The sequence below is a fragment of the Choloepus didactylus genome, chromosome 7 (assembly GCF_015220235.1).
Source record: "Choloepus didactylus isolate mChoDid1 chromosome 7, mChoDid1.pri, whole genome shotgun sequence".
Taxonomy (NCBI): domain Eukaryota; kingdom Metazoa; phylum Chordata; class Mammalia; order Pilosa; family Megalonychidae; genus Choloepus; species Choloepus didactylus.
Window position 1 is genome coordinate 68279701 of NC_051313.1, and position 129841 is coordinate 68409541.

General features: G+C 36.3%; 1 protein-coding gene across 2 annotated transcripts; it reads left to right on the forward strand.

Annotated features, from left to right (window-relative positions):
• The first annotated feature begins 15709 nt into the window (after positions 1 to 15709).
• CEP162 (centrosomal protein 162) lies at positions 15710 to 104075 on the forward strand. Of its 2 annotated transcripts, XM_037844266.1 has the most exons (28): positions 15710 to 15957; positions 16930 to 17032; positions 21732 to 21846; positions 36382 to 36528; positions 36859 to 37042; positions 42059 to 42126; positions 43056 to 43171; positions 44756 to 44783; positions 45254 to 45370; positions 48997 to 49188; positions 49760 to 49841; positions 54047 to 54317; positions 55209 to 55467; positions 62305 to 62435; positions 62706 to 62933; positions 63494 to 63634; positions 65568 to 65680; positions 67588 to 67693; positions 70601 to 70727; positions 71954 to 72117; positions 72909 to 73013; positions 77192 to 77404; positions 79502 to 79952; positions 80037 to 80154; positions 83629 to 83770; positions 85586 to 85684; positions 96852 to 96986; positions 101984 to 104075. In XM_037844266.1, the coding sequence occupies exons 2-28, from the start codon at positions 16976 to 16978 to the stop codon at positions 102191 to 102193; spliced, it is 4119 nt and encodes a 1372-aa protein (XP_037700194.1). In that variant the 5' UTR covers positions 15710 to 15957; positions 16930 to 16975; the 3' UTR covers positions 102194 to 104075. The 2 variants fall into 2 exon arrangements, with proteins under 2 accessions (XP_037700194.1, XP_037700193.1); XM_037844265.1 differs by having other exon boundaries at positions 79502 to 80154.
• Positions 104076 to 129841: the final 25766 nt, after the last annotated feature.

Here is a 129841-nt window from a genome sequence, read left to right on the forward strand (position 1 = left end):
AGTAAAACAAGGTAAGGATGGAAGGGATGGTGTTTCAGTTTCCTAGCTGCCAAAGAAAATACCATACAATGGGTTGATTTAAACAATGGAAATTTACTGATTCACAGTTTTGAAGCTAGGAGAAGTCCAACATCAAAGTGTCATTAAGGCAATACTTTCTCCCAGAAGAACGTGGCATTCTGGGCTGGCTGCTGGTGATCCTTTGTCCTTGGCTTTTCTGTCACATGGCAATGCAGATGGCAGCTTCTCCTGGCTACCCTGGGTTCTGTTGACTTCTGGCTTTTCCCCATGGCTATTTTTTTCTGTATGACTTTCACTCTGCTTATAAAGGACACCAGTAATCTGGTTTAAAGCCCAACCAGATTCATTTGGGCCACACCTTAAATGAAGTAACATCTTGGAGAAATTTTATTTACAATGGGTCCATACCAACAGGAATGGATTAAGTTTCAGAACATATTTTTCTGGGGTACATAATTCAACCACCACAGATGGCAATGTATCCATTTTTCTCTTAACTAGTAGACTGGATTTAGTCAAAGAGGTGATGGCCAAAGGCAGAAGGAGATGTTCCAATGTGATTTGGGCTGTGGAGAAATGTATGCTACAGTGTGGGAGAGAAGACTCTTATGCCATCCACTGTTGGGCACACAGCATGGTTCTATCACCCAAGATAGGAGCTTTGAGAGTGCCCTTAGCACCCTTGGCATGGGCATTGGTGTTTTCATGATGAGAGTGTAGCCACTCTCCACGGCTCTGCAAGCAGCAATCGGAGACAAACGGGAGCCAGGGCAGCAAAGGAGAAACAAGGCAGAAGCTGTATAGTGACAGCTTGGGAGGGACACTGTAAATCTACTGTTATAGATCCATATATAAAACAAATAAGTTGTATATTATACCTGGAACTGTAGGATTCCAAGAAGACACCTCAAAGCCCATCTTTATAGTTGAGGGGGAGGCCCAGCAGGTGGAAATTCAGGCTCCCCTGCCTGTTTTCAAATGTTTGTTTGAATAACTTTGCACAAGTATGATAGTAAATTTCATGTGTGAACTTGGGTAGATTATAGGTACAGGCCTGATTGTTACTGTAAGGGTATTTTGTAGATGGATTAGCATCTATAGTCAATCGATTGCATCTACAGCTGGCTGCATCTACAATCAACAAAGGAGGTTGCCCTCAGCAATGAGCAGGGACTCCTCATCCAATCAGATGTCTTAAAGCCAGAACTGAGGATTTCAGAAGTAAGAAACAATCCCTGCCTCTAGTTCAGCTAGCCAGCTTTTTCTGGGGAAATTCAACCTTACCTTTATCAGAGTCCCCAACTTAAGGCCTCCCCTACAAAATTTGGACTTGTCAATCCCCACAGTTATGTTAGCTAATTCCTATAATAAACAGTCTCTTAATATTTACATATAGATATCTGGAGGACTCAGACTAACACAAGTTATACAACAAAATAACCAGTAATGGATGAAAGAAGCTTTCAAGTAGCTTTCATAGTGTTTGATGTTGATATCACTGAGGGTTTTATCTTCAGACAGCTATCTATCTATCTGTACTCAAAGGTATTTACGTCTCCTCTGATCACCTAAAAAGCCATCTCCCATATCTATGCTCAAATTCAGTTCTGCATATCCTCCTGCCTACTGGACATCACCAACTACACCTTGAATTCAATAATTCAGTGTATCCAAAACTTCTTTAGATTACTTATTCAGTGGCCCCATCATCCAGCCATCCAAGCTAAGAACCTCAAAGCCATCATCAACTTCTCCCTCCACCTCACTCCATAGTCACCAAAACCAATACAGTTTGCTTCTGAACAGTCTCTCAAATCCTCTTTCCCTCACTGCTATCTGCTAAGTTCCTCATTATCTCTCACCTGACTGTCACAGTAGTCTCCTACCTAAATTCTTCTTCATTTTCTCTCCTCCTTACCAATCTCAACACAGACTACAGAATCATATTTTTAAAACACATATATGATTATATCATTCCATTCTTCAAAAACAGAAAAATATTTAGCATGGCCTATGAGACCTTTCACACTATACCCTAACTTTTCCTATCCAAACATGAACACTTTTGAACTAGACAGGTCCTTAGCTTGCAAGCACTATGGCTGAAAAGAGCAGGAAAGCAATTTATGACAGTACATATTGAGTAGCTCACGGAAATACTGGAAAGGATAGAGAACCAGACTCAGAAAAGGCAGAAAGAAAGGGAGGATAGGCAGAAAAGCCATAGCCAAAAGCAGACGACAGAACCAATCCAGTTGCATTTATCACTGCTGTCACTAGGGAACCTTGATGCTGCAGTTTGTACCACCACTGCTGCTCTCAGGGACACTGTTTGTGGATGCTGGGAATGGAACTGGCCCCACAGCCACTACTGCACAGGAAGGATTCTTCACTCAATGTGCTTTCCCTCACTCCATCCAGCTGACCAAGTCTAAGTTAGATGTCCTTTCCTTGTCAAGAAAAGGGGAGGGTGGAGGGGTTACAAAAGCAAGACACAGGCTCTTTAGCTTCGTAGGCCAAAAAGAAGTGCAATCAGATACTGGACAGCAAAAGATAGACAGTGGTGCATTTTATGCTTTAGCTGTTGGGGCTATGCAATACTATCCAAAAAAGGCATTCTCCTTTTGCCTCTTTAAACATGTTGTTCTTAACATTTGAAAAGTTTGGTCCCCACTTCCTAAAAGGGGAGCATCTATCTATCCTTCCTGGCATGTAACCTCTGTGAAGCTGGCTGACACCTCCAAGCAGAGGTGGTGCTTCTTTTGTTTGTGGTCATAGAACTTTATTGTAGAACTTCTCCCAGCAAGCTGTAATAATTATGTAATTTTACAGTTCTCTTTCCCATCTCACAGCGAGTTCCTTTTGGCAGGGACTGTCTTTTATCTTCAGAGCCAGGCAAGGTGCCTGGGACAAAAGATGTCCTCAGTAAAGTTTGTTGAGTATTTTTGTGGCTCCCTGTGGGAGAATGTGTTAGAGTCTATGGGTGACCCCCAGAAGATTCTGGCTTCTATTGCCAGCTGCACAGGAATTGTCTTCATTTTGCCCAGTGACAGGAATGAGGTTCCCACAACTTCACAAAAAAATAACAAGCTGGAAGGCAGTTCCTGGCATGAACATGGGTCATCAGCCTTTTAATCGGCACATCTCCACTCTATTCTCTGTTCTAACACCAATTCTGAAGTGGTCTTTGGTACCCTGCTGAGGTTACATCTATACCAAAGTTTACATGCAGTTGTTTTATTGCCTAAATTACCTACAAGCTGAGTAGTGTAGCAATCTTGTGGAACACTTTCAATGGTTTCATAGATGAAGATTAAAGCAATTTCAAAAGTACTTGAATGCTGTTGGACAATATTTACTTACACACTAAAATTTATATTATACTTCTTGTGCTATAAAGACAGTAAAGAGGCCATTGTCTCTACCTAGAGTTCACAGGTTGTAAATGAGATCAAATTCTTTAAGCTCTTTAAAATAATATTGCACAGTGTCATTATAATAATACAAAAACGTCATTACTTTCAGCATATGTAATAGCTTTTAAGATTCTAAAGACAGCAAATTACATGCTAAGTATTGGGTTTTTATCAATAATATAAAAATTATTTCTGCTATGAATATTAGCTGAAAGGTAACAGAAAGCATATGTAAATAATGCTAATTTGTTTTAGTGGTGAGATGCTGACATAAAAGCTATATTATTCAACAAACACAATTATTGAATGTCAGCTACATACCTGGTAGAGGAACAGAATACCATTGTTCCTCAGCCATTTGAGAGATAATGGTCCAAAAAAACCATGGTAATTATTCTATTCATATGCACCAAACTTGCTAAAAGAAAATTAAATTGAAGTAGCTAACTTTGGAAAGAGAAATGATACCATCGTTGAAAGGGGAAAATTGTGCCAGGAATAAATATGTATAAATTCAGGGAAAAATTTAATTATTCTATTATTGTAAGAATCCAGTAATCTATTGTTTTAATACACACTTGAAGTTCTTTTTTGTGCACTAGTTAACAGCTTTCATCAGTGTGCCTAAGAAGCTTTAGCACTCTAGGAATCCTCAGAAATTAATTCTGATAGAACTGTTTAACCTGTTTTTGAGATCCCTACAATTCCATATAGTCTTGCCTGGGCCTTGCCGTAATACGTTTCACCAGTGTAGGTGTCAACTGTATTTTTTGAAACTATTAAAGTATCTTATTTTTATAAGCGCATTAATTAAAAATCTAACCCCCTTTCCTACTTTTAATCGCTAAATTGCATTCTCACTATCTTTACCCTGGGCCCTTACATGTGGTTCAGTACAACCAAGAAAGCAAATAAAACACTAGTTTCCAGACTTGGGAAGGAATATTTTGATTCACCATGACCTAGATAAAGAAAGAACAATGCAATGGGGAAATTTTGTTATAAGTCTCATAAACTGTATCTATACTATTCCTGTTTTAAAATTTACTTATTTTATAATTAGGGCATTCTTATTTTGGACCCCTTCACAAAATGAAATCTCTATTACAAACATACAATAACTTACTTTGTTTTCACTTAAACTATAAATATCCTCAAAAGTTTATGGTTATTCAGTGTTCTGTGTATTTTTTTAAAAGACAAAATTCTCACATTAGGAACTAACCATGGAGTAGGCATAAATATCTGAAATGCAACCATGTTGACCACTTCTCATAAAATTAAACACTTTCCTTCTCTTTTTCTGATTATCTGACTGTGGTTAAAGGGGCAAATGTTAAGTTGTATATATGGTAATACAATAAAAATTTTTTTAAATTCACAAAACTGTATAACACAAACAGTGATTCCTAAGTTAAGCCACGAAATATGCTATCATCAATTATAATAAATGTACCACATCAATGCCAGGTGTTAATAATAGGGTGATATAGGGAAATCTTCTATTTTATGCATGATTGTTCTATAAATGCACAGTTTCTTAATTAAAAAATTTAAGAAACAAAAAATTTTAGAAAAATATTTTAAAACAGAAATAAAGCATACATAACTTTACCTACAGTAATTTATTTCTTCAAAAAAATTCAAGCAAATATAACAACTTGTAAGCAAGGGTGGTGTGTACTTGGGTGTTCCATATTTTAAGTCTTTGTACTTTCCTTTTTTTCTCCCCAAATTTCATAACAGGCCAGATGTTCAATGCAGATAATCATTAAAATATAGTAAAGTATAAAGAAAATAACAGAAATCAAATATGGTCCCACCACCAATACATGCTGAAAATAATGAAGTGTGCCCCCATGGAGTTTTTTCTGAGATTATGCATATATACTTAACTAACTTCAAATTATAATTCTAAATTTGATATTTAAAATTCTATCATACCCTAAGATTGCAAAGTTTAAAGCCTGGGGAACTTTTCAAAATTAAGCACAAAACAAAACAAAACAAAACAAAAATCTTTAGCTCTTGAAGAGTTGCCAGAACTAAAAATATAAAACAAACTCACATTTGCAGTGTATCTGGTTGTGATATCCAGACATTAAAAGGCTGTCGGTCTGAGCCAAAAGTATACAATTCTCTTCTACTGTTCAGATGCTACTTTTCTCAGGAGGCTCTTCCTAATTGGATTTCCTCCCGTTTCCTGCTGGCCACCGCCAACATGGCCACCACACCCGTCTGATTCACCAGGCCCTGGCTCCTCTGCAGAGGAGGCTGGGACTTCTCAGAGAGTCCAGCCTAATCCTCCATGACAGGAGACACCTCTGGTCGCTTGTCGGCCATATTCCCTGTGTCAAAACAAGCCCACTGGATGATTTGGTTCAAACTAAACTTATTTGTTATGGTGAACATTTCTGAACTCTGGAAAGGGTCCACCTCCACTGTTAAACCATAGCTGGGAGTCCCATGAGAGGCCTTTCCCTCTGAACTTGCCCATGGTCTCTTAGATCTGCACAAAAAGATGTGTTTTAAAATCCCAGGGTTAAAGTTAGGAATATATGACTTCATTCTCTAGATCTTACAGTATCCTTGTTACATAACATATTTTTAAATTAAAATCCCAACTTCAACTCAAGTTAAATCAAATTTATCTTATTTAAAAGAGTACTAAAAACTCAGAAAAAACTCAAAATATGGAGGTCACAATCCCATGGATTTTAAGAAAAATAAAGCATTAACACCTCTTTTCCTAGGGGGTAAAAGAGAGGGGGAGCATAAATCCTGCATCTTTATCTATGTATTGCAAAACAGCTTTTCAGAGTAGGTCAATAAGCTACATGTGTTCATTATTATATGAGAAAGGAAATAAAACTGCTGGAGAAAGTTAAACTAAGTTAACAAAGAGATGTAGTAAAAATAGCGAGAATACACAAAAAGCTCACCCAACTCAATAATAAAAAGACAAAGGACCGGATTTAAAAAAAAAAAAAATGGGCCAAGGATCTGAATAGCTGTTTCTCCAAAGAAGATATGCAAATAGCCAATAAACATATGAAAGATGCTTGGCATCTTCAGCCATCAGGGAAATGCAAATCAAAATCCCAATGAGATGCCACTTCATACCCAATAGGATGGCTAGAATCAAAAAGTCACAAGTGTGGGGAAGACGTGGAGAATTCAGAGCCCTCATACACTGTTGGTGGGAATGTAAAATGGTGCAGCTACTTTGGAAAACAGTGTGCAGGTTCTTCAAAAGATTAAACATAGAATTACCCTATGACCTGGCATACTGCTAGGTATATACACAAGAGAAATGAAAACATGTTCACGCAAAAGCTTGTACATGAACATTCATAGCAGCATTATTCATGATGGCCAACAGGTGCAGACAACCCAAATGTCTATCTACTGATAAATGGATAAATAAAATAAGATATATCCATATGATGGAATATCATTAAGCCATAAAAAGGAATGAGGTGCTGATATATGTTATAATATGGATGGACCTGAAAACATGCTACATGAAAGAAGCCAGTCACAAAGACTACATATTATGATTCCATTTCTATGAACTGTCCAGAATAGGCACATCTACAGAGACAGAAAGTAGATTAGTGTTTGCGTAGGTCAGGGGCTTGGGGGAGGATGGGAGAATGGGACAGGACGGGGTGGGTAATAGCAAAAAGGTACAGGGTTTCTTTTTGAGGTAATGAAAAAGTTTTAAAATTCACTGTGGTGATGTTTGCACACACCTATGAATATACTAAAAACCATTGAATGGTATACTTCAAGTGGGTGAATTGTATGGTATGTAAACCAAATTTCAATAAAGCTGTTAAAAAAAATAAAGCGAGTTTTATTCAGACTTCTCAAAAACACTAGGACATATACCTCCCCCTCCCCCCACAACAGGAAGGTCATCAATCACAAATTATCATTCTCACTCTAATAACTCCAAGGAAACTTATTCTAGAGTCATAGGCAATTTAGTTAACATCTTTACTTTTTCCATTATCTTCAGAATTGAGACACAAAATGAAAAACTTTTCTCACTGATGTAATACTTATTCCAGTTTAAAAGGGCAATTTACTCGTCCACTTACTAGATCCTGGGAAGTAGAGAGCATGTGGCTTAACTCGGAGCAACTGCAGAGCCAATAGAGGAGACTACCACTCCCACATCTCTCATTGTCCTTCACCTACAAAGGTGCTCATCATTGTCATCCACTGAAATTTACTTAGAGTAGTAAAGGATCATCTCGTTTTTATTGTCATTGGATCCTTCCTAGACTACTCCTGCCTTGAAATAATGTGCTCACCCACGCTCAGACCAAAGGACAATTCCTAATACACAGGGGTGGGATAGAAGGTGGAAGGAGGCTTTCCCCCTATGCACAACATCCATTCAGGACTTCTTAATACCTACAAAGGTTTTAAGCTATAACATAAACCAAGAGACAATAAAATGGGACCAACAGATAATAAAGCCAATAGTTTCATTGGCCACCTATTGAGCACTATTGAACATATCCCTTGTGAAAAACACTGTGATACAAGAATTAATAACACAATGCTCACCCTCAAAGCACTTATGATCTGGTAGGAGAAAGAGCAGAACTTCAAAAAAAAATAAAAGGTAGAGTAAGATAACTTTTTACTAGAGATATAAGAACTTGAAGTATCAGATCAGTGAAAGCTTTGATGTGAGTAGAAAACAAACCTGAATTGGGTTTTTCTTTGGCTTCTTATGCAGTTTTCCCAAACTAAATGGATTCCTTTAGTAAGGAAGTGGTGTTATAGAACTAATGCTACTCTCAATATTCTTGATTGTTGGGTATAGAATAATGCAAGTGGTGGATTGTTCAGGATTTCCCTCCTTTGGCTTTCACCCTTAATACTAGTTCATTGCTCATTAAAACCTTCTGCAGAAGGCAAACAAGGGAGAGGATGGAGATGAAATTCATTTTGGAACTTGTTAGAAGCATTGGTGAAAGGTTTGGTAGAATTGTAGAAACAGTCTCTTTATATTTTCTTTTTCTTTAATAGAAACCTTGGTATTCATCAATGAGATTTATATGGTGAGTAGAAAATGATGCATGTGTTTTGACTCTCTGGATAAAGGAGTTCTAAAAAGGACTTCAGGTGAAAATCAGCTCTTTCTCCCATTTCATATCAAATATTAATTTATATTTTTACTTTTGAAATTGATTATATAACCAAAAACAAACAAAAAGCTAAGTAAAGTATTTTCTCAAGCTATATAACACATCAGTATTTGTGTAGGCAGCATAATCAATTTTCATGTCTAAATGACATGTTTCATGTCAAAATTGGCCCTAAATTCACTAATGAATCAAGCCAGTCTGAGCAAGAGAAAGTCTCAAACTAATTTTTTTAAAAAATTCCAAGCATGCTTTCATAGCAGTTATTATTATCACGAAAGGAGTATGAATTAAAATAATGAAATCTCTGGCAAAGATTTCTCGAGCTCCAGATTCTGGTAGATGCCGGTCAGCTCCCATCACCACAATATCCCACGGTCACTGCACAGAAAGAGTGATTTTGGATGGAAGCAGGCTGCACATGCGAGCAGTATGGAGGCTTCTAAAACTCGAGAGCCACTAGAAGATTAGAGAGTAAACCAGAACATAGAACAGACTCAAAAAAAAGGACAGAATTGAGAGAGGGACTCTGTGAACATTAGTAAAGACTAAGATTTGGCTGTTTAAACAAATAGTCCATAAAAATGGATTCTTCTAATAAGTTAGAGTTGTGTTTTTAATTTCTTTGAAGGTTGTGACAACTGTGATATCATCTGAGGCTCCAAGAGACAAACAAAAAATGTCTTTTAATACCCTATTTTGGAAGAAATGTACAAATAATAGTGGTAGTAAATAGACATCAAATCATTGTTGACCACATTTGCTTCATAAATGTATGATGTGCTTCATAAATAATAACACCATAGTTCATGTGTATTGAGCATTATTATGTACCAGGTACCATCCTAAATTTTTACCTGTTTCAACTCATTTATTCCTCTCAACACCATTGTGTAGGTACTATTGCTGTACCTATTTAAACAAAAAGGAATTTGGGATGGATGGATCACATTTTAATCTAAACTTTTTGTGTAAGTCAAATATAATTTCCTCCAACCAGCCTCCAGCCCTGTAGGGGCTCCTTTTGCCCACTGGTAGCTCCTTGAGCTGGGCAGAGCTTAGCTGGCCAAAGCCAGAGCTGTTGAGAGGCAGTGCAGATAGACCACAACCGCTGGCAATTTGGACTCCAACTTCAGTGGAGAGTGTTTTGATTTCCCAATGTCAACCCATGTGCCACAGAATTTTTAAAATATAAGGAACTATGCTAATGCAAAAAATGTACCAATCATTTTGTAAGGAGTTTTTTTCTGTTATGATTACAGAAAAACAGCAAAGACAATTGATGACGTCCATGTTTTTATAACCCAAATGCAAATTATTTTAACTTATTGTTTTTTGCATTTCTAATAATTTATATAGAGCACAAGAAGTTTTAAACCAATACACGCCACTTAAAACTTAACCAAAATACATATAAATAGTAGGTATATAAAACATAACTTTATTATTATCAGTGAGATATTGGATACATTTTGCACCTTCAGTTTCTCAGGTAAAACGTTTATGTGAGATGCAATTTATTATGTTTGATATGCTATGTTCACTAAGAAATGTATTCCAAGACACTTCTAAGTGTTAATTTCACTTATTTTCTTTATTTTATTAATGGAGTACTTAAAAAAACTGAAATTAAGTAGCATATTTATATATCCAAGCTAAGTACTAGTCAGTACTTCGCATTTTAGAATCTCATTCTTAAAATAAAAATTGAAAGCACCAATGTCAAAGATTATTCTGATATTCTTGCAACCAACCTGATAAATGTATTCTTAAAAATTCTTTATCATTTACAAATGACAATAAATAGAATGCAATTTTTTGTTTTTAAAAAAACCTTCTAATAATAAGCTACAGTTGAAATTTCAAAGTTAGATATATTTCCAACAAAACTTGAATGTTCTGTTCTACACTGTCCTTTCATGACCTCTGATGGTGAAAATGGAAACTGACATTACAAATGCCAACAGAAATAATGCCACAAATTTCATTTATTTGTTATTGAAGAAGCTTTCCCTAATTTTCCTAGTTATTTACCTTGAGAATTTTCAATAATATAGGAAGAATGTTGGACAATTTCATACTACTTTAAAGCCTGAAAAAGCACTTCCCATTTAGTCTGTAAATCTGCAAATATGTGTACACTTTATATAGCAGAGTGAACATTTTAATGCTATAGCAACTTAGTGCAATGACAACCAGGTCTCAAATGTAAATTGAATGAAGAATAAAGCTTAGATAAGTTGAAACAATTCCTTAAATTTACAAAATCATTTTATTTAATTTATTATTTAATTTAATTTACAAAATCCTTTTCTAAATCTGTTCACATGAATAATGAAGCATAATTGCATACAAGACCTGAATTATTCAGATTTACATATTAGTTCAAATTTAATTAATAAGATTACATCTTGACCTGAGTTACTCCCAAAATGGCTTCCCTGCAGGTAATTTATCTGGGAATATGATCCAAGAGAGCAGGAATAACGAACAGAAGGAGTGAAAAGAGGGAAGAAGGGAAAGTTGAAACAACAATGCATTATCAAAATGACTATGGCTTTGGCCACCTGTGCTAGATTCCATGAGACCTTCTGAGAAGACTTAATTAAATGTATGACATAAAAAGAGAAGCATTTGTCCCTGTGTTCCCCTCCCCCGTGGGTAGGGGTGGCCCCTGGGATTTTACCCCCAAACCACTTCTAGGTGTACACACGTAACAGTTGCATGGCCATTCCACACTTGTCAGAAAATTTCCAGGTAGGGAAGTGAAAGATTCACACCTTAGCCAGAGGTGAAGCACTCTCTGGTTGCACCTGCAGGAAGCTGGTCAAAGTCGATGAGAGCTGGTCATGGAAACAGTGATCTGCCCTTTCTCGCCCTTAAGTCCAATCTGTCAAAGAATGCCCTTCAAGGTGGTAGCAAGCCACAATCTCTGCAAGAGGGTCTATAGCACTAGCTATAGCCCTTGCTGCTTCAGCTAGTCCCAAGACCTTATGGATACCATCTCTGCCATTACTCATTCTGGATTTCTCTCCCACTTAGTGAGCCTTTCAGCTGATATAAAGTTGCTTGCTTGGTAGAGTAACCAAGGTCTTCTTCCCCTAAGCTTGTTTTGCCCCTGTCAGGCCAAAGTTGCTGTGATTATCCATTCACTATTATCACCTGGAGCTAAAGCACCAGGAGATGCACCACTGAAGTTCCTTGATTACAGACATATTCCTCCTGCCTCTATTATATAGCAGTGACCCTGACTCTTTACAGTAACAAGGGTTGATTAACTGCAAATGTATTAATTCCTTTTTTGCCTGCTTGTCCACTGACATGAGGAGCTGAAAGTGATCAGATGATACTCATAGCTCCAAGTTTTGTGGAACCTTTACCATGTCCTCTGGTGGAGTTCGCCTGCCTGGAAGCCAGGCCTCTAAATCCTAATGTCTATGGTTTCAGGAAAAGGAAGCTCAAACTCTGGGAGTAATAGCATGAGGGATCAATTGTACTTCCACTCCTTGGTTGTTTAGTCCATGTATTCTAGCTAGAAGGGACAGAGAACCATATTTCAGCCATTTATACAGAACATATACCCCATTCTTTCCCTAACCTGGAACCTTAGCTGAGCCTTCAACAGGCAATTCCTTGATTTTACTAGGTTATTTTTTCCTGGATGATGACATATGTGGTAAGCCCAGTGGATCCCGTGGTCATGCACACAATGTTGCATCCACTTTGCCATAAAGTAAGTCCTTTGGTCAGAGGCAGTTGTGTGTGTGTGTGTGTGTGTGTGTGTGTGTGTGTGATGCCATGCCAATACATAAGGCATTCTATAAGTTCTCAAATGGTTGTGCTAGTGGAGGCTTTGTTGGCAGAGAATGCAAACCCATTACCAAAGCAGGTTTTAATTCCAGCAAGGATGAATTATTGCTGTCTCCAGGATAGAAGAGATCCAGTAACATTAACCTGATATTAAATGGCTGGCTGGTCTCTTTGAGGGATGATATCATATTAAGAACCAAGTCCAATTTGTTTAATCATTAACCCAATGAAGGACATTTGGGTTGTTTCCACTTTTGGACTATATGAGTAAAATTGTTATGAACATTCATATATAAGTCTTTGTATAAATATGTTTTCACTTCTCTGGGTTAAATATTCAAGAGTGCAATGTGGTAAGTGCAAGTTCAGTTTTGTAAGAAACTGCCATACTCTTTCCCAGATTAGTTGTACTATTTTACATTCCTACCAGCAATGTATGATTGATCCAGTTTCTTAACATCCTTAACAGCATTTGATATTGTCATTTTTTTTTATTTCAGCCATTCCAATAGTCAATATGGACTGAATTACTATATTCTACTCTTTGCTATGAGAAAAGGCAATATAACAATGAGGTAAAATTCCTGTTCCCTAGAACCTCACTAGAGTGCTGAACAAACACAAGTATATATAAAAGTTCACATTATTCAAAACAAAAAACACATGAGAATTCTATCACTATTATGAAGAGCTAGGAGAATAGGAATCTTTCATCCTAGCCAAAGTAAGTTAATTACTAAAGTAACTCATTTATTTTGCCATTTCATTGACATTTTAACAACATACATATTTATCATGAGAGTTAGATTTGCAGTGTTTAAAATTATGTGCCAGGAGGTTAATTTGTCAGGGTTAGAATCTTGGTTCCATCATTTATTAGTTATGTGAACATCAAAAAGTTCAGAAACTTCAGAAAGTTACCTAACCTCCCTTAGTGTAATTTCTCTAAAAAGGGGATAACACTATTTCAAAAGGTACTTCGGAAACTTAAATAATATTACAAAATGCATAGGACAGTGTCTAGCACAGAGTAAGCTCTCAATAAATATTAACCATTCTTTTGATGATGATTATTCTGAAAAAAATAACACTTTAATTGAGTACCAAAAAGTTTGTGACTCCCCAACTACAATTCAGAACTCATAATTTACCTAAATGTAAATTCTATAGATTTATGCAAGGGGACAAAATTACCAATACTCACTATTTAGACATAATAACCTTCATCCTCCATCCCCAATACTAAAGCTCTAATTACCACAACATGACCAGAGGATTAAACTCCGCAGGGGTCTGGGCAATGGTGACCTGGCCGGGGAGCAAGCGTCCATGCCTTACCTACCTTTGCCTCTGCAAATAACTCTGTGTGCATTGATGAGTGGGGATGAGATGGGGCTGTAGAGGTAAGTAGTACCAACCACATCATACAAGTTCTTATATGTGTTTGAATTTCAGTCTTAAGCACAATGGGATATCATTGAAAGATTTAAAGCAGTAATCTGATTTACATTCTCAAACAATCACTTTTGGTATTATGTGGAGAATGGTTTAGAGGAGGATAAGAGTGGAAACAGAGAGACTTGTTAGGAGGCTGGTGGAGAATTTTAGGCAAGCGTTAACAGGTCTTGGAGTATGCGTTGGCAATTAAGACATAAGCAAGTGAATAGAATAGAGACATGTTTTGGAGATAGTACTGACAAATTTTAATTATGAACAGAATGTTGGAGAGGGATAGAATATGGGTGAGATTTCTATCTTGAGTGTAGAGAAGAGAGACTCACAGATTTCTGTCTTGAGTGACTTGTGAGAGAAGGTACCATATAGTGAGATGGAAAGTGCTAGAAGAGAACAGATTAGTGTGAGGGCAGGGGGGAAAAAGCAAAACTTCCACTGAGTTAGAGATGCTTGTGAGACATCAAAGTGGCGATGTCATTTAGGTAGCTTGGATATAGGAGACTAGATCTCAAAAGAGAGGTTAGAATGGAGACATATATTTGAAAGTCATAATATAGATGATATTTAAAACCATGAGAGGGGATCAAATCCCCTAGGAAAGAATGTAAAGTGAAAAGATAAAAGGGTCCAGAAATAAACTCTGAGAAATATTAATGTTTGGAGGTCAGGTAGAATAGATGGAGAAGCAATAAAAGACACTGAGGAGAAGCCATAAAAGTGTAAGAAAAACTAAGGGAGAGTGGACAGCTGGATCAAATAATGTTGGTAGATCAAGTAAGATGATATCTTACGTATTTGGAGGGGGGGGGGATTTAGCAATGTGGGGAAAATTGGTGGCATTATCAAGAATGGTTTTAGTAGCATGCTGGAGGTAGAAGCTGGATTAGAGGGTCTGACGAAAAGGAAGGTGAAGTGGAGACAATTCTTCAGAAAAGTTTCACAGTCAAGGAGAGGATAGAGGTAAGTTCAATTATGTGAGATACAGAGTGAAGACTGTGTTTTAGTAATGGCATTTTGGGTGGGGAGTGGGGTTCCAGAGTGTGTTCTAATGCTGTTGAGAAGAATCCAACAGACAGAAGTTGAAGAGACAGAAGGTAGAGGAAATGACTGGTGGAACAAAAACTATGAGAAGACTTGGTAAAGGCTCCAGATCACATGTAGGAAGATTGGTCTTTGATTGAAGCTGAGATATTTCCTCCATTGCAACAAGTGATGGGTTAGGATGAATACAGCCCAGAAATAATGAGGTCCTGAGGGATGTCTGCCAGCGACAATCTCTTCAACAGTTGTCGACTTCACTTTCATTGGGGTTCTTTCACCATCCTAAATGCTTTCTTCTGAAACGCCAAGTTGCGTTGCTTTTTTTTTTTTAAGAAAAAATGGCAAGAAAAAAATCCAAGAAAATGAGGGAAAAGTAAGAGTAGGGAAAACTATGATTTGATCAGAGACAAGTAGCATTATAGTAAGAGCAACTGTTGAATGGGTACGCGTTTTCAATTTCTTCTCCACTAGATGGCGGGACTGACGTCCCTATCCTGACAGCCGAGTCGTTTCTGAAAGGTCCGAGTTTCTCGTACGACCGTCCGCATAGGGTTATACATTTAGAGGAATGCCAGTAAATTAAATTCCTTTAAAACTTCCACTTGGAAAGCAGAAAGCACAAATGACAAACGTAGGGATGCTTGGAAAGAGGAGAAGCGAAATACAAGGACTAGGGAAACTAGACTACATTTCCCAGGAAGCCACCGGATGTGCCTACAACGCCCATCATGCCTCTCTCCTGTCTCTCCAGAAAGCCGTTTGCTGCCCTCCTCTTTTCCAAGAAGCGCAGAAAAAGCCAGGGAAGAATGTGTTGGTGCAGCAGCGACGGCTCTTACCTACCACGTTACCCTGCTAAGCCGTGGTTGTCACAACTTTCGCTCTAAGAAGGAATAACCTACTAGGAAACTAACGGCTGCCTTTCTGGGCCCACAGGTCACGTGACCAAGCCGCGTCATGTGATCCGGAGCCAGGCGGCTGAGGTTATGTTCCCTTGGCAACTGCTGGTATCTCTCGGAAGTGCGGGGAAAGCGCCGAATTCAGAGTCAAAGGTAGGTAAGGCATGGACGCTTGCTCCCCGGCCAGGTCACCATGGCCCAGACCCCTGCTTCACACCCAGTCTTGAAGGTTCTAGTTTCCCGGATCTGTCCCCTCCCTCTCCCGGACTGCAGGCTTTGTCTTCCCGCCAACCCATGCTTCCTGGAGCCGGGACTCCACTGAGATGAAGATTCTTTCAATGGGTCTGTCTCAGACCAAACTTTTGGAACCAGGACCTTACTGTACCCACCCTGAACTGATCGGAAATGCTAATGAGGGATGCTAATGAGGGAATGGAAAGTGTTTCTCTGCAGCCTGGTCCCTACAACCCCGGCTCTGCAAAAGTTGTGGGGTTGGGGCTGCCTCAAGGAGTTAGAATCAAGAAGCTGGAGCAGATCTCTAGTTGGGTTCATGGATTTCGCTTAAGGTGTTCCCTCCCTCCAAAAGAAACATAATTCATACTCTTTCTTATACTCCATTAACTTTAAATAGATTCTGGGTCTTCTTGATGAATTCTGTATGTCTGTATCTGGAAACATCTTCATATCTGGAAAAAACTATCAATATGGATTATGAAATAAGTAACTGAATGATAAGGTTGCTCTAAATCTCTGCTTTGCAAAAAAGAAATGATCCTGTGGATTTGCTAGTTAATAAATTTTTAGAGATTGCCTGTGAAGACCTGGTTTGAGGGAAAGTTAAATAATGCCCCTCTCCCCCATATAGTAATATGTATAGATTTAGCAAATATTGTAGAGATGACCTTTTAACAATTAGTTGTTAACATGAAAATGTAATTCTGGACCCAGAGTGCAAGACACACTGTGAAAGCTGCTTTTCTGCATCATTTTGCTTAATGAATGAGAAATTTTTTGTCCAGCTTATTGGTCATATATACCAAATCATAAGAGAAATGTCTTAAGTCTGGTTGTTTTCATGACATGATATGGTTTTCTAAAAAAGTGTTTCTATTTCTTACCATTTAGTGCTTCCTATTTTGTAAATACTTTTGGGAAGTGAAAATTATTGATTATGGCTCACTATTCCAAAGAAGAGCTAGATGAAGAATTTGAACAGTTTATGAAAGAGGTAAGTTATATTTTTGACAGCTGTATTGTAAATTTGTCTTAAAAGAGACTCATCCTTCAGTTCTCTCACTTCTAAGATACAGTTGGTCCATCTCCATGCACTGCCAACTCCACCTCCAAAATATATCTGTCATTCTCCAGTTCTTTCCGTGTGCACTACCAGAATCCTAGTCCAGGGCACCATCATCTCACGTGGGTTACTGCATAAGTCCTCAACTAATGTCGCAGCATTCCTTTCACCATACTGCCGCCATAATGATCTGTTACCTAAATCATATTCTTGTCCCTCCCTAGTTTGAAACACTATTTGTTTCCATCACGTGTAGAATAAAGTCCAAACTCCTTACCATGGCTTACAAAGCCCTACTTGTTTTTATTTATGTCTACGACACTGACTTTATACCACTCTTCTCCCTCATCCACTTTGCTTATGCTATGGTGGCCTTTTTTCTCCCCCATGCATGCCAAACTCATTCCACCTTAGGAGCTGCACTAGCAGCATTGCAACAGTGCTGTTCCCTTATTCTTCACCTGACTAGTGAAGATCTCATCTTAAACATCACCACACCCAGGAAGGTTTGTCCTGATTATTCAAAAAAAAAGTAACCACCAAGTCATTTCTTCTTAGTATACCACGTATTCAGTTATCTGGATAAGCACATCACACCATTATTTTTTGTGAGTCTATTTTCTGCTTCCATTAGAAGAATGCATGGTTTGTGTGGCAATGGCTGTGTGTTCATTGCTGTATCTGCAGTACCTTAATACATATTTGCCGAATGAATAAATGAAAGGATTTACACCACATCCTATGAATTTACATAAATGGAGGGGCCTTGCAGAGCATTAAAGAGAGTCACTTTTTAAACTATTATTTTAAATTCCTGTTCATCATGGGACTGTGGTGTAGTAGAAAGAATATTACTTTCATTATCTGTTTAATAGAAAAAATAATGCCTATTTTGTAGGATTGTTGTAAAGATTAAAGCATCTACCAATTCAGGATGTAGTAGGCAATCAGGATATGAGTCTAACATTCCCTTTGAAAAACTGACCTTTTATATTTCCAATAAGGGCACATTTTGAAAGTTATATTTATAGAAAATATTTTCATTGTAAAAGTTAAATAGCATACATGCCTTTGGGAAAATGTTTTTTTCTTCTCCCTGTCATTTACCACCCCCTCCAACACATACACACATTCGTACTCAACTCAAAAGAAGCTCTTTTCTCATAAGTCAGTGTTTCATTTTTAACAAAGAAAACCATGATTTTAGAGTTATGCTGACTTCTTTGATCATTTTGATAAAAGGCTGGTTAAACAGTTTGCATAATTTGCACTTATAAATTAATATAAATAGGTCACTGTGTAGGAATATTCATTATGGAATTAATATAAATAAGTCACTGTGTAGGAATATTCATTATGGGCTTGTCTTCAATTTTGTTCATGGATGAAGAAAATTGACAGCTGTACTGTCATATAAAATTTTGTATTGGCTAACTTGTCTGTGTGGTTGAGTACAGGTGCAACATGGGATCTTCAGGGCTAGTGGTAGGAGTTGGCTTTGGAAAGTTAAATTGAGTCCAGGTTGTAATGTCATAGGCAAGCCAAAACATGTTTTTAAGAAGAGTGTTGGGACCAGCCTGTCATATATATATATATATATATATATATATATATATATATATATATATATATATATATATATATATATAGTTTTATTGAGATAAAATTCTCGTACCATACAATTTAGCCATTTAAAGTATGCAAATCAATGGTTTTTAGTGTATTCATGGAGTTTTGCAACCATCACTACAATTAATTTTAGAATATTTTAATCACCCCAAAAGAAACCTTGTACCCATTAGCATTCTCCTCCCATTTCCTTCCCTAGCCCTAGGCAGCCACTAATCTACTTTCTGTCTGTATAGATTTCCCTATGCTGGACATTTTATATAAATGGAATTGTATAATATGTGGTCTTTTGTATCTGGCTTTTTTCACTTACCATAATGTTTTCAAGGTTCATCCATGCTGTAGCATGTATCAGTTCTTCATTCCTTCTATGGCTGAATAATATTCTGTTTTATGGATAGACCACATCTTGTTCATCCTTTCATCAGTTGATGGACATTTAGGTTTTTTCTACTGTTGGCTATCATGAATAATGCCTCTATGAACATTCGTGTACAAGGTTTTGTGTGGACATATGTGTTCATTTCTCTTGTGAATAGATCTAGGAGTGGATTATATGGTAACCCTATGGTTAACCTTTAGAGGAACTGCCAAACTGGTTTCCAAAGCTGCTGTACCATTTCACATTCCAACCAGCAATATTTTATTGTACTAGGGTGCCAATTTCTCTACATCTTTGCTAACACTGTTATTTGGGAACCAGCTTTTTTGCTTTGTTTTGTTTTCTTTTAAATAACACTAATCTGGAAAGCAATGTGGAAGACTGAAGTGAGAACACCTACTGTGTGTTAGATAGTAGGATGGGCACTCTCCATTCCTTTTTCTAATATTTTCCACAACCTTACAAAGTCAATGGTATGGTGTCTGTTTTACAGATGAATAAACTGGAGCCTAGAGGGGTAACTTGCCTTAAGCAACAGAACTAGCATATTTTGAAGTTGAAATTTGAACCCACATCTGGCTCCAGAAATTGTATACTCTTTCTTCCGTACTCTTGTGGTCATGGGGTTTAGGAGGAATAGACTGAGTCTGAGGCAGATTATCAGAATTTGGTAAACCATGGGATGTAGGAAGGAAAGAGAAATTGAACATTTCAAGGTGATAATGAAGTTTAGAAACTGAGTGGAAGGTGATACAGTTAGCTAATTTCAGAAGTTCAGTTGGAAGAAAAGAATATTTTTTTCTTACTTCCTCCTTCTTCCTGCCTGGTTATCAGGGAAGACAGTGAGTTCTTTTTTAACATTTTAAAATTGACATTTTTACAGATGATTCAGGTAAAGTTATCTGGTTGGCAGGTGGAAATGTGTGTGTGTGTGTGTATATTGTCATCTTGGAAGTTATAAATGTCACCCAAGTTACAATATCCTAGTTGGGGGACTATAGAGTGTAGTTGCAAATGGACAGGTTTTAGAGTCAGTGAGACCTGAGTTTGAATCCCATCTCTAACACTAAGAGTGAGATCTTGGGCAAGTCTCTTAACCTCTCTGAGCTTCAGTTTCCTCATCAGTAAATCCCTGCAAAAATTGTTTAAAGTTTAAGTGAGATAGTCTGAGTTTATAGCCTGATATAGAGCAGGCACATGGTAAATGTTGGTTTCTTCCCCAGAAAAAGTATGTAAAATGAGAATGCAAACAAACCAAGACAATAGTCCTGGGGAAACCTCATGTTCAAGAAATGGGAAAAAGAGCCAAGAAGGTTAAAATGGAGGGGTGGGAAGAAGTGAAACTACTAAAATCAAAGGTAGAGAGTTTTAAGAAGTAAGAGTTGGTCACCAGTAGCAAATTCTGTGGTGTAGTCCTTGTGGCATTCACGAGGGCTATGGTACATGGAGAGACCTGTTTTGGATGGGAACCAGATTTTAAAAGGTTGAGCAATGAACTCAAGCAATTAGTATACAAAGAAAAAGTGATGGATAGAGTAAAAAGGAGATAAAATAAGAAACTTTTTTTTTTTTAAGTAGAGTAAACTTAAGTGTTCATTCCTTCATTCTCTTATTGTTCTAGGCGCTGTGCTAGGAACTGGAGATGAAATGATGGGCAAGGTTATAATCTGAGGGAAGTTGGGACGTAGAGAGGAGGGAATGAAGTTATAGAAGTGAAGTGGTATAACCAAGGAAGTAAGAACCTGGAGAGGTGGGAAGTGACCCCTCTGTAGGTTCTACTTGGAGTGGAGGAAGGAATCATCTCTTCTGAGAGAAGAGTGAAAGAAGTACCTCAACGGGTGAGGTTAGTTGACAAATGAGGGAAAAGAGGATGGCATTTGATTGGTTTGTATTTTCTCAGTGAAGAGGGAGGCCAAGTTATTGACTGAAAGTTGGGGAGGAGGGTGGAGTAGATTGGGGTCAGTGTAGAGGATTTAAGGATTGTAATAAAATTTGGACCTGAAAAGTAGAAAAGAGACCTGACTAATACAAAGTTTCATTTAAGTAGGGCTTAAACTGAATATAACTACACCTCAAATCTGCTCTGCACAAATGAGCTATTTTGAGTTTCCTAAACTTTGTTGATCATTGTGACAAAATACTGATTTCTCTAGTAAATATCATCATTCTCTCTACCCTCTGAAACTCAACTCCTTCTCATCTTGGAATTCTGTGTTCTTCTAGAGTGGTCCTAGGTAATTTTACACAACCATCATTTATTCTCAGATCCTAAATTATGTCTAGAAGAATAGGATTATTTCCTTCTTTTTTCCCTTTTCTGATTTTTTTCTGACTTAATCAAATCTTTATTTCTTCTTTTGTTTTTGTAGTTGTTTTTCTCCCTGGTCTGCTTACTTACTTAATTCTGGATATGAAATAGATATCCAGAGATATATATTTGATTTTTAAGTTATTTTGTCCACATATATTTAAAGATATGAATTTATACATTGTCACTGAGAATATTATGTATTTAATAGTTGAACCATGAGAGAACTAATAGAAACGTTTTTAATGATGAATCTAGGATTCTCAAATTTAAAATGTATTTAAAAATTCACCACCTTGCGTCTGATCTAGCTTTCAGATGATTCTTTTGAAAATCCAAGCAAAACTCCTAGACAACCTGAAAAAAAAGTGAAGAAGAAAGATACAGTGCCATGGTGGATAACTGAGGATGATTTCGAAGATACTGGTAAATATTGCTGATCTTTAGTTTCAAATTGTTTGACCACAAGGGGTCAGTCAAGACCTTAATTCTGGAATTTGTTGTTGCACCATACATGTATAAAAAGAATAATTCTAATAAAGTAGATATATCGTTACTGACTTTTTTAGGTTTGAATTGGTTTTCTTATTACTTCACTTTTTCATGTTTATTATATAATTGAGAATCTGTGTTTCTGCCTTATTAGGTTATTTTACATTGAGATTATTTATATTCAAACTAAGGTGATGAATAATACAGGTGTAGATATATATTTTCAACTTGTTTAATGGTAAGTTGATTTAAGGTGACTTAATAAAATATTCTGGTAGTGTGTTAATGTCATTGTATAGGGCAGATTTTAACAATTCTCTAGAATTTTGTATCACATTCTATTAATTAATAAATTAGTAATTTATTGCTTTAATGGTCAAGAACTCATTCTTGCAATTATCTGGCACATGTTTATATCTTTCCCAGAACTATTCCCAGTCACATTTTTACAAATGGGAAATTACTCTCTGACGTTTTCCTCAGTATACTTACTATGTATGATAGTGCATACACAGTAAGTATACTGAGACTACTTCTGCAGTCTACATGTACTTACAGTAGTATACTTTTGTAGTATACTTAGACTACTTCTGGTGAGTACCTATCTTCATACTCCTTGTGGATCAGTGTTAAACACCATTTTATAAACTGATACGATTCCTGTATCTCTTCCCAAGGCAGGTGTGGGGGGGATTACCTGTGGCTTCCCACCTTCTGCCCACCTCATTCCTCACCCCTTAAAATTGAGTCTGAATTCCTTAATGTCATAGTAATTAAGGCTCTGCATAATCTGGGGAACTCTCTTTTCTAGGCTCATATGCTCCAGCCACACTTAATTACACCTTTTTTTTTCTAGCAAACACTGTTGATTCCTGTGCCTCTGTGTATTAGCTCATGCTTCCTTTCCATTAGAATGCGTTTCCTCTCATCTTCCTCTTCCATTAAGACTCAGCTCGAACATCACCCCTTCTTACAATCCTTCCTAACTTTTCTCGCTTCCTTGCTCAACAAAATTAATTACATTCTCCTTTGTATTTTGATACTGAAACACCCGAATATCCCCTACATGCTGTGTATTAGTAGATGTAATCTGTGGGGCTACTGAGGTTGGGACAACTGCATGAGGGCAGGAAATACTTCTTTTTCTTTGTTTCCCCTGACCCTCGACAGTAAATAATAATTGTGTTTAATAAATGAGTGTTGAGTAGATTTGACAGTCACTTCTCTGTTCTTCTCTATACTATACACTAGGGGAATGCCTCACTGAAAACTTCAGTACATTTCTTCATTACTCCTCAAACCATGCAACAAGCTAAAGTTTGCATGTGTAGAATTTTTCTTCAGTGGAACTTATATAAATATTCTTTTAGAGTCTTTCCCCCTGTTGGTGTTTGAAAAGGATATTGTCTGATAAATATTATATTGTAATTTTTGACAAAGATTTAGGACTTAATTACATTGAAGTCTTTTTCCTAGAAAATAGTAAATCAACAGAAATGTGTAAACTCACTGTTATGGGTTGAATCATTTCCCCCTCAGAGACCTGTTCAAGTTTTCAACCCTGGTCTGGTGGATGTGAACCCATTTGTAAATAAGATCTTTAAAGATGTTATTAGTTAAGGAGAGGCAAATCCAGGTGGGCCTTTAATTCAATCAGGTTGGGCCTTAATCCATTATTACTGGAGACATTATAAGCAGAGGAACTTTGGACAGACCAGGAGACAGTAGCAGTAGAAGACAGAAGAAAATGGGCAGCCATGTGTTGGAGGTAGGGACTGAGTTATGGATTGGCAGCATGCTGCCACCAGAATGCTACAGGCTTCAGAGAAAGCATGATCCTGCTGGCACCATGATTTTGGGCTTCTAGCCTTCAAAACTATGAGACAATAAATTCCTATTATTGAAGACAACTTGTCTGTGTTACAGCAGCCCTGGCAAACTGAGATACTCTCTCTAAAGGGACAGAGACGTTTTACTATAATCTGACAAGGGTAGTAATAATATTCTTAAAACTAATGTATCGGGAGGCGGGGCAAGATGGCAGACTGGTGAGCTGTATGTTTTAGTTACTCCTCCAGGAAAGTAGGTAAAAAGCCAGGAACTGCGTGGACTGGACACCACAGAGCAATCTGTCTTTGGGCATACTTCATACAACACTCATGAAAGCGTGGAACTGCTGAGATCAGCGAAATCTGTAAGTTTTTGCGGCCAGGGGACCCGCGCCCCTCCCTGCCAGGCTCAGTCCCGGGGGAGGAGGGGCTGTCAGCTCCAGGAAGGAGAAGGGAGAATTGCAGTGGCTGCTCTCATCGGAAACTCATTCTACTGATTCAAACTCCAACCATAGATAGACTGAGGCCAGACACCAGAGACTCTGAGAGCAGCCAGCCCAGCAGAGAGGAGACGGGCATAGAAGGAAAACAACACGAGAAGCTCCAAAGTAAAAGCAGAGGATTTTTGGAGTTCTGGTGAACACAGAAAGGGGAAGGGCGGAGATCAGGCCTTGAGGCGCATATGCAAATCCCGAAGCAAGGCTGATCTCTCTGCCCAGGGCACCTTTCCTTAATGGCCCTGGTTGCTTTGTCTATTAGCATTTCAATAACCCATTAGATCTCTGAGGTGGGCCGTTTTTTTTTTTTTTTTTTTTTTTTTTTTTTAAATCCTTTTTGCTTTTTCTAAAACAATTACTCTAAGAAGCTCAATACAGAAAGCTTCAAAGAATTGAAATTTGGGCACGTCAAGTCAAGAGCAGAACTAAGAGAGCTCTGAGACAAAAGGCAATAATCCAGTGGCTGAGAAAATTCACTAAACAACACAACTTCCCAAGAAAAGGGGGGTGTCCGCTCACAGCCACCATCCTGGTGGACAGGAAACACTCCTGCCCATCGCCAGCCCCATAGCCCAGAGCTGCCCCAGACAACCCAGTGTGACGGAAGTGCTTCAAATAACAGGCACACACCACAAAACTGGGCGTGGACATTAGCCTTCCCTGCAACCTCAGCTGAATGTCCCAGAGCTGGGAAGGGGGAGCAGTGTGAATTAACAGAGCCCCATTCAGCCATCATTTGAGCAGACTGGGAGCCTCCCAACACAGCCCAGCAGCCCAGAACTGCCCTGGGGGGACGGCACTCACCTGTGACATAGCACAGTCATCCCTCAACAGAGGACCCGGGGTGCACAGCCTGGAAGAGGGGCCCACTTGCAAGTCTCAGGAGCCATACGCCAATACCAAAGACTTGTGGGTCAGTGGCAGAGACAAACTGTGGCAGGACTGAACTGAAGGATTAGACTATTGCAGTAGCTTTAAAACTCTAGGATCATCAGGGAGATTTGATTGTTAGGGCCACCCCCCCTCCCCGACTGCCCAGAAACACGCCCCACATACAGGGCAGGCAACACCAACTACACACGCAAGCTTGGGACAACCAATTGGGCCCCACAAGACTCACTCCCCCACTCACCAAAAACGCTAAGCAGGGGAGATCTGGCTTGTGGAGAACAGGTGGCTCGTGGACGCCACCTGCTGGTTAGTTAGAGAAAGTGTACTCCACGAAGCTGTAGATCTGATAAATTAGAGATAAGGACTTCAACTGGTCTACAAACCCTAAAAGACCCCTATCAAGGACAGCAAATGCCACGAGGCCAAAAACAACAGAAAATTATAAAGCATATGAAAAAACCAGACGATATGGATAACCCAAGCCCAAGCACCCAAATCAAAAGACCAGAAGAGACACACCTAGAGCAGCTACTCAAAGAACTAAAGATGAACAATGAGACCCTAGTACGGGATATGAAGGAAATCAAGAAGACCCTAGAAGAGCATAAAGAAGACATTGCAAGACTAAATAAAAAAATGGATGATCTTATGGAAATTAAAGAAACTGTTGACCAAATTAAAAAGATTCTGGACACTCATAGTACAAGACTAGAGGAAGTTGAACAACGAATCAGTGACCTGGAAGATGACAGAATGGAAAATGAAAGCATAAAAGAAAGAATGGGGAAAAAAATTGAAAAACTCGAAATGGACCTCAGGGATATGATAGATAATATGAAACGTCCGAATATAAGACTCATTGGTGTCCCAGAAGGGGAAGAAAAGGGTAAAGGTCTAGGAAGAGTATTCAAAGAAATTGTTGGGGAAAACTTCCCAAATCTTCTAAACAACATAAATACACAAATCATAAATGCTCAGCGAACTCCAAATAGAATAAATCCAAAAAAACCCACTCCGAGACATATACTGATCACACTGTCAAACATAGAAGAGAAGGAGCAAGTTCTGAAAGCAGCAAGAGAAAAGCAATTCACCACATACAAAGGAAACAGCATAAGACTAAGTAGTGACTACTCAGCAGCCACCATGGAGGCGAGAAGGCAATGGCACGATATATTTAAAATTCTGAGAGAGAGGAATTTCCAGCCAAGAATACTTTATCCAGCAAAGCTCTCCTTCAAATTTGAGGGAGAGCTTAAATTTTTCACAGACAAAGAAATGCTGAGAGAATTTGCTAATAAGAGACCTGCCCTACTGGAGATACTAAAGGGAGCCCTACAGACAGAGAAACAAAGACAGGACAGAGAGACTTGGAGAAAGGTTCAGTACTAAAGAGATTCGGTATGGGTACAATAAAGGATATTAATAGAGAGAGGGAAAAATATGGCAAACATAATCCAAAGGATAAGATGGCCGATTCAAGAAATGCCTTCACGGTTTTAACGTTGAATGTAAATGGATTAAACTCCCCAATTAAAAGATATAGATTCGCAGAATGGATCAAAAAAAATGAACCATCAATATGTTGCATACAAGAGACTCATCTTAGACACAGGGACACAAAGAAATTGAAAGTGAAAGGATGGAAAAAAATATTTCATGCAAGCTACAGCCAAAAGAAAGCAGGGGTAGCAATATTAATCTCAGATAAAATAGACTTCAAATGCAGGGATGTTTTGAGAGACAAAGAAGGCCACTACATACTAATAAAAGGGGCAATTCAGCAAGAAGAAATAACAATCGTAAATGTCTATGCACCCAATCAAGGTGCCACAAAATACATGAGAGAAACATTGGCAAAACTAAAGGAAGCAATTGATGTTTCCACAATAATTGTGGGAGACTTCAACACATCACTCTCTCCTATAGATAGATCAACCAGACAGAAGACCAATAAGGAAATTGAAAACCTAAACAATCTGATAAATGAATTAGATTTAACAGACATCTACAGGACATTACATCCCAAATCACCAGGATACACATACTTTTCTAGTGCTCACGGAACTTTCTCCAGAATAGATCATATGCTGGGACATAAAACAAGCCTCAATAAATTTAAAAAGATTGAAATTATTCAAAGCACATTCTCTGACCACAATGGAATACAATTAGAAGTCAATAACCATCAGAGACTTAGAAAATTCACAAATACCTGGAGGTTAAACAACACACTCCTAAACAATCAGTGGGTTAAAGAAGAAATAGCAAGAGAAATTGCTAAATATATAGAGACGAATGAAAATGAGAACACAACATACCAAAACCTATGGGATGCAGCAAAAGCAGTGCTAAGGGGGAAATTTATAGCACTAAACGCATATATTAAAAAGGAAGAAAGAGCCAAAATCAAAGAACTAATGGATCAACTGAAGAAGCTAGAAAATGAACAGCAAACCAATCCTAAACCAAGTAGAAGAAAAGAAATAACAAGGATTAAAGCAGAAATAAATGACATAGAGAACAAAAAAAACAATAGAAAGGATAAATATCACCAAAAGTTGGTTCTTTGAGAAGATCAACAAGATTGACAAGCCCCTAGCTAGACTGACAAAATCAAAAAGAGAGAAGACCCATATAAACAAAATAATGAATGAAAAAGGTGACATAACTGCAGATCCTGAAGAAATTAAAAAAATTATAAGAGGATATTATGAACAACTGTATGGCAACAAACTGGATAATGTAGAAGAAATGGACAATTTCCTGGAAACATATGAACAACCTAGACTGACCAGAGAAGAAATAGAAGACCTCAACCAACCCATCACAAGCAAAGAGATCCAATCAGTCATCAAAAATCTTCCCACAAATAAATGCCCAGGGCCAGATGGCTTCACAGGGGAATTCTACCAAACTTTCCAGAAAGAACTGACACCAATCTTACTCAAACTCTTTCAAAACATTGAAGAAAATGGAACACTACCTAACTCATTTTATGAAGCTAACATCAATCTAATACCAAAACCAGGCAAAGATGCTACAAAAAAGGAAAACTACCGGCCAATCTCCCTAATGAATATAGATGCAAAAATCCTCAACAAAATACTTGCAAATCGAATCCAAAGACACATTAAAAAAAATCATACACCATGACCAAGTGGGGTTCATTCCAGGCATGCAAGGATGGTTCAACATCAGAAAAACAATCAATGTATTACAACACATTAAAAACTCGAAAGGGAAAAATCAATTGATCATCTCAATAGATGCTGAAAAAGCATTTGACAAAATCCAACATCCCTTTTTGATAAAAACACTTCAAAAGGTAGGAATTGAAGGAAACTTCCTCAACATGATAAAGAGCATATATGAAAAACCCACAGCCAGCATAGTACTCAATGGTGAGAGACTGAAAGCCTTCCCTCTAAGATCAGGAACAAGACAAGGATGCCCGCTGTCACCACTGTTATTCAACATTGTGCTGGAAGTGCTAGCCAGGGCAATCCGGCAAGACAAAGAAATAAAAGGCATCCAAATTGGAAAAGAAGAAGTAAAACTGTCATTGTTTGCAGATGATATGATCTTATATCTAGAAAACCCTGAGAAATCAACGATACACCTACTAGAGCTAATAAACAAATTTAGCAAAGTAGCGGGATACAAGATTAATGCACATAAGTCAGTAATGTTTCTATATGCTAGAAATGAACAAACTGAAGAGACACTCAAGAAAAAGATACCATTTTCAATAGCAACTAAAAAAATCAAGTACCTAGGAATCAACTTAACCAAAGATGTAAAAGACCTATACAAAGAAAACTACATAACTCTACTAAAAGAAATAGAAGGGGACCTTAAAAGATGGAAAAATATTCCATGTTCATGGATAGGAAGGCTAAATGTCATTAAGATGTCAATTCTACCCAAACTCATCTACAGATTCAATGCAATCCCAATCAAAATTCCAACAACCTACTTTGCAGACTTGGAAAAGCTAGTTATCAAATTTATTTGGAAAGGGAAGATGCCTCGAATTGCTAAAGACACTCTAAAAAAGAAAAACGAAGTGGGAGGACTTACACTCCCAGACTTTGAAGCTTATTATAAAGCCACAGTTGCCAAGACAGCATGGTACTGGCACAAAGATAGACATATAGATCAATGGAATCGAATTGAGAATTCAGAGATAGACCCTCAGATCTATGGCCGACTGATCTTTGATAAGGCCCCCAAAGTCACCGAACTGAGCCATAATGGTCTTTTCAACAAATGGGGCTGGGAGAGTTGGATATCCATATCCAAAAGAATGAAAGAGGACCCCTACCTCACCCCCTACACAAAAATTAACTCAAAATGGACCAAAGATCTCAATATAAAAGAAAGTACCATAAAACTCCTAGAAGATAATGTAGGAAAACATCTTCAAGACCTTGTATTAGGAGGCCACTTCCTAGACTTTACACCCAAAGCACAAGCAACAAAAGAGAAAATAGATAAATGGGAACTCCTCAAGCTTAGAAGTTTCTGCACCTCAAAGGAATTTCTCAAAAAGGTAAAGAGGCAGCCAACTCAATGGGAAAAAATTTTTGGAAACCATGTATCTGACAAAAGACTGATATCTTGCATATACAAAGAAATCCTACAACTCAATGACAATAGTACAGACAGCCCAATTATAAAATGGGCAAAAGATATGAAAAGACAGTTCTCTGAAGAGGAAATACAAATGACCAAGAAACACATGAAAAAATGTTCAGCTTCACTAGCTATTAGAGAGATGCAAATTAAGACCACAATGAGATACCATCTAACACCGGTTAGAATGGCTGCCATTAAACAAACAGGAAACTACAAATGCTGGAGGGGATGTGGAGAAATTGGAACTCTTATTCATTGTTGGTGGGACTGTATAATGGTTCAGCCACTCTGGAAGTCAGTCTGGCAGTTCCTTAGAAAACTAGATATAGAGCTACCATTCGATCCAGCGATTGCACTCCTCGGTATATACCCGGAAGATCAGAAAGCAGTGACACGAACAGATATCTGCACGCCAATGTTCATAGCAGCATTATTCACAATTGCCAAGAGATGGAAACAACCCAAATGTCCTTCAACAGATGAGTGGATAAATAAAATGTGGTATATACACACGATGGAATACTACGCGGCAGTAAGAAGGAACGATCTGGTGAAACATGACAACATGGATGAACCTTGAAGACATAATGCTGAGCGAAATAAGCCAGGCACAAAAAGAGAAATATTATATGCTACCACTAATGTGAACTTTGAAAAATGTAAAACAAATGGTTTATAATGTAGAATGTAGGGGAACTAGCAGTAGAGAGCAATTAAGGAAGGGGGAACAATAATCCAGGAAGAACAGATAGGCTATTTAACGTTCTGGGGATGCCCAGAAATGACTATGGTCTGTTAATTTCTGATGGTTGTAGTAGGAACAAGTTCACTGAAATGTTGCTATATTATGTAACTTTCTTGGGGTAAAGTAGGAACATGTTGGAAGTTAAGCAGTTATCCTAGGTTAGTTGTCTTTTTCTTACTCCCTTGCTATGGTCTCTTTGAAAGGCTCTTTTATTGTATGTTTGTTTTCTTTTTAACTTTTTTTTTCATACAGGTGATTTGAAAAAAGAAGGGAAAGTTAAAATAAAAAAAAAAAAAAAAAAAAAAAAAGATGTAGTGCCCCCTTGAGGAGCCTGTGGAGAATGCAGGGGTATTCGCCTACCCCACCTCCATGGTTGCTAACATGACCACAGACATAGGGGACTGGTGGTTTGATGGGTTGAGCCCTCTACCATAAGTTTTACCCTTGGGAAGACGGTTGCTGCAAAGGAGAGGCTAGGCCTCCCTATATTTGTGCCTAAGAGTCTCCTCCTGAATGCCTCTTTGTTGCTCAGATGTGGCCCTCTCTCTCTGGCTAAGCCAACTTGAAAGGTGAAATCACTGCCCTCCCCCCTACGTGGGATCAGACACCCAGGGAAGTGAATCTCCCTGGCAACGTGGAATATGACTCCCAGGGAGGAATGTAGACCTGGCACCGTGGGACGGAGAACATCTTCTTGACCAAAAGGGGGATGTGAAAGGAAATGAAATAAGCTTCAGTGGCAGAGAGATTCCAAAAGGAGCCGAGAGGTCACTCTGGTGGGCACTCTTATGCACACTTTAGACAACCCTTTTTAGGTTCTAAAGAATTGGGGGTAGCTGGTGGTGGATACCTGAAACTATCAAACTACAACCCAGAACCCATGAATCTCGAAGACAGTTGTATAAAAATGTAGCTTATGAGGGGTGACAATGGGATTGGGAAAGCCATAAGGACCAAACACCACTTTGTCTAGTTTATGGATGGATGTGTAGAAAAGTAGGGGAAGGAAACAAACAGACAAAGGTACCCAGTGTTCTTTTTTACTTCAATTGCTCTTTTTCACTCTAATTATTATTCTTGTTATTTTTGTGTGTGTGCTAATGAAGGTGTCAGGGATTGATTTAGGTGATGAATGTACAACTATGTAATGGTACTGTAAACAATCGAAAGTACAATTTGTTTTGTATGACTGCGTGGTATGTGAATATATCTCAATAAAATGATGATAAAAAAAAAAAAAAAAAAAAAAAGGCATTAAAAAGGATGTTCACTATAGCATGATTTGTAATAAGAAACATAACTAAATGTCCAGCAATATGACAATAGTTAAATTTAGGCACATCAATTGGAGTACAGTGCGGTAGGAAAAACAAGAAGGTACATCTACATGTATTCACATGTAAATAAAACCAAGATGTCCAAAAGTAAAAGTACAATAAGTGTTTACATTACACTCTCTTAAAACAGCAGATTACTTCTACAGACACAATGGACTCTGAAAACAATATGGAGGATGTACATCACCGTGACAACTATAATTCCTTGAAGGGATTTATTCCTCAAGGGGACTTGAGCTTTATCAATGTTTATTTATATGGAATTTTTATTAGGTCACGGTCAAACCTCCACCCCCAGCCCCACACAAAAAAGATATGTTTAACTCATTTCCTTCATCAATTTTTAAAACAATTTTAGTTGGTTCCCTATCAACCTACAATGGTGACTAACTGTGTGTGTGTGTGAGTATAACAGTCATGGAATATTATATACTTAATGTTATTCAATAAACAGCAATCTTTTTTTTTTCTCAATTTATACCATCTTAGGTCACTGGAGATCCTCATCAACTTGGCTCCTGTGTTCTTTGGATTATGATTCTATTCATGTAATAGATGTAGTAACAGGTGTATGTGTTTATGTATACAGATATGTACATGCATTTTAAAATACATATGTAGGGATAGATATACACATATCAGCATATGTGTATCAGGAACAGTGACAGGAAATACACATTACCAACCATTTGTATACACTTTACTAGTGGAATGGGAAGAAAGTGTATGAAAAGGTGTGCAATAAATGGTTAACTCAGCAGGCTTGGAGTTGCCCAAACCCTGTACCTTCCAAAGGTCTTCAGGCATGGCCTCTGACTGGCTTCTGGCCCTTAGAATATACCACATAAGAGTGTGTTGGTATACCTGAGACCATGGGCCACACCAGATAGTTTATGCTAACAGTGTGATTCACAATGAGCCCCTTTTTTTTTGTATGACTAGGGCTTTGGGCCACACTGTATTAGTCCCCCTTGGGGGGAGGGGGTTTGGAGACTGAGTAGCTAAAGTCAGTCAGGGGGTGCTCCATGTGTTTGTAACTGACTCCCAATAAAAACCCAGAATACCAAGGCTTGGGAGAGCTTCCCTGGTTGGCAATACTTTGCATGTGTTGTCATACATCATAGCTGGAGAATTAAGTCCTATCCATGGGATTCCACTGGGACAGGACAACTGGAAGCTTTGCCTTGTTTCTCCTAGACTCCATCCTATGTACCTTTTTTCTTTGCTAATTCTAATCTCTATCCTTTTTGTAATAAAACTGTTGCTGTGAACAAAAAAAAAAAAAAAAAAAAAACTAATGTATCGATAAAAAATTGATAGGGTTAGTAAAGGAAGCAAAGAAAGATAGTTAAGAAGCATGCTTTGGCAATGTCCATTTAAACATAGGGGAGAGAGTTTCCTTGTTGAAGGGCATAACCTGGTCGCAGTGGCAATCTATCATTCATTCTATCACAGACACTTATTGAGTTCCTAGTGCTAGGCCTGATATACAATGTGATCTCTGCCATTAAAAGTATAGAAGTTTCTGAGGGAGAACTGAACATTCCTCTTAAAGAGAGGAATGCATTGTCAACTTTAGATTAATACCATTAAGTGTTAAAATTGAGCAACTCCTTCCTTACAATTTTGCTTTCTCATCAATTGCCGTAAGGATAAAATATTCTGCCTAGAAGGTGAAGCTTCTAATTCCCCTGTTGGTTATACTTTTCATCATACATGACTAAATTGGATCTTAGTTTGTTATACTAGTTTCTTACGAACTTGCTTAGTGTGGATCACATCCCTGCGACCAGCTTCAGAGCCACACACTCTGAGGACTCTCTGTGGACCCAACAGCTTCTCCTGACAGCACCCAGGTTTGGCAGGCACTTTTTCATTTCAAGTGTCGATAGATAGATACAGCTGTGTGGAAATTATCTGACTCAATAAAACCGTTATTCCAACAAAGCTAGAAAATAAATCGATTCTGAGCCTTTTCCAAAAGGACTGTAATTAAGAAATTGAAGTCTGGATTTGTGTCTCCTTAACAATGCTTCTTTCTAACCCAAGGAGATATTTTTCTAATGTTACTATTTATATCACACAGTGTAATTATTTACCTCTTCTATGCATTAAGTTTTTTGACAACAAATACATGCTATTTCAGGTAAAGAAATCTTAGTATCATATAACTTTTCCAGTGCTTCCTAGTGCTCTTAGAATGGTCTGATGCTTGCCTCCTGCTCTAGATTCATCTCCTCCCAGACTTACCCTTGCTGTCTGGATCCTGCTTTACTAGACTCCATTCTGCACTCTTTCTGATGGCACTCATCTCCCTACAGCCTGTCTGTTCACTGTTTTACATTCTGTGTTTACTGTTCTCCAATTCTTGATTACAGATTTACTCATTGTATATATCCCTAAACAATTTATTGTCTAGTTTAGTATGTGTTTTAGTTTCCTAGGCTGCTTTAAGTAAATACCATGAAATGGGTCAGGTTAAACAATAGGTTTTAAGGCTGGGCAAATGTCCAAATTAAGGCATCATCAAGGCAATGTTTTCTTCCCCCAAGACCAGCTGCTGGTGATCCTTGGTTCCTCTGTCACATGGTAAGGGACATGGTAGCCTCTGTTGGTCTCTCCCTTCTCTTCCAAGTTTCGTTGACTTCAGCTTCTTTTATGACTTTCTCTCTGAGTTTCATGTTCTTCTCAAGGACTCCAGTAATAGGATTAAGACCCATCCTGATTGAGGTGTACCATACCTTAACTGAAGTAGCCTCATCAAAAGGTCCTACTTACAAAGGACTCACATTCACTGGAATGGATTAACTTTAATAACATGTTTTTCTGGGGTACATACAGTTCCAAACCATCATAATATGCTTTTAACTTTTTATATTGTATCATATTGTAAGTATTCTTCAGTGATTGTTATTTTCACTTAATTTTTTATATGTGATATTCAATCACATGAAGATTTTGTTGAAGACTGGAATTACCCATTTCTTGAAAGTTTATAGAACTCACATGTAAAACTGTCCAAGGCTTGTGTTTTCTTCTTTGGAAGATATTTCATTACTGATTCAATTTATTTAATGGTTATAGGACTATTTGGGTATTCTTTTTCTTCTTGGGTTAGTTTTAACAATTTATATTTTTCTAAGAAATGGTCAGTTTCACCTGAGTATTCAAGTTTATTGCAAGATGATTAGTCGTAGTTTTCCTTGTATTGTAAAAACTTTTCTGTTAGGGAAACAAATACATGGGTATTCATTTTATTATTTTATACTGTATGTAGTTTACATATTTTTCTTTTGAGCATATGTATACATACATATAACACTTATCAAATAAAATAAAAATAAAAGATAAAACAGTAAATGGAGCAAGGGATATAATTTTCAATGAAGACATGAGTACCATATACATCTTATCATTGATATATATAAAGGAGAAACTGTTATGTAGCTAAGAAGAAATGGACAGATACATTCCCTAAAGGGATGCTTTAGCATATATCAGGTTTTGATAGAGCTAATAATAAGGTAATTTGAATAGAATAGATAAAATTAAAAACCTATGCTATGTAAGCATAAATTTACACTTTCTTGTCCATAATTCATGAGACATTTAAAAAACTTATTATACAAAATTTCAAATGTATACAGAAGTATAGAGAAGTTGAATGAACTCCCATGTATCCATTGCCTAGCTATAACAATTATTAACTCGTGGCCAATCACGTTTCGTCTATATCCCCTCCCTCTTACCCACCCCCTGCCACCACTGGATTATATTGAAGATATGTCAAATTATTTCTTTAATCTGCAGATATATCAAAGTGTTTCTTTAAAGATAAGGGACTCTGTTAACTCTAATATTTTTATCCAAGAAACATAATGATTCCTTAATATCTAATATCTGGTCATTCATGAAACATTTTAATATGTTTAATATATATATTAGCCTTAGAGAAAATTTCACATTCCAAAATGCTGTGAGAGATTGTTTCTTTGAAAAATTTCATTGTTTCTTTGAAAAATCCTTTAAGTTTTGCATCAATTTTCTTAAAATGATATTTGCACAAACCAAAGATCTTTTCTACCCACTGTTATTGTCCTCAATTGTACCTGCTTTCCTCCTGGTGTTTTGCTCTGCTGGTTCATACCAACCACAATATATTTCCAATAGTGTTAAGAGTCAGGCAATAAAAATGATCTAAGTTAAGAAAATGAGAATAAGGTAGAAGCTATTCTTCAAAGTGGCATGTTACTGTGTGTTAAGTACCTCTGTGTCAAAGTAATTAAAAAAAAATCTTGTCTCATTATGCTAATTTTTGCAGTATTCTATTTAATAAGATATACTTCAATCAAATGGAATTATAATGTTTCTTTTGTGAATTTTAGGACTGATGGATTTTTATTTAACAGAGCACATTTATTTTGTAGCTGCTTTGCACAAAATTAGTAAAACAATATTACTGTGATGGCACTGAGGTCAAAAAAGTTTTCTGAACATAAACATCCAACTATGTTAAATCCCATCCTTAGGACTGCTTGGAACAAATATGAGCTATTTAAAAACAAAGACGGCTTCTCAGCCTATTATGGAAATGGAAGAGGAGTCTGCTGAAAAGATACAATTTCTTAAGAGCAGTGGAACATCTATCTTAAGTATTGACAGCTTAGAAACAAATGGTAAGAAATGTGAAGGGTATGAGTCGATGGCTTATTACTCTGCTTATGTTCAGGATTATATTCAGAATTAACTCATAACTATTTTGAAGTCTCCTTTACTGAAGCATGTAGACAGATTAATATCTTCCTAGAAACTTTAGAATTAGAATTCTAGAAAAGCCTTATAACCTTACAGATTGATTGTGAATATAAATCTATTTGTGGTAGGTGAGAGGAGATTAAGTATCCATTAGAAAACTATTAACTATATGATGCTAATATATACATCTTTAAAATGAATTTTATCAAAATTCTGTGTATTAATAAAATATATCTGTGCTTTTCATTTAGAGGTAGTACTTTCTGAGTTCAATCATAATATTCTCGGATTGGGACTGGACACATTAGAAGAACAAGAGGAGAAACAGCAATTTTTTGCCAGGCTTGAGAAAGGCTTAACATCTTCCATTGACTATTCCAGATTAAATAAGGAATTGGATTCTAATGACTCCACAAATTTTAAAGCTTTGCTTAGGTAATGTAAATAAATATAAACTATTAAATGCAATTAGATTTTACTTTTTTTGTATTTTTGGAAGGCTGGTATATGTACGGACTTAAATGAGTAAACATTATACCATATAAATGGGCAAAACTTAAATCTTGTTTTTAACTATTCTTTGTTCATTATTTTAGTCAGGGTTTATTGTGTATATGAATGGAATATGTTAATTTGTGCTTGATAGCCTATTGTTTCCAGATACCTGAAATTTCATGCCTGAGATACTATTGAGAGTAATAACACATTGGCAATAAGACCTTGCTAGGAAATTAATTTATTAAATGATTTTTCCACAGTTAAGGTAAGTAAGAGAGCCCAGGGAACAGTTATAAACTCACTAAAAGGGAACATAAAGGGAAAGAGCAACCAGGGAGCAAAGACAGGTTTGGTCTGCGTCCTACCTCTGTGTATGGTTAGCTCTAGCAGTTATCAGGAAACCTCATTTACCCTGGAAACCCTACTGGTTGACTGAGCTGCTCCTTGCTAAGTATGATTGACCTTTAATATTCTCAGGATCTTTGTGAAACTCAAGATCTTTAATTTCCTCAGTTTCAGTTATCTACTTACTTTTTAAAAGTTTTAAATGGAAATCAGATTAAGAATTGATTTAGTGTTTTGAGAACATAAAAGTATCATTAAGTTAAGGGTCAGGAGAATTATAACCTCTGGTTATTATGAGTGTCTGGTCACCTCAAGATGATTAGTTTCTTATACACAAGTGATAAAGCAGCCCAGTGACTGTCATGAAATTACCCTATTTGCAAGCTCTAACAAGTTAGCCTGCCGGTGCTACAGATGCTGGCATAGACTTGAGCCTTCTAGGTTAGAGGCACAGGACTTTATTTCTCAAGACAGAAGAAGTACTGAAGTGTCAAGTTCATTCGCATCAGTTCCCCCATATCCCTAGTGGTTATCAGGAAACCACTGTCCCCGCAGGGACAACTCGAAGGGCCCGTTATCGATGTCTGCACTTGGCAGTGGGTTGCATTACAGGAGAGGAACACTGAGCTTGGGGAATGTACTATTTACTTTATAGTAAATCGAAGCAAGCTTGCTTTTTGGGCAGAAATGTTTCCTCATCCCTCAAGGTTGCTTGCTGCAGACACAGCCCTGAGAAATGGCCCAGTAAAGAGTGGTCAGGATCTTGCACTCTTGGCACAGCCAGCAAGAATGTACATGGACACTCAGGGCCCATAGCAGATTGCATCTCAACAGTGACATTACAGATTAAGCTTGCACATGTTTGTTAGCCACAATTTTATTACCCTTTTGCACTATTGATTTTTCTGCTCCAGAACAGGCTTGTCAGAGTCCCATATATATAACATTCAGTCTGCGATAATGTTTGCTGCTATTATGGTAATGATTATTACAGTTTCTTAGGTTGGTTGGTGATCTCACTAAAGACAGAGTTAATGTACTGAAAAAGGTGGTACTGATTCTTTGGTTTGAGAGAAAAAGGTATAAGAGCTAATATATTCAATGTAATTAAAACTTGCATGAGTTCTCATGTCCCTTGCTGAGTTTCTTGGTTTAGGATTCCTATTGAGCTTCCATTTCAGGATTAAATTGCTTATTAGCATGTAAATGCTGACCCGGGCATTTTTTCTGTCCTCCCTGTGTATTTGACAGGTTCTTAGAGCTTGGGGTCAATTCCTAATCTTTCTTGAAGAAGGGGTCTGGGTCATGAGATGAGATGTGTGCATGCAAATTGTGTGTATTTGTGTACAAAATTAAGAAATCTAGCATTTTTTTCTTTCAAATTACTTTGGCAGCTACAATTAGTATTAGGCTTTGAGGATCCTTTATTTATTTATTTTAATTCATATTAGTTCTTATTTTTCCATCTCTAGTTTAGCAACTGCATAGTATTACAAAGTATGAATGTTTCATAGTTTACATAGTTCTATTGATAAATATTCAGATTGTTTCCAGTTTTGGATTATTATAAACAATGCTATAATGGATATTATTACTTATGTATCTTTGTGCACTTGTACTGTAGGATAATCTTAGAAATAGAACTGCTGGGTCAAAGTATATGAACATTTGGAATTTTTATGTATATTGCTAAATTGCCTTCAAAAAAGTTTACCTTCATTCATATTTCACCAAATTAAAATGAATTATTCCCCAAAAACCTTGGTAATCTGAGAGTGAAAATGGTCATTTGTTTACATTTGTAGTACTTTAATAATGAGTAAGATTGAGCATCTTTTCAGGTGTTTAATGGCAATTTGTATTTCTTTTTTTTATGACATTGCCAATGTATTTCCTTTAAGCATTCTTCTATTGGGTTGTTCATCTTTCTTTATTGATTTTTTTTTTTTTTTTTTTTTTTTGCTGACAAAGGAGTTTTATTGAGATATATTCACATACCAGATAATCATCCAAAGTGTACAGTGGTTCACAGTATCATCATATAGTTGTGCGTTCATCACCACAATCAATTTTTGAACATTTTCATTGCTTCAAAAAAATCTTAAAATAAAAATAAAAAAAGAGCACCCAAACATCCCATACCCCTTATCCCCCCTATTATTTATATATTTTTTCTTTGTTTTCTTATTCATCTGTCCATACACTGGATAAAGGGAGTGTCAGTTGCAAGGTTTTTGCAATTACACAGTCACACCTTAAGAGCTATATAGTTATACAGTTGTCTTCAAAAATTAAGGCTACTGATTACAGTTCAGCAGTTTCAGGTATTTCCTTGTAGCTATTTCAATACACTAAAAACTACAAAGGGATATCTATATAATGCATAACAATAACCTCCAAAATGACCTCTTGACTCTATTTGAAATCTCTCAGCCACTGAAACTCTATTTTGTTATATTTCTCTTAACCCTTTTGGTCCAAGAAGGCTTTCTCAATCCCACAATGCCAGGGCCAGGCTCACCCCCAGGAGTCATGTCCCACATTGCCAAGGAGATTTACACCCCTGGGAGTCATGTCACACATAGTGGGGAGGACAGTGACTTTACCTGCAGAGTTGGCTTAGAGAGAAACAGGCTCCATCTGAGCAACAAAAGAGGTTTTCTAGGGGTGACGTTTAGGCCTAATTATAAGTAGGCTTAGCTTCTCCTTTGCAGAAATAAGTTTCATAAGGGCAAGCATGAAGATTGGGGGATTGGCCTATAAAATTGGTAGTCCCCAATGCTTGTGAGAATATCAGGAATTCCACAGGTGGGCAAGTTTAATATTTCCACATTTTTCCCCAGTCCCTCAAGGGGGCTTTGCAAATACATTTTTATTCTCTGCCCAGATTACTTTGGGATGTATCGGGGTTCCATACTAAACTGCACAAACCAGCCAGATGTCTCTGCCTTTTCAAAATTCCGTGTCGCTATGGTGTTTGAATAAACTGATTGTACAAGTTAAATTATTTACTGTGCTACAGAAAATATGCATATTACACCAAATAAACATCTCTTCCTTTGGGCTCACACAGAAGTTGATGTTTTAAAAAAAAAAAGCAGTTAATGTTGTCCTTTACCCTTTAGTCTGATTTGCCTTAGTCCTAACCAGATCCACTTCGTTCATATCTCTAACTGAAGATCTGAATGCTTTTTCAGGTTTTTTTTTAACAGTTGCAGCATGGAGTAATACATTCATAGCTTCCAGACTCTACCTCTAAGTGTCAGGTGTCACACAGATGCCTGAAGTTCCAGGTCATGAGTAGGATATAGACAAAGAGCCCAGCGTCTCAGAATTTAGAAATAATGCAACTCAAGAATAGATGTGACTGCTGTAAGAGATTTCTATCTAGGAAGCTTTATAATAAGCCTTCCCCTGATAACCTGTGTTCTCAAATTGAATTCTCAGAGTTTGTACATTGTATTTAGTCCATATTAGTAAGGCGTTATAATATTAGTCTTTTCATTTCTGGTTTATTTCATTCAACATACTGTCCTCAAGGTTCATTCATCTAGTAACATGACTCACAACTTCATTCCTTCTTGCAGCCCCTCAGTATTCCATTTTATGCATACACTGCAGTTCATCTATTTACCCTTAGGCCACCTCCATCTGTTGTAAATCATGAATACTGCTGCCATGAATACCAGTGTGCAAATGTCCATTCATATCCCTGTTTTCAGTTCTTCCAAGTATAATACCTAATGATGGGGTTACAAGATCATATGACAACCCTATACTTGACCTCCTGTGGAACAACCACACTGCCCTCCAAATGGGCTGCACCATTCTACCTTCCTGTCAACAGTGAATAGGTATATCCCTCCCTCCACATTTTCTCCAGCACTTGTATCTTTGTTTCTTTTTTTAACAGCTTTATTCACATGCAGTATGGGACATCCTAAGTAAACAATCGATGGTTCCTGGTATAATCACATAGTTATGCATTCACCACCACAGTCTATATGAGGACATTTCCATTTCTTCCACAAAGAAAGAAGAGGAAAAAAAAAAAAGAAGAAAAACAAAAATTAAAATAAAAAGGAGAAACAACAACAGTAACACCCGGAATCCTATACCCCTCCCTTATATCCCACTCCTGGTGACATTTGGGTTTTGTATATTGCCTTGGTTACATTTCATAGAAGTATATTACGATTTTTCTGCTAACGACTCTAATTTTCATTGATTATATTTTTCCGTATACCATCTCATTTCTAACACCTCATAAAGTTGACATTCATTTGTTCTCCTTCATGTAAAAACATTCTTATATTTTTACATTTAGTCACCATCATTGTCCACTCTAGGTTTTGCTGAGCTATACAGTCCCAGTCCTTATCTTCTGTCTTTCCTTCTGGTGTCATTCATGCTCCTAGCAGTATCCTTTGTTTTTGAAAGATTTTCCTTATGGCTCCTAATTTTTTAATGTTTGATGGAACAGTATTTGAGAAGAAAAATATACTCAAAGTACACTTAAAGGATGGAATGAAAATTATTTTCACTTGAAAGATGGAATGAAAATTATTATTTTCATATGGATACTAAATTAAATAAATATTTTTCTAGTAATCAAGCCAATATAGAATTAACTGAAGATGAACAGGAGAATGAATTGAAACATGAAGAACTGACAGGTAATTTCATTAGTTTCAAATTTATAATATTTCCAAAGGTATATAGCTTTTAATTTAAGTGATGAAGACATAATAAGAGAAAAATAATTAAAAGGAAAATCATATAGTCTTGGAAAGGACTTTGAACTCGTTGTTATTAGTGTTGTCTAATATGAGCTACTAAGAAATTGGTGGGAGTGCACTGTGTCTTGTTTGTTGGGAGTGGGCAGTGAATCAATGGGGAACACACAAAAAAAGGATTTTTGTACAAGGACTATGGGAATCTGTGAAGCCAAGGCGAAGACCTCCAAGTATGGTATTTGGGAGATAAATCTTTCCTATGCGTTTACTTTTAATATATCTGTGATTTTATATTTAAAATGGGTTTCTTATAGACAGCAAAAGCATAAAGGTCATATATGACCAGTATTTACCTAAGGGAGGGGTCAGATATAGGCCTCTCATAAGCACTTTAAAGCTTATAGTAGAGATACCTGCCAAATCCAAAAAAAATCAACTTTATAAATTAATAAGTAGAATCCCACCTTTTTAAGAGTATCAAGATTTTACAGAAGTGCTACCTTTAACAAGTAAGCAATTGGAGATTTTGTCTTTGAAAAAATGAATAATAATGGCTTATTTTAAAGGTAATATAAACTATTTTGGACAGCTGTAGAATAATTGCTTAATAGTATAAAAGATTTAAAATGTGAAACTCTAAGAACTGTTTGAAAGTACAAAAAAATGAAATAAGCCTAAAATAATCTCATGAATGAATTCTTATTAGCTCTTTACCTCCAAAAAAAGCGTCTTCTGTCAAGGTATCATGTACACTTCTTCCTTTGGAAATCGACAGTCTTTTCTAGAATTTGAGTTTTTTGACAGTGAGATCTTTTATTTTGAAATATTTATTAAACCTATTTAATATTTTTAAAACATATTTTCTTCAGAAAATTACAGTGATGATTTTGAAGATGAGGATGTAAATGCACCTTTGACTACTAAAGATGAAGAGATTCCTTCCAAAGGAAATCTCAAACCAGAAGAAATAAATACACCCAAACAGGTATAAATTTGACAGTTTTGAAACCACTTTTATCAACTGAACTGACTGTCAATTTAGAAAGACCTTGAAATATGGAATGCCTCATAGTCTTGCTCATTGTTATAAAGTTATATGTCTCTTAACATCCAGTTAAACATTTTATTAACTTAGAATGCCAATTTAATATAAATTTTTAGTGAAAAATCATGACAATTGATGATTTTCTAAAGGATTTTTTGGCACGTAATCTGAACTTTTAATTAAAATCTCAAGTCTAATTTTTAAACAGGTATGCTGAATTATACTTTTCTTTGGTAGGACTTGTCCTTGTGAAGTACAATAAATGCCCCTCCTCAGTATTTATTGTTAGCATTACTGTCTGAAACTTATGTGGCTAAGATGATAGATTAAATTATTCCTTTCATATTCAGTGGTGGTATACTCTAATTCTCTCAGTTTCTCAGTTCTTATGAACACTTGTTAAGGGTTATTACTACATATTGACTGCCACATAGAATTCATCGTTAACACTATATAATAGTAGCTAGTAGGACAATTACTATTTGCCATATAGATCTTGATCTGGACATAGTCTCTTTTGGGACTGCATGTTGGTAGTGGGTGTTCTGAACATGTGTGAAACCATTGGCTTTCTACTTTCCAGGTATAAATAAATGCCCTTATTTTTAAATTTACCTAGTACTTTGTTCTTGGGTATGCCACTTAATTTGGGGGAAAAAAAAACAAGATAACCTTGAAAATAAAACATGAAGATTAATGTGATCTGATGAGTATTCTTAGTTTAATGGGATTTATACCTGGATTATGGCAGTTACAGTATTCTATTAAAAATAAATGTCAGTAGAAGGCATAATGGTATAGTATATAAATAAAGTATATTTATATCTCTGCATAGAAATATTTCAGCCTCAATGAAGAAGCTTAGTAGAGAGCCATTTGTGTAAGGATCAAAATAGAAAGGAATTAAAGCCCTGTTATGGAAGGATCCTGAAAACTGCCTATCCAGGTAGAGATGTTAATTAGAAAACTTATTCTGAGGGAACTTAAAGTATTGCCCTCAACAACCTTGCCATTTGCTGGAAATATACTTTGACCCAGAGTACATTATATAAGTTCTTGACCTGCCTTTTTTAAAATGTTGGCTCTCAAAATGTAGATGAAACAATGAGTACTACTTATATTTGGTCATTAATTTTGTGAAATAAGGGAAAATTGATTATGGGTATTATAATGGTGGGAATCTTGTGTCAGAGTTGTCATATTACCTTGGAGTTAAAAAAAATATGACAATTTTTTACCAAGGTAGGTGAGCAGAGGATACCTAGATAGATTAAACAAGAATTATTAAGGCCTAAATTAATTATTGATAATTGCCAAAGTTCTGAAGAAACTTTTAGAAAATCTCTCAGAGATTTTTTTTTAGTCTTGGTAAGTTATTGATAACAAGTGGTGAAAGAAACCTAGAAAATATATTCCTGATCTTTTCATAATGAAGTGAAGCACTGTTTTTCAAATTTGTATTCATTACGGTCATTTTACATAACTTTGGTTTTCAAATCATATCATCATTTTCTTTTAATTTAGGAAGAGAAAACTGGCATGCTGGCTAATGGTAAGTATTGTGTGTATTCATATAGTTTACTTGGAAAAAACTGGTCTGTTGGGAGCTGCATCTATGTAATTGTGAATAAATCAGAATCAGTCTTTGTTTTTAAATATCCCTGAGGACATAACAGTCACAGTTTTTCTCAGTAGTATGTACTTGTGCTTCTACTGAATCCATCCGGTTATATTTGAGAGTATTTCTTTTTTGTTATTTTTCTCAGGCCCTTTTACTTTAACATGTAGATGTACATTAGAACTGTACATAAACACAGATATGTATGTTTATGTGTGCCTACTCTCTTTTATATAGGAAGAAAATCATGCTTGTTTTGTGTGTGTATGTGATTATATACTATATTAATACTTGTATAAATATTTTCTTTTTATATGCATTGCATATAATTAAAATAATCTTATTAGATCGAAGGAACCACATAAATTTCTCTTTATTCCTAATATCCTTTTCTATTCTTCCAGTTGTGCTGCTTGATTCATTAGACTCTGCTGTCGAGGTCAACCTTGATGAACAGGATAAAGCAACAACTAGGCCAGATGCCCTACCAGAAGTGACTGATAATGAAATGTCAGGAACAGGTATAAGTGCTTCAAAAGCTGGCTATTCTCTAAATATGCATATTTTATGACTACTTGACTTTATTTCTGTGAATATAGGCATATATATATAGTAACCATAGTCACAATAAGAATGTTAAATCTCACATATTTCTACTATATTTTAACCTTAATAATCTGAGCTTGCTAATGGTTTCACTTAATGCTAATAGGCCAAGTAAAGAATGTTCTCAAATATATATTAATAAATGAATGAATGCTGTTAATGGAAAGTACAGCACTATAAGTGAATATTAACTAATTTTCTGTGCCCCTTCAGAGTATGCAGTTAAATTTGCTCTTGATAGAGAAATGGGACTTCAGTCTTACTGTACTTTTCCGCAGTTCCCTCTCTCTAGGAAAAAGCTAGCTCACATTCCAAAATTCTAAAATAACCAGGACCATCTAGATTTTCTTAAAGGTTGTAAAGGTCTTTAAGACAAACCCTTTTCAAACTTTTTTAAAGCAATGGAACCATTATTTCCAATTGAAATCTTAAATAGAACTCTATATTTAAGTAAAGATGAATTTTTATCAATATATAAGTTCACATTTGTAACTTTTGCTTATAAAGTTAGTGAGAACAATAATGTTCTTTTGGAATTTTTTAAATCAGAAATTATATTCATTAATCCTCATATCACCATGAGACTTCAAATATATATATATATTTTTCATTGTGTAGTATAAAAAAATCTTGATATACTACGTAAATATTTGCAAATGGGAGCTTTTTTTTTTTTAGTGTGCAGGAAGTTTATTAGAAAGTGTTCTTGGAGTCACTAGCTGAGGAAGGGAAGGGAAGAAAGCAACAGACTGGGCAGAAAAAGAAGTTGGGCTGTGATGTAGTCTCATCAAAGGCCTCTGCTAATTTGCTAATTCCAGGGGCTCTCTGAAGCTATAGTTTCACAGCCCTTCAGAGTAGTTGCAAGTTGGGTTGAGGTTTTGGGGCTTTTATACCCTTTCATAAACCGGTTGTTGGATTTGTGCCGCTCAAAGAAGGGATGAGTGAGCTTGGGCAAGACAACTCATTTCAGATTAAGCAATTCTCTAAGGGAACTGACAGATGAGAGGTCTTTGTCAGCAGCATTCCCAGCAACTGGAGGGGTAATTCCTAAAGGAAAACAGGAGCTTTTTAATCAGTTTGCTTTGCTGATTGGGGTACTGGTCAACTAAACTAAGTCAGACATTTAGGAAAAAGAGCAATAGGAAATGTTTGTTTCAGTTGCATCACTAACCAACTCAAAACATCTGCCTGCATCTTATTTTAAGTATGAATTTATTGTCACTTGGATTCATATTTCTAGACTTGCCACTTAGCAGTTGTGTGTCGTAGGGCAATTAATACCTCTAAACCTGTTTCCTCTTCTTTAAAATGTGGCCTTGTGATTGTCAGTTGAGTTAATGCATAGTGCCTAGTGCATAGTTAAGAGTCAACGTGCAGTAGCAAATCATATGGTTGTTTTTATCATTATTATTTATGTCAGTCCTCTCTTAATAGTACAAGCTGTAATAAAGAACCTGAAGGCATGCAGTATAAATACTTCTTGGCTGTGGCATCCTGAATATATCTAGTATTTTGGAAATACCCTTGAGAGTCCTTCAGTAAGCATCCAGACTTTATCTAAGAACTGAAAAGTATGGTCTTGTGGTTTTTTGTTGTAAAAAATTAACTTATTTGATCCTGGAATTATTTTTAGTATCATTGGAGTTAATGACTGAAGTTAGGAGAAAAGTACATTTCCCCTGCTGTTATCTGAGCAGCCCCTAATACCTCATTATCCTTCATTTCTAATTTTTGATTTCTAATTTCTAATTTTTAGGTCATTTGCTTTTTTCATGTTTTGCACTGTTCTTGCTCTAAACATCAGAGCCTCTTCCTTCTGACATCTCACACATGTTAAATTAGGAGTGAGCATTCAATACTGCTTTGCTATTTACCATTAGGATAATTTCTTATATGTATATTCAGCAGAGATTTTAAATGTCCTGATATTCCAATAGAGGAAAATCACCTTGTGCCTTTCTTTTTTTCATGAAAACAAATTTTCTCTCCAGTTGTGCCACTATGGGTCTGGCTGATGGTTTACAGGGAAAGTTAGCTAAGACCTCTTTCCTCATGACTTTATGGAAAACCCCTGCCACTTAATTGCTGGCACTTCTGCTCTAACAACATCCCTACTTTTTTGTTTTTAATAAGCAAATATTTTATTTGTTGGGCTGTGCTCCAAATAGCAGTGGTAAGGCATTCTTACACAATCTTATATGTGGCTCTTAGCCACCTCTTATGATTAGAGATGAAGGAAGTCCCTCAGAGTTGTATGCTATACAACTTACAGATTATAAGGATAAGACTTTATATACCATTTTATTTCAAGCATTATATGGGTACCAAAAGAAGAGGAGACTGGTTACCCTATTTCTCTCCTTTTTTTCCCACTCCTCTTCTATTACTCATTTATACTTTTCTCTAATCCTCCACTATTAGTAATTAAAGTTACAAAATGAATAAGAAAATACTCATAAAAACATTTGGACATTATTGTCTTTAGATTCTTTGGATTCTTTTTTCTATAACTTATTTATCTATGGGTGACAGCTGGGGATAAATAAGGAAGGAAGAGTTGGTGACTGGGTGAATAGTTATACCATTAGCTGAAATAGAAATACTGATAGAACAAGTTTTGTTGGGGAATATAATGAATTCAGTTGTGGGTATGTTAAATGTTATTTACTTAGAGAAAATCTGAAATGCCTGGTAGAGAAAAAAGATAAGGACAAATGTTTGGGAGTCATAGCATATAGGTAACGGTTGAAACTAAGGGTCTTGATGAGCTATACCAGGTGAAAAAAATATGAAATGAAAAACAGGGAGAAAAAGCTCTAAAGATAGAGCCTTGACATGAGCCATTTCCCATAAGAGATGAACAAGGAGGCAGCAGAGTAGTAGGAAGAAAGAAGGGATGCTCAAGAAACAGTTCCCAGGAAAAAGTGATCCACTGTGTCAGATATCTCACTTGGTTGAAGTAGGATGAAAACTAAAGATAGCTGGATTTGGCCATTAGCAAACCGCTTTTATTAAAGCAACTTTAGCAGGATGTTGGAACACATATTGGATTGCAGAATTGGAGGAATGAATTGCAGTTGAAGAAATGCAGAGTGCAAGATGTTTGGTGGCACAGGGAAGCATAAAGAGAGAGAGACAGAGAGAGAGAGGTGGGAGTGTGGGTGGGGAGTAGAGGTAAGGGTGGGGTAGAATCCTTGAATGTGTCAATTTGGGAAAATTTAAGAATGGTTTTATCCAATGCAGCAGAGTAGGAAGAGAGTACAATAATTTGTGGAGACAGGTTTTTTCATTCTAACATGTCAGGATAAAGACTTTATCTTTAGGATTTGCTGAAAAGAGTTATTGAACCTACTGTGATTTCATGCTGGTAGGCTATAGCTATATATTACCTGAGCTTGTGCTTACTCTGCCTTTATAATTTCACTATTGTCTTACAACCTTGTTCACCATTCCTAACAGTTTAAGGAATGATATTAGTATTTTATGTTTGTCATGTATTTGTATTATAATTTGTACCTAGGGATTACATTTATTTCAACAGGTGTTTCTTATGGACAAAGCAATAGTGACATTGAAGCCCTACATCAAGCTTATTGTCATATAGCCCATTCTTTGGGAGATGGAGAAGAACAAAGAATTGAGAGCAATGTGGTAGAAAATATCAAGAGCTCAGTGAAAGAGCATCCTCAAGACAATGAAGAGTCCTCTAAAAACTTCTCCACTACTGAATCTGGTAAAATGTATTCCTTTAAACAGTTTTCAGTGTAGTATTAATTTAAATACAGTTTGCTGTAGTGATTGTTTATCAACCTCTGAAATTATATAAAGGGTTTTTTCAAAATGAAATCCAGGAGTCAGTGGCTTAACTGTAAAGTTAGAGCCAGACTTGGGATAAAATTTCAGTTCCTCCTTCAGTATATGTTGACCAAATTAAGAAATCACTTAAGTGTGTTCACATTTTTTATTCTTTTCCATGTTTGTATATTAAAATTATTTTTTAATAGGTAATAGTATTTTGGAGTCAACTAAATTCATACTTATCAAATATATGCGTGTGTATCTGTGTGTATGTGTGTATAAACATACACATATTTGATAAGTATATCAAATATAAATATCAACGGAGGTTTGCCTGATACAAGCAAGTTTACAGTGGGAAATAGAGTGTACTGCATATGCCATTTTTTAACTATGTCAATTAGTGAAGATGTAATTTTGGTGGTATTAGACATGTAGAGCTAATTATTTTAAGCAATTTATATAACATTTTTGGTTGGTGCTTTAACTTTTTTTTCTCCTCTAAGATCTTCCCACAGTAGAGGAGCTGATGAAACCTATAAGAATAGATTCCTTTGGGGTCAGTGGTTATGATTTGCAACCTGTCAGGTATGAGTGTTTTAGAATGTATTATGCTGGTTGTTTGCTCAAATTTTTGTTTGTTTATTGTTTTGTCATTGGAAACTTTTAGAATTATTTGTTCCATGTTATCATTTCAGTGAATGATTAATATATAATATTAGCTCTTGAGTCTACCCATGAGTCGCTGTTCTTTTCTTTTTATATTCTCAGTAAAATAATTCATTAAAATTCTCCTAGTGCTAACAGAAAAATCAATGCTACTAAAAAAGTTGCTACTATTAAGAAGTCTTAAAGCTATTCACTGAAAAATACAATCTCTTCAGTTTTAAATAACTCAGGGACGTTGATGCACATGATAAAAGGGAACATGAATTTTATTCAGGGACATTGATATACATGATAAAAAGGAACATGAATTTTATTGTGTATTTGAATCATCATGTTTCTTCTTTGTAAACCATTTTGCTTGTCACTTCATCACAGACTGGCCATCATATAACAGGATGAGTTCCTTAGTGACTAGAGAAACGGGCTTTGTGAAAATGCCACAGGTCTTGTACAGTTAGTGAAAACATGTGGGACATTGCTGTCATCCTCCAGCATACAGAGTAGCAATGTACATAACCTTTCTTAAGACAACTAAGCATTTATATCACACTTACAGCATCATCTCCAGTATCTCACGAGATTCTCATAACAAGTAGGACAGGCATCTTTATCCCCTTCATTCAGATTGTGAAACTGAGGTAAACCCAGTTCAGTCGGGGAGCTTTGCAGGAACCAGATAATCATGATGACAGCTAACACTTACCACATGCTTACTGTGGGCCAGGTACTGTGTAAAGTTCTTTATGTACATTATCTCATTTAATCCTATAGCAACATCTTGAGGTATATTCCATTATTATCCTCATTTCATAGATGAGAAAACTGAAGACAAAGAGATTGAATAAATTGCCAAACTAACTGGTGAACATAGGTAATCCAGCACTTAACCACTTAGATCATCAGATCTTTGATCTATATGAAATAATCCTGATAAATTGCTGATCATACATTTGTGTATTCATTTTTTTATTTTCTTTTCTACAGACATGTTTTGAGCCCCTTTGTGCCCCACATCCTCATCATATAAATCCACTTACAGTGATTTCTCAGCCTCATTTATACATATGTGCTAGTTGAGATAAAATGATGGAGTAAAGCTTACATTAGGATCCTTCCACTTGGATGCTCAGTCTAGTATTCCCCTCTGATTTGTAGTGCTATTTAGTATTTTTAAAGGGCATGTTGTGCTTACTCATATCTCTACCGAAGGTTATGTTAGTGTTTCTGAAGAGCTTATACATCTCGACTCTTTGCTGGCGTAGGTGGACTAATTTTAGTAATGTGAATTCTATAACAGATTTTTATATTTGCATTTAAAAGCTGCAAACAAGCATACTGATATTAAAGTCATAGCAATAATTATAGAAATGTTGTTAGTATGAACTTCAGTACGCATATCTAAAAACCCTTTAGTAGGTTGTAGGTTAAATAATCCAAACTGCTGTAACATATCCTTGAAATCTAGTAGCCTAATCCCATTAAAAATTTATTTCTTGCTCTTACTACAGTCCCATGTGGATCAGTAAGAGTTGAGGAGAGGCTTTGCCCCACACAGTCACTTAGGGATCCAGCCTTCTTCTGTCATTGACACATGGTTTCAAGGTTGTCATGGCATCAGCCTACCAGTCAATAAGGAAAAGAAAGAGGATAGTTTAGCATTCCTTCTTTTAACTGCCTCAACAGGGAAGTCTTATATCGCTTCAGCTCACATTCTGTTGGGAAGAACCAGTACATCTACCTAGCCAGATCCATGGGGGGCTGGGAAATGTGGTTTTCTTGTGTGCCCAGAAAGAAGAGAAAATGACTTTGGTAGGTATCTGGCTAGTCTCTCCCACGGTCCACCCTCTCATCACCAAGTATCCATTTCATTCTTCTTCATTACCCACTTATGCTTTTCCCAAAGAAGACAACCCAAAGTCCCATTCAGGGCTGCATTAACCTGAAAAACTGGAATTTCCAGGTGAAACACAGTTCTCTCAGGTCTGGATATGGCTCCTCATGGTTGAGCAACTGATGAAATAAAAAGACAAGTTATATATCTTTTCACCTCCACCCAAAATATATTGGTTGAACTATCACCAATACTCCCATTCAGAAAGGAAAAGTATGAGAAATATAGCATTCAGTGTTACAAATCTGAAACCCACTGGAAAGACCTTATTAAAACCCTCCTACCTTAGGAGTGGGGAAATTCCTTCTATTAGGCTACTATTGTGTTCTGTAGGAGGAACTACTTTATAAATATATTGTTTTACATAGCCCCTGGAAGAATTGTCTTATATGGTGTCATCCTTGGTTGTATCTGAAGTGGTTTTTTTGGGGGGAGGGTATTCCCATCTTGGACACTGTATGCCTTTCTTGTTCCACTTGCTGACTGAAGATTACTTTAAGGCTTCCAAACAGTTGTTGACCTTTTTTTTTTTTAACATAGTTTGCAGTTTCATTGGCATTACAGTTCCCTCAAAAATTTAGTAGACTTCTGATCGAATTGGTTCCAGACCCTTCCATGTGTCTAATTACACCCAAAGTTCTCTGCTAAACAAAGGTTTTAAATCTGCTTTATTTTATGTCTTTGCTTCCTTGCCCCTCTGCTTTTTTCTCACTGTTTAATTATAGCTGCCTGGAGGTTTTTGGAAACAATAACCTTACATGTGAAAGTGACACCCTTAATAAGATGTTTGCCAAGGAACCTGCTCACTCTTTTCAACTGAGAAGTCTCAAAAAATCTGGCTTTCTCAAAGCATTTTGCAATGCTGAATCTTAATATTTCAGTCTAGACACAGAGGATAAACCCAAAGACCCAGTGTTTCCAGACCCGTTCATTTCTACGTAAAAACTAGCCCGTTCTATCCTGAGCTCATCTCTTTCTTATGATGGCTGGGCAGAAGTAATCAATAGTAACTGGCACTTAATAACTCCCTCTTCTCTCCAGCCATTTCTTAGTACACCAGACTCAGTAGACATTTGGTCTTCCTTATAAGCTATTATAGGTGACAATTTAGTAAATGTTTTGCAACTGTAAAACATGGGTTGCCATCTCTCTCTGTCTGACCTCCATTGTCAGTTCCTTTGCTGAAAGGAGCTGTTACCACTAAACCAATGACACATATTTTAGGTTTTTGTCACCATAGCACTCACACTGTAAACAAGAAATAGTAAATGGTCCCATCTAGATGCAAGGTGACTGGGAAATGCAGTTCAGTTGGTGCTCAGCAAGAACAGGAAAGTTTTGATAAGTATCTAGCCAGGTTCTACCTGGCTAACATTAAGAAGGAAGGAACTACTATATTTTCTGATGATTCCAGCTACTTAAGAAGCTTCTAACAATTACTGAGAAGCTAATCTACATGCTATGAAAATGACAGTCTTTAAAATTATTTTAGTCTTGTTTTGTAAATTACAAAATTAAATCACCTAATTGACCATGATTAAATAGTTTGAGAATATCAATTTCCATTTTTTTGGAGCTCCTATAATATGAAGATATTTAACCACATTTAGAATGTTTTCTTAAGGAATATTTTCCATATTTTTAACATCTAGTTGTCTGAAATGTTATATTGCATTTAAGTGTTGTAACCAAAGAAGTGACTTCATTTCAAAATCCTAGAGATTTTTTCTGTTTTGCTTTTTTAAAATTGCTATAGTGTGATGAAATTTATGCTTTTTAGTTTTTATATTCCATGCCTTGTTGACATAAATTATGATTACTTCTTTCAGTTCTTGTAGAAATATATAAACTGTTTTCCCTGCCTCAAATGCATGTTAACCTTTATAAGAAACTATGGTTAAAAGATATGTAACAAAAAATTAATTTAGAAATTCATAACTTATTTTTTCTTACACAAAAGCAATCTCAGTCTTGTTTGTTTTGGCCTTTCTTTAAAGTAGGGCTGACAGTCATCCATGTAATCCTTTATATTATACTGCCTTAAAGTTATTATTTGAAATTGAAAACAATTATATGATACTATATTAGTATACTCTGTTTACCGGTTTTGTAAATAATGTGTTTTAATGGTAAGGACTTAATTTAAATAGTTGTAGGAATATGTTAATAAAACTGGTATTTGGGGAGTCATAATTTATAGGGTTCGTTCTGTGTGTCCTGTTTTGTTTTATAGCTCTAAGAAACTGGTTGAAACTGAATTCATTAATCCTTTACCCTTTAAGACAAATTTAAATATTATGTCTCAAGAGCCACATGTGAGCCGGTTTTCTGACAAAAGTGATGAGAATGTAGTTTTACAAAAGACAACAAATGAAGTTATAGAAAATAGCTATCCAAGAGTAACAACTACAGAAGAACAGATAAATAAAATGTACCTTGATATTTTGAAAAAAAAAATATCTGTTGATCCTACATTAATGCCTCAGGATGACAAAATTAATAAAGTAAGTGTTTATAATCTAAGTTGATTTGATATATTGAGAAATGAAATTACATAAAGCATATAAAGTAATATTGTTAAATATTCATTTCTTACACTAGTGGGATTCATTCCATATTAAAGTCCATGATAGATCCTGAATATTTATGAGTGATATTTATCACCGTAATCACTGGTCTCCAAATTCAAGAATACCACTAAAGCATTAGCTTTCTTTTAGAAGCCATTCTTTACATTTTTCAGTTTTTTAGTAAACATAGTCTAAAATTTGAATAGTATATGAAAATAAAGTTTATTTATCATTGTAGTGCTTTTTGTTCAATCTTCCCAGTAGACTGCAAAGCAAGAAAGATGGCATTTTATAGGCTATTAGCAACTGTGAAGAAACTTATATTTCATTGTTCCTTTTTCCTCTAGTCTCAATCTCTTCTACTGTATAGTTTCCATGATCCCAATAATCTATTTGTATTATATCGTTTTGAATTATGTGTTTACCATAAGTCATTTCCAATTCTTTGTAGAATAAAGCAGGGTTAATAAATTTTAAAAAGCATTTTGAGATAAGATTTTATGTCATTTCAAAATATGTTCTTCCTTGCTTTCTTTCCTCCATGTTCATTCTAGTAAATACACATCTTGCTTTCTGGGCAGGCTTATCTTGTTTTAATTTGCTTTATTAGTTTTCTTCTCCACTTTGTTTTAATGCTAACTTTTAAGGCATACTTCAAAACACTAAGATTCTGATGAATTGGACTTAGAGAATTTTACTCTAGTGGTTTGCCTTCTACAGACTACATTATTAATAATTATAATGATTTTGCCAACTGTTACATGTTCATTTACAACTGCAGTTGAAGTTCATATAAGTGCTAGTGTTTCTGCTTGTTGTGTGCAGACTTACAGATCTCAATGCAGTTCTGGAGAAGAAGGGGCTTTAAGTGGTAAGCAGGTATCATACAAGAAGGCCAGAAGTGCACCTCCTTTACTTAAAAGAAAGCCCCACAATGGATTATATGCATCAGTTAGGAGCTCAGGGTATGGCAAACCCAGTTCACCATTCAAGACATTTTCAACTCTTGAAAAGAAAACTTCAAATGACATGAAAAGCAAAACCTCAAGATCCATTCCTACCTCAAATCAAGCTAGGAAAAAAGGTAATCATAAACTCTTTTCATAATGGAATTCTGTGCATGTAGTATGTTATTTTACTATCCTTATTCCCATGGAATATAATTAATCTTAAGGTACAGTTTTCTGAAAGGCAGTTTACAGAAGGTTCTCATCATTGGTTCTAGGTTTTCCTGAATGAGACTCATAAAGTATGGGAAGTGAATAAAATATAGGAGAGTCAAGCCCCTCTTTACTGAATGACTTCATAATGTCCAAAATGTTTACCAGAGAAGAACTATAAATTCAGACTACAAATGACAGCCTATGAGTGAAGCTTGATACAAAGATCGTCTGGATATTAGTTGAGCATAGACTTTGCGAGGCGGCATGTTTTATATATCATATGACATATTTTTATACATCATACTGCTGTTAATTATTTCCTAATGTAGTCAATTACATTGACTGTAGAAAAGAGTAGTTTTCAGCTTAGAAGTCCATGCAGCTATTAAAAGAAGTAGAACTGTTCAGGTCAGATCAGCATTTCTGCTGCCTTTAAACTCTAGTAGGAAGGGGAGAACAGTGGAGCCAGAAACATGTTGTTCTTCCTTGTGTGATTAAATTGAATAGGTGACAAATTTTATCATTGTTATATGGTGACAGGTGTGATGAGAACTTACTTCATTGGAAAATTCATTTCTAGCCTAAAGGTCTTACCTTGCCTTTCCCTACAACTATCAATTCCAGGACCACTTTGGTTATACTTAAAACTCTTTAGGCATTAAGGAGTCTCTTTGCTTCTGTCTATATGGGTGTGTATTTGCTGCCGCAAACTAGCATGTAAGATGGAAAAACTAGGGCTGACCTGTGTCAGAGTCAAGGAAAATAGCAGTAGAGGTTAGGTATTCTGAAGAAACAGGAATATGATTCTGTAGGATTGATGTAAACATCCTTTTCACCTGTTCTTGATCTAGGGACTGCTGATCTCTTCCCCTAAGAAGTCTTTTTTATTCTATTTTCTCTTCCTGTGGAACATCTGCTTATGGCATTGTCTTCTACTCATTGTTATTAACGATCAGTTACTAATCAGACCTAGTACCTAATATTAAGAAAAAACATTTGGAATTGTTCTCAGCTTTTAGAATTATTAAAAGGAGTGTGAATATTTTTCATTAATGTTTTAGGAGTATTCATATTCTTTTGAAAGAAAGAAAATGAAATTTTGCTTTTAACAATGTTTACGTCATTCTATTTCTATACAAATTTATCTCCAACATTTTATCCATATTCATTATTTTAACAAATATTTTTTGAGCACCTTGGGCCAGGCACTGTTAGAGGCTCTTGGGTTACGTCAGTAAACAAAATAGGCAAAGACACCCCAGTCTCTGTGGAACATTGAATCTGGTGTGGGGATGCAGACATTATACCCTAATATGCTAAAAAAATATATAAAGTAGAGCAGGAGTACCAGTGGTTGCATCTAGCAGGTCACAACTTGAAATAGGATAGCCAGAGTAGGCCTCATTGAGAAAGAGCCATTTGAACAAAGATTTTTGGAAGGTAAGGGTATTAGCCATGTTGCTATCTGGGAGAAGCATATTCCAGAAAGATGAAACAGCCAGTGCAAAAGTCCTAAAATAGGAAAGAAGGCCTGGCATTTCCAAGGTACTTCTTAGAAGTCTGTATGGCTAAGGTGGTTAGATGAGATCAGAGAGTCAAAAAGGAAGTCATTTGTAGGTCTTTCTATGTCATTTTAAAACTTAGGCTTTTACTCTGAGTTGAGTGATGATCCAGTGAAAAGTTTTGTGCATAGATGTGACTTATCCTACTTATCCTTTAGATGGATTTCTCTGGCTGCTATAATGTGAATAGATCATAAGTAGAAGCACAGATACCAGCTAGAAGGTGATTTTAGAATCCAGGCTAGAGATAATGGGGCTTGAACCAGAGTGTTAGCGGTAGAGGTGATGAGAGGTGGTTGAATGAGGATATATTTAGAAGGTAGAACCCAAAATCTGAAGGAATGGTTCAGGGTTGTGAAAGAGAAGTCATGGATGATGCTAAGGTGTTTGGCTCAGGTAACTGTAAGAATGGAGTGTCCATCAGCACGGATGGGGAAGACTATGGTAGAGTAGGCTTGGAGGTGGAAGGAAGATCATGAGTTCAGTTTTGGAGATGATAATTTTGAGATGTCTGTTTGATATGCAAGTAGAGATGACAAGGAGGTAGTTATATATACAAGCTGGAGCTCAGGAAGGAGATGGAAACTGTAGATATCATTAGAAAATTGTTGTTACAAACTAATATAGATGGATTTTTAAGCCATGAGACTGACCAAGATTCCCAAGAGAGAGAGCATAGCTGATGAAGAAAAGCAGACCAAAGACTGAGCCCTGGGTACTCCAATCTTAAGATATCCTGGAGAAGAGGAACCTGCAAATGAATTGGTGTAAGATTGGTGGAAACCAACAACATGTGGGATCCCGAAGTCAAGTGAAGAAAGTGTATAAAGGAAAAAGAATTACTGTATCAAATGCTGCTGAGAAGTCAAGAAAGATGATGACAGAGAACTGTCAGTCACTGTTACCAACTTTCATTGGTAACCTGAACAAGCAGTTTCCATGGAGAGGTGGCTGTGAAAGGCAAATTGAGAGGGAAAAAGAGGAAATGGGAGAATGGAATTGGATACCGCAAGCTACGTATCACTGTGGAGGCAGTTCGCTGTAACAGACAGCCTAAAAAAAGGCAACAGCAGGTATGGGAATTAATTAGGGTCAAGAGAAGTTTTGGTTTTGCTTTGTTTTGTTTTTAATGGGAGAAGTAACAGTATGTTTGTATGCTTATAAGAAAGATTCAGTAGAGAAAAAAATGATAATAAAGGAGAAAGAGCAAAGACTTGCTGGAACATGTCCTTGTGGAGAGGAGCTCTCATCAGATCTGGTGCACAGTGGAAGGGTTGGCTTCAGATAGGAATCATCTCTGGAATCAGTTGGGAAGGAGGAATATGTGGGTACAGATGCTGGTAGGTGGGTGGATGTAGTGGTGGGAAAATGTAGATGTTTTCTTCTGATTACTTCACTGTTTGCTGAGAAATAGAAAGCAAGGTCATGAGCTGGGAGTGAGGATAAGGCAGAATTTTTGGAGCTGGAGGAGGGAAGAAAAATGAGAAGTAGTCATGCAGGAGAACAAAACTGCCAGCAGCAGTAAAAAACTACTTGAAGTTAGTGACCATGAATTTAGATCAGACAGCATGGCTGTGTGTGTGTGTGTGTGTGTGTGTGTGTAGCCATATTTCACTGCGTGATTGCAGGTGTTAGGTAATTGTACAGTTGTATTTACCAAGAGGTGTGGGTTTTTGCAAGTGAGTACAATGAACTAAGAGAGTATCTAGAAAGGAGCTAATGATGTGTGTAAGGGGATGTTGAAATGATTGACCATGGAATTTAGGTTGAGACTGAAGGAAGAAAGAACATCAGGGGGATGTGGCACAGTATAAAATAAGCATCATTAAAAGACTGTGAGTCCCTGTGAGGTCAAAGGAGTCCTGTAACCCAATTACAGAAGGCGTGTGCTGGACAGATAGAGATGATGGTCAGAGAGTAGGTGCCTGAGACAGGTTAGGGAGTGGTTGCATTACTGGTAATGAAAACACCTAGAGTATGCTATTGGGAGTGAGTAACCCAGATGGAGAGAAGTACAAGGTACCAAAAGCCAAAGGGTTGAAAGGATCGCCTACAAATATACTGAAATCACCAGTTATTAAGAAAGAAATAATTGGTACTATGGGTGGCAAGAAGCCTGGGGCTTCATGGACAAGAAATGAGGGGGATATGATGTAGAGGTTTGTAGACGAAGACAACAATACTTAAATAGATAAAATGAAGTAATATTCTTAAACTTACTTTCTCTGTTTCAAAATGTTATATTATGTGTAGCTACCAGAATAAAAATAAAATACATTACTAAATTTATTTTAAAGTACAATGATAAACCATGACTATATTTTGTTATATTGAACTACTTTTTCTCTTTAGGTAATTAAGTATGATTTTTTAAATCTCTCTTACAAAAATTACCCAGGACAATTTTAGTTTTACTTAGAACACTGTAATTCCTTTGGGATGGTTGTTACTTGTCACAGATTGGTTTCACCAGGAAGCAGACTGTAGACTCTCAGTGTGCAGAAAGTTGGTAAAGATGAAAAAGAAACCCAACTATAAAAAGAAACCCAACTTTAGAGGCTTAACCAAATACAAGGCTTATCCTTTTCATGTAACAAAGAATTGGAGATAGGCTGTTCAGAACTGGGGCAGCTGTGCAAAGGAATCAAGCTTCCTCTTCTTTCCTGCTGCAAAATCCTTATTATGTGACTTTTCTCTTCATTATCCAACATGACTTCTAAACCTCCAAGTGCTGCCTATGAGGAAGGGTGAAAGATAAAAGGTACATGCCATCTAAGTCAACTTTTTATCAGAAAAGTAATCACTTTCCTGGAAGCCCCATACAGAAAACTTTTGTGTCAAGCTTATTAGCCAAGACTGAGATCTTGTGGCCACCCCCATTTGCAGGGAGTCTAAGGAGACAAGTATTTTTAACTGTTAACTGGGCACACTGCTGCCCAGGACAAAATTAAGTTTCTGTTAATGAGGAGGAAGAGGGGATTATAAATTAGCAGTACCTGCCATGTGGTGGTTTTCTTTTTTACTCTAGGTTAGTTAATTTTCTTGTTAGCCAGTAAAAGCAATGAAAGGGTTACTTGCTCATTATTAAAATTTAAAAAATACAGAGAAGTACAAAGACGAAAGCAATGATTTAGCCAGAAATAACGTATTCACCACTGAACATGATTTGGTGAACATCATTCCATGCATTTCACTATATATACAGATGGAAGCACAGATGAATGGATGGAAGGAAACAGAAAAGCAGACATGCAGACAGATGGATAAAACATAAGAATGGAATCACACTTTACAAGTTCTTCTTAAATAAAATATTAAATTTAGTTTTACTTAAATCTATAAGGAGTTAAAGAAATTTCATCCTAAAAAATGTTATGTCCTAAAAGATCCTTTTAAGTTAATAAGATAATGAAAACCTTGCAATGGTTGGCATAATCCTGTTGGTTTTTAACTGCATTTTTCAATTTCAGTCTGTTTCTTCCCTCTTATGAAATGTAAGGTAGTAAAACTCTTACATTCCCCACTCACAATCCTCCTGCCCCTTTTTGTTGGTTTTACTTTTACTCATTCAAGGTATATTGTATTTATTGTATTCTTTGCTGAAACCATAACTCTCTCCAATTTTTGGATTTAGATCTTGGTGCTGATTAAGAGAATGAATGCTTTTCACCAGTCCTTCCTCCATAGTTTCTCCATTCTGGAATTGTTTGCTTGGTTTCTTGTTTGACTGAATTTTCAAGAAGAGCTCACAGGTTCCAAATTCTTCAAGGTGTTATGTTTGAATTTTATGTACAAGCAAATTTCTTTCATGTGATGGGGAAAAGATACTGCCTACATACCATTATTTAAAATAATGACTGAATTTTACCCATTCAGAGAGAGAAATCAAAATTAAGTGTTCCAGGAAGGGAGAAGTTCTGGTATAAAGGACTGGCAGGCAACTATGAACAAGAGCAACCCACCACTCAGCTGCCACATCCTAAGGAGAATCATAACATTAACAAATCACACCTCATTCATTGGCCACATTAATGACCTCCAGTAATTTGGAAGGATTAATATCTTCTTTTACAATGACTCAAACAATTACTTTATGAATGCTTTAACAAATTTCTGCAGAAAACCTTCTACCTCAAATAGTCCAATTAAATATGATTACAACTCTGTAAGGAAAACCTCCATATGCCTAGAAAAAAAAGATTGAAAAAAAATGTGTTTGGGTGAGAGATATTGGTCACTTGTTTCTTTGTTTTTTAACTTTTCCACGTTTTTCAAATCTGTTGTAATCCTGTATTGCATTTTTAGTGAAAAAATAAACTTTACATTTAAAAAGTAAGTATCCCAAAGAAATTATATTAAAAATGTAATTCGAAGCTTTTTATTTACCTCTAAGGCTGAAGTAATCAGATAGTATTTATTGAGCATTCTGCTCAAAACTTGTAGGATTCAATGTGGGCCTTACGTTCTTGTCTGTGTATTTCCCTCAAGCAAGTTACTATTAACTAGATAATGTATTAGCCTAAGAATTATTTTAGAAATTTAGAAATTTTCACGGCATCTTAAAAACTAAAAACTTGACTAGAATATACATTGATCATATTTTTTCTAGTTTCTCAGGGTATTTAGCATGTATTATTAATCTTTTAAAATCAAATTTAGATTAGCTCTTATTAAGTCACCATGCAATTTATATTACTCTATTGATACTATAATACCTTGTTATACATTGTTTCTAAAAATTGTGCTTAGAAAGTACATTTAATCAGAATTAAAATGCTTCATTCATAAAGCTATCAGCTGTTCTTTGATCATTTAGAAATTCTTATTTATTATTCCTGTGAACATTAAAAAGGAAGAATTCATTTGAAAAGTAATAAAGCTTGAAGTTTTCCCAATCCACATTCTCCTCACATTTATTTAGCTCCATTTGTTATTTGGCATGAGTCTTGGGTCAATTAGCCATCTGTGTCAAATTGAGTAGAACATTGATTGTAGGTAGCAATTATTCTGAGTGCACTGTCAGTTATCACAGTGAAACAACTGTGTTATAGTGTTATCTATCAGCCTATTTTGAGAACCTCATTTTTTCTCAGTGTTCCCGAACTTAGTGTTTTCCTTAATGTTCCCAAACTTACTGTTACAGTTTGACCTTGTTTGCATTTGTGATATCTTTATCCATTGTTTTACAATATTTAGAAATTTTATCTGGAACAAAACTCATCAAGCCTGCTGCACTGGGTAAACCAGTTCCCAAAAACGAAAGTTGTATGGCTGATTCCAAGACTGAAGTTCCTACAGAAACCAATTCCTGTGTTCACTTTCAGCATGTAGGTATTGAATTTCAAAATAATATCTATAATGGTTTTATATTCTAAAATTGTATAAAAATAAATTATAAATAATGAAATATAACAGATATGAAATTTCTTTTGCCTCAAGAATGATATGTGAACCACTCTTCTTAAACATGTATTGATTTTCTTCTGTGGTAAAACATTATTATCTATGTCATTTTTTATTCTCTGTCTTTTTTTTCCTGTCTGTCTTCAAATCCTTATGTAAATCCACTGTAAAGAAGTAATGCTTTTCTTTAATAGGATTCTTCAGGGTACCCTAGTGGGAACAAGGAAACTGAACTATTTATGTTTAAAAGAGTTCAGGAAGCAGAGGAAAAATGGAGGGGTGCACAAGCCCTAATTGAGCAAATTAAAGTGACATTCTCAGAAAAAGAAAGAGAGCTGGAAAATAAGATGGAAGAACTAAAGAGACAACAAGAAAAAGAACTCTTCAAACTGAATCAAGAAAATTATATTCTTCAAGCCAAGGTACTAGTCACGCTTTCCTATGTTTGCTTTTATTGATTAAAAAAGAACCTAACCTGTATTCCCTGCTAAATGCATTACCGTCTCTCTGTGCCTGGAGTTGTTTGACTTGACGTGTCTGCTGTATAAAATATAGACATGATTCTCAAGAATGCCTCCTTGCAAGAGAGCCTAAATTGAATCTCCGGAGGAAAAAAAAATCTAAATTTAAATTGAATTGTTTTGAAGGTTTTCTTCTGTTAGCAGTCCTTTTAAAAACAAATCCATTAGTTCATTGTGACCTTAAAAAAAAAACAAAACAGTTGCAGAAAGAACTGCTATAGAAGGTCTAGATTCTGATAATGACACTGAATAGCATTTCTGAGTTACTTCCATAAAGGGTATCATCAGCACAAAATATTGCTGTGCTACTTTAACTTAGTTGGTGTACTGTGAATTTCCAGTGTGGTAAACATTTTGAGACAATTTTAGGTCTTTGCCCCTTGAGTTTTCTATTATTCTTCCTTGCTTCTCACTTCATCATTTCTTTCTCCAAATAAATCAATTTCTGCATTTTCTCAAAGTTAAGTAGCTTTGAAGAAACAAACAAAAAACAAAGGTTGTTGCAGTTTGGAGAAACAACTGATCCTGTCACTGAAGAAAAATTAAAGCAAATCCAAAAAGAAATACAAGAACAAGAGACACTTCTTCAAGGATATCAACAGGTGTGGTAATTCTTGAGTACATTTTGAGGTTGTTCTTGAGATCCTTTCATTATAAAAATGAGGCATATTAAAATATTTCTGTGCTCATTTAACTGGTAGTGGAAATTCTGGCAAATAAAAGGAAGTAATAATTTGACTAATCTGCACATTTCTCATGGACAGAATTAAAGGGGTTAAGAACATGTGTCCTGGATTCAAATAACCTGGTTTTGAGTTTTTGCTCCACCATGTGTTGCGCAGCCTTGAACAAATCACTTCATCTTTCATCTTTCTAAGTCAGTTTCCTCATCTATGAAAGGAAATACAGTACCTCCTTCATAAGGTGGTTATGAAATTGAAATCAAACAATGCAGACCAACCTCTTAGCAAGTGCCAGCAAACAGTAACCAGTCATTGAATGTTGCCTGTTAGTATTTTTCAAAGCCAGGTTCCTTAGAAAGTGTCCTGTTTTTCTTTAGTTTTCTGTGCTGCTTTTATTAGATAATACTGGCTAGTTTTGATACTATATTCAGAGATGCAAATCTGAAATCAATGGCTAGTGTCTTGGAGGGAGGAAAAAATAAAAACATGTTAAATGTGAGAAAATCTGCATGTCCTACAGAAGGCAGCCATTTATGATGTATGATGGCGTCTCTGTGTGACTGACAGTCATCCAGGACAGGTCCATTGATCGCCAGCATGAGGCTTCATCTTATTTTCCTCCTTCCCATCCTCTTTTGTCTTACTTCCTCCTCCTCCTCCTTCCCTCCAACCAATGCCTAGGCACTGAGACTGCCAGTGATAAGCATGGTCACCCAGTGACATCCAGGAACCACAGTTTCACATCAGTAACCACAACTTCTGCCACAAATGAGATAATACACTGTTTCACACTCTAGGGCACACTGCCCTAGAATTAGTGAGACACTTTCAAACCCTTGGCCTGCCATTCTGATTCTGCCAAGTGTTTTTAAGGTTTTAAGGAGGATTTCACAGGCACTAAGCATGCCAACCACCTCCTTCCACAAAAGCAATACAACATTTGTGTATGTAAGTATTTTTCTGGGGTTCATTAGTTTGGTGGATATTTAAGCACAGACCTTGTGACAGGCACCATGCAAGACATGGGTGAGACAGACCCTAGTTTTCAGTAGTTCCTCAGAGGTCCTTGGTTTTCATCAGATTATTAATTTCAAAGAGGTCAGTAAGCCAGAGCATTTGGCACATGTTCCAGCCAGTTACTGTCTTTCTCTTAAAATACAAAACCTCTATTAGAATAACTACTACTATTATTTAAACAGTTAAAATGGTTATCACATTAATGTGAAGAGAAACTATTGTTTGGAATCATAAACCGATACTTCTCCCTCTGATCGCAACTGTTTGAATCACTTTTTATCTCAGGCCTCTTGGTGAACAGAGTCTAATCTCTCCTCTGCCTTGTCCCAAACACCCAGTCTTTAACTTTGCTTACAGTAGGTTTCGGAAACAGGCATGATCATTCACTGAGGCTGTCTCATTACCTTACTGCCGGATAACGGGCTTTCAGAATGTGCTTCCAGCAGTGATTTTTTTATCACTCAGGCCAGACATAAAAAAAGAGGGTGCAAATGGTCCTACTGGCCCTTCCCATCCTGGGGTCCCCACAGTTGGGAAGTAATCACCTGTTTACTCCTGTGAAACACAGTGCATTATATTGACATGCTCTTTTGCTTTAGGAATTTTTACAACTTTTTTTTTTTCAAGTAAGCATTTTGAGCATCTTAGAAAGAATTATTTTTATATGCTAGGTTTTCTGGTGAGATAATGTATTTGGAAAAGATTTTGTTTACTTAAAAACTGAAGATGTTTAAAAGACGTTTAAAATGTTGAAAGGATTTGTTTGTTATGAGCATATGTATTATGTGAGTACTACTAACTTTCAACCAGAATGTAATTTTCTGTTTTTAAAAAGGAAAATGAAAGATTGTATAATCAAGTGAAAGATCTCCAAGAACAAAACAAGAAAAATGAGGAGCGGATGTTTAAGGAAAACCAGAGTTTATTGAGTGAGTTAGCTTCCTTAAAGTAAGTCCTTTTTAAATTCTTAAAATCAAATATATTTAGAATAATTCTAAGCATTGTGTTGTTACAATAATAATACATTTTCTTTGTTTAGAAATGAAAACATTTGTACACTGATTTACAGTTTTATAACTTAGGTTTTTAATATCTGATGACTTTTTCATTTGGTATTAGATGACTAATACTTCAATATTTTCAGTGCCTTCATATTTGAGTTTGACTTCGCTTTAGAAACTTGAATATACAGTACTCCTCTTGGTCAGTCATTAAGCCTGAGAAGCTTAACCATTTCCTAAAGAAACCCTGTGATTAATAATACCAAAGAAAAGAATCATATGATGTCAGGTTCCCTAGGATCAGAGCCTGAGATGGAGATGCTCATGAGGTGATTTATTGGAAGAGAGCTCTCAGGAGAAGGGGAGCAAGAGAAGCAAGATAGTAGGGCAGGGGAAGAACTATGCAAGAACATGGACTCAGCTTCATTCTACTCTCATGAGGAAATGTTGGGGAACAGATTGCACCACACAGTTGGTCCTCACTTGAGGCAGGGGGCAGTGGAGTACCTCCAAGTCAGTCAGTCATTGTCTGAGGGGTGCCCTGGGATGATGATGGGGGATATCCTCTTGGGCGAGGGAGTGGGGGATGCTGTTTGGCTGAGGGCATTTCTCCAGAAAGGGGGACACCTGTGAATGTTATCAGCCAGCACTCCCCACAGCTGGGGAATGGACTGCCAGCACCTACCTAGGAAGTGAAAAAGCAGAAGCCACAAACATGGACAAGCTAGGGTACTATCTTCTTTTAGAAAATGACTGACAGTCATGCATCTTTTCACGTAAACATATGATCACTGTGATAGGAATGGTATCAGAAGAAGGTTCTTTGACCATGAATTTGATGAATATTATCATATTTATTCACACACTTTTCCTATTTTTTGTTAGATAATCTAGGGGTTAGGAGGCAGGGCTGCCATAAGCCATACTGATCTTTCCATGCGAAGTAGAAAAGGGGACATCCTCTGGCAGATTTAACCATCAAGCACACAGCTTGGCAATCACAGGGCACTTTTGTGGAAATTAGGGGAAAAACAACTGTCCCATTCTTCTTTGCAATCAGAGGGCATCTTTAAACTAATTAGGAAAAAAAAAATTCCCTTTCTCTTGGTAGGTACAGCCCCAGGCCAAGTATGATTATCTGCACATTTTATGCATGAAAGCATTTATATCTGCTTTCTTTCCAGATAACTTCGATAAAATATTTTTGAATATCACCTCTTATATTGTCTGCTGCTAAAAGGGAAGATCTATTCCAGGATCCAAAACTAAAGCTCTAAGTCAGCTTTTAAAATTGAAAGAATGCTTTCTTTAGTACATCAGGATTAGATGATCTTATGTGGGTTCCTAAACTCCTTGTATAGTGCCATTGTGCTAAAACAGAAAAATTCATTCTAAGATCCAAATAGTAGACTGTGGTCATTTTGGTTTGTTAGCTTCCATGTGTAATACTGGCAATTTGTATTTCTCAGACAGGGTTCTAGAAAGATGTGAGAAGGGGTACACAAATGCCACAGGAAAAATGCAGCACATCTTTCTAGGACATTGATTTTTTTTCTCTGAGAATTGGGAGGAGATATTATTATCTTACAAACAAACCAGTACATTGTTTTTCTAATGGTTTCAATTCTTTTAGATCAAAATTGATCTTTTAGATCAATTCTTTTAGACATTTCCCTTAAAGTATACTTCTCTTTTAGTACTTTGGTATTTTAATCTTTAGATTAAATAAAATTTTTATCGTCAGTGATTCACATAGTTCACTGTCCATTAGAGTTTTTAATTTTTAGGAATTGAAAATTTTGTATTGAACAAAGTGTCTTGTAAAATAACCTTTTTATTTTCCAAATAAATCAGAGAACAGATGCACAAAAGTCGTTTCCTTTCTCAAGCAGTTGAAGATTCAGAGCCCACCAGAAACCAGAGCTTTACAGAACTGTTAGCAGAACTTCGGATGGCACAAGTATGTTGCATAAGGATTTTAAATATTAGGGATAGTAAAGATTATTATAAAAATCCCCATGTGTGTAAAAAATCTGTTTTTTTTCAAATATAAGAATAAGATCCGTTTCTAAATTTCTTATTATTTAAAGCAACAGTGAAATTTAAGATTAGCATTTAGTATACACATGAACTTAATGTAGAGGAAATTAGGTAATAGTGGTTTTAGATTGCATCCTCTTTATAATCCAACTTCTCATCTGGCATTTATCACATAGAGCCGTGTAGGAGAGAGAATCTTATTTAGCGTATGTATAATTTAGTCTAAGCAAATTCCTTATTGGGAAGAGAACAACTACAATATGAAAAATTTTTGAGATAAATATTCACCTTTAAAAAGTTAGTTTGATTTATACCTGTCTTCTTCAGTGGACTCTACACTTCTAGAATACAGAAAAAATAGATTACAAATATATGTATCCCAGCTCCCTGCACAAAGGTGAAATGTAATAGCTGCTCCATAATTTTTTCCCTTTTTAAATTGAATAATTTGGCCTAGAGTTATAATTCTAAGGCATTATTCATCAAGGGAGGAATTTTCGGAATTTTGGGCAGGTTAATTTCGTTTTACACAAGACTATCCATAGCACCCACCAGTCATTGTAACAATCAAAAGCACTCTGCCGCATTTTCAAACATCCTTTGCGGGAAGGCAGTGACTTTTCTCAATCCCCCTACTAGTAACAACCAGAGCACTAAACTGAAAAGACCTTCTAATCTATTTGAATAATTGCATAAATGAGAAAAATTCCAATTACATACTACTTTTTAATAATAGAGTTATTATGTAAAGTTAGGTTACATAGAAATCTAGTCATACCATAGCATAATAATTAACATGTAACAAAATTTTGTAGTATATAAAATGTAACTTCACAGATGAATCTATTAGCGAACTTTCTGTGGATGTTTGTGCATGTTTGTATGGCAGTATAAAATGATTAGATAGGTAAGTAGATAGGTAGATAGGTAGGTAGGTAAGTAGAAAGGAAGAAGGAAAAAAAAATAGGTGAACAGATGATTGGGCCCCTATATCAATGGGTCTCAAAAGTTAGCAAATTAAAACAAATTACTATTGCCATATTTTATGAAAGCTTGGAAGAACATAGTAAGGATTTCAAGCATAACATTAGCTTCATTTGAATGCTCTTATTAGTGACCTTTTTAAAATGTTGTTTTGGACCTGTATTTTTGGCAAATAGAAAATTTGAAAACTCCCACCAAAAAAATACCAAAATGTGCTGTATAACATATAACAAATGTCTTGTAATTTAATAACCAAGCTTTCAAGAAAGCAAGGGAAAACTCTAGGGGCAAAAATAAAGAGGGGATGCAAACCTAGTGGTGAGCATCCTCAGGCAACCAGTTCAGTAACCACAGGGCTTGGCTTTAGCAGCGAAGTGGAGACAGGACACTAGGACTTCAAGGGGCAACATCATTCAGAGTAAAACAGTGGACTAGAAAAAATCCACCCACCTTCCTAAGGTCCGAGATGTCAAGAAAGCTTGTTTATCTTAACTTAGTTTCTGGGTAGGGAGAGAAAAAAAGTCTCCTCTGCCCAGTACCATGCTGTGCTGGGCATTCACTATAATAAATGTCACCCCTACTGCCTTCATTTGTGTTTTAATATATGAATTGACACTACCTGCAAGAGCTGGTTATGCTCAAATTGAAAAATAATAGAAACAGTGGCCTTGAATCAATGCTAAAACCTGGTATATCTAGAACAAATGCAAAACAACTCTTAAAGGTATATATATTTTACCCAGCTCACATAGGATCCCCACAGATAAAATCCTGCTAACAATGTGTAAACAGTGCAAAATTACAAAACCCAAAGAAACAGTCCTCCAAAGCAGGGCTTCAGAACATTTAACAAACAGCAGGATTAGAACCCCAATAGAATTAAAGAACAGAGACTACAAAATATAGGCTTAAAATGATTAAAGATATAAAATAAATGAAAGAAAATATGAGAAAAGAAAAAAACAGTATCAGAAACAGACCAGGCAAATTCAGAGAAAAAGAAATAGCTCTCTTGAAATGAAATATAATCCTCAAAATTAAAAACTTGATAGAAGATTTAAATAGATGATCTTACACAACTAAGGAAAAATGCAGTAAATTGGAAGATAGATCTGAGGAACTTACCCAGAGTGAAACACAGAAAAATAGATTAGTGAAAATATTAGAAATATTAAGAAATAGGAGATGCTGTAGTATATATTTAAATATTTAAAATGCTAAGAGAACTTTCTAGAAGTGATAAAAGAGAGGAATTCTCAAATTCAGGAAACACAGCAAGTCATGAACCAGATAAGTAAAAATCCCCTTCTATCATGGTGAAACTACAAAAGACAGGGAAGATCGTAAATGAAATCAGAAAAAAGAAAAAGGGGAAAGTCAGCTTAAGATAATCTGGGTGTTTGTATATTTGTGCAAATACTGAAATGTACCCATATTTTCATTCCCTTTGGTAGTTTGAGGAGTTGTAGAGCAAAAATTAGTCAAACTGGGATAAATCTGTAATATTCATATCAAGTGTACTCGTATACAGTCTAATCTGTACCTTAAAAATTAGTAGCAATTAGTTCTTAAAATATGAGGTGGATCTTTATTAAGAAAAATTTGGAATAATAAATTGGAAGACCTTTAATGCTGTGCTGAGTAAGAAGATTATAGCATCTTCTCATCAGCTTTGGGGAGCTATTTGTGTTTCTAGGGATGGGAGGCACGATAGTAAAATCAGCTAAAATTGAGGAAGATTGTTTAGCAGCACTATTTATGATGGATTTGTCGAGGAATAAACTGTACCACAATTTATTGTGATTGGAAAATGATTTGCTTTTATATATCTTTGAATATTAAGAAAGAAAAAAACAGTTTATTGGAAGACATAAGAAGATTAAAGCAAGACAAACAAGCTCTTGAAGTAGACTTGGAAAAAGTGAGGAAAGAGAGAGACCAAGCTAAAGATCAGATTGTTTTTGCTGCAGGTAAAGCACTGAGCTGAAATAGTTTATCCTTATACTTACTAACTGTTCTAGTTGTGAATTTAATAGAAACTGAGTAGTGTAATCAAAATGCTATTCTTTGAGGTATATTGTAATCTTAGAAACATAAAAAAAATATAGTTACTAACAGGTGTGTGCATTTGATTGGTTTTAACAGGAGTAACTGCAAGATCAAAGAAAATTAAGGATTTTTTTAAATTCGTGGACTCATGTTTATGACTGTCTTTCCAGCTAGACCGTGACCTTCCTTGGGGCAAAGAATGTCTTTGTATCCCTGAGTCTGAAGGGTTGTAGGCTGTTGATGTTTACTGAGTGAACAAATGATACTGTACTTTGTTTTGTAGGGAACACAAAGATAATTTATGGCATGGTCCCCACCAAAAAAAAAAACTAAGGGGAGTAAGACAAGAATGCAGATAAGTTTAATATAAGAAAAAAATTACGGATAAACAAATAGTGAGAGGAGAAAGGAGGTGCTAAGTCAGGTTTTCAGTGAGAGTGGTGTTTGAGCTGGGCCTTGACACAGTGAAGGAATGGAAGGAGGATGCTCACGTGTGTCCCATGAGCACATTGCTGAGTGCATGTATGGATTGGAGCTAGGGTGGTAGAACAAAGGATAAAGGATAAGAAAGGTAAATCAGGGAGCCCTTGTTTGCCAAAGCTAGGGTCATTCTTATATACTGAGCATCATTATATATGTACGATGAAATCCATGATAACCTGTTCGTAACAAAATTGAATTTACTTTCCTCATCTCTAAATAATAATAATAGTACCTGTCATAAGTTTGCTGTATTAAATAATACATGGTAAGCCCTCACTAATGTTTGCTTTGTTACTTTTAATATAATTATACTTATTCTTCATTTTTATTTTTATGATCTCTGAAACCCAACATTTATTTTTCCATGGAAACTACTTTATTTTTATAATGAAAGTCAGAGAACAATTGATTTATCAAAACTTTCTTCACAGTTAATTTTGCTGTGAGTTTGAAGATTTGGATTATGAACACAATCTCTTAATAACCCTTTATTAAATAGATTAAACTAGACACTGCATTATACATCAGTTGTTTTATGCTTCTTATTTTTTCATATCACTTTCATTAAATAGGCATGGGTTTTCATTTAAAATCTTATCATTTAGTTTATTTTTCCATATTTTGAAAAATTGCAATCAGGTTACTGAATTACTTTATCTTATAGGTGAAAAATTATATGAAATAAAAATTTTAGAAGAAACCCATAAACAAGAAATCATTCGTCTACAAAAAAGATTACAATGGTATGCTGAAAATCAGGAACTTCTGGATAAAGACGCAATTCGACTTAAAGAAGCAAATGAAGAAATTGAAAAGCTCAAACGTGAGGTAATAGATCATTTCATACTTATTTCTGTAGATAAACCTTATTTTCCTCAATAATCAGTTCTGCAAAGCCTTGTAAGTGTCATTGCATCAATATTTTTATGCTATTAAGTAAAATAACTGGCTTTGACTTTGGTTTTGGTTCCATTTTGCTTTTAGATATGTAAGGTATTTTGGATTAGACTGAGAATAAATCTAAGCTCCTTATCATGGCTTGCCAGGTCCCCATGTGGCCTGCCTTTTGAACCTCATGTGGTCCCACACTCCCACATCACTCTCCTCCAACCACACCAGAATTCTCTCTGATTTTTGAACATGCAGGCTAGCTCCACTTGTTCCGTTGGCCTGGGACACTGCCCTGAATGTTCTCAGGCCTCATTCCTCCTTGTCGTTCAACTCTCAGCTCAAATTTCAACTCCCCAGATAGGCTTTCCCTGACCACTTGATCTAATGTAGCTGTCAGTCCTCCAACACTTTCCTCTTTCTTGCCATTCCTTCACTGTTTGACTTTCTTCAAAGCACTTGTCACTCTCTGAAGTTATTTTGTTTCCTTGTTTATTTACTATTTTATCAGCTGTCTCCTTCCACGAGAGCATAAGTACTATGAGGGCAAGGACCTGGTTCTTCTTGCTTGTCCACCATACCTCTAGTATGGTGCTGGAACATAGGGGCTCAGAAAATGTTTGCAGAGGAATTAATAAATGAATGAATAAATGAACGAACATTATCCTCCTTCTAGGTTCTTTTCTGGTATGCATTAAATATGTTTCTTTACATATTTGCTTCATTGACAGACTGAGAAACTGAAAACTGAATCTGGGAATCCATCTGTTCAGCAGAAGACTCGTTTAAAAGATAGAGCACTCGATGCCAAAAGAATTCAGGATCTGGAACGACAAGTATGTGTTGAGGGTACTTTTACACCAAGGTTTCTATATAAGGTGCATTTGTATTTTCTTTTTCATTTTAGGAGTTTCCACAAGATGTAGTCAACCTGGATAGTCTTCATTTTATTCATTTATTTTGATTTATATAACTGCCCCTGCTTTAAATATATTGAGTATGCAGTATTTAAAATAACATTGATAATAGTAGTATACAAGATGGTTTTATATAATTTATGGCTTTATCCGTAAAGAATATTTAGACTAATGTGCCTTATTTATAAGATGGTAGGCCTATTGATGAAAGGTTGCTTTGCATCCCAGCTGTATTAGACATCTAGAAAGAGGAAGCAAAATTTTGAAGCTCTGTTTGTAGAGGCAGGATTTCTTCTCCTGACCAAAGTTAGGTGAGAGAGGAGTAAGGAAAGGAGATCTTTGAGTTGGGAGAATGTTGCAAACAGGTAAACAGAACAGAGCATTCAGCCTCCCAGAGAGCTGGCCAGAATGTCACTGTAGACATAGAAATACTCATTTCATGGCCACTGTGGCTGGAAGACCTTTTTCTAAAATCATACCATGAAACTTGTCAGAATAAAAATTTTTTTCATTGAAGTAGTTGATTTGGAGGACAGAATTATAACATTTTCCTTCTATTTTTAGAACTTTCTGTAATATAGTATTTATATTCCTAACGGAATATAAAAACAAAACGAAAATTTCCAACCCTGTTCATAAGGGCACATGATTCTGTAGTCAAGTCATGACACTTAAAAATACTGCTTTATTCTGTCACAAACCCAAAACTATGAGGTCATCACTAAGCTGAATATTATCCCAGTTTTATGAGAAGATTGAAAACTAAGCAAAAAATAACTTTGTTATTTTTACAGGACCTGTTCTTACATTAAAAGGTATGATTTGGTAGTTTGGTTCAGTGGCCAGGGAAGGAACAAGACAAGGGTGGTTTAGAGAACTAGAAATATTCTGAAATTAGGATAGCCCAGGATTACTTGGTTTTCTTTCAGTGCTTAACATTTAGATTAGCCAATTAGGATAAGCCATCCAGAATTGTTAGACAAGAAAAGACCAAAGAAACTGCTTCTCCTATTAGATAATATTATTTTAAGAGAATAAAACTTGAAACAGTGGTACATATTGAGCAGAGGTAAAATATTGTGTAGAAGTAGTCTCCTTTTATTAATATTTTCATTAAACATTTATTATTGGTTTATCATCTTAGAGTATATCTTTCTAAAATACTATTGGTTTATCATCTTAGATTATAACTTTCTAAAATATTATTTATCATTTGTGGTTGGTTTGCTGTATATACATTCTGGATCATATTAACTCTGTTTTCATTAGCATTTCAATCCTAATTAATTTTCAACTTAACTGATATATATATATTTTATAATTCAAGGTATATCTCAGTATATTCATAGTCATATTGGAGCCATATTCTGAAATAATAAAATAATTACACAATAAAATCTCACCTTTTCTAAATAGAAAATAGATGAAAATGGAGCTAATTAGATGCATGTTATAGTGAAAATTTCAGATTACATGCATTCAGTCATGCTTTTACTTAAAAGAATATTTCATATTTATTTCTAATAAGAATTAAAAAGCATTAACTTTTGTATACCAACTACACAAGTGTCATTGACCAAAGAGTAATATTAAAAAGCAAAATTACCTTGAAGACATGATGTTGAGTGAAATAAGCCAGACACAAAAGGACAAATATTTTATGATCTCACTGATACGAAGTAATGAGAGTAAGCAACTTCATAGAGTTAGAAACTAGAATATAGGATACCAGGGGCCACGGTCAGGGTAGAGAATGGGTAGTTAGTACTTAAAATGTACAGTTTCTGTTTAGGTGATAGAAAAGTTTTGCTAATGGATGGTGGTGATGGTAGCACAACATTATGAATGTAATTAACAGCACTGAAATATATATTTGAACATGGTTAAAAGGGGAAATTTTAGATTGCATATATGTTACTAAAGAAAAAAAACACACAGGACTGTACAATGAACCCTAATATAAACCATGGACTATAGTTAATAGTTCAATTATAATAATATTCTTTAATCAATTGAAACAAATATACCACACTAAGGCAAGATGTTAATAATTGGGTAGCATATGGGAACTCTGTAGTTTTTGCATTATTTTTCTTGTAAACCTACAACTTCTCTAATAAAATTTGTTTTCTAAAGAGTGAAATTAAAGGAGATACAAATAAATCTAATTAAAATTTTTAAATGTGATATATATTTCAATATATCAAAATTAGATTGAAAATGTTTCTTAAATTTTTTATTAAAGCATTAATTTCAAATTAATTAAAAAGTCATGTTTTAAAATCTAGTTCTTCTCTTTATGATGTGTGTTGTGTATAATATCTTCATATGCTTACAACTAATTCAAATGACTATGTTTTAAATACTAGAGGAGGCAAAGCTTTGAAAATTTTCCAGAGGAAATAAATTATTACTATGTGTATCTGGATATGTCTCAATTTATGGTACATCTGTGAATGTGCAGGCATTCTTCATGAATAGAATTATTTACTGTTCACTTTGCAAATGATGTGACCCCTGAAGTACCTAATAAAAACAAGGTTTGATCTGGACAGAATTTTGAGGACCAGCAAACCATCTTGCCTGGGGAGGATAGTTTTTGACATCAAATCATGACAAAGCCAGCATTTCTTGAGCTATATGCTGGGCACTCTGCTAAGCACTTACCAAAATATATGTCATTTGATCCTCACTTAATTGTACCTACCCTATGAAATTAGTACCTATTATCACCATTTTACTGATGAGGCAGAAGAGATTTAAATAGATAGAGGAGCTGATGCAAGGTCATAAAGCTGGTAACAGTCAAACTCCAAACATTCTCTTAACCACTGCACTAGACTGCTGCTCAGGTGCTATTTTATTGTGTGCTCACAGGCTACAAATAATTTAATGTTTTAATACATGTTTTTCAAAGATTCTGACCATAATACTTTTATCAAAAGCAGGTCTTAGGTTTTATATATTGTACCAGCATAAAAATTAAAAAAAAAGAAAATCCATGGAATTGTGCTACGCAGAGAACCCTAAATTAAACCATGGGCTATAATTAATAGTACAATTATAAAAATGTGCTTTCATCCATTGCAGCAAATGTTCCACACCAATGCAAGGTATTAATAATAGGATGGTATATGGGAATCCTGTAGTTGATGCATGATTGTTCTATAAACCCACAACTTCTCTAATTTAAAAAAAAAAATTGGATTCTTATAATTAGTTATGTTACATAGTAAAAATGTAAACTTTAAAACTTCTTTGAGATAAATAAATTTAGTTTGACTCCTAAAAAAAAAAAAAGCAGTTATACACACAATAAATTTCTTTTTAAACTTCTGTGAACCTAGGTACAGCTCTTTCTTATAGAAAGACCATATACTATGTCATTATTTTATAGACAAAATGAAAAGTACTATTTCATCTTTTTGAAAAGTTCATTAAATGCCTTCTAATCCTCCTTGCTAAAGAAGCCATTAGAAATAGATTAAATTTCATTTAGAGGGCAGTGGGGGCAATGGGAGTGGAAATTGTTGCAGGCAGGTATTTAGGAAACTGTTTATTGCAAAAGAAAATTGCAATTTCATGTGCCTATAAATAATTTTTCAATCAGAAGGTAATACAAGCACCTATCGTATAGGGGAGTCTGTGGAAAAATGGGAGGGGAAAGGACCTTGTACTCAAGAAGACCTGGTTATTACTCGTATAATAGAAAGTTCCAAGACCTCTTTGAGATAAATGCAAGAGGATTCAGTAAATTAACCAGCAGTCAGTCAGACAGAACTATAACTTTTTTTAATCAAATAATCTAGGGATGTAAAATTTGAAATTAATTGTGCTTGTCTGCATTTGATTCAGTCTGGAGAAATGATATAAACATCTCTTAAAATCTAGACATGATCTGTGTGCATGAAGGATTGGGGTTGGTATATAGGAACTCCGTACTATCTACATGTTTTTTTCTGTAAACCTACAACTGCTGTAATAAAAATAAATAAATAATCTAGACCTGATTGATAGCATAAACTAAATTTATACATTAAACTACCTAATTTTACTTATAGATGTGACTTTACATATGTACAAAAATGCCTTAATAGGTTAAGGAAATGGAAGGAATTCTAAAGAGAAGATATCCCAATTCTTTACCTGCTTTAATATTGGCTGCATCAGCAGCAGGTGATACAGTGGATAGAAATACAGTGGAATTTATGGAAAAAAGGATACAAAAGCTAGAAGCTGATCTGGAGGGCAAAGATGAAGAAGCAAAAAAAAGCCTTCGTACCATGGAACAACAGTTTCAGAAAATGAAGGTAAGTGTAAGGTGGCTATGGAGACAGGGAGCTCAGAGTTTAACTACAAGATTAAACTTGGGTGAGAGGGGTGTGTGCCTAAGATCTCATTTTAACAAATAGCCCTAAACATCTTTCCCCACAAAACCTTTTCGACAGGTGTCAGTAGGTGTAAAGAAACCTGGATCTGTCCTATCTTTGTGCCTTCCTTCAGCAGCTTTTCATTTCACATACAGAATAAATCACATACATAAGTCCCTCTTGGCGAAATTATAAATAGTGGAAATTAAGTCATTAAAAGACAGAGTAAAACACCCCTGATATATATTCAGTATAAAATGAAAAAATATATATATTACTGTGATTGAAAAGTATTTTCACTGATATTTACCTAGAAGTGGGTAAGGAAATGAGACAGAAGTATGTATATGTTTTGGGGACTGAGATGGGGGCAGGGCAACAGCTGCAGGAAATTTCTTCTTTCTTAGTTTTTCTACTTCTTCATCAAACAGGAGTGAATCAGAAAATCTAAGTGCTAGAACATACCAGGTTTATGAAGCAAGGCATGATATTTAGTTTACTTTTTAAAAATACGTTAGTACATTTTTTTTTTTTTGTCAGTAATCCATGTTAGATGCTTTCACAAACATCTAGTTCATCCTGCTTAATCTTCATAATCACCTGTGAGAAGAAGATATTGTTAACTCTATTTTACACAAAAGGGAACTGTGAAAACTGGGTAACTATCTTGACTAAGGTTTTACTCACTGCTGGTAAGTGGCAGAGTGAGGCCTCAGACCCAAGGCCTCTGGCCCCAAATCCTTTGTTACACTGCTACTAGGAAGCTGATCCCATCCCCCACAGATTTTCCTCCTAAGAGAAATAACAAATGAAAGGACATTAGATTCCAGAAATGGTAAAAGGTTGAAAACCTGGAAGTACATTGGCCTGGTTGGTAAGGTTACATCATGGAGGTTGGCTTTCCTTTACCCTCCTGTCAAGTCTCTTAGTGCCTACCTGCTTCACTGCTCTCACTACCTTTTCTCCAACATTTTCTACCTTTTCTTTAACCAGCCAATTTTCTGCCACCCTTAACTTTCATCCCTTCTACCCCAATTCACCCATCTGCTTCTCCATTCCTCCACTTAAAACTGCTTTGGTTTCCAAAGATTGCACAGTTATGAGGGTGGTGCTGCCACAGGTATATGGGTTTCCAGTCTCACGAATTCTGTCAGTTCTATTTGGCAAGCCTATTGCATGTGGCTGATTAGCTCCTTCTTCCATTCCCCCAAACATTCACTCTAAACCTTCTTCAAGTTCACCTTGCCTTTTCCTCTACACTTACTCTTTACTATGAGCAGACCTATATATAGGAGACTGGAGAATAATGGAAAATGCACAAGCTTTAGAACCGCACTGACCTTCAGTCTAAACCCAGCTCCATCATTATAGCTTCATTAACCTCTCTCAACCTCAGTTTCCTAATATGTAAAAGATAGTAACTGACTCGGCCAATTATGCCACTTTTACTCCTGAATAACTTTCAATCCCTCTGTTCTTTTCATCATCAACTATACCACCATCATTTAATGTCTGACCTGGATTACTGCAGTGACCTAAGTGGTCTCCACATAACCTGTTTGCCCCATCCTCTAGTCAACTCTTGACTTGACAGCCAAAATTACACCCTCCTCCACTCCACCCCTCCATACACACCCCTTCGGTAACTTCTTGTTGCTCTTAGGATAAATGAATGGACTGTACACCCACTGATGGCCAAGGCCCTCTTCTTATCTTTTGAATATGTTCTCAAGCATACTGGTAGGTTTTATTGTGAGGTTTAAAATAAATTTTGGGGTATATGAGAACATGTATAATTTAATACTTTATGAAGCAACATATCAGTTATGAAATTATATAACATATATCAAGAATATATAATGTTAATGCTGTTTTAAGAGTAGGTGTTCAATACATTTGACTGACCCAAGGAATGTAGAGTTGACAGCATCAAAATGTATAATAAGGGCCTGAATGAAGGAAAAAGTAGGGTCTTACAGAATGCAGGGCTTCAGTAACTATTTAATGAAATGTTTAGCAGTGGATTCTTTTCTTCAGATTCAGTATGAGCAGAGACTAGAAGAGCAAGAGCAGCTACTTGCCTACAAGTTGAAGGAAGCAGCTGAGAACTCACCTGATCAGTCCTCCAAGGTTAAAGCACTAGAGAAGGAACTCAGCGACCTTACGGGAGCCCATCAGATCACTGTAAGAAATCTTGAAGCTGAAATAGACGTCCTTAAACATCAGAATGCTGAATTAGAACTCAAGAAAAATGATAAACATGATAAAGATTTCCATTCAATAGAATTCCAGGTAGAACAGGCTCATGCTAAAGCTAAACTGGTAAGGCTCAATGAGGAACTCGCTGCAAAAGGGAGAGAAATACAAGACCTTTCAAAAACTGTGGAGAGGCTTCAGAAAGAGAGAAGAATGATGCTATCTAATCAGAACTCTAAGGGTAGAGAAGAAACAGCTGCCAAGAAGGTGAAGAAAGGTGTTTTACACACAGGTAAAGGAAATGCTAGCTTCTTCCCTGGAACTCTGGATGGTAAGCTTTATCAACCACATACTTTCACTGATTCCCATATTTCAGAGGTTTTACAAGAAAACTTCAGATTGAAAAATGAACTAGAGAGATTAATTTTGGAAAGGAATGAGCAGAAGATGAAATCTGAAGCAGCACTGAACCAATTTGAAAATTCCATGAAAAGGTAAAATGTTAAATTATTTATAAAAATATGGGGACCTAAGAAAAGAGAAATAGAAAAATTGTAAGACATAGTCCCTCTGGATAATTAGTTTGACCTAAAACTGAATTTGTAACCAAATTTTGAGAAATTGCATTACATTGCTGAGCACGGATGTTTCAGATACAGTCCACTACCTGCTGGAGGTACTCTGTCAGTTTTTGGCTTTCTGTTATTCTCTATTCTTTCTCCATTGGAAAAACTCATCTGCCCTTCCGGCTACCATGAACCATGACTCCAGATATACTTTTCAAGGCTTCCCGAGCTTGGTTGTTGGACCTTCAATTAGTAATGGGATTGCATCTCTTGGAACCAACAGTGCCTCACATTTTCTCTCTGTTTTATCATAAACTAGTTCCCCCTCCCTCTCTTTGGCCATATTTTTTCTTTGGCAGGCCCTGCTTTATCTCCTTTATTACTTGGGTTCACAGCCTAGGAGTGCTTCCTTATAAGTGGTTCTCTTTTGCTTTCTTCCTTGCTACAGTAAACCAGTGCCACTTACCTGTTTTACTACGCAGCTTTTCCATCCTAATCTCCCTGACTTTAGTTTCTACCTTCTCTCCTCTACCCCCAGTAATCTTGCTTAGTATTCCTTAAGTACACCTGTATCACTCTACCCTCCATTGACTCTTTATAGTATCAGGACTAAATTTCTGTACCTGGCATCATCATTCTAATTCTACTCTAGATGCCTAGTCTGCCACATTTCCTCACTACCTTGTACTCATTTGTGTTTCAAGTTCTACCTCCTCCACAAAACATTTCCTGGAGTCTCCCAGGAAATTGCGTACTCCTACCTCCACCTACTTCCAGTTGCCATAGAACTTATAATATGTACCAAGTAAGCCTGAGTCATGCACTGCCTTGAGAAATGATGAATGATGCCTTGAGAAATGATGCACAATTATACTTCTTTTGCCTTCCCAGCAATCAGGGGTAAAAGCCACATGAGGATTGGAAGTACCTAAAACATACTTAACTGACTGGCATTCTGGTCAGGGTTGAGTCATCATGACAACAAGATTACTTCCAAATTGAAATCTTGTTTCTTTAGTCCTGAATATGATAGTATTCATAATGAAGCTATTTGGAAAAACCTATTCCCTTTAACGATTGGAAAATTCTGATTTTTTCTATGAATTTTCCTGTGCATAATTTAAACTTTTGTAGTATTATTAATCTGTTTCTCAGATATCTCTGAACTTGAGAAGCAAGGAATAAATTTTCCTTGTACCAGATATAGGCTGATTTATACTGTGGTTCAGTTATATTATGGGTGCTTTAGGTTTTTAGGATTTTCCTGGGACCTAATCACACTGTTTCCATAAAGAGATATTCATATAATCAAATAAGCAACTGATAGATTTGTTTATAGAATAGGAATTGCCTGTTAATATGTTCAACAGTGATTTACTATTTTGAATAAAATCATGCCATTTTTGAATAGTTCTTCCAATAAGAGATAAAAGATTTATCTGTAAGATATGTCAACTCTTTAGTCATAACTTTACCATTTACTAAACTGTCCCTGAATACATAATTTAAAAAAAAATTTTATTGTGGAGGCATATATACAATACAAAATTTCCCATTTTAACTACTTTCATGTGTACAATACTGTAAAATTAATTACATTCACAGTATTATACTACCATTACCACCATCCATTACCAAAACTTTTTTATCACCCCGACCATCATGTCTGGCTTATTTCATTCAACATTATGTCTTCAAGATTCATCCATTTTGTTACATGTATCAGACCTTCATTCTTTTTGTGGCTTTTTATGGCTTCATTTCTTTTTATGGCTTTACATTGTCTGTATATACATCACATTTTGTTTATCCATTCATCTGTTGATGGACATCTGGGTTGCTTCCACCTTTTGGCTATTGTGAATAATGCTGCTATGAACATTATTGTATAAATACCTATTTGAGTCCTTGTTTTCAATTCTTTGGGGTATATCCCTAGAAGTCATGTATGCTAGGTCATATAGTAATTCTATATTTAACATTCTGAGGAACCACCAAACTGTTTTCTACAGCAGCTGTACCATTTTCCATTACCATCAGCAATGTACCAGGGTTCTCATTACTCTGCATCATTTCTAACACTTATTCTCCATTTTTCCTTTTTTTATAATAATAATCCTAATGGGTGTCAAGTGTCATCTCATTATAGTTTTGATTTGCATTTCCCTGATGACTAATGATATTGAACATCTTCTCATGTGCTTATTAACCATTTGTATGCCTTGAAGGAAATGTTTATTCAAGTCTTTCGCCCATATTTTTAATTGGGTTTTTGATTTTTTTGTTGTTGAGTTCTAAGTGTTCCTTATATATTCTGGATACCATACCCTTATCAGATATGTGATTTGCAACTGATTTTTCCCATTATGTAGGTTGTCTTTTCACTTTCTTTGTAATGTCCTTTGATGAACACAAGTTTTTTAATTTTTATGAAGTTGAGTTTATCTAATTTTTCTTTTGTTGCTTATGCTTTTGGTTTAATATCTAAGAGTCCATTGCCTAATACAAGGTCCTGAGCATTTTCTTCTGTGGTTTCTTCCAAGAGTTTTATGATTTTAGCTCTTTTATTTAGGTTATTCATGCATTTTGAGGTAATTTTTGAATATGGCACAAGGTTAGAGACCAGTTGCATTCTTTTGGATATCCAGTTGTCTCAGCACTGTTGAAGAGATTATTCTTTCCCCATTAAGTAGACTTGATACCCTTGTCAAAAATCAATTGGCTATAGATGTGTGAATTTATTTCTGAACTCTCAATTCTATTCCATTGGTCTATTCATCTGTCCTTATGAATTCATAAAATTTTGTCACAGAGACGAATAGTTTCTCAGACTTAAGGCCCAAATTATTTAGGGATGATTATCCTTGTGCCAAGAATTATCAGTTATCATAAAGATCATTTTATTCTTCGAGCATGCAATTAGCCAGAAAGTGGTGATAATGTCTAGAGTTAAAGCATTGAAGGTTCTCAAGGGAACAACTCTGATTAACTTAAAATATAAAATGTTCAAGTGCTTTGCTTTAAGTCCAAACAGAACATTCAGAACTTTTGCTTCCTTCAGAAAGTATGGCCCCAGGGCAGGGGTGGGGATGGTTGGAATAGAGTGAACTTTGAGGTCCAACTCTGCTGGGCTTGATCCCTAGCTCTGCAGCTTTCTGATCTGGGACCCTAGATACATCACTCACATTTGCCCTTAGTAAACATTAGTATATTACAGTATAAGCAGTTATAAGAATTCATATGCAGTAAATTATAAAGCACTTAGCACAGTGCAAATATTGGTGCCCTCTTTCCCTTTGCTTCATTAATTTTCATGCTTCTTAAACAGTGTTTTTTGATATTTCTGAGTTAAAGGTTGAAGAGACGCTCTTATGTGTGGTTTTTTTTTCATTTGTTCTGTAGTATCAAGGAAGACACTGCGGCACATATTGCATCCCTCAAAGCGTCTCATCAGAGGGAAATAGAGAAACTCCTTTGCCAAAATGCAGTAGAAAATTCTTCTTCCAAAGTAGCTGAACTAAATCGTAAAATAGCAACTCAAGAGGTAGAAGACAAAATCTGTTTTGCTCTCTTTGATTTTAACATATGTGATTGTTTTTTAAAGACTGTTACAGAACGTTATTTAATTTGGAAATATTTTAACTTTGGTTTTTCAGGTTGGTGATAGAAATGGGAAGCTATTGTTGGCTTGATTTTTTTATAGCAGAGGATACCATATTTTTAACTTTCCTGCTGTAATCTTAGAGACAGACTGTCTCTGAGAATTATGACTGGAAATGCTGACAACTCATCAGCATTTCCTGAAATAAATGTCTTCCTTATTGAATAGTGTGTATATCTACTCGGAATATCTATGGACGCCTACTTTGTGACCCATCTTCTGTGGCATTAGTAGGTTAAAAACACAGCATTAAATTAGAATATTTATCTGCAGCTTACTTTCACATGGTGTAGCCAAGAAAAGAAAGAAAATAGGAAAAGAAAGCAAATATGGAAAAATGTTAGCAGTTAGTGACTCATGAAAGAATATATGAATGTTTATTGTACTATTTAGCTTTTCTGTAGGTTTAAATTTTTTAAAACTAATCTGAGGAAGAAAAACTTGAGAAAATTATCACACCACAACCTCCCCCATCTGTAATTATTTAGCAGCATCTCAATTAAAAATAAATCCCTCAATTGGGGAAATTTGAAAATGGACTGGATATAGATATCATGAAATGATTAATTTTCTTAGGTATGATAATGATGTTGTGGTTTTGTGAGAAAATGCCCTTATTATAAGGAGATGCATGTTGAAGTATTTAGGGGTGAAATGTCACAAGGTCAGTAACTTAGTCTCAAATAGCTCAGAAAAAAAAAAGCACACACACGCAAACATATACATACATACAAATTCATACACATATACATATATACATGCATAGAAATGTGTATATATATATATATAAAGAAATTTTAACAATTATTGACTCTAGTTACAGTGTATATGTTTATTTTACTGTTCTTTGCAAAATAAAAATTTGGGGAAAAACAGATGAACAAAAAAGAACTTTGCCCATTTTTAATACCTCAATGAACAAATATTTAAAATGCTTTTTAAAGCTAACCGTTTATACAACCTTACAGATAAACTCTCTAACTTATTTTCCCCATGGGAATGGGGTTTCCATGGGCATTGTAAACATTATTTCATGTAGTAAAGAACAGACTGGGAGAGGTGGGAAAAGTAGTGTCATAATGCCAGAGTCAGTGTAGTCTGATCGTTAAGAAAAGGAAAGCACCAGTTATAAGAGATGAATTTTTCCCAAGTCCTTGAATTTTCTTGTTGGAAGTATTTGTTCACATATTTCAGTTTCTTCATCTAAAAATATGAGATTAACATGTATTTCACAAATGTTATCAGGCTTATGTTATCTTCCTAAACAACGAGTGACATTTTTTTAGTCAATAGCTCTTTAATAACAACTTTTACCCTTTTCAGTCACAAAGTGCAAAGATAATATTTGTCACTTTCTTCAAAATGCTTAGACTTTATAGAGGTTGATTTTAAAAGATATTTTTCAAGCCTTCAGAAAGAAAGAAATATAAATAAAGAAGCCAAGTAATTTCATAGCCATTAATTTATAATACATTTGATATTTTATTTTTTAAATGTTGAAGAAACCTAAAATGACTCCTTCAATAAAATTCATTATTGTGGCAATTATTTCTATTTACCTTGGATAATTTTATAATGTCAGTATTCTTTCTTTTTTCTTTTTAGTACAAATAAGAGCCATGAGTTGGTTTTCTTATATTTTTCAAATAATGTTCAAGGAATTTTTGTTAATTCAGTACTTCTAATATAATTTTCTAGGTACTTATAAAACATTTCCAAAATCAAATTAATGAACTGCAGGGTAAACAAGAGTCTCTTGTTGTTTCTCAAGTTCGAGAAGAAATCTTACAGAACGAGGTAAGAAATAACCAAATACTGAGCTATTCTTAGCTATTTCATTTATATTTATATTTTTGGAGAAATTTTTTAACTTGAGTGTAATACACAGTATTCACACAGTGGTGTGAAAATATCAATCACTTATCAAGCAAATATTAATAACTTGTTTATGGAAAATCTGCTTTCTCCAGATGAAGTTCAAATATTAACTAAGTTGTTTATATGTTTGTATTTGCAGGTAAGCATTTTTGAGCAGAAGAGAAATGGAGGGCAGTGTTTGGTTCTTTTGTTTGATTTTTTTAGAAGGTAAAATTGAATGGCAAAAGCAATTTCTTCATTAAGTATTAATACTACTTAATTTGTTTAAGAAATAGGTAACACAACCTTGACAGCCATGCTAGATCATCAATAACAATGCCATTACTTTTTGAAAACTTGCCATTTTTACTACCCGAAGATGCAGAAAATGTAAAAAACCAGAAAAGTCATGTATCCTAGTCTTCTTTGAAGCATGTGCACATTTTAAAAAAATTATTTGATGATTTATTAAGTCCCCAAAGCAAAACATACAGGTAATTGCATTTTGAAAACATCAGTGTAAAAACACTCTGTTTTGCAACTGTCAATTGTAAAATTCTTGTTCTAGTACTTGAAAGGCTGTGTAGTTCAACACTGAACCTTCTTTTCAGTGTGTAAGATGTACATAAAACATTAGCATAAGCATTAAATTTATAGAACCTCGCAGACCTGTAGTAAAATTTTTAGGAAAATGATGAAGGGAAGCATGTTTGTGTGTTGGCAAGATAAAGAACATGGTCAGTTTTTGTAAAGTTATAGTGTTGTTAATCTATATGTACAGTGATGGTTAAGATGTTCTTTGTTTAAGAATTACTAAAAGATTTTGAATATAGAAAACCTGCAACAGATAATTTTTATGCCTAGTAATCAGAAAACTTAAGTGAAAGCACTTAGTCTCTTGAATATAGGGGATGACATTCTGGCTTTTAATTGGAATGTTGACCTTTTATTGGAGTGTTTAGGCCATTTGCATTTAAAGCAATTATCGGTATAGTTTGGTTTAAGACTACAAATGTTTATGTGGTTTTTATTTGTCCACTGTGTTTTGTTCTTTCTTTTTCTTTCCCTATTGGCTTTTGGATTGAGTATTTTAACGATTCCATTTTGTCCCTACTGATGTCTTATTAGCTATACCTCTTTAATTTTTTAGTGGTTGATTCAAGTTTATGATAATAAGTTTAACCTGTTCAAGACTACCTTCAAATAATATTGTACCCTTTCACATATAACATATGAACCTACAGCTGTGTTTTCTATTTACCCTTTGCCTTCCTTTGTGCCATTGTTGCCATACATTTTCCTTCTACATATGCTATAAATCCCATAATACATCTTGATTATTTTTGCTATTTAGTTAAAATCTTTTTTAAAAATTTAAAAATGAGAAAAGTATCTTCTCTAAATACCCACATATTTACTATTTCTGGCACTCTTTTCATTTGTATAGATCCAAATGTCCATCTAGAATAATTTTTCTTCCTCCTCATTTTTTGTAGTATGGATATGCTGGCAAAGAATTCTCTCAGTTTTGTTTGTCTGAAAGTCCTTATTTTACCTGCATTTTGAAAGACATTTTCACTACATATAGAATTTTAGATTGACAGTTTGTTTTCTTGTTTGTTTGTTTTCTTTGTTTTTGTCAATACCTTAAAGATGTCACTCTGTTGTTTTCTGGTTTTATAGTTTCTGACAAGAACTCTGATGTATTTCTTTTCTTCATACCAATAATTGCTTTAAACGCAAATGACCTAAATACTCCAATAAAAGGTCAACATTCCAATTAAAAGCCAGAATGTCATCCCCTTTATTCAAGAGACTAAGTGCTTTACTTAAGTTTTCCGATTACTAGGCATAGCAATTATCTGTTGCAGGTCTTCTATATTCAAAATCTTTCAGCAATTCTTAAACAAAGAACATCTTAACCATCACTGTATATATAAATTAACAACACTATAACTTTACAAAAACTGACCATGTTCTTTATCTTGCCAACACTCACTAAGTATACTGTTATTTTTCTCTCTGGCTGCATTTTTTTTTTTTTTTTTTAATTAGAGTAGTTGTATGCTTACAGAACAATCATGCAGAAAATACAGTTCCCATGTACTTTTTCTGTCCCTTATTTTTCTGGGTTTCCAGTATGATAACATCAGAAAAAGTAGTTATTAAAACAAGAAATATTACCAGAGATATATTGTAGAACACTTGTGGTCACTGCTGCTCTCTTCACTATTTTATCCAGTCTTTTTTCTCTCTGGTTCATTTTGAATGTTTTTATTATCTTTTCCAGTTTATTGATCCTTTCTTCTACAATGTCTAATATGCTCTTAATCCCATCCAATGTATCTTTCATTACAGTTACTTTATCATTCATCTTTAGTTATAACTGGTTATTTTTTATATCTTACATTTCTCTCCTCACCATGTTCATGTTCACCTCTACCTTCTTGAACATATGGAGTATATTTAGTTTAGCTGTTTTAACATTTTCTACTAATCATATTACTTTTGTCATCCCTCAGTCTTTTTCTTTTGATTGATTTTCCCTCTGTTTATGTGTCATATTTTCCTACTTTTTTGCATGCCTGATAATTTTTTACTGGATGCTGTACATTGTGAAATTTGGGTTGTTGGTTATTGAGTTTTGTTGGTTCTTTTAAATAGTACTGGACTTTGTTCTGGCATATAGTTAACTTAGTTGGAATCAATTTCATCCTTTCAAATCTTGTTCTTAAACTTTGTTGGGATTGGTCCAGAGCAACCATTGCTCTAGGACTGCTTTATTCCTATTACTACAGTGCTACTCTTCTGAGGACTGTCCCTGGTGCCTTGTAGTATTATGATGGATTGTCTTTCTGGCTGCTGAGAACATAAAGAATTCTCAGTCCTGTGTGAGTTTCAGGAATTGTTTCCACTGATTTTCTCCCCTGGCCTCAGATAGTTTCCTCTCACATATGTGCAGTTAAGTAGTTAGATGAAGACTTAAGAAGACCCCTCTAAAAATCTTTGAAGATTTTGTCTGTGTAGCTGTCTCTTTTCTGGTACACTGCCTTGCAAACTTTAGCTGAACTTTGATCCTTGTTGTCTTACTTTAGCAAGACTGCAGGGCTCTATTTAGGTCCTCTCTCCCTGCCCTTAATCTTGGAATCTGGTTCCAAGCGATAACCTGGGAAATTCATACAGCTCATCTTGTTTGTTTTTCTTCTCTCAGGAACCGCATTTCTGCCATGCTGTTAATGTCTGCTCTGCAAACAGTTGTTTCATATAGTCTCATGTTCTAGCTATTTAAGGAAAGAAGTAAATCTCTGTCCCTTGTGCTCCATCATTGTTATAAAAGAAAGCACACCATATATTTTTAAACAGTGTTGAGTTCTGTATTTTTTATTTTTACAGTATTTTTATTAGAGCATTTGTAGGTGTATAGAAAAATCATGCAGAAAGAAGAGTTCCTATATACACCCCACATACACACACAGTTTTCCTTATTATTAACATTTTGCATCAGTGTGCTACTCTTATTATGATTGATAAACCAAAAATACTATGATTATATTATTAACTATAGACCATAGTTTACTTTAGGGTTCACTCTTTCTATTGTACAGTACCACTGGTTTTTAAAGTTTTTATTCTGGCATCATATATACAACATAGACTTTCCCATTTTACTCCCTTTTTAGTATACAATTTGGAGGTGTTAATTATATTCACACTATTGTGCTACCATTGCTTATTTGTTTATTTCTAAAGTCATTACATAGAGCCTTAAGAAACTAAATAATGATTTAGAGTTTTTCAGCATAGTTAAAGCAAATACTCTTAATGTCATTGGGAAGGGAGTCATCTCCAACTTACCCTGTCAAATATGGAAATCTAAAATGATATTTTCCATACTCTGTATTTTATATCCATGCCTTTATTACCTAAAATGTCTACAGACCAAATTGCTTTTAAATCCCACCTGTTCAATGGGGAGAAAACTTTATCAAGCCTCTAACATACATTCATTCAACTGATGCTAACACAACCATGTGTTTCTCAAAGCTTTTTTTTTAATACTGTTTTGAAAAACTTAATATTTCATCTTTCAGCACTTGTTTTAGTTTCCTGACTAAACAAATACTATGCACTGTGTTGGCTTAAACAACAGGAATTTATTGGCTTATGGTTTTGAGGCAAGGAGGAATCTGAAAAGCAAGGCATTATCAAGGTGATGCTTTCTCTCCAAAGACTGTGGCATTCTGTGGCTGGCTGCTGGGGATTCTTTGTCTTTGACTTTTCTGTCGCCTGGCACTGCACATGCGGCAGCTCCCGGCATCTCTGGGGTAGGCTGACTTGCAGCTTCATGCCATGTCTTTTTCTCGATGTGTCCAAATTTCATTCTTCTTAAAAAGGACTCCAGTAAGAGGATTAAGAACCATCCAGATTCATGTGGGCCAGTAATAGGATTAACACCCATCCTGAGTCACTTGGGCCAAACGTTGACTGAAGTAACCTCATCAAAAGGTCCTGTTTACAGTGGGTTCACAATGTAGGAATGGATTAAGATTAAGAACATGTTTTTTTCTGAGGTACATAGATCCAAGCCACCACAGTCTGCTTTCTGGACCCCAAAACAATGTGTTCTTTCCACATGTGAAATATTCATTCCATCACAAAATCTCAAAAGCCTTGAGTCATTTCAGTAATAATGCAAAGTGCAAAGTCTCATTAAATTGGTTATGAGTGTGTTCTGTCCTGGGCATCCCTCTGTCTGTGGATATGTGAAGCCTAGAAAGCAAGCTAACTGCTAACTGCATCCAATATACAATGGAGGGATAGGTATAGGATGAACATTACCACTCCAGAAGGGAAAAATTGGAAGGAAAACAAGAGTCACAGGTCCCACCCAAGTCCAAAACCCAACAGGGCAACTTCCATTGTACTTCATGGACTGAGAGTCATCTGTGGATCAATGCTTTGTACTCCAGGCCTAATGGAGTGACAGACCCACTGCTTCCATGCATTTGTGTGGTGCCCATCTTGTCTCTGAACACTGGAGTGAAGGCCCCACCATCTCCAAGTATTGGAGTTGCAGCCAGTCCCTCTGCAACTACTAAGAAATAGGCCCTCCCATCCCCGAACATTGGGGTGGCAGCCAGGCTCTCTGCAAATGCCAGGGCACAGGCCCCACCATTTCTGAAAATTGGGGTAGCATCATTCTCCCTGAATGATAGGGCACAAGACCCACCCCCTCCAACCACTGGGACAGGTGGTCTGCCCCCTAAATGCTAGTTTGAATCTGCTTTCTCCACACACATGGGTGGTCCCACTCTCTTGGCCCGAAGAGATCTCTGCAGTCCAGACCTCAGCTCCATGGTCCTGCCCCTGAAGTCATTCTTCCTTCAATTTGTCCCTTCTCTGTACCTTTTAGTCCAGGATGTCAGTGGTTCCACTCATACAAATTTCACAAAAACCTTTGCATGCATTTCACAGGGGTCCAAACCATCAGACAATAGAACTTTCCACAGACCCTTCCTGCATAACTGCATTTCCAATCCTGTCTTCCACTTAAACGGCTGACTGGATCCATGTTCAGTTAAACCTACATATGGAGCCCTATTCTCTCAGAACTCGCTTTCCAGAAGCTCATGAGAAAGCTGCTTTTGGCCCTAGTCTCAGAGCACACTATCTGGGTAGACTCAGAATTTTCAAAACCATCCATTTCTGGTTTCTTTGTGCTTAAGGGTTCAGTCCTCAGCTTATCTCTTTCCTCTCACCTTTTACTACAAGCTGCAAGGAGAAGCCAGGCTGCACCTTCCACACTCAGCTTGCTGATCTCCTCAGCCAAATATCCAAGTCCATCACTTTCAAGTTCTGCCTTCCATCTGACATCAGAACTCAATTTTGCCAAGTTCTCAGCCACTTTATAACAAGGATCGCCTTTCTTCCAATTTCCAGTAACATTCCTCATCGCCTTCTAATGCCTCATTGGAAGCACTAATAGTTTTTAAAGCAATCTAGGCTTTTTCTATCCAGCATCTCACAATTCTTCCAGCCTCTATCTATTACCCAATTCCAAAGCCATTTCCACATTTTAGGTATTTGTAATAGCAGCACCCCACTCCTGGTACCAAAAGCTATTTTTGTTTCCGGGCTGCTAAAACAAATACCATGCAGCAGGTTGGTGTAAACAACAAGATTTTATTGGCTGATGGTTTTGAGACTAGGAAAGGTTCAAAATCCATATGTCATAAAGGTGATGCTTTCTCCCAGAAAATAACATTTGGCTGGCTGCCAGTGATCCTTGGTCCTTTTCTTTCACATGGTGATGCACATGGCCGCCTTTCCTGGCTTCTCAGGTTCCATTGACTACCAGCTTTATGTAGTGGCTTTTTCCATGTGTCTAAATTTCATTCTGCTTATAAAGGACTCCAGTAATAGGTTAAGACCCGTCCTGATTCAGTTCAGGCCACACCTTAACTGAGTAATGTCATCAAAAGGTCCTATTTAGAATGGGTTCACATTCACAGGAATAGATTAAGTTTAAAACATAATTTTCTTGGGTATATAGCTCCAAGCCACCGTAGCACTCTTCATAGGTTTCAGTCTGTTTAATTTTCCACTCTATTTGATCCCAGCAATAGTCTGATCATTTTCTTGCACAAAAGTTGTAGTGGAAGGACTTAAACTTTTATTCATTTTCCCTAGATAAAAATGAGATGGTTGATGCTAATTATTGCTAGTTTTCATATTTTCAGGTAACATATTCATTTTACTGATCATAGGTTATTTATGATTAATGGGGTTATTTATAATGTATCTAAATATTCTATGAAGATGTCTTTAAATCATTCAAAATTAATCTCTAATATCATCTCTATTGCTCACTAATAAAAATCTTATTATAACTTATCAAATATTCTAGAGGTAGCACTGTTACTTTTTGAACCAGTAGTGGAATGATCAGGATTTATGATAAGAAGACATAGATGTAAATTCTTACTTGGTCACTGTAATGCTCACCAGCAAGTTCAGGTAAATATTTAGAGTCACACAACTACCATAGGCCATACTTGATGTTCTGGATACAGTCTAGGAAACAGCATGCCAGCAAGGTGGTATCAGGGATTTCTGTTCAGTGGGGATAGTTCTCACAGCAGTCCCCACAACCATCCAGGAGTGATTCTCTTTGCATCCGCCCCTTGATAGCACAGGTGCATAAGAATAGGACAAACCAGGCAGAACCACCCTGACTTAGATGCCTCATGTGCCACAAGAACCAGTGTCTCATTATTTATAATAACTCATGCACATAGATTCTGTAGCCCAAAAACTACATGCCCAGTTTCAAGAATCATGACACACAAGACAGGTCAAAGCTTTATCTTCCAGGTATTTCAGTTCCTACAGCGTCCTCCAAGTACAGATACAATTCACCAATCAGTGGTCATTTTTACCACAAGTAGTGTATCTGGTTACACGGCTGATATTCCATCTTTATCAAGGGTTGAGAACAAAGCTAGAAAGTTAACTGAATCCAAGGTCAGTTTCTCATGCAGAGGGAAAAAGAGTTATGGTTACCATTTACTCACCACTTACTCAAGTCTCCAAGCCTGTTGTTTTGTTTTGTTTTGTTTTGTTTTGTTTTTGCTATTAAATGGAATAAGACCTATCTTATTAGCATTCTTCATGTATTCATTTAATAAATACTTATTGAGCAGATGTTAGTTACTAGTCTATGCTTTTGGGATATAGTGATGTATGGGGCAGAAAATAATCAAATAAATACATATAGACTATAATGTCTCCCAGGTAACTTCCTTTGCATCAAAACTAGATCCCACATCCACCTTTAAGCCAGTCATTGGCAGGGGGAACTGGACAGCTATGCCAGGTCTAGACTAATTAGAATTTATCCTGAGTCACATGAGTACTTGAACGATAGCAAGGCCTTGCCAGCAAAGAAAGAGGGAATGACTGTTTAAGAAGCAGCAGTTAATATCTTCTTCAGAGTTAGGCTCAATTAGAATCAAGACTTTTCTGGATTACATGCTCACAATCACTAGCCATTCCTCCCAGCAAAGTGGTCAGAAACCCATCATGCAGAAGGATGTAGCATATTAAGGCCAATAAGATGATTGGAAACCACATAGACACAAACAGGCCATGCTTATTTAAAATGATAAAATAATAATAATTGTATGTTTCAGTTTGAATTGAGACATGAAGTTTTTAAGATTGTCTAGTTAACCATGAGTAAGAAGACAGAGTAAAACTTCTCTGGGCAAGGGCTGTGGGCTGTGCATGGATCATTTAAATTCCCCCATCTGAGCTTTCCTCTGCAAGTGATCTGTGGTATCTGTCTCTTTCACTAGGAAAGCCTGTTAATCCACCTTTAGTGACATGATCTGAGTGAATCACTTCCTTTCACTTCAGTAAAATAATAAATTATTAAGAAGGTGCCATTTTTTCATTAAGGAATATGTTTGTTCATACTTTTTTCTTGATGTTACTCATATCCACTCCTGTGTAACATGTATTCAATTTTAATATATATTATTCTAATATTAATAACACATTAATAGGGAGAAATTAGAAATTATAACTCTGTTTATAATCCCACTACCCAGTTACTGGTTAACTACCAGTAACACTTTGCTATGTATTCTACCAGATTTTTTTCTATTAGAAAGATAAACATTGTAGAGAGCTACAAATACCATGGGTGTACATGCTCATGTTTGTGCATGTATGTGTACATATGATTTTTAAATCATGTTCTTTTTGCCTAACATTATATGTGAATATCTTTCCGTGTTAGATAGTACACCTCTTTATTAGCTCTTTTATTATACCATTTTAATTAGATGAGCTATAATAATAATAATATTTACTCAGTGTTTAGTATGTTCCAGGTGCTGTGCTAAGTGCTTGACATGCATTATTTTATTTGATTCTAACTACAAGCCATGAAAGTAGGTATTATTATTCCTACTTTACAGATGAAGAAATTAATGCTAAAAGAAATTAAATTACCTGAGATTACCAACTAACAAGCATAAGTGCCAGCTTTAGAATCCACAACCTCTGATTCTAGATCCCAGGTTCTTAATAAATTATTTTACCCATCTCTTATTGTTGAGCATCCTGATTGTTTCTAGTTTCTTTTTTTTAAATATACAATTAGAATGAACCATTTTTGAACATGCACCTTTGTTTATGTATCTAGTTATGTCCATAGGATGGATTCATTAAAATGCAAGGATTTTAAAATGATATCAAGGTGCTTTAAGTAGATACAAATAAAGGGAAGTTTTTGCTACTCTTTGTCTGGAACCAGATTTCTGAATTTATGTAATTTACCAGTGACTTTTTCTTTAATCATTGAGAGATGAAATCATTAATTCCTTCATGAATAATTATAAAACACCTACTCTCTGCCAAGCACAGCTCTAGGTGCTAGATCTGCTGAGGACAGAATAAAACAACTTTCCTGCTGTCATAGAGCATACTTCCATTTGGAGAGTTAGACCATAAACAAATGTGAAGGTTAAGTAAAATTAAATGAGATTGCTGTGAAGGGCTTAGCATAGAGCCTAACATATAATAATGTCACAACTCACTACTACTTGTCCCTTAAGACTCAGCTCAAACGCAGCTGCCTTAGGAACCCTGCTAGCCCCCTCCCCTTTGGGTTAGGTGTCCCTCGAGGCCATCTACCTGTTCCTTGGGCATCTCTCCATTGTGGCACAGTGCAGTAGAATTCTCATTCAGTTGACTGCTTCTTTCACTAGACCAGAACTTCCCAGGTCTGGTGTACTGAGAATGGGTTACAGGTGTGCCACAAGATAGTGATAGCTGTAAATGTTTTATATTGACAAAACACTCAGAATCATTTTGCAACCATTAAAAACTTTACAGAAATTGAAATTATACTGACCATTATGTGTATGGTTCTGCCTCTGACAACTTCCTTAGCTCAGTAGTCATTGTTTTGACATCTAAGATTTACATGCCCAGTAGCCATCATCAGAACATGCGCTGTAAAACCCACCTCTCCCTGACCTTTCTGCCAAATAATCCCAGTTTCAGTCTGTATATTTCTTTGCTCACTGATGATGCGTTTACCACCAGGGATGGTCCATGTTTAAAATATTTAGCTTCGCCTCTGATTTAATTTTCTCTTATCTTCATGCTTCTCCAACAAAGTATTATTACAGTTGTTATTGTTAGATGTTAGATGTATCTGTCTAAAATGTGATTGATTTTGTTAATTTTCTCTGTTTTTACTTGTTTATTATTGGCTTTTGATGTTAGCAATTTGCAAAATCTGGTTCTTTATGGAATTTATTTTTAATATATAATATAAGGAAAATGTAATTAATTGTTACACTGAGCCCAACAAAAAACCCCCTTCAGATCCCCTCCACTTTACCCCCAGGTGCCATAAAAACATTACCATTTTCTCTTTGGACCATGGTATGAAAATGAGCTGGAGGAACTGCACTAGACTGTATCCTCTGCAGGGAGAGGACTATGTCTTTCATCTGTGCACCTTCAGGACCAAGGACAGCAGCCACCAAAGTGCTCAGTACTCAGCTTCCTTTACTTTATATGCATACCTTGTGAAATGAATTACTATAAAATACAGTGATATAGGCCATAAAAAATTATACAAATAAAATTATAGGGCATTAACAATTAAAGAGGGATCCATATGTGCTGGAGGATATACTGTGCTGGGTGCTTTAAATGCATTATCATTTAATACTAAAAATAAGCACCTTTTTAAGCAAACAACATGTAGCAGAGCTGAGTGCTCCAAAGAAAGGACCCCAAAACATTCCTTGCCCAACTTCTTTTTGACTTCTCATAATTGGCCTTGCAACCATGGGAGGGAGAAGGTGGTCCACTTGTCTGGAAACTCTTAGAATGGGCGTAGGGAATTAAAGCTATTAAAAGCTGTAACATCCCAGAATACTCTTGTTGTTAAGAAGATGCATCTTATCTAGACACATGTTATTAAAAGAAGATAATGTGGATGTTCTTATTTTTCAAGCCTACCTGTTAAAAATAATTTTCTTGTGATTTTAATTTTTAATTTATTTACTACCCTCAATTTTAGATTACAAAACTCCTAGAAGAATTAAGAGAAGCCAAAGAAAACCATACACCAGAGATGAAACATTTCATAGCCTTAGAGAAGAAAATTAAACAGATGGAAATGAGGCATGAACAAAGAGAACAGGAACTTCAGCAGGTAAAAAAGTAAACCACATTTGCATATTTGCATAGTGCTGTACTTTTAATGCCTCTAATTTGATATGGTTTTGCCATCCCTAGCAAAATTTACTTTTAGAATTTCCATTGTTTTTAATCTTGTTAAAAATGAATTTATCCCTTCTAAGTGAAAGTGAAGCTTTAAGTCTCCAATACTGGAAGAATGGTTTGCCTTATATCTGGAAAAATAGGGAAAGTACTTGTATTATTTTCCTAATTATTGATGGGTGGCTAAAAAATTATACATTTTGCCTGGGAACAGGGCTTCTTTGGGAACAAAGTTCCATATTTAAGTAATTTAAATAAATGTTTATAAGAAATACATTTATATTAAAATGTGATCATTTATATTATTATATATCTAGTAGCAGCTAATAATGATTACTACACTTAATTACACACAGACAAATAACAGAAATTTAAAATGGCCGAAGTAAGAGGACGATGTGCTTTTAGGCACTTTCCTTGGTGCTGATATATAGTTTTACTGGAGCAGTGTAAATTTATATACTATTTGAAAACAAAATATTACAGATATGTAAACGTTATTGGTTACTTGAATTCCACATGGAAACATCAGTTCTGTTTAGTTATATCAAGATTCTAGCTCTTTCTTAGTATTGAAACTAAGCTATATTCTGAAATGGGAGATAAAGATTAATGTAATTGATTTTTTATTCTTACTCTTCAACTTTTATTTTTGGATTCTTTGAAAAACACTGTGGTGGATTGAAGCTATGTACTCCAGAAAACATGTTCTTAATCTTAACTCCTGTGAATGTGAACCCATTCTAAATAGGATGTTAAGATGTAGCCCGAATTCAATCAGGATGGGTCTTAACCTTTTACTGGAGTCCTTTATAAGCAGAATGAAAGAAACCAAGAAGCCAGGAAAGGCCACCATGTGCATCGCCATGAGACAGAAAAGCCAAGGACCAAGGATTGCTGGCAGCTAGCCCCAAGATACTAGTGTTCTAGGAGAAAACATTGCCTTTATGATGCCTGGATATTGAACGTCTCCTAGTCTCAAAACCATAAGCCAATAAAATGTTTACGCCAACCCATTGCATGGTATTTGTTTTAGCAACCAGGAAACTAAAACAGCTTTTGGTACCAGGAGTGGGATGCTGCTATTACAAATACCTAAAATGTGGAAATGGCTTTGGAATTGGGTAATGGATAGAGGCTGGAAGAATTGTGAGATGCTTGATAGAAAAAGCCTAGATTGCTTTAAAAGCATTTCATGCTTCCAACGAGGCATTAGAAGGCAATGATGAATTTGTTGTTGGAAGTTGGAAGAAAGGTGATCCTTGATATAATGTGGCTGAGAACTTGGCAAAATTGTGTTCTGATGTCAGATGGAAGGCAGAACTTGAAAGCGATGAACTTGGATATTTTACTGAGGAGATCTGCAAGCTGAGTATGAAAGGTGCAGCCTGGCTTCTCCTTGCAGCTTGTAGTAAAAGGTGAGAGGAAAGAGATAAGCTGAGGACTGAACCCTTAAGCACAAAGAAACCAGAAATGGATGGTTTTGAAAATTCTGAGTCTAACCAGATAGTGTGCTCTGAGACTAGGGCCAAAAGCAGCTCTCTCATGAGTTTCTTGAAAGCAAGTTCTGAGAGAATAGGGCTCCATAGGTTTAACTGAACATGGATCCAGCCATTTCAGTGGAAGACAGGATTGGAAATGCAGTTATGCAGGAAGGGTCTGTGGAAAGTTCTGTTGTCTGATGGTTTGGACCCCTGTGAAATGCATGCAAAGGTTTTTGTGAAATTTGTATGAGTGGAACCACTGACATCCTGGACTAAAAGGTACAGAGAAGGGACAGATTGAAGGAAGAATGACTTCAGGGGCAGGACCATGGAGCTGAGGTCTGGACTGCAGAGATCTCTTTGGGCCAAGAGAGTGGGTCCACCCATGTGTGTGGAGAAAGCAGGTTCATCCCTGCATTTGGGGGCAGGCCACCTGCCCCAGTAGTTGGAGGGGGTGGGTCTTGTGCCCTGTCGTTCAGGGAGAGTGCTGCTACCCCAGTGTTCAGTGATGGTGGGGCCTGTGCCCTGGTATTCGTGGAGAGCCTGGCCACCACCCCAATGCTCGGGGACACGGGGGCCTATTTCCCAGCAGTTGTAGAGTGACTGGCCACCACCTAAATGCTAGGGTAGGGTAGGGCCTTCACCCCAGTGTTCAGAGACAGATGGGCACTGCACAAACGCATGGAAGCAGTGGGTCTGCCACTCCATCAGGACTGGAGTACAAAACATTGATCCATAGATGACTCTCAGTCCATGAAATATAATGGAAGTTTCCCTGCTGGGTTTTGGTGTTAGGTTTGGGACCTGTGACTCTAGTTTTCCTTCTAATTTCACCCTTCTGGAGTAGTAATGTTTATCCTATACCTATCTCTCCCTTGTATTTTGGAAGATAATTTGTTTTCTAAGTTTCACAGGTTCACAGACAGAGGGCAGTTATGCCCCAGGACAGACCACACCCGTAACCAAATTGATGAGACTTTGCATTATGACTGAAATGCCTTAAGGCTCTTTTCCGATTTTGTGATGCAATGAATGTGTATTTTGCATTTGAAAAGAACACTTCTTTTTTGGGTCCAGAAAGCAGACTGTGGTGGCTTGGATCTATGTACCCCAGAAAAAAGCATATTCTTAATCTTAATCCATTCCTATGGTGTGAACCCCTTGTAAATAGTTGCTTTTGATGAGATTACTTCAGTTAAGATGTGTTCCAACTGAATCAGGGTGGGTCTAATCCTATTACTGGAGACCTTTTAAGCAGTATGAACTTCAGACACATGGAAAGAAAGCCAGGAGCAGGTGCCATGTGCATTGCCATGTGATCGAAAGGTCAAGGACCCAAAATTGCTGACAGCCAGCCCCAGAACACCACAGTCTTTATCACCAGTAGCCAGACAGAACGTTACAGTCTTTGGGCAGAAAGCATCACCTTGATGACGCCTTTGATTTTGGGCTTTTCCTAGCTTTAAGACCATGAGCCAATAAATTTCTGTTGTTTAAGCCAACCCATTGCATGGTATCCGTTTTTGTAGCCAGGAAACTATAACAAGAACTTTGTAAAGCAGCAAGCCATCAACCATGGTAAATTAAGGCATCGTGGTATACCACTGTTTCACCAGAGCCTACCCATATTTGCACATTATAATGCCTGTTCTAGAAAATGGTTGTAATTTGTTGATTAATATAAGATTTACTCCCTTACTTGCTGTAGGCATAAGCTATCTTATGGCGTAATTACAAATAATTATTTTATAGTCTTGTTATAAACAAACATGAATAAATTATATATGTGTATTTATTAAAAGACCCTGAATATCCTGTTTCAATACTGGTTACAAAATATGACTGTTTTGTTTTCTTTAGCAAAAAAGTAGTAGGACTTTTAGGACTCCTTGATTTACAGAAGTGATGGATCTCAGTTTTATATACAGCAGAGTAAAATGCTAAACTTAATTTCAGTATTAAAGGACATACAAAATATTCAACAAAATATAATATTCAAAGGGTCTTAACATTGAAAATTCATAAACATTGTGTATTCCCCTTAATTCAAGGACCTGATTAACAGAATATTTCTGAATTGCTTTTCTTAATGTAGAATTTATTTTATATAGAACTTTATGTACATTTTATGTATAGAATCTATTTTGTGAATAAAACTATGAAGTTATTCTATCACCAGGATGAACTGTAAAAAAAAAAATCTTAGATTTAGCATGTTTAATATAGAAAAACATCATTGGTTTCGTTGTCTTAAACTAGCTTTCATTGGTTTGCAATGCCTATGAATAGTGATTACCTTATGGTAAGGCATTTTAAAAATGTAAGTATAATTAGTTACTCAGCAAGGTACCTTCATGTCTTAGTTTCCTAGGGATGCTGTAACAAATTACTAAATTGGTTAGCTTAAAACAACAGAAGTTTATTGTCTCACATGAAGTTCTGGAAGCTAGAAGTCCAAAATCAAGGTGTTGTCAGCGCCACTTCCTCTGAAGTCTGTAGGGAAAAATCTGTCCTACGCCGCTCTCTCTTGGATGCTGTCAGTGGCTTGCCAGCAGCCCATGACATTCTCCACCTCTGTCATCACATGATCTTCTCTGTTTGTGTCCAATTTTTTCCTTATTATAAGGCTACCACTCATACCCTCATCCACATTGGCCTTGTCTTAATAACATCTTCAAAACTTTTATTTCCAAATAAGGACACATTTGTAGGATGGGGATAATGCCTCATTTCATGATGGAAGAAATTGATCCACATGAGCAAGGCAGTTTTGTATGGTATTTAAGAGCATGAACTCTGGGGCCAGGCTGTCTTGGTATGTATCCTGGCTCTGCCTCCAAGAAACAGGTTGTATGCAAACCTTAGGCAAAGTATTTTTTAACTTATCTGTTCTTCCATTTATTTATCTGTAAAATAACAGCATCTACCTTCTAGGGTGTTGGCACTATTAAATGAGTTATAACACTTAAAACAGTGTGTGACACGTGATAGATGCTACGTGTGTGCTATTATGATCATTTTTTGCTGCTGTGATATGTGATTCTTGAATGACATGTTGATGCTAAAACTGTCTTGAATGCATTTCAATTGCTCTTATTAAGAGAAATGCTGTTTTTGGGGTATTTGGATTATAACCAAGATATTAGACATTTATGATGCTTTAAATGGTACTTTTTTCTTAATTCACAGTTTAAAAAAACTTTAACATTCCCTATTAAAATTAGATCTTAAATTTTCCAATTCTAAGCTTCTTAATCTGTAAGGTTGTTTGATGAACAAAACTGATCCTGTTAAATAAGGCTCCCACTCTTTTTCTCTCCCCTCTGACATAGACATCACAGGTTTGTCGTACTCAGCATTGTCCACATTCACTCTTTAAGACTGTTAACTGCTCTTCACCTCCAGTATGAACTGGAAGAGTAATACAGAATTTTTTTATTTGTAGATAATACAGCAAACACGCCAAGTAGTAGAGAGTGAGCAAAACAAAGAAATTGAGAAATGGAAAAGACTCGCACAATTAAAGAATCAAGAGCTGGACAAGTTTCGCACAGAATTAGATTCAATATTGGATGTTCTCCGAGAACTGCACCGACAGGGGGTTGTTGTCCCAGTTCCTTTTTCAGATGAAGCCAATACCCCAGAATATTACTAGAAACTCTTAATTTCATATGACCTCATTAAAAGGACTGGTGATGGATGAAACTGTGCCATTGTCAGACAAAGCTTTTAAAAACAAGTATTCCAGCATACTCCCAGAAAGCAGACAACAACACAAAGCAATATTTCAAAACAAATTGTCCTTAACCAACAAGAGAGGGAGGGGTGCTCCATGGTGTATTTTTACAGCAAATCAATCACATTTTAAATAATTGATGGACAAGTTCTTTGTGTCAGGTGATTATATTGTAGAAGATTTATTGTAAAAGGTCTCACATGATAGAAATGGAAAGAAAAGAAAATTGCACATACTGTTTGTGTCATTATTGTTGACCAACTATATATTCTTAATGTCCTCTGTGCCAGAAAAAGCTCCTATTTCTCACAGAAACACTAGAGAAATATGAGCTCGGTGACTTGGGCAGTCACACCAACTGTTGGCTGAGTAGTAGAGCTTCCTCTATAATTTAGACAAGAATGATAATTTCTGTACAAGCAGACAGTGAATTCTCTTGTGTTCTCTCAGTTTTCCACTCCTTCATCTATTTGACTCTCTTTTTGCACCTGATACAAAGTGGAAAGTTTATTCAAGTAACGGGAATTTGATTTATCCATTATTTTCATCCTAATTTAAAATGTGGCATATTATTTAAGCTACAAATCTTAAATGCCAGTCCTACATACTTTTTTTGTACCTTTTAAAATTATAAACAGAATATAATAACATTTCACTTTCTCTGTTTAAAAAGTAATATGTGTCCATTTAAAAATTACAAATATGCATAAAAGTAGCTGGATTATTTTTAGTTTACATTTCCCATTTCTAAACCAGATAGTGAATGTGTACAAAATTCATGGGTAAGTTAAAACTGTAGCCACTTTGTTTTAAAATGTTCTAGCCCAGCGCTATCCAATAGGAATATAATGCAAGCCACAAGGTAATTTTTAAGTTTCAAGTAGTCACCTTTAAGAGACTAAAAAACAAACTGGTAAAATTAATGTTAATAATAAATTTTATGTAATCTAATATATCTAAGTTATTGTCAATAGAAAAAGTTTTGATAGTTTTACATTCTTTTATTCATACTAAGTCTTTGAAATATGGTATATATTTTGTATTTACAGCACATCTCTATTTGGACTAGCCATATTTCAAGTGCTCCATAACCACATGCCAGATTATGTGCGTTTGTAGAATAACAACTAAATGAAGTACTTTATTTCAAAAGATGGGTGAAATATTGTATTATGTCACTGATATGAAATAATTAGTATAAGCAAACTCATAGAAACAGAATCTAGAATATAGGTTACCAGGGGACTCGGTGGGGATACAAAATAGGGTCTTAAGGCTTTAAAATGTACAGTTTCTATTTGGGATGGCAGAAAAGTTTTGGTGATAATGGAAGGTGGTGATGGTAGCACAATATTGTGAATGTAATTAATAGCACTGAATTAGATATTTGAATGTGGTTAAAAGGGGATATTTTAGGTTTGTATATATTGTACTGGAATAAAATTTTTTTTAAAAAATCTGTGGCATTGCATAACACAAATAGTGGACCCTGAATTAAACCATGGACTATAGATAATTGTACAATTATTAAGATGTACTTTTATCAGTTACAACAAATGGGCCACCCCAATGCAAGGTGTTAATATTAGTGTGGTATATGGGAATTCTGTGTTTTGTACATGATTGTTATGTAAAACCACAACTTCTCTTTAAAAAAAAAGGTTATTTAATGTATTTAAAAAATGGGTGAAATAGGTAAATAGGTTGTGGTAAAATAGCAAATGTGATTATGTGAAAATTTGCTAAATATAAGGAATGCAATTATTTTATTAATGTACAGAATTTTTTATGTCCTTTTCCTAAGAGAGTAGAAAGAACTTTGTAGTTTGCTATTTTATTTTTTATGTGAAAGAATCTTATTTTTTTTAATTATAATATAAACATTCTATTTTGGTTATTATTTGAGCATGCATTTTTGTACTTGTTATCTGCCAGCTGTACCCATCTTTATCCTTTTAACTGAGTATCTATCCATGGACCATTCGTTCCAAACACTAACATAGCTAATTCTGAAACACAGGGAGCTGCAAACATCAAATAGACTTACCACTTAAAGAAAAAGTACATTCTCTTTTGATGAGGATTCTATATTCTGTTTTGGAATAAGCTATGCACATGGCAGATCTTCAGTTCTATTTACAGATTAAAGATCCGTAAGTAATATCAAAGCTCTTTGTTACAATTAAAACCTCAGGAACCATACCCTATTCCTTAGTCATTGCCCATAGAGCCCAGGATGAATGAGAATACAGAAGGTAGTCACTGTTAGGCTGTCTTGAACAGGAAGGCTTTTATGACAATTTCATAAGCTCTAAAAATGATCAGTCTTCTCCCACTATTCCTGTCCTTCTCACAATGTTATATAAGGCACCTGCATCCACAGGGTTTCCCTTAGGAACATTATCAGGATAAACAGCTTACTGTTGCTACCTCTGCTTTTATGCAGAGATTTCTGATTGAATCTACTAGTTGGGAACCCATAGCATTCTGTAACTAGCATCTACCCACAAACTCTGAGAAATTAGGCCTTTAGTATTGGGGTCCCATTACGTATTGCAAAAATTCTACATCTATGATTTTATATTAAATAAGGGGAAATAAATGGTTTTCTTTCTCACCCATACCTACCAGGGACTCTTATAAGACCAAGATCCACAGGCATATTGTTTAGTATCGGTATTCTTACTAGAAAAAAAGATAGTTCACAATTACACGGCTGTTCAACTGCCATCCTATTTATAGAGCTCCTTAGCAATGAATGTGGTGAGAACAAAGTTGGAAAGTTGTCTAATCCTTCCAAGATCACTAATAATTCTATAATTTAGTATTGGTACCCATCTGATTAATAATAATCTCTTCTTTTAGTTCCCATAGAAGTCTTTAATCAAAAGCACATGTAGAAGAGTGGCATCTCACAAAATGGTGGAGTTGGCAGCTCTAGGGTCATTTCCTCCACTGAGGCAACTATTGAGCAGTATAGAGCAATTGGAATCAACTACTTTGGAACTCTGGAACCTCATTGGACACTTGTAACAATCGGTGGAGTGTTTGATACAGGGAGATGCTGCTGATTTTACGTAAGAGAGCAGCAGCAGAAACCAGCCCACATATGCAACTGGCTAGTGCCAGGGTGGACAGTGAGAATGTTGTCCTGCAAAAATGGGTTGTGCATTTTGGTTGGCCTGGTGGTTCCCTGAGGTGCAGACACTTGCAGTGGTTTGGGTTCTCTAGGGCTATCGGGGCTCCCCTGGTAGCGTCTGGGGGAAGATTTAAAGGGATGGTAACTTTTTTTTTTTTTTTTTTTTTGAGCCAGACATTAAGGAAATCTTTGTCAGGTCCTTGCTGACCACAGAGATAACAGAGCATAAACTTCATGACCACATACAACAAGGAATATACACTTTTTGTAAAAGTATTTTAAAGAAGTCATAAATGGTCAGCCGCAGCCCTCAACAAGCAAAAAATCAGCAATCCCAGATACTGCATTATGATGCTCAGAATGTCCAGTTATCAACAAAAAGTTACAAAGCTTGCAAAAAATAGGAAGTATGGCCTATTCACAAGAAATACAGAATTTTACAGAGACCATCCCTGAGGAAACCCAGACATTGGGTTACTATCAAAGACATTAAATCAGTGATCCTAAATATGTTCATCAGCTAAAGGAAACCACAGACAAAAAGACTAAAGCAAATCAGGAAAATGATGTATGAACAAAATGAGAATATCAGTAAAAAGTTGGACTTTTATAATTTCTCCCTGAGGGACCTGTGGGATACCATCAAGTGTGCCAACATACACATCATAGGAGTCCCAGAAGGAAAGGAGAGAAAGGTGCAGGAAAAAACATTTGAAAAAAATGCCTGAAAGCTTCCCAAATCTGATGAAAGACATAAATATACACATCCAAGAAGCTCAATAAACTCCAAATAGTTTAAACTCAAAGAGATCCACAGTAAGATACATATACTCAAATAGTCAAAACCCAAAAACAATGAATGTTAAAAGCACCAAGAGAGAAGCAACTCATCATGTACAAGTATTCCTCAATAAGATTAACAGCTGGCTTATCAGAAACTGATTTCTCATCAGAAACCATGGAGGCCAAAAGGAAATGGAATGACATATTTAAGTCATGAAAGAAAAAACTGTCAACCAAAAATTATCCTTCAAGAATCAAAAAGAAGTTAAGATATTCCCAAATAATCAAAACTAAGGGAATTAATTACCGATAGATCTGCCATATAAGAAATGCGTAAACTGAACTCATAAGAAATAAAGAACACTAAAGGTCAATACATGAGTAAAACTAAAAACCAATATTATATAAACTTTTGGTTTGTAAGATGCTAATTGTAATCCAAAAGGTAAGGAAATGGCTAAAATATGCAGAAGAGAAGAGAATCAAAGTGGCACACTACAAAAAAGTCAACTAAATTTAAGAAAGAGAGGAATTGAGGAATTGAGAAAAAATATTACATATGGAAAGCAAATGGTTAAGTGGTGGAAGAATATCCTTATCAGTAATTACTTGAAGTGCAAATGGATTCAACTTTCCAAATGAAAGGCAAACATTGGCAGAATGGGTTAAAACATCCATCTATATGCTGTCTACAAGAGATTCACTTTAGATATGAAGACACAAAGATGCTGGACACAAAGAAGATGGAAAATGATATTCCATGCAAATAGAGATGAGGTGGTTATCTTATTGGCAGACAAAATAGACTAAATCAAATCAAGAGGGTTCAAGAGATAAAAAAAAAAGGACATAAATTGATAAAAGGTTCAGTCCATCGAGATCATTTAACAATTATAAAACATCCATACAACTGAGGCTTTAAAAATATAAAGCAAAAATTGACCATTTTGAAGGGAGAAATAGACAGTTCTACAATAATAGTTAAGAGACTTCAATGCTCCACTTTCATAATGGATGAAACAACCAGACAGAAAATCATTGAAGAAGTAGAGGACTCAGACAACACTATAAACCAATTAGGCCTAAGATACATACACAAAACTTCATGCAACAACAGCAGAATCCACATTTTTCTCAAGAGCACATGGAGCATTCTGTAGGTTAGACTATGTCCTAGGTCATAAGTTAAGCCTAATAATTTTAGAAGATTGGAATCATACAAAGTAGATTCTCTAAACACAATGGAATGAAACCAGAAATTAATAGCATAAGGAAAACTAGAAAATTCAAAAATACGTGAAAATTAAACAACATATTCTTAAATAACCAATAGGTCAAAGAAGAAATCACAAGGGAATTAGAAAATACCTTGAGACAAATAAAAATGAAAACATAACATGTCAAAACTTACAAGATTCAGTGAAAGCAGTGCTCAGAGGGAAATTTATGGTCATAAATGCCATACTAAAATAAAATGTTCTCAAATCAATAACCCAACTATATATCTTAAGGAACTAGAAAAGGAAGATCAAACTAAACCTTAAGCTAGCAGAGGGAGGGAAATAATAAAGATTAGAGCTGCAATAAACAAAATAGAGAAAGATAAACAATAGAGAAAAACTACAGTTGTTTTTTGAAAAGATTGACAAAATTGACAATCCTTTAGCTAGATTGACTAAGAAAAAATGAAGCAAATTACCAAAATTGGAAATGAAATTGGGACGATTATGACCAATTTTACAAAACTAAGAAGGATTATAAGAGAATATATTGAATAATTGTATGCCAACAAACTAAATAACCTAGATAAAGTGGAAAATTTTCCAGAAATACTAATTACCCAAACTGGCTCAGGAAAAAATAGAAAATCTGAATAGGCCTACGATAAGTAAGGATACTGAATCACTAATCAAAATCCTCCCAACAAAAACAAACCCAAGACCAGAAGGCTTCACCGATTAATTCTACCAAACATTTAAAGAATTAACACCAATCCTTCTCATACTCTTCCAGAAATCTGAAGAGGAGGGAACACTTCCTAACTCATTTTTTGAGGCCACCTTTACTTTAATACCAAAGCCAAAGACAACTTCAGCTGTAGACCAATATTCTTGATGAATATAGACGCAAAAATCTTCCAGAAAACACTAGCAAACAGAATTCAATAGCATACTAAAAGGATTATACACCATGTCTAGATAGGATTTATCCCCAGAATGCAAGAATAGTTCAACATAAGAAAATCAATCATTGCAATAGAATGAAGAAAAAAACAACATATGGTCATCCCAATTGATGCAGAGAACACATCTAATAAAATCCAATACCCATTCATGAAAAACAATCAATAAACTAGGAATAAAAGAGAACTTCCTCAACATAATAAAGGCCATATATTAAAAACCCACAATTAACGTAACACTCAGTGGTGAAAGACTGAAAGCTTTTCCTCTAAGATCAGGAACAAAACAAGGATGCCTGCTTTCACCACTTCTGTTCAACATAGAACATTCTATTTTATAGAACGGGGAGAGGCATCAGGTTTCATTAGTAGAATAAAATGAATTGTGAGTAATCAGGAGAAAGAAATGGTCAAGAGTTGGTGGACAAGTAACACAAAATGTAGAAGGTAACTAGAGAATGTATACCTTCTTGGGGCACAAAAGCGAGGGAGCCAAGAACACAATGGAAGTCTGACCACGTGAAATTGGTCTTAGTAAAGCCTGCCCTGTACTCGAACCACTCCAGGTCACCCTGCCAATGACCCTCCACGTTATGGTATTTATATTTTAATGAGAACACCTTTATGCAAATACAATGAACAGACAATAGAAGAACTACTAGGAAAGTCATTATTGGAGGAAAGTCTGGAAAGGAATTTGGGAAAGGATTTGTGAAGCAGACATACAGCTGTCATGAGGGAAAGATTTTGAGTTGTTTATTAAGAGTTAAATTGACCTGCTCAGTGGAGAAAACTGAGTGGAACAATGAATCTCAATATTTTTCTCCTACTATCCCCAGCAAAGTCAGTGTAAATAAACATTACACATACATATCTTATTGCCTGTTTTGCTCATTACCATGGCTCCCTGGAAGGAGCCTATGGTGATCTGAAGCTGTATATACCTCAGAAAAACATGTTCTTACACCTAATCCATTCCTGTGGGTATGAACCCATTGTAAGTAGGATGTTTCGATGGGGTTACTTCAGTTAAGGTGTGGTCTAGCCCAATCATAAATGGAATGAATTTAGACATGAGAGAGAGAAAGCCACAGGAAGCAAGAAGCTGAACATCAATGGAACCCAAAAGAGAAGGGAAACTTTCCATCTCGACTTCAGCCAGCCAGCTTAGAGGAATTCACTGAAAATTTTCATCAGAGTTCTCAGCTTGCAGCCTTCCCAATGGAATTTGGACTTACCCATCCCCACAGTTGCATGAGCCAATTCCTATTTTAAGAATACCGTATTTGCAATATATATACACACACACACACTATAGATATACACACACACACTATATATATATATATATATATATATATATATATATATATATATATATATATATATATATATATTTCCTCTTGGTTCTGTTTTCCTAGCAAATCCTGACTAAAACAGATTTTCTACCAAGAGACTGGGGTGCTGCTATTGCAAATACCAAAAATGTGGAAACAGCTTTGGAATTGGGTAATGGGTAGAAGCTGGAAGAATTATGAAGTGCTTGATAGAAAAGGCCTAGAAATACGAATGCTAAGGGTACTTCCAATGAGGCCTTAGAAGGACATAATGAATGTGTTATTGGAAACTGGAAGAAAAGCAATCCTTGTTTTCAAGTGGCAGAGTTCTGATATTGAATGGAAGGTAGAACCTGAAAGCTATGAACTTGATTTTTAACTGAAGAGATTTCCAAGACAAATGTAGAAAGTAGAGCCTGGTTTCTCTTTGCAGCTTATAGTGAAATGAGAGAGGAATGGGATATGCTGAGAACTGAACCTCTGGACACAAAGAAACCAGAAATTAAAGGTTTAGAAAATTCTGCGCCTATTCAGAACAGGGCTATATGTGAGGGTTTAACTTAACATGGAACCAGCCAGCAATTTCTATAGAAGTTAGGATTTGGTATATAGTTATCCAGGAAGGATCTATGGAAAGTTCTCTGATGGATTGAACCCCTGTGAACTACATGCAGAACCAACAAGTTTTTTGTGTGAGATTTTTATGTGTGGAACCACTGCCAGCCTTGACTAAAAGGGACAGAGAAGGAACAAATTGAAGGAAGAATGGCTTTAAGGGCAGAACCTTGGAAATTGAAGTCTGGACTGAAGATATCTCCTCAGGTCAAGATAGCAGGTCCACCCAAATGTGTAGAAAGGGTGAGTCTGCCCCAGTGCTTGGAAAGAGCAGGCCTTGCACCCCATTGTTCAGGAAGAGTGCTGCCACCCCAGTGCTTGGAGAGGGTAGGGGCCTGTGCCCCAGGGATTGCAGAGAATCTAGCCACCACCCAAGCATCTGGAAGGGGTGGGGCTGCCACTTCATCAGACCTGGAGGAAAAAACATCATTCCATATATAAGTCTCAGACCTTGAAATCTAATGGAGTATTCCCTTCTGGGTTTCGGAATTGTTTGGGACCCTGACCCCTGTTTTCCTTCCAGTTTCTCCCAATGGGAATGGGAAGGTTTATCCTATGCCTGCCCCTCCATTGTATATTGAAAACAGATAATTTGTTCTCTAAGTTTCACAGGCCCATGGAAGGGAAGCATGCTCCAGAACAGACCACATACATAAAACTGACTTTGATGAGACTTTGTACTAAGCATTGTTTCTGAAATGACTTAAGGCTTTTGGGACATTGTGCTGGAATTAATGTATTTTGCATATAAAAAGAACATGTCTTTTTGGGGGCCCAGAGGGTGGAGTGTAGTGGTTTGAAGCTGTTTGTACCCCAGAAAACATGTTCTTGAATCCAATCCACTCTGTGGGTGTAAGCCCATTGTAAATAGGCCCTTTTGATGAAGTTACTTCACTTAAGATGTGGCCCAGCCCAACCAGGATGGGTCTTAATCATATTACTGGAGTCCTTTATAAACTGAATGAATTTAGACATGGGAGCGAGAAAGCCACAGGAAGCAAGAAGCTGAACATCAAGGGAAAAGAAAAGAAGGGAAGATTTCCATCTCTGCTTCAGCCAGCCAGCTTCTCCTGGGGATTTCATCGAAAACCTTCATTGGAGGTCTCAGCTTGAAGCCTGCCCTATGGAATTTGGACTTGCCCATCCCTGCAGTCACGTGAGCCAATTCATATTTTTAAAAATCTCATAATGTTTACATAATATATGTACAACTCCATATATCTGTGTATGTATGTGAGTGTGTGTTTGTGTGTGTCCTGTTAGTTATGTTTCCCTAGAGAACGCTCAGAGCCATAGTGAGAAAAGGCAGGTGCTCACTCCTCCTGGCTTCAGATCAGTTTCACAGTAGCACTGTCCCTCACATATAGTAGGAGTTTAGTAAGTTAATCACCTTCCTTTGTCCCTTGACTTCCATCTACAAATATAATACTCCTCTCCCCTAGTCCCCAGGGATCATATCCACTCTCAGCACACAACTGCCACTAGCGGCATGATGACAGCACAATGTCAGATCTGCATCTCTATACTTCCTTTCTCCTGAGTACCAGCCCCTATTTCCAATTTCTGCCCAAATTACCATTTAAATAACCCACTGTCCTGATAAAATCCCATGTTTTAAACCAGCTCCTCATTTTTCTCCCTAAAACCAACAGGGTTGCAACATTCTATAGTCATCCAGTTCTAAACTTGGAGGCATCCTTGACTAACTTGCCACAACTTGGAGTCCTCAAAACCTCTAGCCAATTTCTTCAAAATAATGTTTATATGTATCTGTTTCTTTCCATTTCCATAGCTACCAACCTGTCACCATTTTTACCTTACTCTTCCTATAGAGGCTTAATTGATGCCTCTACTCCTAGCCCTATCCTCACTCCAAATAGTCTGGCACATCATTGCCAGGCAATTTTCCCTAACATTTTGCATGACACATATCACCTTCCCATCCCACCCTTTTGGGTTTTGGCATAAAATGCAGAATCATTATCCTAGCTTTCAAGGCCCTCCTCAACCTGATCCCACCTTTCTCTCCACACTCCATTCCTGATCTTGAATCTCTTACATAAATCCTTCCTAAATTAGTTTTTCTATTTTTAGTTTTAAATTAGTTTTTCTATTAGGTTTTCTAAAACTAAATTAGTTTTTCTATTTTCTAGTTTTTCTAAAATAGTTTTCTATTGTTGCTGTAACAAATTGCCACCAACTTAGTGGCTTAAAACAAATTTATTATCTTACAGTTCTGTGGGTCAGAGATGACACAGGTCTCACTGTGCTAAAATCAAGGTGTCAGCAGGACATTCCTTTCTGGAAGCTTTAGAGGAGATTCTATTTCCTTACCTTTTTCCACCTTCTTGAGGCCACCCTCATTCCTTGACTTATGTCCCCTTCTTCTGTCTTCATAGCCAGAAACTTTACATTTCTCTGCACAATCTTCTGTAGTCACATCTTCTAACTCTGAGCTTAGCTGGGAAAGGTTCTCCAATTTTAAGGACCCATGTGATTAGATTGGGCCCACTCAGATAATCTAGAATAATCTCAGCCTTATTAATCACATCTGCAAAAGTACCTTTTGCCATGTAAGATTACATATTCATAGATGGACATCCATGGTGGGGGAAGCATTATTCTACCTACCACTGTCCCCTTCATTCAAGCCAATCTACTAACCTCCAGCCATGCCATTTGTACTGCCAACTTTATTTATGCCCCTCCTTTCCATTTCACCATCTAACTCCTACCTATTCCGTTTTTCACCATACCAGTTTTTTTGTGATCACATTCTTTCCTGAATGGGATTTATTTTCTGCATCACATCTTATTATTGTTCTCATTGTATACACACACACACACAAACCCTATGTGTCCATCTCTTTATTTCCCTAGAATCTTCCAGAGAAACCGTTTCCTTCATGATGATGATGGTGATGATACTGACAAGGAAAACACAAGTCTTTCAGGGACTCTGAGAAAAAAAGGGATATCATTGCAAAGCTGCACAGAAATAAGCTTAAAGGTAAATAACTACTTATAATGTTTAATGGAATCAACAAATTCTTAATCTTTTTTTAATTTTGTGCCACTAGATTTAAGATGTTAATGTGAATTTTCTTTAACCACTAACCAAGATTCTATTTTAGGACAAAAATCTGAGTGCATTTGTATCTTCCAACACATTGTCTACTGGCCTTTTAAACACATGATACTTTAATAAAGGTTAGTGCTATACTGCAAATAAACAGGATTCATATAATCTTTTTAGATGTAATGAACAAAGAAAGACTAAGGAAAAAACCGAAAAAGAACTCATAAGTGTCCTGAGCTTTAAATTGGCCATGGGAGAAACCATTACTCAGTGTGAGTGCATAATGCCTGAGTGTGATGGGAAAGCTGATTTCCCCACTCATATAGTTAGGCTGCTGATTTGTTAGATGTGAAAACAATTTCCTCCACTGTGTTTGTTCCTAATAAGTATGGAATAAGATGTAGCAGTTAAGGCTTTACTTTAAAAGCAGGCTAAATGTATCCCCATGCTGCCAGATCACTGGGTGGAATTTCTTCCATAAGAAGGACATGATTATACTCTATACACACAGTCTTCCTGAAAATCATAGGCTTTTAGAGACAACGACATCACTAATGGAGAGCTAGAGTCAGGCAGGAGGGGACCAGTGGAAATACACTAGATCTGAATTGAACTACCACTGCCCTGGTAGCCAAAGAAATCATTGATACCTTTAAGAGTATGACGTTCCTGTAGGAGTTCAATAATGAGGCAGTATGTGAACAAAAATATATTGTTGAGACACAGCTATGTATAATTATCATAAGTCAACAAGAGTATGTTTTGATACTGAGGAAATAATTATGCCATTTCCTTTGAAATGCAGTAGTAGCAATGTAAACAATAAAGGCTGAGAGATCTTGGAGATAGCAAGCAATAGAATAAAAAATTCTAAGTCTGTGAGAATTCTTGACAATATGCAGGGAAATGAGCTATCTTCTACAGAGCTCCCTAATTCAGGGCTAACACCTGCAAAGTATAAAACCAGACTTTTCAACATACAGAGGGGAAAAAGTCAAGATCCCTGATCTTGTTTAATGTCTAGATCAGATATGTACATATAGCCAGATATGAATAATGCAATAAAAGCATTATGAAGTATGAAAGGAGCACAGAAGAAAGAGAAATCCCTTTCAGCTGGCATCTGGGGACCCTGTTTTAGAAAATGTGGCTTTGGAGCTGGATCTTTGGAAATGGGTAGAATTTTGACAAAACAGGATATAAGGAAGAGAATTTATAAACTGATGATAAAATTCATGTGGAAATGCAAAGAACCCCAAATAGCCAAAACAACTTAAAACAAAAACTATCTGAATTCAAGAGTTAATATAAAGCTGCAATAATCAAGACTCAATGATGAAGTATTGGCATAAAGATAAGCAAATATAGTAATGGAACAGAGTAGAATAAACCAATACATATATAGACAAATGATTTTCACCAAAGGTGCAAAGGCAATTCAGTGGAGAAAGGATTGTCTTTTCAACAAATCATTCTGAAACTATAAAGATATCCGCATGCAAAAAAATGAACTTCAATTTGTACCTCACACTATATGCATAATTAACTCAAAATGAATCACAGACCTTAATGGAAAACTTAAAACTATAAAACTTCTAGGAAAAAAAAACATGAGATTTTATCTTTATGACTTTGGGTTAAGCAAAGATTTCTTTATGATTCCAAAAGCATGATCCATTAAGAAAGGAATTGATAAATTGGACTTAATCAAAATGAAGAACTTCTGCTCTTCAAAGACTCTCTTAAGCAAATGAAACCTAACTCACAGAATGGGAAAAACTATTTACAGATGATGTATCTGATAAAGCACTTGTATCCAGAATATATATATATAGAACTGTCAAAACTCAATAATAAGATAACAGACATTCCAATACCAAAAAAATGGTTCAAAGACTTGAAAAGATACTTCACTAAAAATATATAGGTGGCAAATAAGCTCATGAAAAGATGCTGAATTCTATTAGTTATTCAGTAAATTCAAATGAAAACCACGAGTACCACTACGCACACATATTAGAATTGGTAAAATTAAAAAGATTGACCTTAGAAAGTGTTAAAGTGGCAGTTGAGCAGCCAGCATTTTCATACACTGTGGTCAGAATGTAAAATGGTTGCAACCACTTTAGAAAACTGCTTAGCAGTTTTTTAAAAAGTAAAACATCCACCTACAGTATGACCCAGCTATTCCTCTTCTAGGTACTTATCCAAGAAGATAAAAGCATATGTACAGGAGGCAGGGTAAGATGGCGGAGTGGTGAGGTGTAGGTTTTAGTTACTCCTCCAGGGCAGTAGGTAGAAAGCCAGGGACTGCGTGGACTGGACACCGCAGAGCAATCTGACTTTGGGCATACTTCATACAACACTCATGAATACGTGGAACAGCTGAGATCAGCAAAATCTGTAAGTTTTTGTGGCCAGGGGACCTGTGCTCCTCCCTGCCAGGCTCAGTCCCATGGGAGGAGGGGCTGTCAGTGCTGGGAACAAGGAGGGAGAACTGCAGTTGCAGCTCTTATCGGAAACTCATTCTACTGATCCAAACTCCAAACATAGATAGACTGAGACCAGACACCAGAGAATCTGGGAGCAGTCAGCCCGGCAGAGGAGATAGGGATAGCAAAAACAGCAAAGAAAACCCAGAAATAAAAGCGGAGACTTTTTGGAGTTCTGGTAAACATACAATGGGGAAGGGCAGGGCTCAGGCAGAGTCAGACTCATACACAAATCCAGAAGGCAAGTTTCTTTGTCTGAGGAGCCGGTTTCTCTGCTCCCTTGATCATTCCTTGTCTCTTAGCATTTCAATAGCCCATTAGATCTGCAATGAGGGCCCTTCTTTTTTTTTTTTCTAATCTTTTTCTCTTTTTCTAAAACAATTACTCTAAGAAACCCATTAGAGAAAGCCTCAAAGACTTACAATTTGGGCCCAGACAAGAGCAGAGCTAAGAGAGCTCTGAGCCACAAGGCAGTAAGTCCAGTGGCTGAGAAAATTCGCCAAACACCACAACTTCCCAAGAAAAGGGGGGCATCCCCTCATAGCCACCTTCCCGGTGAGCAGGGAACAGTCCTGCCCAGCACCAGCTCCACAGCCCAGAGCTGCCCCAAACAACCCAGTGTGACAGGAAGTGTTTCCAACAACACATGCACAGACTACAAAATCGGGTGTGCACATTAGCCTTTCCCGCACCCTCACCTAATTGTCCCAGAGTTGGGAAGGCGGAGCTGTGTGAAAAGGGGGAAATTAACACGCCCCATTCAGCCATCCTTTCAACAGACTGGGAGTGCCCCTACGCAGCCCTGAAGCCCAGAACTACCCTAGGGGGATGGTGCTCACCTGTGAGGTAGCATAGTCTTCCCTCAACAGAGGACCTAGTAGTGCACAACTTGGAAGAGGGACCCACTCGCAAGTCCCAGGGACAATATGCCAATACCAAGGACTGGTGGGTCAGTGGCAGAGACAAAATACGGCAAGACTGAACTGAAGGATTAGACTATTGCAACAGCTTTAAATCTCTAGGAACACAATGGAGATTTGATTAAAGCCACCCCCCCAACCATTCAGACACACGCCCCATATACAGGAAGGGCAACACCAACTACACACACAAGCTTGGTGCACCAATTGGACACCACAAGACTCACACCCCCACTCACCACAAAGACAAAGTTGGGGAGAACTGGCAAGAGGTGAATAGGTGGCTCGCGGACACTACCTGCTGGTTAGTTAGAGAAAGTGTACTCCATGAAGCTGTAGATCTGACAAATTAGAGATAAGGGTTTTAATCAGTCTACAAATCCTAAAAGAACCCAATCAAATTAAGCAAATGCCAAGAGGCCAAAAACAACAGAAAAATTTTAAAGCATATGAAAAAACCAGACAATATGGTTAACCCAAGCCCAAGCACCCAAATCAAAAGATCAAAGGAGACACAGTACTTGGAGCAATTAATCAAAGAACTAAAGATGAATGACGAGACCATAGCACAGGATATAAAGGACATGAAGAAGACCCTAGAAGAGCATAAAGAAGAACTTGCAAGAGTGAATGAAAAATAGATGATCTTATGGAAATAAAAGAAACTGTTGACCAAATTAAAAAGATTCTGGATACTCATAGTACAAGACTAGAGGAAGCTGAACAGCAAATCAGTGACCTAGAGGATGACAGAACAGAAAATGAATGAACAAAAGAACGAATGGGGAAAAAATCGAAAAAATTGAAGTGGACCTCAGGGATATGATAGTTAATATAAAACGTCCAAGTATAAGACTCATTGGTGTTCCAGAAGGGGAAGAGAAGGGTAAAGGTCTAGAAAGAGTGTTCAAAGAAATTGTTGGGGAAAAATTCCCAAACCTTCCACACAATATAAATACACAAAGCATAAATGCCCAGCAAACTCCAAATAGAATAAATCCAAATAAACCCACTCCAAGACATATTCTGATCACACTGTCAAATATGGAAGAGAAGGAGCAAGTTCTGAAAGCAGCAAGAGAAAAGCAATTCACCACATACAAAGGAAACAGCATAAGACTAAGTAGTGACTATTCAGCAGCCACCATGGAGGAAAGAAGGCAGTGGCATGACATATTTAACATTCTCAGAGAGAAAATTTTCCAACCAAGAATTCTTTATTCAGCAACACTCTCTTTCAAATTTGAGGGAGAGCTTAAATTTTTCACAAACAAATGCTGAGAGAATTTGCTAACAAGAGCCCTGCCCTACTTGAGATACTAAAGGGAGCCCTACTGACACAGAAACAAAGAAAGGAGAGAGAGATAAGGAGAAAGGTTCATTACTAAAGAGGATCAGTATGGGTACGTTAAAGGGCATTAAGAGAGAGAGGGGAAAAAATATATATGACAAACATAAACCAAAGGATAAGATAGCTGATTCAAGAAATGCTTTCACAGTAATAATGTTGAATGTAAATGGATTAAACTCCCCAATTAAAAGATATAGATTGGCAAAATGAATAAAAAAAAATGAACTATCAATATGTTGCATACAAGAGACTCATCTTAGACACAGGGACACAAAGAAATTGAAAGTGAAAGGATGGAAAAAAAAATATTTCATGCAAGCTACAGCCAAAAGAAAGCAGGAGTAGCAATATTAATCTCAGATAAAATAGACTTTAAATGCAAGGATGTTATGAGAGACAAAGAAGGCCACTACATACTAATAAAAGGGACAATTCAACAAGAAGAAATAGCAACCATAAATGTTTATGCACCCAATCAAGGGGCCAAAAAATACATGAGACAAACACTGGCAAAACTAAAGGAAGCAATTGATGTTTCCACAATAATTGTGGGAGACTTCAACACATCACTCTCTCCTATAAATAGATCAACCAGACAGAAGACCAATAAGGAAATTGAAAACCTAAACAATCTGATAAATGAATTGGATTTAACAGACATATATAGAACATTACATCCCAAATCACCAGGATACACAGTCTTCTCTAGTGCTCACAGAACTTTCTCCAGAATAGATCATACACTGGGACATAAAACAAGCCTCAATAAATTTTTAAAAAATTGAAATTATTCAAAGCACATTTTCTGACCACAATGGAATACAATTAGAAGTCAATGACCATCAGAGACTTAGAAAATTCACAAGTACCTGGAGGTTAAACAACATGCTCCTAAACAATCAGTGGGTTAAAGAAGAAATAGCAAGAGAAATTGCTAAATATGTAGAGACAAATGAAAATGAAAACACAACATAACAAAACCTATGGGATGCAGCAAAAGCGGTACTAAGGGGGAAATTTATAGCACTAAATGCATATATTTAAAAGGAAGAAAGCCAAAATCAAAGCACTAATGGATCAACTGAAGAAGCTAGAAAATGAACAGCAAACCAATCCTAAACCAAGTAGAAGAAAAGAAATAACAAGAATTAAAGCAGAAATAAATGACATAGAGAACAAAAAAACAATAGAAAGGATAAATAACACCAAAAGTTGGTTCTTTGAAAAGATCAACAAGATTGACAACCCCCTAGCTAGACTGACAAAATCAAAAAGAGAGAAGACCCCATATAAACAAAATAATGAATGAGAAAGGTTACATTACTGTGGATCCTGAAGAAATTTAAAAAATTATAAAAGGATAATATGAACAACTGTATGCCAGTAAACTGGACAATGTAGAGAAAATGGACAATTTCCTGGAAACATGAACAACCTAGACTGACCAGAGAAAAAACAGAAGACCTCAACCAACCAATCACAAGCAAAGAGATCCAATCAGTCATCAAAAAGCTTCCCACAAATAAATGCCCAGGGCCAGGTGGCATCACAGGGGAATTCTACAAACTTTCCAAAAAGAACTGACACCAAGCTTACTTAAACTCTTTCAAAGCATCGAAGAAAATGGAACACTGCCTAACTCATTTTATGAAGCTAACATCAATCTAATACCAAAACCAGGCAAAGATGCTACAAAAAAGGAAAACTACAGGCCTATCTCCCTAATGAAGATAGATGCAAAAATTCCCAAAAAAATACTTGTAAATCAAATCCAAAGACACATTAAAAAAATCATACACCCTGACCAAGTGGGGTTCATTCCAGGCATGCAAGGGTGGTTCAACATAAGAAAATCAATCAATGTATTACAACACATTAACAAATCAAAAGAGAGAAATCAAATGATCATCTCAATTGATGCTGAAAAAGCATTTGACAAAATCCTACATCCCTTTTTGATAAAAACACTTCAAAAGGTAGGAATTGAAGGAAACTTCCTCAATATGATAAAGAGCATATATGAAAAACCCACAGCCAGCATAGTACTCAATGGTGAGAGACTGAAAGCCTTCCCTCTAAGATCAGGAACAAGACAATGATGCCCACTGTCACCGCTGTTATTCAATATTATGCTGGAAGTGCTAGCCAGGGCAATCTGGCAAGACAAAGAAACAGAAGGCATCCAAATTGGAAAAGAAGAAGTAAAACTGCATTGTTTGCAGATGATATGATCTTATATCTGGAAAACCCTGAGAAATCGATGATACAGCTACTAGAGCTAATAAACAAATTTAGCAAAGTAGCGGGATACAAGATTAATGCCCATAAGTCAGTAATGTCTCTATCTGCTAGAAATGAACAAATTGAAGAGACATTCAAGAAGAAGATACCATTTTCAGTAGCAACTAAAAAAATCAAGTACCTAGGAATAAACTTAACCAAAGATGTAAAAGACCTATACAAAGAAAACTATATAACTCTACTAAAAGAAATAGAAGGGGACCTTAAAGATGGAAAAATATTCCATGTTCATGGATAGGAAGGCTAAATGTCATTAAGATGTCAATTCTACCCAAACTCATCTACAGATTCAATGCAATGCCAATCAAAATTCCAACAACCTACTTTGCAGACTTGGAAAAGCTAGTTATCAAATTTATTTAGAAAGGGAAGATGCATCGAATTGCTAAAGACACTCTAAAAAAGAAAAACCAAGTGGGAGGACTTACACTCCCTGACTTTGAAGCTTATTATAAAGCCACAGTTGTCAAAACAGCATGGTACTGGCACAAAAATACACATACTGATCAATGGAATCGAATTGAGAGTTCAGAGCTAGACCCCCAGATCTATGGCCGACTGATCTTTGATAAGACCCCCAAAGCCACTGAACTGGGGCATAACAGTCTTTTCAACAAATGGGGCTGGGAGAGTTGGATATCCATATCCAAAAGAATGAAAGAGGACCCCTACCTCACATCCTACACAAAAATTAACTCAAAGTGGATCAAAGATCTCAATATAAAAGACAGTACCTTAAAACTCCTAGAAAATAATGTAGGAAAACATCTTCAAGACCTTGTATTAGGCGGCCATTTCCTAGACTTTACAACCAAAGCACAAGCAACAAAAGGAAAAATAGATAAATGAGAACAACTCAAGCTTAGAAGTTTCTGTACCTCAAAGGAATTTGTCAAAAAGGTAAAGAGGCAGCCAACTCAATGGGAAAAAATTTTTAGAAACCATGTATCTGACAAAAGACTGATATCTTCCATGTATAAAGAAATCCTACAACTCAATGACAATACTACACACAGCCCAATTATAAAAAGGCCAAAAGATATGAAAAGACAGTTCTCTGAAGAGGAAATACAATGGCCAAGAAACACAAGAAAAAATGTTCAGCTTCACTAGCTATTAGAGAGATACAAATTAAGACCACAATGCGATACCATCTCGCACCAATTAGAATGGCTACCATTAAACAAACAGGAAACTACAAATGTTGGAGAGGATGTGGAGAAATTGGAACTGTTATCCATTGTTGGTGGGACTGTATAATGGTTCAGCCACTCTGGAAGTCAGTCTGGCAGTTCCTAAGAAAACTAGATATAGAATTACCCTTCGATTCAGCAATTGCACTTCTCTGTATATACCCAGAAGATCTGAAAGCAGTGACATGAACAGATGTCTGCACACCATTGTTCATAGCAGCATTATTCACAATTGCCAAGAAATGGAAACAACCCAAATGTCCTTCAACAGATGAGTGGATAAATAAAATGTGGTATATACACACGATGGAATACTGTGCGGCTGTAAGCAGGAATGATGTCGTGAAACATATGACAACATGGATGAACCTTGAAGACATGATGCTGAGCGAAATAAGCCAGGCACAAAAAGAGAAATATGCTACCACTAATGTGAACATTGAAAAATGTAAAACGAATGGTTTATAATGTAGAATGTAGGGGAACTAGTGATAAAGAGCAATTAAGGAAGGGAGAATGATAACCCAGTAAAAACAGATAAGCTATCAAGGGCAAATTTAACATTCTGGGAATGCCCAGGAATGACTATGGTCTGTTAGTTTCTGATGGTTATGGTAGGAAAAAGTTCACAGAAATGTTGCTATATTAGGTTATTTTCTTAGGGTAGATAGGAACATGTTGGAAATAACATAGTTACCTTAGGTTAGTTGTCTTTTTCTTACTCCCTTGTTATGGTTTGTTTGAAATGTTTTTTTAATTTCTTTTTTTTTTTATATATACAGTTGATTTTTTTAAAAAAAGAGTTAAAACAAAAAAAGCAATGAAAAAAAAAATGCAGAGCCACCTTGAGGAGCTGGTGGAGAATGCAGGGTAATGGGCTTCCCCACCTTGATGGTTGTTGATGTGCTCATAGACATAGGGGACTGGTGGTTTGATGGGTTGAGCCCTCTACCACAGGACTTGCCTGCAAAGGAGTGTTGCTGCAAAGGAGCTGCAAAGACTGTTTGCTGCAAAGGACTGTTGCTGCAAAGGAGAGGCTAGGCCTCCCTATAATTGTGCCTAAGAGCCTCCTCCCGAATGCCTCTTTGTTGCTCAGATGTGGCCCTCTTTCTCTAACTAAGCCAACTTGGCAGGTGAAATCACTGCCCTCCCCGCTACGTGGGATCAGACACCCAGGGGAGTGAATCTCCCTGGCAACATGGCATATGACTCCCGGGGAGGAATGTAGACCTGGCATCGTGGGATGGAGAACATCTTCTTGACCAAAAGGGGGATGTGAAAGGAAATGAAATAAGCTTCAGTGGCAGAGAGATTCCAAAAGGAGCCGAGAGGTCACCCTGGTGGGCACTCTTATGCACAATATAGACAACCCTTTTTAGGTTCTAGTGAATTAGAGTAACTAGCAGTAAATACCTGAAACTATCAAACTACAACCCAGAACCCATGAATCTTGAAGACAATTGTATAAAAATGTAGCCTATGAGGGGTGACAGTGTGATTGGGAAAGCCATATGGACCACACTCCCTTTTGTCTAGCTTATGGATGGATGAGTAGAAAAACGGGGGAAGGAAACAAACAAAAAAAGACACCCAGTGTTCTTTTTTACTTTAATTGCTCTTTTTCACTTTAATTTTTATTCTTGTTATTTTTGTGATATGGTAATGAAGGTGTCAGGGATTGATTTTGGGGATGAATGCACAACTATTTGGTGGTACCGTGAACAATTGAATGTACGCTTTGTTTTGTATGACTGCGTGGTATGTGAATATATCTCAATAAAATGAATTAAAAAAAAGCATATGTACATACAGACTTATAAACAAACATTCATAGCAGTTTTATATACAATAGCCAAAATTAGAAATAACCCAAATGTACATCAATGGATGAATGGATAAAAAAGTATGAAATATCTATACAATGAAACACTACTCAGCAATAAAAATATTGATACCCACAACAACATAATTGTGTTTCAATTAATTATGCTGAATGAAAGAAGCCAGACAATAAAAGAGTAGATACTATATAATTCCATTCATATAAATATCTAAAATTTGCAAAGTAATATATTTAACAAAAGAAAGTAGATCAGTGGTTTCCAGCAGATGGGGCAGAGGACAGGGAAGGGATGGAACACAGAGGACACAGTAAAACTTTTGTTCATTATCTTGACTGTGGTGATGATTTTTTCACCCAGCTCAATCTCTGGATTGGAACGAGATGATCATCCCCCCACTGTATCTGCCTGACAGAGGAAAGGGGAAACTTCTCTAGTGGAATGTAACGTCATATGTAGTATCAATGGATTATTTTCATACACAAAGTGTGCCAAATAATTAAAAATTTCCAAATATGTGATGTGTCAAGATCATATGATTGATAATATGAGAACAATATGAAGAAATATTAGACTATAGATGCAGACCCACAAATGATACAGGTAGTAGAGTTAGCAGATAAAGGCTATAAAATAATTATATTTGATATATGTTCAAGGACACAGAGGAAATGAGCAAAAGAGAAGAAAGAATGAATTTTTACCAGAGAAATATTTTGGAGCATATTTTTAAGAAGAATCAAGTAGATATTCTAGAACTTCAGAAATTGGTATGCTTCCAGTTCTGGAAACATGGTTGACTAAGCTAATTTGTATCCCTTTTAAGTAAAACTCATAGTAATGCTAGATAAAATATAACAACAAAAAAAGAGAGAGATAAAAGTTAGAGATAGAAAAAGATATACTAGATAAATAGTAACCAATGGAAAGGGAAATGGTCAAGGGGGAAATAGGTTCACTATTTACTCAAAAACCAGCTCTATCTGTCAATCACTAGCTATATATGTGTGGGCAAGATATTGATTCTCCCAGAGTCTTAGTTCCCTCACATGTAAAATAGATATAATAAACGATCCGTTCTTCCCTCTTTCTTTCCATTCATTCATCAAATATTTATTGACTGCCTGCAATGTAGGCTCCTCAAGGGCAGGGATCATTATTTTGTTCACTATGTCTCTCAAGCTGGAGCAGTACCTGGAACAAAAAATGTTACCCATAATTGTGAGTAGCAGATGCTGGTAAACCCCACCCCTCACCTCCACCGTGGTCCCCTTTATGAGCCAGTGCATCATTCCTAGCTGCTGTGAATGTTGGCTGGTGTCCCCTTCTCTAGAGAGTTTTCCTTGGTCAAAATAGGGGCTATCTCACCCTGTCTGGCTTGAGGCTACCAAATGTCATGCCCCTGCCTCAAGAGGGGACTGACAGTGGTGCAGTTTGTGCCCCAGAGCTATCCATGAGATCGTAATGAAGCTAGTCTCCAGCTGACACAACATCCTTGCTAGTTTTTTCCTGCACTGTGTCCCTCACTCCCCTTGTTCTTATAGCTCACCTTGCAATAAATCTTTTCAACAAGAATCTTCATCTCAGGCTTTGCTTCTTGGATTTCTGACCTAAGGTACTGTTTTTGTTGTCATAATTCTACTTTTTATCTCTTTCATGCAATTGGTCCCAATTGCAAGCTGAAGGCTGGTGCTTCCAACTCACATTGGCAGCTCTTTGTCTCAATACAGGCAGGTTCATGTGTCCACACTCTCCTACACTCATGCTTGAAATGATTCTGCTACCTGAGGAAGTGTTTTTGGAATGACATCTAGCACTGTGTTGTGCTGGGTTTTTAATATTATTCTTTATTCTATCCTGAATGCAAGGTGTTCTGGATCAGAGGCAGGTTCTCATTATTCACTTAAAAAGCAAATAATAACTGCATGATTTCCCACACCCCAGTTCTTAACCCCCAGGGATGGCACAATGAAAATCAGATCAAATCTTCCACACATACAAAGTCTATCATAGGTAAGCAATGGAGAAAAATAGATTTTCTCTGCTTATATACAGGAGAAAAGGCAGCAAAGGAGGAAGAAAATCCCTTGTTCCATGAAAACAGGATGATAAGGATCCTGGGAATGTAAATACATCTCTCCCAAAGGACAGACAAGTAAGTCCTGTTTCTCTGGATTTTACAACCTAGAGATGACTTTGAGGTCCCAGACCTCACTTTCCTTTGAAATGTAAACACATACCTCCAGAGTTAGGTATATTTCTCTGGAGTTCTCTCACTATGTATACTTCCCAAGGCTGGCCCTTAGCCCGGAATCCCAAGTTTTCAGCAAAATTTAATCAGAAATCCCAACTCTGCAGTAAAACAAGAATATTTTCTCTACACGCCACATGTGCCTGCCTCAAGAAATCAGCAAAAGCCGCCAACTCTCTACCTCTGATCATAGGCTGGTGAGGTTGCCTTTCTCAATATACCTAAAAGCCTGACCTTGATGTGAAGATTTTCTGTTTCTCCCATATACCACTTCTGGGTGGCTCAATGGATAATTGTTCTGCCACTAATAAACAATATTTTAGAAGATAAGAAAATGGCTCAGATACACAGTGTATATTTTGGCAAAGTATTGGCAACTTTCACAAGAAAGAAATCCATTGAACTTAACCTGAGATGGTTGTACATCTCTGAAAAAGAAAATCAGGCATTTTTAAAATCCCGTTAACTTTTTCCAATTTCTTAAAAGTTCTCTTTTTTTAAAATCTTCAGCTAACTTATACAATATACTGTTTGATCATTTTAGCATTGGGAGACAGTTCTCCAGGATCTCTCAAATTTTTGCACATCTTGTGAGCAGAGGAACTGACAGCTTTTGCTCTGGCATACCTATTCAAAGATGTTTGTAGAATGAACACCATTGGAAGATAGAGATATTGTCTCCCTATCAGTTAGCAAGCAGAGGGCAGGCTTCCTTACTATTTAGTCTAGGGAAGATAATGTCTCCTTCCAGGACAAAGGTCAGGCAGGTTTGCATGCAGCCCATTATCAAAGATTGGGATTCCCTAAGCTTGGGGGACCTTAACTGTGATGCAGACTCACTGTGTGCACAGCATCTACCTGGACCCCTCTAGGTCTCCCCTTTGGGACGTGGGGAGAAAGGGCACTGTGTTAGCTTCCAGTATTGTTACTGAAACGTAATACCTAAAAAGGTCTTAGGGTTTTGGAATTGGGAAATGGGCAGAGGTTGGAAGAATTTTGAGAAGCAAGATAGAAAAAGCCTAGATCGCTGTGAACAGACTGTTTGTAGAAACATGGGTGTTAATGCATCTGCTAGTGAGGACTCAGAAAGAAGCAAGGATCATGGTAGAGACAGCATATGTCCTAAAGAAACCTAAGTCATCATGAACAGACTGTTGGTAGAAATATGAATATTAAAGGTACTGCCAGTGAGTGTTCAGATAGAAAAAAGGAACATGTTACTGGAAACTGGAGGAAAGGGCACTCTTGTTACATAGTGGCAGGAAGCTTATTTGAATTGTGTCCTGCAGTTTTATAGGAAAGCAAAACTTGTAAACAATGAACATGGATATTTAACTATGGAAATTTCCAAGCAAAGTGTTGAAGGTGAGGCTTGGTGAGAAGAAGATGTTACATTGAGGAAAGAACGGTTAAGCGTGTGTGGGGGGGGGGGAGGAGCAGGACAGTGAGTTGGGAAATTTTCAGCCTATCTGATGGCAAAAAATACTAAAATTAGGAGATTCATTATCCAGAAGGTATGCTCTTGAGAAAAAGCCAAGGGTGGATTGTCTTTTGAGGCACCAGCAAAAACCTTTAAAATCTAATGGACTTTTCCCAGTGGATTTTGAAATTCCTTAGGATAAGTGACTCCTTTTTTCCTTCCATTTTCTCCCTTTTTAAACACTAATGTCTATAACTGGTGACCTATGCTTTCCCCACCATTGTATTTTGAGAAAAAATAACTTTTCTAGTTTCACAGGTTCACAGATGGAGAGGATTTTTTTCTTAGGATGTTGCATACCCAGAGTTTCAACCATATTTGACGTAGATCTCAAAAATGAGATTTGACATTTTTGAGCTGATAAGATTGAGATGATGATATTTTGGACTTTGAATTGGTTCTGTAATGGGTTGAGACTTTCGGATAATCCCCAGAACCTGTGGATATGTTTCTTTACAAGGTGTGGTAGATTGAATTATGTCCCCAACAAAGACATGTTCTTAAACTTAATCCACATTCCTGTGGGCATGAACCCATTTATAAACAGGAACTTTTGAAGATGTTACTTTTAGTTAAGGTGTGTAGCCCAACCGAATCAGGGTAGGCCTTAATGTTTCTTACTGGAATCCTTTATAAACCAAAGAAATTTAGATGCAGACAGAGGAGCCAGAAGTTGGAAGTCAGTGGAAAAAAGAAGAACTGGCACAAGGAGAAAGAGATTGCCATGTGATGGTAGGCAGAAATGCAAACCAAGAAACCCCAAGAATTGCAGCAAGCCAGTACCAGAACATTACAGACTTCATAGGAAAGCATGGCCTTACATGCCATCAATTTTGGCTTCTAGCATCCCAGAACCATGAGCCAATAAATTGTTCAAAAGCCTACCGATTTTGGGTTATTTTGCTATAATGCCTGGCAAACTAAGACACATAGCAAAAAGGGACTTTGCTAATATGATAAAGTTAAGGAATCTTGAGATGGGGAGGTTATCCTGGATTAATCCAGCTTGGGCCCTGGTAAATCACAAAGGTCCTTGTAAAAGGGGAGGCAGGATGGTCAAAGACAGAGATGTGAAGATGGAAGCAGAGGTCACAGTGATGCATAACCATGAGCCAAAGAATGTGGGCAGCATTTATATCTAGAAGTCTGGAAAGCAAGGAAATGTATTCTCTTCTGGTAGCCCCCAGAAGGAACACAGCCCTACCAACACTTTGATATTAGCCCACTGAGACTAATTTTGGACTGCTTAACTCCAGAACTATGAGAGAATAAATTTGTGTTGCTCATTAAAACCACTGAGGTACAAACAGCATAGAAATAAATACAGCAACCAATGCATACGTGAAGCTCATGCTGCCTGATGGCTATGAGTATAGAGGCATTGTCTCTGACCCAAGGGTCTTGTGTCTTCTTTCAGCATCCAGGAAATTGACAGGGTAGCATGTTAGCTTGCAAGAATGGTAAAATCTCAGACCCTCCACAGTTCTTGACATTTAGTTTATAAAAATGTTGATATGGTATTTTTAGAGTTTTAAATATCCTTTAGTCTTCTGACTAATAAATCTACTTCTAATAAGATACCACTTATAGCTTTGAACATTAATAGGAAGTAGCCAAATGATTTAAATTTGGCTAAACAGATTATGAAAATAATATACTTAATAGTAGAAATTAATAAAATCAGCATTCTTTAATATTCGTACTCTTGCATGAAAATATTTGTGTTAGTAGCAAGTATCTGTTTGCAAGAAGGTAATAAAGCAGCTTTAATTATATGAAATATTCTGTTTTCTATTGTTTAGTGTCAGAGTCTTAAAGAATAGTATTTTCCTCAAAAAAACATTATTATGGGAAGGGATTTCTTTGGGTGCATAATTCCTAAAGTAAATCTGATGCATGACTAAGACCACTCAGATCACAAAGAATAGAGTCAACAGTGCCCACTCCAAGAAGTTAGGAGGTATTATAAACAAGCTATAGATTTGAAGGAAATGAAAAAAGAGATGTGTGAAAACAAAGAGCCAGAGAACATTCCTGTGCAATCAAATGCATTTATTTGAAGCTAAAGCAGACAGGTGGTAAACAAATTCATAATGAAAACACCACCCACAGATTGGCAGCTAGCCATGCATGCAACCGTGTGTGCAAAACCAGGCTGTTTCCAATATCAATGTGCAGGTTTGATTTCGTCATAAAACTAACATGTTGCACACATGTTAATATAATCCAGGCCACCTTGAGTATCTGTCATGGGGTATTTAGAACCCATTCACCATCTCATTTCAAGACCAACACACTAGCCAGATGAACATCACCTACACATCTGTCAAGCAGACAGACAGCATGGCAAATAGCCCTTGCCTTGTTCTGTAGCCAACGGCACTGCAGCATGAACAGACACTAGTACACTAACATTGAGACACAGAGAGAGCAGCACCTCTCTCACTTGGCTGACAGCCTTATATTTCTTGGGGATGGGCAATGTACCAAGGATTGGTACTCATTCTGTCACCAGGTTTAAGCATGGATACCTGAGGTCGTCAGAGCTGTTTCAGCACAAGCCAGCAGAAATGCTGGCTACAATGACTATGTGAGATGAGTCT

Excerpts from the sequence above, each read along its gene's own strand:
- CEP162 (XM_037844265.1), top strand. The coding sequence starts at position 16,976 with ATGGCTCACTATTCCAAAGAAGAGCTAGATGAAGAATTTGAACAGTTT. Across the intron at positions 65,681-67,587 it reads AGTGAGTTAGCTTCCTTAAA|AGAACAGATGCACAAAAGTC; the intron begins GTAAGTCCTTTT and ends CAAATAAATCAG. Across the intron at positions 77,405-79,501 it reads AACAGTTTCAGAAAATGAAG|ATTCAGTATGAGCAGAGACT; the intron begins GTAAGTGTAAGG and ends TCTTTTCTTCAG.